The sequence below is a fragment of the Emys orbicularis genome, chromosome 10 (genome assembly GCF_028017835.1).
Source record: "Emys orbicularis isolate rEmyOrb1 chromosome 10, rEmyOrb1.hap1, whole genome shotgun sequence".
Lineage (NCBI taxonomy): Eukaryota > Metazoa > Chordata > Testudines > Emydidae > Emys > Emys orbicularis.
The window spans coordinates 77,703,784-77,847,962 of NC_088692.1; the positions used below are offsets into that span (position 1 = coordinate 77,703,784).

The 144,179-nt window shown below is 43.7% G+C and overlaps 1 protein-coding gene across 1 annotated transcript; it reads right to left on the minus strand.

Moving 5' to 3' along the window:
- Window positions 1–5,514: 5,514 nt before the first annotated feature.
- AKAP13 (A-kinase anchoring protein 13) lies at window positions 5,515–116,173 on the minus strand. The gene is made up of 29 exons (XM_065411485.1): window positions 116,093–116,173; window positions 104,665–104,730; window positions 94,242–94,385; window positions 84,282–84,643; window positions 72,912–73,104; window positions 69,539–69,644; window positions 58,760–58,802; window positions 56,381–56,513; window positions 45,867–46,038; window positions 37,725–37,799; window positions 34,988–35,044; window positions 33,393–33,528; window positions 32,338–32,450; window positions 31,105–31,251; window positions 29,611–29,861; window positions 27,954–28,079; window positions 27,721–27,838; window positions 25,752–26,000; window positions 21,131–21,207; window positions 19,478–19,659; window positions 19,312–19,394; window positions 16,671–16,850; window positions 15,583–15,747; window positions 13,412–13,482; window positions 12,830–12,874; window positions 10,579–10,629; window positions 9,689–10,138; window positions 7,248–7,551; window positions 5,515–6,209 (listed from the first exon to the last, which is right to left on the minus strand). Exons 1-29 carry the CDS (start codon window positions 116,171–116,173, stop codon window positions 6,160–6,162), a joined length of 4,230 nt encoding a protein of 1,409 aa, XP_065267557.1. The 3' UTR covers window positions 5,515–6,159.
- Window positions 116,174–144,179: the final 28,006 nt, after the last annotated feature.

The following is a 144,179-nucleotide window of genomic DNA, read 5'->3' on the forward strand; positions in this document are numbered from 1 at the left end:
CCTGTCTCTGATAGTGGCCAGCACCAGATGCTACAGAGGAAGGTGCAAGAAACCTTGAAGTGGGCAGATGTGGAATAATCTGCCTCCCACATTATGTCTCATCCCAATCAAGACAATTCCTTTTTCTCCAGAAAATTTAAACTTTACAGAGGGGGAAATAAATGTTCACATATTTTAAACATCCTCAAACATACATGTAGGGATTTTTAAGTTAAAGCTGGGAATATCTATTACTGGTAAGGTCAATTCTCTTCCTTCCCCATTCATTCTCTTTCATCGCAATAAATCCCGTCAATAAAAGGAAAACTACAGGGATGGCAGTAAATTGGACACAGTGCTCAGACTTAAAATCAAATTTATTTAGAGGGAAAAAAATGACTTTACAAGAGGTTGCTGCTAACTAGAAAGGAAGATAAATAAAAGCTTGTTACAAAACCTGATGGTTTCTGGCAAATTACAGAAAAACTGAAAAATTTTACAGACAATAACCTGCTCACTTTTTACATAATTACAAATTAACATACAGCAATTATTGTTTTACCCTCTTTTTTAAATTTTATTTTTGCAACGTTTTAACTTTTTTATTTTTATTTATTTTACAGATTCAACATGAAAAAATGCAAAGCATAAAAAAAAACCAAGAGCTGGATGCAGAGGTATAGAGTGTTATTATAATGCACATCCTCAACAGTCTGTGGATTGCTCTAGTGCATTCCATATTAGTACAAAATAAACACGAGGCTAAACTTTAACCACAGGCAAACTGAACTGGGCATAGCTGTTCTGAGTCAGTGTTTATTATTAATAAAGAATAGAATTAAAAATACATAAGAGTGTGAATGTGATCAATATTTATAGACTTTTAAAAATACATACAAAGCTTACTGCTGTATGCAAAGCAGCGAACTACATCCTTTCTTCCCTCCAGGCAACGGAAGCAGAATATTTTAGGGCAGAACTTCAATGTCAGTGAAGTGCATGTGCAGGGAAAAGGCAATGAGATCCTAAAAGATATATTGATAGTGGTCTTCCGATTACTCAAGAGCATGAGAGGTCCAAGCCTAAACCAGTTCAGCTTGCCTATCTTTAAAACTTAGCTAGACCATTGGAGAGAGAACTAATCATGGATCGCTGCCCCTTCTGACAAACGAAATAAGAATTACGAGTACTTGGGGATGATTTATTTCATAGGTTAACTTAAATTATTTTAAGTTTACAAACCTGGCCAGCAGGCAGAATAGTTTCCAGAGTTCTGGTTAACAAGGAATGTTATGGTAAGTTTAAAGGGGCAACCAAATCCTTTGTTGCCACCTCTGACCAGTCTTCCCTTGCCTAGCTATCCGGCTATCCCAGACAACTCCCATGAGATTTGGCACCCACTACGCTCTCCCTAGCCTGTCTTCAAGGCTCTCTGGCATAGTGGACTGGATCAGTGAAAGCTTCAGGGTGTTTTAGGAACCCAAAGAAGGTGTGAAGATTACCAGACTCTACAAATACCCGTGAAAGAAAATATAAATCAGACCAATCTAAATTTAGACCTGTGGTCAGACTTCAAGAGCTATCTGTAGTGAAAAGCTCCAGCCATCTCAACTGAAAGCAAGTGCTCCCATCCCAGAGACATAGCCTATGAGGTCCCCGGAGGTACTGTATAATAAAGAGTTTAGTACACGCAAATAGCCTCATTGCACTTCACTCATTGGCTACATGCCATACTCCGAGTTTCTTACTTTCTATCTCCTCTTTCTCTAGTAAGACCTCAATGGAAGTGTTGCTCTTTACACAGCATTCTCCACCCTTGCTAGGGAGGTGATACTGATGCCAATGCCACGTCTCTGCTTTACCCGGGGGGAAGCCGATCCCTCCAACCCCTGCCTCAACCCACTGGCAGCATTGCTGCTCTTGATTTTCCTCCAGCGTCACGTGCAAGATGAGTCTTCCAAGCCGGGGAGTTGGGCTAGGTTTCCGAAGGGATTAACCAAAAGGCTGAGGAATAGATGAATCCCACAAGGCAAGAGAGGGTTCTCAGCTTACTACATTTGGAAGGGGACAGTGGTAAAATTCACACATTCTGAACTTTGGGCTAAAAAAAAAAAAAAAACACGGAAAGCTTTTTTCCCACCACGGCTCCTACATCTCTTCAAAGCTGAAATTATGCAGACTTCACACTTAAATATTTTGTAACTTCTAACCTCCTTCCCAGACTGTATTAGGGATGGGGAGGGGAAGGAATTCGCCTGATTGTCTCAATATAACCAAAAAGCAGCAAAGGAAGTGACAAGACAGACTCCATTTAAAGCGCTTTATGGCATCGAACAACACAGAAAATTATATATTGAGATGATCACTTCATGTAAAAGATGCTGACATCAAATCCCAGGCAATCCCTTTGATTCTAGGGACCGTTTGCTACAGCTGCAGTCTGATCACAGATTGCTGGTGTGACCAGAAGTTCCCTAATACTGACCACCTGATATATTTTATGCTGAAATTGCATCCTTCACTATGCTATTCTCTGAAGCTCCTTCTACTGTGTAGTAACAGTTACCATGCCAAGCCTTGCCACAAGCCTAAGGGAGATCAGACGCTCCCATCAATGACAAACTAGCAAAGGGAGCTCAAACTGCAGCTCCTTGCAAATGACTCTTTTCCAGTAAGGAATTCGTGCAGCCACTTCTGAACCTTGCTGTCCTGCGCAGCAGCAGCACAACACATAGCAGGTGACTTTTGAGAGGACTCATGCCTTAGAAGCCCAGTGGGATGTCAGGTCCGCGCTAAGAAATAAAGTGCACTCAACAAACATGAGTTAGATGCCAAGCATGGAAGTGGAACAACATAATTCATTAATGAAGGCCAGGAAATAAAACATTGGTGCTGCTAAAACTGACCCACTTAACACTACACCTGGGACCATGCACTATCTGGGTAATGCTGGATAATCTGCAGGGATCAGAGTGGGAATCCATCTCCATGGACCAGTTCCAACTTTTCAAGGAAAACTTGAGCAAAATGGATAAAAAACCCCAACCTTCAGTTCCCTAAAAATGAAAGAAAATGGAGGAAAGAGGAGGGCGGGACTACAGTCTTTAATCGAATATAATCAAATCACGCAACAATTTGTATCCTCCAATGACAAAGGGTTTCTGTTCACCACAATACAAACACAAATAACTTTAACAACATGGGCAGCCATCTGCTTGGTGAAATCCAGACTGAGCTTATACAGTGCATTGAATGCCATTCTATTTACAATAGGACTAGAGAGAGAAGCAATTCATCCCCACTGCCCTTGGGGGAGGTGCCTCTATTTAGGTGTGCTGTTTCGTAAGTTCAAGAAGTGCTGGCTTTGTGGAGAGGAGATGTATCATTGGGGCAGAAGAAAGCACTCACACGGGCAAACGCTCCTACAAACTAAATGGGATCCTTCAAAAATACCAGCCAGACAAGTTGTGTGTACAAATTGATAACCATGCCATACACTGGATTGGGTTCCCAAATTTCCTTTTAGCACATTCACTTTCACAAGCAGGTGAATATTAGGGCAGAGGTTCTTTAAATTAGCTGTGGCTGTTGTTTTTTCCTATTTCTAAAACTCACACTCCAGCCTTAGGGCATGAACCAATGCCCGCTGAAGCCAATGGAAAGACACCCATTGATTTCCAACGGCAGCGAATCAGGCCCTTCCAACAAGAGCAATATTTGGCTTTTTACCTTGCCTCAAAGAGGTATGGGAATATATAACACAAACCTGTTTAAACAAGAAAACGGAGGGCCAGCAAGGTTCCATACAAAAACCACTGCCTCTCTTCGCAAATTTGTATCTGGCCTGGAGATACTTTGCCTTGAAAGCAGCTCTCCAGCCGGAATCACTTGTACCTAACCGCTCTTCAGGCAGGACACGGGCTGCTATGCAGCACTGAACATACCCTGGTTTTGTACTGTGCAATGACAAAATAAAACCATTGGGTTGATAGAGCTCATCTTTAAAAAAACAAAAGAAAAATAAAAAAAATAAAACAAAATAAACTTTTTTCTAAACCAGACCTCTTTCAAATAAACAGAAAGATAAATATTTTTGCAAGCCCAGCTTGCAATTAAGAACAAGCACCAAATAATATTTAAAAAAACAAAACAAAAATATAACCTCAGAAAACATCTTACTTCTTTTTTTTTGTTTTGTTTTTTGAGTACGAATTGTTTAGAGCGCTTCAAAAGCAAGCAGGCTATTCAGGAGTCCACTGATCCAGACAGACCAATCTAAGCACCCATGTTGCTGTTGCTCGTTATTAAAAAGGCTAGCACTGAATTCTGAAATCTACTGCATGTAACTAGCATGTGAGGAGATATAAAGCAAATAAGAATCAAAACATAGTGCAATTTTTTTTTAAAAAAGGAGAATCTGTGGGAAAAGAAATGACCACAACAGCTTCAAACTGCTCAAGGGATCAAAGTGGATAGAGTCTCATGACATTTACAAATCTGCTTAGGCAAATCTCCTGAGGTGTGTGGAAAGAACAGAATTTAGAAACAATTCAGCTTTGTGCATGTATCTCCCTTGGTCTTCACACATTACCACCGTACTTAGCATTTGTATAACACCTTGCATCGTGAATGCACTGGGGGCACATCTGCTAATTCTCACAGGGAATGATTATGATCCCAATTTTGCAGATGGAGAAACTGAGGCAAACAGTGGCTAGGAGACTTGCACACAGTGAGTCAATGATGGTACTGGGAGCAGGATTCTGGCCTCCTGAATGTTCAGCCCATTAGGGGACACTGTCTCCCCAGTAAGTGTATGTAAGCACACAGGACTGTACGTGCATAAATACTAGGCTTTATGTTCCTTCCTGTTCATCTGCTCACACAAGTTATTCCCCACCTCAGGTTACAACCTCTGCCATCTTGTTTGAGTGCTCTGGAAATTGCTATGAAGTTGCTTTGGGTTAGAAATGAGCTATAGGAGCTGACGGAATCTGGAGAAACAGAAGCCCAGTGATCATACAGATGGCATCACTAAGAAACGCCAGGGGAAGAAAATCACAGGCAGTAGGTTAAAAAAAGTGATTTCCGAATGGAAGGTTCTCATGGGTTTTTATGATGGGACAGTGAATTTGTAACAAGACAGTGTTGATCCCAAATGACATCTTGTCGGAGAAACGTAATCTGACAAAGAAAGCCTTGCTCAGGAAGAGGAGGGAATAGACTGTAACTCACACACATTAAAAAGCAGTTGTCACTTGAACACGGTCTGTTCTGGCTTCCTGGGATTACTTCACAAGTACAGCATCCTTTTTCCTTTCTGGATCGTGTTTTTAACACATCCAAAGACATTTTGTTTGGTGCTCCAAATGGATTAAATTTTAATTCCTCTGCCCCAAAGAAATCCTTTGGGAGTAACTTTTGATTGTATTTTTTTTTTTACACTGTTGCTGCTGCCTAGTGTTTGGTACCTTTCTGAAATGAAGCATGTAACATACAATGTGCTTGGAAGGGGCATGAGGGCCAATAAAGATACACTCTGAGCATTAAGGCTAAGATATTTAATATCTACATGCTCCCTGAAAGTCATCAGGTATCGTTGGGCCGAGCTAAGCTAACCCAGCTTGTCTGTACAGACCGTAAGTATATCCCAGTGAATACATAGACACTTACATATATATATAGTATATCTGTATGCCAGTGTGTACGCACCATTTTCAGAGTCCTGGCCTTTTGCTAAATGCTTGGTTTTGGTTGTATTCCCCAGAAAAGGAGAATTTGGAGGCACAGACCCTTTGGGCCATAGTCTTTCATCCTTTAGCAGTAAGAGGAGACTGGGAACATCTATTCCTACTTTCAACCAAGATTTGCACCCGAAGTGGGTGCTGTTTGCAGTGTGGTCAGCCTCTGCAGCCAGAATTCATAAAAAAACGCAGGACAGAGCCCCTTTCCCACCATGTGCAGCCTTTACAAACGTTTTATTTAACACACAGAGAGCTGGTGGGGTGCAGGAGCGTGCTGCAAAATGTGGGCGGGGAGGTTTCCACTGTACAAAGGCTGAGAATGATTGATGTGCAGAGGGAGAGCTGCTCATGCTTTGGCCCCATCAGATGCATGTACAGCTTCTAACACAGTACAGTGGAGAGGGAGGCTCATCCCTGCAGAATTAGGAGCAGACATTCAGCAGAAGATCTCCTCGCCATCTGGTGGTGCTTCTGATGAATGAGCATCTGGGAAAGGAAAGTCAGCCATGAATCATCACCAGAAGGAACAGGCAAGGAAAGGGTCTATGTTAAAACAAACACTGCCTACCACCCACTGTCCCATTCCTAAGCACATGACAACCTTTCTGGGTGGTTGGCATTTAAAATACACCTTTTAGTTGCTAGACCCACCAGTCCCATGATTGTGTGACTGGCGTGCAGGAAAATTCCTGTAATCTACTAGCAGCCTCTCATCCCTGAGGTGCTGGGTTCCAATTTGCCCTGGGTCATAAGTATGATAGGTTTGAGGCTCACAAGCTAGTCTCCGGCTAATATAAATCCACATGTGGAAACGACTGTATCACTTTACACTGGCAGGTCAGGAGTGATGTGCATAAGCTCAGAGGGGGAGGAGAGGCAACCGGACTAGCAAGGGGTGCTACAGGTGCACTGACAGAAAAGGAAGGAAGGGACTCGAACGGCAGTGGGCATTGCAAGAGAAGATTTCATGGACATAAGCACAAGTTTCAAAAGTTTTCCTAAAACCTAGCCCTGGCTCCAGGCAGTGTTTATCAGCACCTCCCCTGCATAAACATGGATATTGCACAAAAGAAATAGAAAAATATAAGGAGATCCCAAGCTATGAAGCCACCTGGGTTAGGTTGGGAGAAAGGAGGGAGAAGGGAGCATTGAGCGCCCCCTGGCCATCTGCTGACAGGATGCAACCCATCAGGCTGGGCGTCCCATGGCTGCAGAAAAGGTGCTCCCATATTGAAGCCCTGGAGAGCAGCAACAATGCCATATAGAAGAGACCGGGGGGAAGATTAAAAAACAAACAAACAAAAAATCAGAGAATGTCGTCATGTCTGTTCTCTGCATGCATGGGACAACGCCTCTCCCTCCCAAACTCACCTTCTGCTGGAAAATCCGCTCACAACCTCCGTTTTTCTCCACCCCTCGCTCAGTTATAACCCACCCCTTTGGGCTGCATGAGATTAAACAGCCACAGACAGCTGCAAGCTCGCTAACCCCTAAAGATCTCCTCGGGCCCCATCTGACACTCACCAGCAGGTTGGGAGCGGTGTCCTTTGCCCTTTTTCTTCTTGTCCTTTTTGTCCTTTGGCTTGGATAAACCGAAGAGGCGGGTGGGCTGCTGCACCTCGGCTGCCTTGTTAGTCTGGTTCGTTGCGCTAAGCAAGTGGAAAGTGCCTTTCTCTTTGTGTGTCCTTGAGAGACTGTTCCTTTTGGGCGACACAGACAGTCCTGCATCAAAGTGCCCCTGTTTGGGAAAGGAAGAACTGTGCTGCTTGGAGTCCTCAGCGGTGGGCTGGGAGGGGATCCTCACCGTTTTATCATGGGGGTTTGAAACCTGCAAAGAAGAGAACAGAAGTGTTTTACTGGCAGAAGCAGGCATGGCTCAAAATCATGGGGAGGGTAATATTACCATGACCGCTGCCAGGGACAGTCTGTTGCCCTGCACGCCACCTATAATCACCACCCAAAAGTCATCTCCCAGTCAAATGGACATTTTCTCCTAACAAAAGCCAAACACCCAGAGGCAGCCCTCTCTGTCCAAGGGGGGAAGAGACAAAGATTTTAAAGATGAACCCTTCCACTCCTTTCCAGATACAGATGGTGGCACAACCACCTATGGACGAGTCCTCTTTAAAAATCTAGGAAACCCAGCCTCCTTCCTCCTCCCAGATGCAGATGGTGGTAGAAGCCATGGGAGCTTCTTAGGGAAGAGAATGTTGTAGGATGTACTGATGCATGACGACAAGTGGAATCTTCCTAAGTATAAAAGACAAGGCAAAATATTGTACTGCTTTTCTAATGTGTCCTCCAGCAACATAACTGAACCCAATGTATTTAAAGCGGGGGGTGCGGGGGGGAGTTAAGACATGAATTCCTATCCCTACATGCTCCATCAAACGTCCCTATTAATAGCTTTGACATGTTGTGGATGATGCGTGCCTCCAAGAAGTTGCTTCCTTTTGATGACCCTGGCATCTTACTGGTCTTCAGCAGTGTTTTCTCTCAGGTGTTCCTATAGCACCCCTGGCCAGATTATCTGAGCTTCCTGCAAGTAAGTAAGATCTACGTAATAATGCATACAACTTATTTGCAGAACGTGGCATGTTTATCTGCTCTCAAATAGATCACAATTCATAGGGCCTTGTTCATTATTCAAAATTGCATGAAGAAATGTCAGGCCCTGGGCTGCTCAGGAAACTGGAGGTATTCCTCTGATTACCTGCTATTCAGAATTTACTGTTGGAGATAAACGATTGGTCTATTAAGTCACATGGTGCTGTTTCCACTCCCTGAATGCATGACACCACTTCTGCTTCAGCCCAAAACAAATTACATTTTATTATAGAATTAATTCTGTGTCTTAATTAAAGATCTGCTCCAGGCCTGAAATCAGAGTTCTGCACATATCTGTATGAACTAGGCAATCTTTCCCTCATCCAGACCCCTTCTGATGATTTAGTTCCCTTCTTTGCAGCAGAAGTAACTACAGCTTCAAAACAGAAAATAAACCTCAGCTCTCTAAGAAGTGTACGCGGTCCCTGCATGGAGCTGTAACTCTGTACAGCTCTATCCCAAGCCCCTCTGCTCTGTTCCCACCCCCGCTTGCTCTGTCGTGTCTATATGCTGGACCGTGAGTCTTGAGAGCAGGGACACGTCCAGCTAGCTGTTTGGCAACATTGCGTCAATAATTGACCACAAGGGAGGTATAGGGAAACCACACTTCTGGGTGCTAGTTCACATATATAAATACTAAGGCCTAGCAATGTAGTCACAAGGCTTATACTGAGGGAGCTGATCAGCACCAAACTTGTCACCACCAAGCTGCTTCTGTGAATGCTGAGGGGTGTAGTCAGCCCCACAGTGTGTTCCAGATTAATGGACTGACTGCATATGGAACCAATCTGTGCTTGCCTGTACGTTCCTCACAGGTGAACAAAAATGGTGTGAAAAGGCCGAAGTGAAACGCACCAGTGATTTCCCCCTCAGCATCCCTGTATATGCTCTTCCCTGCCATTTGCTATCAGACCAGTGAGGAACGTCTCAAAACAAGCTGGCTAAACACAGATACATTCACAGATGAGCCCCACTAGAAAGACAAAAGACACACTATGATTTCACATACCCAGCAGGACCTGCTAGGAATCTTGATTCCACAACACTCTGAGGAACGTCTTTTGCTAGATGTCTCACCCTGCAGCCTTCTGAGACATAACAGGCAAAACATAGCCCCAAACATCAGGTGCAAAAAGAGATGCCACTGGTAGAAATCAGGCCCCACATATCAGCGCCACAGCTTCCAGATTTCACACCTAGTCTGACCTTCTGCATCACATGGGCCACAGAACCTCCCCTGGTAATTCCAGTACCGAGCCCATCAATTGTGACTCAACTAGATCTCCTCTTTTAGGAGACATCTTGTCACCCCAGCCACGTGCGCTGGCTGAGAACTCAACTGGGAGCAGAGTGATTACCTGTCTGAGGTCAGGCTCCGTCTGCACTGGGGGTAATCGCTCCACATCTCTCTTGAGCTGCTCCTTCTCCCTCTCCAGTTGTTTCTGTGCTGCTCGCAGCCGCTCCAGATCCAGCTGGTAGGCTTCTTTCTTCAGCTTCAGCTCTTCCCTCTCCCTTTCCAGATCCCGGTACCCCTTCTGTGCCTGCTCCTCTCGCTGGGCGAGCCGCACTTCCCGCTCGGTCAGCTCCTTCTCCCGGGCCTCCCACTCCTTCTCTCTCCTCCGCTTCTCCTCCTGGTGCTGGGCCTGCTGCTTCTGCAAGTTGGCCAGCTCCTGGCGCTGCTTCTCCAGGCTCCGCTGTTTCTCCTGCTCGATCAAGGAGTTTGGCCGGGAGGAGCTCCGTGTCAGCGCTCTCTCACTGAGAACCAGCTTCTGATCCTCAATATAAGTATCCTGCTGCAACACGACTCCCTGAGGGGAGAGGCAAGGACAAAGTCAGTGTCGTGCCTCCCTTCATGGAATGCACAGACATGCAGTAACTCTAACATCATGAGGCACCTTGCAATTGTAGTATGGGGTGGGGGAGGGCTCATTAATCATTGTTAACCTAGAGGGTCCAGTAGGGCTGGTTTATTTGAGGTACTTATTTGTAAGACACAGGGTAGGCCTGACCTGCAGAGCACTTGTAGCCCCTGCTGGCCTGGGCAGCAAGAGACCAGGAGACAGTACTCCCACATGCCAGTACAGAGTCACTAGGACACTGGACTGGACCCTTCAGTCTCACTCTGGACGGGCAATGCAAAGGGTGGGGGTGAAATGCTGACCTCACCGCAGTCAACACTCACGGAGGAGACCTGCTGTTTGGGAAAGAAGCACGTCCAAGCAGGGTACTATGTTTATGGCTGACCTACCTGCAGAGTGCTGAGCAGGTTGTGGAGGTAGGTAATGCTTTGGAGAACATGCTGCAAGGAAACAAAAGCACAAGAGTGTTGCTGTTCTACCTCACCTTCCTGTCTGACCACAGGCAAAGCCCTTGTCTTTTACATTCTAACTACCAATGAGGAGGGCTCTGTGTTTGTCATGGAGGTCGCGGAAGTCACTGATTCCATTACTTCCTGTGACCTCCAGGACTTCTGCAGTGGCCAGTGTGGCCGCCCAAGCAACTGGCCCCGTGCTCAGCTACTCAGGCAGCCCTGGGGACAGCCACAGCAGCTGGAGCGACTCTGGAGCCAGCTGCTGCTGGAGTGGCCCCAGGGCCAGCCACTGCTCTGGCGGCCCTGTCCAGCTGGCCCCAGGGGCCGCCCAAGCAGCGGCAGATGCGCCTGGCCCAGGGGACCACCTGAGCAGCGGTCCCGGGGTGTCTGGAGCAGCTGCTGGCCCCCTGGGGTTCTCCCCACAGGACTCCCTCCACCCTCCCGGCAGCTGGTGCCACAGGCTCCCTCCCCCCACCTCAGTGGTGCTCGCCGACCCAAAGACTTAATCAGGGATATTTATGGTATAAGTCATGGACAGGTCACGGGCGGTGATTTTTTGTTTCTTGCCGGTGACTTGTCCATGACTTTTACAAAAAATACCCCTGATTAAATCATAGCCTTAGCAATGAGGCTTACAAAGCCATGCCATTTTATTTAAAGCCACACAGACATCCTTCTACTTCCCCTGACTCTTCCCATGCTCTCTTCCCTGTACTTACTTATCCCAAACACACGTACTGGTCACAGGTATCTATTTAGCCATCCATTTCTCTCGGGCATCTCAGAGACATCTAAGATAATCTCACCCTGGCCTTCCTCAGCGATCAGTGCAGCGACCAGTCATTGAAAGAACCTGACCATGGCATCTGGCGTGCACATACTCTCACAACAAGGTGCGTGAATCATGCACAGAACCATGGGACTGTTGATACCTCACAGGAATTTGCACGTTGTTTCTTTAAACCAGGGATCGGCAACCTTTGGCACGCGGCCCGTCAGGGAAATCCGCTGGCGGGCCGGTTTCTTTACCTGCAGCATCCGCAGGTTCGGCCGATCGCAGCTCCCACTGGTCATGGTTCACTGTCCCAGGCCAATGGGGGCTGCGGGAAGCGGCGTGGGCCGAGGGATGTGCTGGCCGCCCTTCCCGCAGCCCGCATTGGCCTGGGACGGCGAACTGTGGCCAGTGAGAGCTGCGATCGGCCGAACCTGCGGACGCTGCAGGTAAACAAACCGTCTCGTCCCGTCAGCGGCTTTCCCTGACGGGCTGCGTGCCAAAGGTTGCCGATTCCTGCTTTAAACTATTTCCTGCTGTATCAACAGGTTGAAGAGCTAATGATGCTAGGGGAATGATACAGGGAGGGAAAGGAACTGGAATGAACTGACCATATTTTCAAATTTGCAGGGAAACAACTGTTGCGGTAAAAATCATAAAATGGCCCAGAATGTGTGCCTGTCATGTCTGTTCACAAATGCAACCCCCTGCATTTATGGTGCAGGGAGACTCTGCAAAATAACGGGCACACAAATGCGCATGAGTATTATTGGAGGCCAATTTGAAAATACAGTCCTTAAAGGCAAGCGCTCCAATATCATATACTGGTATAGTGCCAACAGAATGTCTGATGCTTTGGGTGACTTCCCGTATCTCAAAACACCGGCTAAGTGCTTCTTTCAATCCTGCTGAACATATTGTAATTACTCCTTTAATACAAAAATTCAATTGACAAAAACTGCAGTATTTCCAATACGTGTGTAATAAATGTTATTAAGGGAACCTTTGCTCACTGTGATACTTAGCTGCCATTAGAGTTAATTGGGAGTTACCGAAGCGTATCAAAGGGAGAATAGAAACCTAATTGCCCCAACTCACTGCACCTGCATCATACAATTATACTCATTCTATCCGCAGATGCATGGTAAATAGAGTCACGTGCTTTCTAATTGTAATTAAACCTTGATGTCTATAATCAACGTGTATCCTACGGCTGGCAATTAGATGCCAGTCAGCAAATCCTTAGTCTGAGCATCCAAGCCTAAGCGCACACATAACACAGTGGGTTTAACTCTCAGTTTACTGCATTTAAGAGTCTTGTTACACTTTAGCCTCACCTATTGAAACAAATACACTTGGTACCTAAACTGAAGAGGAAAAAACACCACACAAGTAAGCCAGGGAGATTGTTCTTACCTCATTGTTTCTTTTCAACACGAACATCAAATTAGCATTTCCCCCCTGTAAAAAGAACACATAGACTTAATAAAAAGGCAAATGACAAATCACAGGAAGTGTCTTTCTAAGTACGATTAATCATAGACACACACTCCTGTTTTCCTTTTTGGAAGGGCAGAACTCATGTAGTTTGTAGTAAGTGAAAAATCATAAAATCACATGTTAATTAGCGATCATTTTGTAGTGATTTGATAAATTCATCCACAGCGAGAATGGGTGTGAGGTTATGTTTGGCCTTGGTATTTCAATAACGATGCATAATTAGACATGTTTTACTTGATTTGCAGACAGGTGGCAGATAACCAGTGCTACGGAAGAGTCTATTACCCAGTAAAATTGTTTTGAAGAGGAAATTTTAGTTAGCGTAAAATTGGTTTTGAGCATGTGCCCCCAGTTTTTTTCCCCAGTGGGGTGAGTTTTAACTTGTTCTAATATGTCCATAAATATATGCTTTTTTCAGATTTAAAAAAAGTTACAATTCAAGTGTTAAAAGTGTCAAAGGCCCATGGATGACATTTGACACAAACACAACAATAGTACCTTCTTCAAAATGCTGTCTGATTCTGTTCTCCGAAGATCCTGAGCATCATCAGCTTCATCTTTCTCTCCACCTAAAAGAAACACATCAGATTGGCACAGGTCATTGAGTTTTTCAAACCCCAGATAAAATCCTCAATCATTAGCAATTGCAAAATGGGAAAAAAGGACTTGAAAAGTGGATGCATGCCGCTGAGCCATGCTCTTCACATATGTATGTTTGCTTCCTATTTGTACCAATAAATATCAGCCATTGCTGACAGAGAGTAGAGAAGAACATAGGTTAGGGTCCAGCTTTGGTTTCAAATAGTATGCTGAAAATTTAGCAAGCTGACTTCTGGGTCATCTGGTAGAAATCTCTCAATTTCATAAACTGTTTCCAAGACAAGTTGTTTTAGAACATGTAGTGTGAGTGACAGCTATCAAGTCAGATCTTACCACATCAAGCTATGTTTCAATGCTACCCATGCAAACTGGACTTGGAGGACTCAGACACTAGTAGTGCAGTATACGTGTGCAAACAGGTACGTTATTTTATGCTAGCAGCTCACCCACAGCCTCACACATTAGAACCCTGGAATTTTGATCAGGACACTCGATTTATCCACTGGGATCTTTAATTTCCAGCTGGACAGCTCACAAGAGTGCTTCCAATTGAGACACACCACATGAAAAAACCCACCTGTGCCCATGCTACCCCTCTAGTAGTTTTCTTCCATTGATTTCAAGGTGCTTTACCAACATGGTTTAAGCATCCAACCCTGCTTTGAACAGCCTACAGCACACCACATGCAGTTCAACCATAGCCCCTTCCTGGAGTCTGGCTTTACTGGTAACTCAAACAAACAATAACCAACCCTAAACCGCAGCCTATGCTATCTATCCCAGCAATCCTTTCATTCCTTTGGAGGGTCCTAGAATCTGCCACTCTCCTCCATGTAGATGGGTAAAGGATCATTTACTACTATTTTACAGATAGGGAAATAAGGTTATGAGGCTTGCCCAAGGTCACACAGGGAGTGAGTGGCAGAGTTGGGAATAGAACCCAGGTTTCCTGACACCCAGCCATGCACCTTATCCAGTAGGCCCTACAGTCTCCTCCCAAAGCCTCTTTAAGATCTCTCAGTATCTAATTAATGTGAGCTTATCTCTGCAGAAGCCCAGGCAAGGTAAAGGGTGGGCTAAGCATTGAACAATCTCACCAGTCCAGCCAGAGACTGTTCAAATTATTGCTGCACTAAAAAGCAAGAAAGTGCAATCTAAAAAAAATCCCTAAGGTTCCTTGAGCCAATGCATTTTCCACTGGTAGGACAGGACCTGCTGGGAACTTTGTGGCCTTCCAATGGCTAAGAAACTCTTACATACGGCACACAGCAGATTGTTTGGCGCTTAAGCTTACCCTGTAGTGCAGAAACAGCAAGGCTGGAAAGGGGGTGGGGGAGCCCGGTGCTGAGACAGTGATGCTAGCATAGCACAGCTTACCACAGTTGGGGTGGGAGGGTAGGGGAGAGCACACAGGGCTGAGTTCTGGGGGGTATGGAAATCCCTGGAGCCTGCTGTAGACAAACAGCGAGTTGGGAAGCAGTGAACTGTGCTGCCAAACTAAATACTCATTCGTTCGGCTGTGGGAGACTAAATTCACCGTGGGGTTGACATGCTCGATTGTGTTCGGTTCACATGTGTGTAGAGAGCGCAGGGAGGGAGAAGGAAAGGTGGTGTCAGACTGCAGCTAGGACCTCAGTTGGCTCTCAGGCTGGGAGGTGGTAGCCCACTGGAGATAAAGGAAGAGGGCTGCAAATATAGAAGCACTGAAGCGGAAGTGAAAGAAACAAATACATAAGTAAGGCAAAAGTGTACAAGTACTTTGTGTGTAAAGAAGGAAGGATGGTTTGAGGGGAAAGCACAGGACTAAAAGTCAGGAGAGCTGGCATCTATTCCCCGCTCAGTCACCGACTTCCAGTAACCTGGGCCAAGTCACCCCATGATTATATGCTGCACCTTCCCCATCTGTCAAATGGGTACAGTGGTATTTACCAATCTGACAGGGAGCGTTGGGAAGCTAAATTCATTTAGATATATAAGTGCTTTGAGTTCCTTGTCAGGTAGCTGCCAACCAGGTATAAGGTATTATTAATACATACATACATGCATGCACAATGCACAGAAATACTTACACTTGGATGCATTCATCTGATGACTGTCAAATCCTCCAAAAGTTTCTGCTCTTCTAGGAAGGGAGATGGGGCCGACTCCCCCTTCTTGCTCAGAGTTTGGCAGCAGGTCAGCAGCCCCAAGTGCACTCCCTAGACTCCTACTGATCAAGCTTTGCAAATATTCAACTGAAAGGATAAAAAGCCATAGGAAAAAAAGGTCCATTAAAAAACATCCTCGGTATTTACTGACTAGCGTGTTTTTTCTTCTGGCTTAGAGGTGTCAGGTCAGTAAAATGTACACACTTGTTTATATAAAGAGTTAATGGATTTATAGGAGACCATGATGCAATAAGAGAGGTGCAGGTGCTCCACCTGCAAAAATATAATGGTACGTCAGGCCATAACTCAAACACACTGAGTCTTGCACGTGCTTCCCATCACCCTCTTCCCCCTTGGCAAATGTTCTTGGTACATTCTTGCGCAAAGGCAGGATTTCTAACTTCAGCCTGCTGTGTAATTTACCATGGGAAAGTGGGCTACATCTACTTGTGGATTTTCCAAAAGACTCAAGTGCCTCTTGTGGATACCAGACCCATAAACTCTTGCTGTGGTATGGAAGTCCGTTTAGCCTAGCCGTCATATTCCATTATGTGGCAGGAGGGGAGTGTAACCAAAGATAGCCTGGCCCATGTTTCAAACAAAGGACCAGATCCGGGGGTGTAACTGAGTTGCACAGAACACACACCAGTGTGTGGTGGGCAACGGGATGAAAGTTCATTTTTGCACTGCCCTGACACAGCTCAAACTCTGTGTAGGGCTGGCTCCCCGTGCTAGGTTAGCAGCATGAAGACTCCCAGGTACCTCTACTGCTTTCTTCTCACCGATCATTATCATCCCCTTCCTTTCCTGAATTTGAGCCTTGTCTGTCTCCCATGCTTTACTATCGGAGGATGGGACTGTGTCTTTACTTATGTTCAATATTATTATTACTGTTTATTCATTATCAGAGAAGGGTCATTCTCCTGAAGGTGGCATTTGAGCACTCATGGATTCAACTCCACACTGTTGTTTTGGACACTGTAATTAATGGGACCGTTTGGTTTGTTTACCCTCGTTTATTGCACTTTTCATAATGGTCTCCCCTTTTTGTGCCTCCTCCGTATTGGACCTGAACAGCACTCTGGAGACCGAGCCATCCTCTTGCATGCTACAGTCCGTGATATCCCGGAAAATCTTCTCCTTTTCCTCCAGCAGCGCTAGGATCTGCTGATCTTTCTGCTGAAGCTGTTCTGTGGGTGAACAGGGGAAAACAAATTGAAAACAGAAAACACTGCGACCCTAAGGAAACTGAATAATCCCTGTGACATGGGCCCCATCATGTGGTAAATCAAAGAATAGCAGGAATTGTGTGCTGCTTACAATCTGAATAGCTATATTTAGGCCTTTCAGTGTTGTCGCTGCCATGTTGGTGCCAGGATAGTGGAGTGTATAAGCAGGCTTGGCAGACTTTTATTTTTATTTTTTTTTTATAATTTTGATGGATAATAACATTTATTTTTAAGCATTTTTTTTTCAATTTTCATCTATTTAAATGTATACAGTTGCAGGAAATTAAGGCTTTTCCCATTTTTATTGATTTAAATTTTCACTGTTGCAGGAAGTTACCGGGGCGGGGGTGGGGGTGGGGAGCAGTGTCAGACAATAGGGAGTGTCAGAGAATTATTTAATGACAGTAGATGATGAGATTCAAAAAGTTGACACTTTATAACAATTAAAACACAAATTGTCAACATCACATGTCGAAAATATACAAAGTAAATATCTTCAAATCAAACTCTAAGTTCTCAAGCAGCACTTTTCTTACTTCACCTAGCTGCAGGTTTAGATTTTTATTGATGGACAATTTTTTGGGTGTGTGTAGAGTGAAATTGACATTTACCAATAAAAAACGACTCCTTCCAAGCCTAGCTATATGCTCTCACAAGGAGCAGTCCCCATGGAGTCAAACTTTGTTTCTCCAAATGAAGTTGGGAGGCATGAAAGTAACGCAGATCGCTGAGGTGTCAATCTCACAGATGCATTTGAGACACGTTGGGGGTCATAACCTCATTTCAGACCATCTAGGTTTAGACACAGTGTGACCATATTTACTCTAAGCAGCAAATACCAGAGTCAATCACCAGTAAAAAAATAACAAATTCTAAACGGTTTTGGGCTAATGCCCACAATGAAACATTTCCGAACCCCCAGAGAGCTGGGGTTCTCAGCAATATCGCATTTCTAGTATGCAGGCTGCTCAATGCTCAGTTTTCAATATAAATTCATAAACACAATGGTGCAAACGCTGCAGGATAACAGTCCTAGAGGATCACTGCACTTCCCAGGTGATTGTATTCACTTGGCTTTTGACTTTTTTTACATCTCAGACCTGAGGGGAGGCTACTTGAGGGTGAAAACATAGGTAGGCACTAGGCACAGTCCTCCTCTTTGTGGTACCAAGGCACTATGATTCGCACTCATTTCTTTGGCCTCACGTCTACTCATAGGCAGGAGTAACTTGCCAGCCATGCTGCAGTACTTGCATTAATCCAGGATCGGGCGCCCTTGTGCTCTCTGCCCTGCTTGTTGGCTTTTTTACTTCGCATTTAAATACACACCCCTGCACCTGTGCTGCAACTACAGCCAGCAAACAGAATTTCTGCAGCTACGTTGGCCATTTGGTGTCTCAGAAATAAAGTCAGCACAGCAGAGCTCTGTCCCAGAAGGCGCCTGCTTCAAAACGACACATCTCATCCTGGGGACAGTAGTTATCTGTTAGCAGGAAACAGCTATCCTGTGACAATGCTCCCACTTGAATGGCATCTTAGCTTTTACAGTGCAGTAAAGTAACTGTGCTAGCGATACTTGCAAAGCCACATATTATCTGCTCGACCCATGATGCAGCAGAGGAGACAGTACTGAATAGGTATCTTTCTTCACTCTTTACTCCTCCTTCCACAACCAAAACACCCTGAATGTTGGGTCAATCCCCTAGTGAGGAGGGCTCTCTGAAGAACCAGTGAATGTAGCTCCAAGCCCCGGCTGGTGGGGATTACAACAGCAGCTCTCTCTGTACATCTAAGGGCTGAGAGACGGGGACCCAAACCCTAATCCTCTCCCAAACATCTTGCCACTCCTAGACCATGCTGGTCTAGCCCACAAAATTCATTTTCTTCACAGCTGAAAGCCGCTGGCACCTGAAAAGAACTAGAACTATTGACTAATAGAGGCAAAAGAGAAGTAGAGTACCTGACATATCAACTATCTGCCCGTGCCTCACATGTACTGCATCAGAGTTATAAGAGTCTTTTCTGAAGGCACCAGTGGAGGCCATCACCCCATGGGAAGTCATCTCCCTGTACTGAAGGACACGTTGTTGTTTCACTTCCGCTGCAGTTCTGTTTTAGTCCCAATGAGGAGGGGAGAACTCATTCTGTCAACTTTCAAGCCCAACTGAAAACTGGGGGTTCTAGATTTGGACCAGAATTTGAAACTTTGGAGATTCAGAGCTTTCCATGGTACTGGCCCCTGGCAGACTTACAACCCACGACAGACTGACTTTCCAACAAGGATTTTAATTGTTTGCAAAGTGCAGGCTTCTATCTTCCCTGAAAAATCATGGTTAAAATCAGGAATGGAAAAGTTTCACAAAACTCAACATTAGGTTAGCAAAACTTCACCCGACGATTCTCTGAGCCCCAGCAGCCATACCTTTTAATTCTCTGGCTTTGGTGTCCAACACTCTCTTTTCCAGTTCTGATTCACTAGGGATTCCTTCATCTTCGTCTTTGTCCCTGCATGAGAGATACACCTCAATTACTACCACGACAAAGCATGTGAGAAACATCTAAATCAAACGAATAGCGTGTTAACTTACATGGTGTTAATGGTGTCCTGAATTATTTGTATCCAGCTATTGCGTTCCTCCTTGGAGCTGGCATGGACTTCTACCATCTCTGGATCTTTCACAACGGTGGTAATTAGGAATAAACCCTTTTCCTCATGGGCCACTTCTCGTACAATCAGTTTCTTCAGAGAGATTACAGTGGATCTCTGGTCCTTCAGATGAGAGAAGATTGGTGAGAAGACAGACAAAAAGCACCAGAGCTTTAGGCTGACAATAAGTGCTCAAAAGCTCCTAATACCTGCAGTCAGACCTCCTTCCTACTCATGAGCACCTTTAGCAACTACATGCCAAAAGAAGTGCTGGCCTCACCCGACATGTATATTCTGAGAGTAATTTATTTCACTGAGCCCAGAACGCTGGTGTCACCTTCCTCTGACCATTCAGGAAGAACTGCCCTCAGCTGTCCCTGGATACAATTAAAAATTGCCTTTGTGGTTTTCCAGACTCTCCAAGAACTTGCTTTGATCTCACATCCTGCTGTCTGTGCTCTCTATTCCTGGACTCTTTATCCCACATCACCACTCTCAGTATGGCTTGCTGGTCCCTGTTTCACTGTCACTGCCTTTGCTCTCCCTCCCTCGGAACCCTTGCATCACATCCTCTCTTCACATCTCACCAAAATCCTTCCTGTTCTCTGTAGCTTAAAGCCGACTCCCGCTACAGACTTTTTTGTGAGACTGTTGCATCAAGGATTCCACGGAAGATTATGTGCAATGAGCTGTTAGGGTCACTGTAATATCTCTGTGTAATCTCTCTGTTAGCACTGAAAGCTTCTCTTCCCACCTGTGGCATGCATAGTCCAATGGGCTCATTTGTGGTCTTTACAGAATCACAGGGTTTTTTTTTTTTTTTGGGAGGGGGTGTGCTTTAGCAGAGGTTTGCCAGCATGACCCTTGTGTGCACCACAGCCAGCTGAAGAGCTAGGAAATGCCCTGCGCTGGCAGCGGGGGGGTTGGAAATGTGGCTCAGTGAATGGGAAGAACAAGAGGAACAGAGAAAGTCTCCTCTTTGAAGCATGCATGAAAGATGCATCCCTGCCAGACCCGTAGCTATTCACTGGTTTGGGGGCACTGGCACTTTTTTTTCATCAGGTCAGCATGTCTCATCGTCTGTCTTTCATCTAGGACTTTCTCCGAAAGCTCCTGTTTTTGTTTACATGAACTGGTCCATGACAAATATATTCCTATAGCACACTGCCTTGTGAGCTTCTCGAACTTTATTGCAGCAGTAGGCTTTTGTTCCTGTGCTTTTTAGATTGATTTATTAGGTCTGTCTTGTCTGCTGGGATTCATTTGTACACAGTTCACGTTCTTCCCTCCTAAGTGAGCAGGATTTGCACAGGCTGATGAAGAATAAATGTATCCAATGACAGGCTTATTTTCAGAGCCAATTACCAAATGTTCAAAATCACTGTAGAAATCACCGAGTGGGAGGGGGAGAAATTAAGACATGTTTTCAATAGGAAAATAATGGAGTCTGCTAAGGAAACAAAACTGTTACATGCAAAGCGATCTGTCCAATAAAAACTAAGGAATGTAGCAGGCAGTGACATGCTTTCATTGCTAAATTCATACCAAGGATCATCTATGTAAAAGAAAGGAAGAGAAAACACCAAAGCCTTACCAATGAGGCAAAGACATACTTCTGGTCCTTTTCCTGAAGGAATATCAGCATATCTGAGAGGAGGACAGCCTGGACCTCTACAACAGAGAAAAAACACCAAGGTTTAACCATCAAATATCTATCTATGTCAATCACTGGTTCTAGTGCCTACCAATACCTTTTATTTAGCAATGCCGTGCATTCTAGAGCTCCTGGTGAGCATAAGAGTGATAATTCGGGCTACCCTAAGAAAGTGGATTAGTCTGCTGTTTGGTGTGTTTTGCTTCCTAGTTAGCAGGAACTGTAAGCATTGCAGAGGCAATATACTCAGCCCCTGGAAAGAGAATGGCCTCTATCTCTATAGCGACTCCTCTGGGCAAAATCACCACTGAAAGGAGTCAGAGGGAATCGTATCTACTCGGTCTTTGCTGGGATGTTCTTTTCCAAACCACAAGCCCTCTGAGAGTCATGGAAGATTGGGGAAGTGGAAGCAAGGGATGTTCACTGAACATACACCCTATTCATTTAGATAATCTATATTTTTATCCTCAAGCAAAATATCTGTTTGGTTTTATTGCTCTCCTCTCATGAGTGGTGCAAATTATCTTGTAACAACACTTGTCAGCGGCAATTCCTTCCCCAGGCACTTTAACTTCAGCAGCTAATGTTGACTCTGCCCACAGATGTATATGGCTCTCTCTGAATTCATGAGGAGCCAAACGGGTGTGCCTCAGAGGGGAGAATCTGACTCAAGAAGGAGAAAAGAAAGAAATGCAAAGAGGATGAATATAAAATTCTGAATCAGAGCAAGGATATTTCCCCAAAATACACATGCTACCTTCCAAGTTGCCTCATGATACATCACAAGATTACATAGTAAGTATTGAGTGCGATGCCCCACCCAAGCCCCACTGCACAAAGAGTTTGTGTAATAAACTACGAGACCTTGTGATATACAGATGAGGTAAACTCAAAAGCTAACTCATCCCCTGCGTAAATCCTTCCAGGCTTTTTGAAGGAACAAGATCCCTTTCAGATCAAATACGAACCAAACTTTTGCCGAAGTCTCAAACCAAACCCAAACCTCTTTAGAGGTTTGTAAAAGTTCAGGTAAGATTTGTTTTACTTTGGTTTGTTTTTATTTCCAGCTGCACTTTCTGCTTTTGGTGCAGAGGAGAAAAGACCAAAATACGTCAAGGAAAGCTATTCCTGTGTTTCTCCTGGCTCCAGTTCCAAATCCCAGAAGTTAGGACAAGCAGGTTCTAAACTTTTGGATGCTTTCCCATCTGGAACTTCTGACTCATCTCTACTGGCTAGCTATTGGCTCTGGTAGTGGGAGCCATTATTTCTATGGGAAATGCATAATATAACCTATGCTAATCGAGAGATCTCATAAAGTGTAACCCACAGGCCAAATAGGGAGATCTCTCTTTAAGAGATCTATTGTGGGTGGGTAGGAATGAGTTGTGTCTGGGTCACTGCTGCTAGACAGATGCACAATTAGCTTTCCACACTCAGAAGTTTCTGGAATTGGGTGTGGTAGTTTTGGGTATGCTCAATAGGTTCCCTGTTGCTGGACTCAAACTTCAGGAGGGCAAGTAGTTAGCCTTTTGCAAAGCAGCTGCCCTATGTGCATTCGGTGGGTTGGGACAGGCTGAGCTGAGCAGAAAGCAGGCTGTTTTCCCTAACTCTGAAACATTTTGCAGCAACTTGGTGGTAATGTTCACCCAGCAGAGAAGCACTGGCAGTGTTAATTACAGAGAGAGGAAAATGGTAGGGGAAACGAATTTCTTTTATTTTAACTGCATACTCTGAATGCTGTTTAATTTTAGCCAAACTGTTTTAGTTTAAATTGTCTCAACCAGTATGATTCCCCAACTTTTATTTAAATGTGATAACGAGGAAAGAGTCATTTATATTTTGCTATTCTCAGTGCAGTCCAAAATCTGAGAGGGATGAGTGTGGCGCATGCTTTCAGAAGTCTTAAAAGAGCAACACTCAGATGCAGAAACTACAGAATCCAAACCACCAAAATAGAAAATCAATCTTCTGCTGGTGGCATCTGACTCAGATGATGAAAATGAACATGCGTCGGTCCGCTCTGCTTTGGATCATTATCAAGCAGAACCCATCATCTGCATGGACGCATGTCCTCTGGAATGGTGGTTGAAGCATGAAGGAACATATGAATCTTTAGCGCATCTGGCACGTAAATATCTTACAACGCCAGATACAATAGTGCCATGCGAACTCCTGTTCTCACTTTCAGGTGACATTGTACACAAGAAGCAGGCAGTATTATCTCCTGCAAATTGTAAACAACCTTGTTTGTCTGAGTGACTGGCTGACCAAGAAGTAGGACTGAGTGGACTTGTAGGCTCTAAAGTTTTGCATTGTTTTATTTTTGAATGCAGGTTTTATTTGTACATAATTCTACATTTGTACGTTCAACTTTCATGATAAAGAGATTGCACTACAGGACTTGTATGAAGTGAACTGAAAAATACTATTTTTTTGTTTTTTACAGTGCAACTATTTGTAATCAAAAATAAATATAAAGTGAGCACTATACACTTGGTATTTTGTGTTGTAATTGAAATGAATATATTTGAAAATTTAATAAACATCCAAAAATATTTAAAATAAATGGTATTCTATTGTTTAACAGTGCGATTAATCACAATTTTTTTAATCGCTCGACAGCCCTACTAGGAACCTAGAAACCATCTTTAAACTTTCCCTCAGAACAGATCATATCATATATTTGGAATCTAAATTATCCTCCGATGGCACAGAATATGGAGGGATGCACTGGTAAAAACCCTTCTACTTCCACCTCTGCAATCAAGACATTCTTTGGAGACATAACATGGTAACTTTCCATTCATCATATCTGTTCTACACACACCAAAGAGAGATGGCCAAACTCTACTGAAGCCCCAAGTACCAAGATTATACGCCTGATATTGGTGGAGAGCGAAAACAAGCCCAACCTTTCTGAAGGGGGTGGAGTACAGTATAGGCAGCTCGCAAGCTTCTGCTTGTGGGTGAGAGAATGACTAACATGATTCCTATCTCAAAGTTCACTTGAAAGATTTCAGGCCCCAGTTCAGCAAAGCAATTAAGCCCAATGCTTTGATGAGTTGGGGGCTAAATGCCTTAACATTTTTTTTATTTACATTAGTGAATGAAAATCAGTTCAAGAGATCCAGCAACCAGCATGTGGCTCTTTTATGGGGCTTCTGTCCTGCAGGGAGTGGGGGCTCGGGGCTTCAGTCCCCGGGATGCACCTGCTGGGGCTCAGGACTTCTGTCCCAAGGGAGGCGCCTGCTGGGCAGAAGCCCCTAGCACCACCACCCCGCCACAGGGCAGAAGCCCCGAGCCCCAGCAGGCAGGCCTGGCTCTCGAACTTCTGAAGATTATCGTATGCGGCTCGGAGGGCTAGTAAATTTGGCTACCCCTCGTCTGTAATGTGCATGTAATAGAGAATACAACAGTTGCAGGGACGTTAGGGAAACAGAAAAGCAGTAATGGTTTGGAGCAGCAGCCTCAGAAATTTCTGAGTAAAATAGTGCGGGCCCCCAATGTGGAGACTTACTTCAGTGTAACAGGTAATGCAATATTGGGTCTGCTGAGCAGCTCCAGGGAACTTGCGAGTAATAGAAATGTCGTGCTGCCAGGGCCGGCTCTAGGATTTTTGCTGCCCCAAGCAGAAACAATTTTGGCCGCCCCCCCCCCCCCGTTTTTTTCTTACCCCACCCCCGGCCCCGCCTCAGCTCCGCCCCTTCCCCAAATCCCCAGCCCTGCCTCCTCCCCCCAGGCTCTCAAGCCTAGGAGGGAGGAGGAGAAGTGGCGCGCGCGCCGCGGCCACTCGGAGTCTCCCCCTCCCTCCCAGGCTCTCAAACCTGGGAGGGAGGGTGAGCAGCGGCGCGCGAATCAGCTGTTTCGCGCGCCGCGGCCGCTCGGGATCTCCCCCTCCCTCCCAGGTTTGAGAGCCTGGGAGGGAGGGCGAGCAGCGGCGCGCGAGCGGCAGCAGCGGAGGTGAGCTAGGGCGGCCGGGGCACATTTTTAGGGGCGGCATTCTGGCGCCGGCCATGCCGCCCCTAAAAATGTGCCGCCCCAAGCACCAGCTTGTTTTGCTGGTGCCTAGAGCCGGCCCTGCGTGCTGCTCCTGGGCAGCAAAACTGGGAACTGCAATGGTTGCGTTTCACATTCAGTGTGCATATTTCCTAGAGCCAATGGATGTGTATAAAACCGCAGTGTACAAACATGGGATTCACCATCACACCCATCACTTAGCTTGCTGGGCAAAGCTTGGAAGGTAAATAAATAAGCAGCATCAATGGTGAGCAGTAACAGAAATATTTGTGGCAGTAATCTAGGGTGTTACTAGGAGCACAGAGAAGGATTTTTCATGGTTTTTACTTCGAAAGCACCTTTCTAGAAACAGAAAAATCAATAAAATAATATGAATAATAAAAGGGCCAGCGATTTCAGAAGAAGCCCTGTGTAAAAGGCAGAGGAACCACCAAGCCAAAGGAAAGGGAATGAAGTCGCAGGTCGCAAGATGGATGAACCCTGCCATCATCTGGAGACAGGAAGGGTACATCCTTTGGGTGCATGATCTGTAGGATTTTCTCACCTTTCAGTCTCCCAGCTGTGTTCTTCAGTGAGACAGGCCCATCTCGGATGAGCTTCCTACGTCTCAAGTCCTCCCTGGCAAACATCTGGCCGCTCTTCATCCTCATGATGGACTTGCTGTCCGTCCGGGTGTAGATCTCAGTAAGACGTGTTTTCTTTTCATAGTTGCTGACTTTGCTATTGACCGCAGCAATCACATCTTTAACCAGGTTTAGTGACTGGGTCAAGTCTTGATGTTCCACTTCGTTTTCTTAAGGAGTGAGAGAGAGACTTCAATTTCAGTTCACCCTTATTGTGAGTATGCAGAGCCTAACTTCTTACTTCTCCCCTTTCCCTTACCACTGAGTCATCAAACGCTATAGCACATGGATGCGCTATTTTTAACTATCTTCCCAAGACAAGTTTCATTTAGAAGAAATGAAAAGTTTGTCACAAACCTTAAATAGATACCTATATAGTAAAGGGGAACCATAGGAAATATACTCTGCATGAGCTATGGCAAACTAGGACAACGTAAATAAGAACCACATTTTCAGCCTCTGCCAAGTGCATGGCTACCTGACTGCATGTATAAAAATGGGCATGCATCCATTATGCATGTGCATACAGCTGTTTATGCGAGCAAATCAGGTGCCGCCATTTTTGAATACCAGATTCTATTAGGAACACTCAGTAAAGTTGCAATAAAAGTTTTAAGGGTCTGGATTAATGGTCCACCCTCGTAGTGGCAAAATTCTCATCTCTTTGGGTCTTGATGAAGTGACACATTTGTGAAATAAATTGTTTCACGTTCCAGAGACCCTCACTCACACTTCTATAAACCACGCCAATGGGACAGACGACTATGTATGAGGAGGATAATGGCCAACAAGATTGTCCCTTCTGAACATAAATTTATTCTATAAGAAACAAACATAATTTTTGAAAGGTATGAATTACAGAACATTAATGATTATAAAGACACAGTGGTCAGTCTCTGCCATTCCTTGGCTAATCTACGTCAGTTGATGTATCTGTAGGATGCACACCCGCTGATAAAAAGCATTACATATACATCACTCTCCAGAGGATTTTGTGGGTGAAATCATACAAAAAACACCTCTGGAGTTTACTCCATCTTAAATGGAGTGGCACAGATAAACCACACCTCATCCTCACCTAATAAAAGGCTTCCACAGAGATTAAACAGAGTGCACTAGCAGATAGCAGGTGAGATTAAACTGTAAACTGAGCCTTTTTGCTCTCTAAGTGAGAGACTGAGAGAAACCAGGAACATCGCAAGCATGTGCTATGCAGACTATTCCCACATGTTTCTACCATCCTAACCCCTGATCTCCTCAGGTGTTAAGATTCCGTGGCCACTCCTGATGGGTTGATCATGCAGAATCAGAAAGGTGCTTGTGTGACACAGAGAAATACCCTAGAGAGTTGATTGAGGACTTATCACCCGTAACCACTTGATCACAAATCACCCATAAAGACTCATATTCGAGGCCAAGTTCTTTGAATACAGTATTTAAAAGTATGGTAATGTAGGATTCCTGGGATGGAAGAAAGGTTCAAAGGGAGAGTGTCAATCCTCTTGGAGATCTGAGAATCTTATTCTTCCTTATTTTGCCATCCCCTTCTCCAAGGCCCTGTATTGCAGCCACTATCCAAAGTGGACAAGACAGGAGTCTATGCATGTTGCTCCATAATTAGCTAGAGATTGCTGTAATGATGAGCATACCAAGGCACTTCACTTCTACAGAGGCTGTGTGCTGTATCTCTGCAACACTCTCAGGCCGGTCTAGCCTGAGGTTTGAAACCCTGATGGAGGAAATGAAACCCAGGTCTCTAATTACAGCAGTGCTGGGCACTAAACACTGGGCTTGCTGGCTGATTTTGAGTTGGGCAGTTTTACTGGGAAAGGTCCTGGACAAAGATACAGAGGAAACAAACTTGTGCTTAGGAAAAGAAACAGGCTCTACCTTTGGTATACTGTAATATTCTTTGTAATATCACGGGATACTTTGTGATCCTTTGAGTTACTAGTAAGATGCACTCAGGAATCCCCAGGCGCCTCACCACCGTGCTGCTCATTTTTTTCTAAAAAGACAAGACATAAATTAAAATGCTGCCGATGGAGCGTTCGCCAAGACATGCCAACGTGCAGTGTGCACACGCTGCGGGGGTCAGCAACAAATCCCCCACCAGTTCCTACCTTGATGAATGCCTGAAACCGCTTCTCTTTTGACTGCAGGTCTTTGAAATAATTTACAGCCTCGTTGTGGTGCCCGCAGAATTTGCCGTAAGTTTTCTTCATTCTCTCCCCATTCTCACCGGAAAACTGCAAGACATGAACAAACTTATAGCCCCCACACTGAGTTCTTGGGATCAATCACTTGGCATCACGCACCGTCTGTCATTGAAAAGGACGGCTACACTGTCAGTATAAATCTAGCCCAAAGTGTAGCTTTCAAAAAACTAAATCTATGGAATTTTCAGAATGGAGACTAGGCACTGTATAAACCCAGAGTGAGAGACCCTACCACAAAGAGCTGGCACTCCAAAGAGACAAGATGGAGAAAGGGGGGGGTGGGAGGAGAGAAGAACCACAGAGGTGTGAAGCGGCTTGCCCAGAGTCACAGAGCAAATCTGCAGCAGACCCAGGAAATGGAATCCAGGTCCCCTGCTTCCAAGCTTAGTGCAATAAACTACAGACTGTACTGTAACCAGCGCTGATGCTTTTCTGTCCATGTGGCATAAACAAAGAAAGCAGGCATCAAACCTGACATCAAGCCTTTCACCTGAAAAGCTCAAAGCCCTTTACAAAGATGCACAATTATTCTCATCTCTATTGTATAAGTAGGGAAGCGGAGGCACAAAGGAGATGTCTACGCAGCAAAGAAAAACCCACGGCTGGCCTGTGCCAGCCGACTCTGACTCGTGGTGCTGTTCCATTGCTGTGTTGACTTCCGGGCTCGGGGTGGAACCTGAGCTCTGGGGCCCTCCCACCCCATTGGGCTTGGGCTGGAGCCCAGAAGTCTACACAGCAATGAATCAGCCCCGCAGCCTGAGCCCCACAAGCCGGAGTCGGCTGGCACGGGCCAGACACGGGTTTCTCTTTGCTGGGTAGACATACCCAAAGAGGTGATGCGACTCACCTTAGGCCACCAAAAAGACAGCATAAGGGCAGGTCTATACTACAGAACTACTTCAGTATAAATAACTACACCTCTACCCCGATATAACACGACCCGATTGGCCTGCTAAACCCAGGGCTGTGAGTTCAATCCTTGAGGGGGCCACTTAGGGATCTGGGGCAAAAATCTGCCTTGGGATTGGTCCTGCTTTGAGCAGAGGGTTGGACTAGATGACCTCCTGAGGTCCCTTCCAACCCTGATATTCTATGATATAACAAAAATTCGGATATAACACAGTAAAGCAGTGCTCCGGGGGGGGGGGGGGGGCTGCGCACTCTGGTAGATCAAAGCAAGTTTGATATAACACGGTATCACCTATAACACTAAGATTTTTTGGCTCCCGAGGACAGCGTTCTATCGGGGTAGAGGTGTGTGTCGCTCAGGGGTGTGAAAAATCCATACCGACCTAAGCACTGGTGTAGTCAGTGCTACGTCAGTGGGAGGGCGTCTCCTACTGATGTAGCTACCGCCTCTTGCTCAGGTGGATTAACTACACTGACAGCAGAGAGAGCTCTCCCGTCAGTGTAGAGCATCTTCATTAAAGCGCTAAAGCAGAGCAGCTGCACCAACGCAGCCTTTTAAGTGTAGACCTGCCCTAAGAGAGAGAATTGTAATTCAGGAGTTCCTGGCTTGCAGTCTTGTGCTTAGAGCATGCAGGGGTGTCTCACCACTCACCTGATTCACCAGGATGTCTCCTATCCTCTTGATAACAAAATTCTTTTCACTTTTTTCCACCAGGGACTCTTTCTTCCTCTCCAGAATCCGCTGGAAGAACTGGTTGTGGATGTTCAGCAAGTCATCCAGGCAAGGAAAGACCTTTTCCACCATTTGCTGTTCAAACTGCAACTCCTGCATCATCCCCCTGCTGTACACATCACTCATGATCTTCAGAGTGCGGACGTGATGCATCTCTGTCTGCATCAGCTCTGCATGAGACAAGGACAGGTCCAACACAGGAAGCACATGAGAATTATTACTATCTTCTAGGACGAGGCGCTGTATCAACCCAGAGTACTTGGCATTGATAAGCCAAGGAAAGGCACTTACCAGATCTAGCTGGTTAGAAGGGCTCATAGAAGCTAACAATGTAATGAAGTGCTATGGGGTCATAATTCCCCATTCTGATGTGTGTGTTACTTGCACTAGTATTACTGGGATTTATACATGTGAACTCAGGGGAAAACAGCCTGTAATACATTAAATGCAACACTTTGGGCTTCCCAATACCATTGGTATATACCAGTTTCATTCTTTTTTTGCCTCTTAATAGTTACTAATTAGATTATCAATGTGAAAACATTTTTTCTTTTCAAAGTGCATGGTAGGGCATAGCTTGGGGGTGGATCAGCCCTCCCCATACTTTGTTTATATGAACAAGTGCTCGCTCTCATTACTGCTAGAACACCGGCCCCCAAACTGTGGGACCTGTCCCTCTAGGGAGGGCACGGAGGAACGTTCGGGAGGGGTAGAGCATGAAGTGGGGCCTGGGCCAGCCCCACACAGGGGAGGAGGGAGTGCAACCCCACCCTGCTCTGGCCCCAGCTCCCAGCCCCAGCCCTGGCCCCTGGACCGGCTGCGGCTCTGCTCCCGGTCCCAGCCCAGCTGCGGCTCTGCTCCCAGCCACAGACCTGGCCCCAGCCTCGGCACCTGGCTCCCAACCGCAGCTGGGAGGGAGGGCAGAGGGCAAGGGGGGCGGGGGGATGAGGTAAAAAGTTTGGGGACCATTATGCTAGAATTTGAACACTGCAGACAGATGATAATACCAAAACACCATGTTGCTCCTCTCAATATAGTTATTTTTCTGTGTAGCAAAAGAGGACTCTTATATCAAGGGGGAGAAGATGCTAATACAAGTAATTGACTACTCTGTACTCATGGGTAACTGTGTATAAAGGTCATCACCAGACAAACCAGGAGTTGCAATTTGTTTGGATGGTTCAAGGTAAGTGAAATCCAGAATTCCAAAGCTTACTAAGATGGCATTGGAGGTCTTCATTTCCAGTAAACACCAAGAGTGAAATTCTGGCCCCAGTGAAGTCAATGGCAAACTCCCTTTGACTTAAAGTTTCCAAATTAGTCACAAACTAAAAAATATGAACAGACCATCCAAACCTAGAGGTTTCTATGAACTAAATTAGATCACTTCTCTTTAACCAATAAACATCTCACCATATATGACATCTTGCCGTTTGACGATATCCTTCTTTTGCTGCCGCAAAAACTTGCTGTCCACTACTTGACTCCAGGATTCTGCCTCCAGCTGCTTGGAGTCCATCTCAAAGTCCCCCATGAGCTGTCCTTCATTCATGTCTGCACCTGCATAAAAGCAGCATAAACAGATATCTGGTCCCATTTGAAATTCCCATTGCCTAATCTACAGATTTAGGCTTTGTTCTGAATGCCACAAACATCATATCCACTCTCCTTTACTGACATGGAAACAATTATGTCGAATTTTACTGGGTAAGTACGAAACAACGCAAAAGTAGCAACAACTACTTTTATAGGTTACTTGCTAAAGTCCACAATTATTATGTATACTGAACTCTGGTTTACAAGACAAGCAAGAACCAGTTATCTACCATGTAATTGCATGGTAATTAATATGCAATTTACCCTCCTTTGTTTACTTCAGTAAATTAACAGAACCGTTAAGGAGCGCGCTGTGAAATCTGTATTTTCAAGCTTAGAAAGCAATAATTGATGTGCCTGGAACTGAAGATTATGTACATTTTAGAAAGAAATTGTTCATTTGTTGCCTGGACACAACATGTGAGAATTCCTGGCAATTGGGAAATTTCTCTGTCATCATGTCCTCTGTTCAGTTCCTAATGAATTAAAACCATGTTGTACTTTTCAGGCCAGCGTCGGCTAAGATATAAAACATTTAAGGACTAGTTATACCCTAGAGCACTCCTTGCTTAAAAAATAACTTCTTTTTTGGTTTGATGTACATTTGATTCGTAAATTTAACTGAAAAAAAATTAAACTATATTTTGAACCCGCCAATATGAAAAAAGTAAAATATATAGGGATATGTAGATGTACAAATAGATTGGAAGAACAGACAAAGCATGAAAGATGGGGAGGAAGGTGTACCTCTGAGCTATAAACACCGCCCACATAACTTAAATGTAAATGAAATGCTTCATATATTTCCCCCCCACTCAGAAAAGGCTAAAATGCTCTAGCCTATAAAGAAATTAGTATATGGGGCCTTGCTTGTTTGTCTTTCTTTATACTTTCTCTTATGTAAATAAGCTTCAATCTTCCAGCAAAGAAAACAAATCTGATATCAAAACACTTTTAAAGGATTTAGTGTTTCTAAAAATCAATGTTGAGACCATCCATTTGCTGGGGATGCATCTGTAACAAATGTACAAATACATTGGGATCTCTTACCCTCATCAGTTAGCGACTCCGTGGATTCATTCACTCGGCTGATTTTATGTAAAGAGTCTGTTGACTGTGAGAGGAATTTCCAAGTCTGTATTATGCTTTCATCATTACCAACTCTGCAGAAAAAAGGAAATGCAGAACCCCAGTCAGGACTCCAAAACTCAAAATCAATCACTTTTTAAAGTACATAAAACAAATATAATTTTAAATAAAACTGAAAGCTGCACTAAATGTTGCCGATTATGCACAGGTATATGTGTTGTGTGCGCATGTATTTATATACTTTATATATAGTGTTAATATCTACAAATTAGGGCTCAACAAACTGGATCATCTACATTTCTAACTGAAATAATCATTTCCCTAAAACCTGAAGTGAATATTTGAGGTTTGAAAGAGTTTGGTAAACTTAATTTAATTACTTTTCATTTTTGTATTGCCATTCCAATGCCTTATTTTCAAGGTACTGTTTTTCCAGCTCAGCTAATGCTGAGGAATATTGGAAATCTCTCAAGAGTCTGTACATGCAAAGTTCTAGCTGAATGAAATTCATATAACATTTGGATAAGCAGTTAATCTTGTGGATGTTTTTCTAAACTGAGCCTTTTGATAATTTCCCCCTTCACAGCTCTGCAAACACACATCCAACAGGGTTTTCTAAAATCACTGGTGTTAGGGAAAATGGAAGAGAGAATTAATGATCATGGAAACTCTTTATGTATAGCAGCACTCCATGTGTGTATGTAATTATTTTATACATAAAGACAAAACGCATGATGATGTGTGATGGTATGGAGCTTTTAGCAGCTTGAGTTCTGAATGGCTGCATTACATGCAAACTGTTGAAAATTTTAATTCCCAACACACAGGAAATTTGAAGTTATAGTTCCCACAGCAACTGCATCTTGACCCTTTCCTCAGACAGTATATAGTATTTGTCTTTCTGCATATGTGGTGATAGAATATATGTGACACACACCCATAAATGTATTCCTAATGAAACGTGGGGAATAATGTAGGTTGCTTACACTATGCATACTGTACACACACAGGCTTACCCTGCAATGTTCTGTATTGAGACGCTTTTTGAAAGTGTTGTGGTCTGCTGTGATCTCCTGTTATTGAATATTGAGGTTACTGTGTTTTCATCAGGGGCAAGTATTGCAGACCGAGGGCGCTCCTTAGGTTGTGAGGCTAGAAGAGAAATGCCAAATATCTGATAAGAAATACCATCCAAACTCCTTGCTAAACTCATTATGACGACTCGACCAAGCAAGGTTCTAACAATCCACTTCCTCTTTGCTTAGAAATAATCAGGGGCAGATCTTCAGCTGGTATCAATTGTTATAGCTCCATTGAAATCTAGCCTCATTCTCTGTCTTTACTGGTTTGTTAACACAGGGCCCATTCCTGAAATCCCTGCTCAGGACATAATTTTCATGCACTTGAGTAGTTCTGCCTGAGTAAGACTTCAGAAGTAGTCCCCAGGTAAGTCTGGAGCCTACACTGAACAACGTAATTTATATTTGTTTGACCTATCTGGGCAGTTCCAAACTCTTAAGACACAATATTCTTATGTATAAATAACTTCTACGGCAATATAGGAAAAAACGAACAAGGTAAATGATCAGTCATCATCTTCTGTGAGACTGTTCAATTGTTCGCTTGTGTTCCTGTGCAGGGAAGTGGTGAGCAGAACACCAGACGGAACACTGGGCTTTCCTAGTGGGGGAAGGAAAGATCTTTGACCCCTCACTGTACTGCCTGCTGGAAGGGAGGGTTGGGTGGAATACTCTCATGGGAAGCTGAGCAGAACTTTATTACAAAATGACTGAAACAGTCACTTACAGCAACTCGTCTTGGTGCTCTTATCACCTCCTTCGAGCTCTTCCAACCCTTGATTTGCCCTGACCCCTCTTAGGACTGAGTTTCTGACTATCCATCAGTTCACACAATGCAGAGAGAAAGACCCTCCAGTTATGTAGAAGGGCTTGGTCATCTCTCCGCATCATCACTAGCCCCTGCATCTCACTCCCTCTTTTTTCTTTCCCTGGTCAGCCTTCCTGTTTCCCACAGTGGTGCTGCTGGTCCATCTGACAAGAACAGCTTACTGAAATGGCCCAGTTTGGAATTACCCCTTCCATTTTAACTTCCCCGTTGAACAAAACACTCAGTTCAATGTTGTTTTAAACTTTCTCCCAGTTTATGAATAACCCAGGTAACACCTCTGATGTCTTCTTTCCAGCTGAGAGTTCACTCACTCCAGGAGAATTCTCAGCTGGCCAGCTACAGCCAAATTCTAGCTCCATTGCATTGTGTAACCAACAGAAAAGAGCTGGATCATTAAAAATACTGTCTCCAATACGGAAAACATGGCCTCTTTCTTCCATAGCTTGTATCTGCATAAGCTTATATGGGTACCACAGAACTGGGCCAACCATTTGCACAACATGAGCAATGCCTCTAAAATCCCAAACGTTGCTTATCACACAGGATATAATCACTTTACTTCTGCATCCTAAAATGTTTTCTCTTTCATCGTATTGAAATGGATAACAGTTGAACACCATGGTAAAAGATTATACTGAATACAATGAAAAATAGCAACTTTTAGGGAGCTACACCAGAAAAGAGGGAAGGGAAGGCTTCTTACTCTTGTTTCTCATAATTACTGTGGGTAACGAAGAGGTATCGTGTGCCTGAAGCATCCCTTTTTGTATCTGAAAGAAAAAGAGAGAGGTTTAATTTTTCCCGCCCAACATAAATAAAGGGCTGTGTATATCCACAGACACCTTATTTTAATTACGCAGTAACACCATTCCGAGTTCCCTCAGAACAGCTTAGATCCCAGATACAGTGCCCTGGGTATCTACAAGCAGCAGCATCTTCAGCATGGTGATACAGTCCAAGCCATCACAAGGTATACAATCAAATATGGAAAAATATTTGCAATAAGAAGTAAAATAGGGAGACAATAATCCTGATATAGTTCTGATATTGCTAGATAGCTAAGTGTATTAAAGCCAAAAGGATCACTGAGGGAACAGTATACATAATTGTAGTGGCTAGCTGTTAAATGTAGCAATGTGCTCAGCACGGTGAACACAGTCCTTGCCTCCAACAGCTTATGATTTAAAGACAGGAGCGAAAGCCTTGAACAAGAAGAGCATGGTGGCTTGGCGAACCAGGATGAGAAGGGGGCTCCCCGCACATGGGACAACCATGAATTCCAATCAGAGGTGTTCATCTATATTAACATACAAAAACTGCCTTGAAAGAATATTAAAGTTGCGAAGTCTAGCACTTAAAAGTGAAAAAATGCCAAAATTAAGGTTGCCCATGTGACCTTAATTTGGCTCCATGGTGCACATGCATTATGTTGTAATCTAGTTACAGGAACAGATGCTATTGTTTCTATAGGATCCATGCCTCATTCAGTGCACAGGATGGACAGTGCTCACAGACTGGGGAGCTATTCTATATTTCATTGCAACCTCATCCCAATCTCCCTGCTCACCGTACCCACCGCACCCAGGCCCGGCTCCTCTCCCTGCTGCCAGGGGAGTGTGGAGGGCGCAGAAGAGAGTATCTTCCTGCTCTGGGTTCCTGTGCCCACGGCCACAGCGGCCCCTGGTAACAGGAGGAGCAATAGCAGGGGAAATCCAGTGCAGCCCTGGGCTGCAGCGTGCTCAGTTGCTCGGTGGGGATGGTACATGCTCACTCCGGTCACATGGAGATGCACAGGAGAAGAGGTGCTCTATTAACGAACTGCTATAGTATCTGTTTTATCCTCATTGATCAATGCGTGGCTCCACGCTGTGATTACTGCACGCTATTCAAACCCTACTCTGTATAGAGAAGCATTGATCTCCTGATGGCCTTTTCAATGTAGCACCTGAGTGTTTCACAAATGTTAATTAGTTGATCTTCACACACCCCATGAGGTAAGGTATTGTTACTCCCAGTAGTGTAGTCAAGGGTAAATATGGGCAAACTCTTCTGATTTGGGGAATATGGAGTGTAGGTTAGAGTAGTTTACTCAATTCTTCTTCTTTTTTACCGTTTTACTAATGGGAAACTAAGGCACGGAAGCAGTAATGTCAAAGTGTCCATTAATTGTGGGTGTCTGATTTGAGATGCCCGTAGCCTGATTCTTCGGAGAACATAGCACTATATCTCTTCAGAACAGAGCTCCCACTGACTTCAGTTGTACTTCTGCAAATCAGACCTCAAGATCTCAAGTTAGGCACCAAGAAAGGGAAGGACACAGGGGTCACGTTAGAAAAGTTTGGTTTAAGTGACTTGTCTAGCATCACAAAGGAACTCTGTGGCAGAGGCAGGGTGGCATTCGAATGACTAAACAACAAGACTATCCTTCCTCTTCCTGCAATCCACAGCCTCATTCACTACACACCTTCCAAGTTCTACAACAAATGAGGCAGGAGTCCTACCTACAGCTGCCACACTAACTACACAAGTTTGATTCACTTCCTGAGCACTGTCCAGTCTCTGCACTGAATGAAGCAGGGGTCCTGTGGATCATGTAAAGTCTGTATCATTATGCATATGCACAAGAGGGCAAGTTAAGTTTGCAGAGGGCAAACCTTAATTCTGGTATTTACTAACTTTTGACTGCTTGACTTTTCAACCATAATGTTCTTATACAGTAGGCTTTTTTTGTATGTAATATCCTAGTGGTTTTTTTTAATCACACCTAGAAAACAAATTCTATATTGTGGAACCATATTGACTCCTCTCTCTCTCTCTCTCTCTCTCTCTCTCTCTCTCTCTCTCTCTCTCTCTCTCTCTCTCTCTCTCTCTCTCTCTCTCTCTCTCTCTCTCTCTCTCTCTCTCTCTCTCTCTCTCTCTCTCTCTCTCTCTCTCTATATATATATATATATATATATATAAAATCAGCAGCACTGCTGGAGTCTTTAGATCCACAGCACAGACCTGTCACTTAGGCTCACATGGTAACTCACAGCAGTAGTAGGTTGGCATCCTTTATATGGGACAGTCACTAGAGGGAGATGAGCAACATCCTTCCCCTCCCCTGTGCTCAGCTCCATGTCCCAGTCCTTGTTTCCCCCTTCCTCCACCACTTGTCCCCATCCCTGCCTTCCCCTGGCTCTAAACAAACAGAACTGCATTTTACAAAACTTAGAATATGATTTTTTCCTATTCACATCAGGCAAGGGAAGCAGAATTAATCTACAATTTGGGCGAGTATCATAAATTTCAGGAGAGTTTAGGAAAATGATCCCCCATAACACGGGATTCTGACATTATGCCCAGCAGACTGGAAATTCCATTCCTGCACATGTTGCAAAAGATGTCTGTATGCTAAAACACTTCAAAATAAATGTCATGTTCAGCAGACGACATGAAACCTCTCACCTTCATTTTGACTTTTGCACAGGATGCGAGACTCTCCTTACAGCCTTTGTGAACAATTGCATTGCAGTCTGTAAAGTGAGAAAAAACACACACAAAAAGTCAGGTCAGAAGAAGTTTGCCTTTTGATTTCCTCTTACATTTCTATGCGAGACCGTGGGGTAATTAGGGATTTTCACTTCCACTCAAACTAGAAGAGCAGTTCTAGATATTGCCAAATGTGCTGCCTTCCATGATAATTAGGCCATATAATGATTATTAACAAGATTTCCCCACAGATTTCAATTGATTGGGAGATCTGCTTAAAAATCAATGGCATACTATGCCTCAAAATACACAAAGATGCTTGTTATTCTTTAGATGAAAAATAAGAGGGTGAACAGGAGCCACTGAACAACTAGGGACATGATTGAAGATTTATAACTTCACAGGCAGGCAGAAGTAGGGGTTGATTATAACAGCAAAAGATTCTCCTTAAACACAAATATCTTCTTAATTAGAGCAAGAATGACAGGAAACCAGATGCAGGAAAGGAACAGGGAAAAAAATAGTGCACAAGTGTGAAAAAGGATCACTCCTTTATATTTATATCTTCCATCACTCTGCAGAGACGCCAAAGAAGGTAACAGGAATGAGAGTCGGGATACTGGGTTTGAGATTTAGACTCTTGTCCACCTAGACTGAACTCATCAGCTTATTTCATATAGGCCACTGATACGTTCCAAGGGTAACAACTCTCAACTCACTACTTAATACCAACCTGGCTTGCACATGACCCAGCGACCTGGAGGTGAAAAAGCTCCACATCCCAGTCCTAATGCCCTGAGTCAGCCAATCACTCAGTGCATCAGATTTTGTCCTAATCATCCTGGAGATAAGCTGTCCATTAAGGCTGGGCTCTACAAAAGGGGGCACAGGGAGTTACAGGTCCATCACACACTGATTTATAATGGGATTTTGGTTACTAACTCCTTGAAAATCCCCAGCCTAAAAACATTCATATGAAATTCAATATAACTAGATCCAGCAAATATACCTGGTCACTTTTGTCTATTCAGGGAAATCCATTTTAAATATTTAGTTTGCAAAATATATTTAAAAGGCTTCTAATAAAGCCAGAAATAGCAAACTCCCTGAACGAACAAACAAAAATCCGCAAATCATCATTAAATTCACAGATATGTGTCTGCTAAATGAAAGGATGTGCATGAATGTTGAATGCATCTCTGAGAGCGGTAATGGGCGTTAGGGTTTATGCTCTTTTGTTAACTTCCCACAATTTCCTGTACAAATGAAAGAGAAAGACAAAAACCTGCCATGCTGTATAAAAACATTGACTATCATAGCTCGGATCAAGGGAAAAAATGCAACGGACCTAGAGAACTTTCTGTCTTTTTCTTGCCTCAGAAACCCTTTCCTTCCTGTTTGATACAACACCCCATTTTCCTTGCTCATGGTTGTAGTAACATATCCTATGATCCTCACAGCCACAGGAGAACTGGTCAAGAATCCCTAATCTTGCTGCTCAATGATGCTCTTGAATTGAGTGAAGTGATGCCCCTGGGGGAGTTGAGACTTGCCCTGGCCTGACCCAGGCTGTAAGCATTGCCATCACAGCAATCCCGCTAGGCTACCAGGACATGCAAAGTCAGAACTCGTCTGAGGTTGAACACACGTAAGGTTTCCTGTACATACTCTAGTTAGGAGGTTGGGAAGTCTCTTACAAGGCTAGTGCCACTTCTGTTTTATATACTGTCTAGTGAGAAAATGCTTTTACAATGAGTTGCCATCACCTTAGTGCAGCGGTGGGCAAACTTTTTGGCCCGAGGGCCACATCGGGGTTGCAAAACTGTATGGAGGGCCGAGTAGGGAAGGCTATGCCTCCCCAAACAGCCTGGTCCCTGCCCGTCCCCTGCCTGCCCCCCTCAGAACCCCCGACCCATCTAACCCCCCCCGCTCCTTGTCCCCTGACTGCCCCCTCCTGACCCTAACCGCTCCCCTGGGACCCCACCCTCATCTAACCCCCCCTGCTCCCTGTCCCCTGACTGCCCCAACCCCATCCACACCCCCGCCCCCTGACAGCCCCCCCGGGACTCCCACGCTTATCCAACCCCCCCCATCCCCTGACCGCCCCCCCCCGAACCTCGGCCCCATCCAACCCCCTCGCTCCCTGTCCTCTGACTGCCCCCCGAGACCCTCTGCCCCTTATCCAACCCCCCCGCCCTGGCCCCCTTACCATGCCGCTCAGAGCAGCATGTCTGGCAGCCGCGCCGCTCGGCCGGAGCATGCCACGCTGCCCTGCAGGAGCTCGCAGCCCCGCCGCCCAGAGCACTGCCTGTGCGGTGGCATGGCTGCGGGGGAGGGGAGACAGCAGGGGAGGGGCCAGGGGGCTAGTCTCCCCGGCCGGGAGCTCAGGGCGGGGAAGGACGGTCCAGCCCGTAGTTTGCCCACTTCTGCCTTAGTGGCTAGCATGTCTCCATGACTGACAAAGCAGGAGAGACCCAAGTAAAAAGCTAGAAATATTATAGTCCAATTATTTGAGTTAAAAGTACTAATAGCCCCACCCCACTTTAGGTAATCGCCTTGGCCCCTCCAACCCTGTACACATCTCACAAATGAAGCGCTTAGAAATTACAATAACAAAAACCTTTTATGAGAGGGAAGAATCTCTAAATCTGATTCCCTTGGCATTTCTGAAGGTGGGGTAGGATTGGATTCCCTTGAGTCAAACCTGCCCCTCCAATTCTGATTCTGGGCCTAGCTCTGATGGAGCTAAAAATCTCTCAAAAACAGATAATACTGTGATTTTCCCACCACATATGATGGCAGAAAAGTCTCACGAATTCTCAAATGATTAGATTTCTAATAAGATAATAATAAGCATAAGATTTCTGCTGTCCTGGAACGGACATCCTGTCAGAACAGCTTGTGAGATTTCAGTGCCGTCAAATTCAAACTCAAGCCCTGATTTGGCCTTGAACCTGTATTTCAAACCCTAGCCTAAACCAAATCCAGACTCAAATGTCACTTCCTCAGCTGATCTCTACAATAAAAACCCAAGCACTTAGGACAAGATAGGAGCTGGGAGCTGGCCAGGCAGCAGTTATTAATTCACTTTAACTGGTGCAAAAGTCACTGGATGCTTTTATATGGAAATTCTAGACCAGCAACAAGTTTCAGCCATGCAGGGAGATTCTTCAGCTCCCCTCAGCCCCCAATTACAAAACCATTAATAATTACAGAAGGGAAAATTTCTGCTTTGCCCAAGCTGGTATTTTACATTAAAAAAAAAGAAATGAAAGGGAAAAAAAGGCCAGAATTATTCAAAAATTGACCTTTAGAAACATCTATAATGTCTCCAATTTTTTTTTTTTTTTTTTTTAGAAAAAGTTATTTTTTTCCAATATGTTTGGAGCAGTCAGCTGGAAAAATAATCTGAATAGTTCACAGGTACATTGGCTTACAATAGGCCAAAGCTCTGTAGATGTGTTTTTAAAAGTCTACTCTCTTAAGAACTACCACAGTAAATACTGGCCATTGGCGCAGAAAAGTAGTGGAATGTGAGCAAGGAGTGCTAGATGAACAATAGACCTCTGGACCATTGCGGTTGAATATTAGTCATTTTAAAAGGGAGTCAGCAGACTATCATCATCACAATCAGGAATTGGTTTAAGTTGTGAGACACGGGAACTGGCTAGTGTCCTCTGATATAACGCAGGCTGGAATACATGCGTGGCAATCATCCCCAACTGAAATATGAATCTAGTATTCCTTCTGTGCACAAACCAAAGGGCTCCATTAACAGACGAGGAACAAAACGATGGAGGAAAGCCACAAAAAACAGCCAAATGATCCTAGTAAAAATTCAGACAGCAACAGTTTTACACAGAATATATGGAAGTGAAAATATGTGACATAATCAAGAAGTTGAATCTCTGCTTTGTGTGCAAAACTCAACACAGCTTTAACTATAAACTTGCTTCTGGCACCTCCATAATGACAACTTGATTTTGGTTTCACAAAAACACACTTTGCTGCTTGGCTTGAAAAAGTTTCACACACTGATGTGCTGCATCCCATTTCCCAAAACAATACACTTCCTCTCTTTGGAAAGAGTTGTGCAAGTTGCAAAATGAAGCAAGTACTGCAAACCAACAAGGCCCCTGAAGCCCGTGTGTCTTTAATCTGACACAAAAATCCCTGAAAGAATATTTGATTCTTAGGCTTCATCTGGCCTCCTGAATATTCCATGTGTTCTATAGCGAGCTAACGTACACTGTACATTACTTTAATTTTGACAGAAGCTGTTGGCTACACCTACACTACACATTACCAGTGGCGGCATGTAGCTACACAGGCTGCATCCACACTGTAGGGTGTAGCTACACACGTCAGTGAAAGGTTTTGGTGGGGAGAGGCAGTGGGGATGGGTGAGCCCTGGCCAGAGCCTTTCCACTTGCAAGGGGAATGCTCCTGCAGTGGGGAGCTGGTGGAACCTTTCCCCCCTGCCAGAGCCTTTCCCATTCTGCAGTAGGAAGCTACCCAAGCTTTTCTCCACTACCTCTGCCGCCAGAGCCTTCCCTTGCTGGGGGAATCTATTCCTGCGGCAGGGAAGGCACCAGAAGTGGGACACTGCTCTTCTTTAGCAGTGTAGACAAGGAGGCATGAGGTTGGCGGGAAGAGAGCATATAGGGTACATATTCGCATACATACCCACACCCTTCAGACATGTCTTTACTTGCCTATGCCATGCTTTGCCAGCTTTAATGCTATTTATTTATACCTGTGCTAGGGGAGTTATGTGGGATGTACCCCAGATGCTGCCAAAAAAGTGTGCAGTGTAGATGTAGCTTAAGGCTATATCGACAGTATGCTACAGTGCACCGTGTGCCACTGTATAGACTATGGTGGGTGTGAATAGCTGTACGCCCTCTAATGCTGCACTATAACACCCCCGGGCAGATACTGCGGGCATAAATTATAAGTCCTGTTTGAAGAGAACTATGTTAACACGAACTAGGAATCTTAGTTCATGCCTGCAGCGTCCACACGAGGAAGTAACAACGCAGCACTTTGGCCCACACTGCTATTCGCACCCCATAATCCAACTTGTTGGGCAGTGCAGACAAGCCCTAAGTCAAGTAGGACTGGATTACTTACACCCATCGAAGCAAAAAATAAAAACACAATCACACAAAACTTAACACGGACCAGTCTTCGAACAATGGTGCTGCTGTCTTTTCTCCTTCAGGAAACTCCAAAGTTGCCTCTGAATCTAGAGATACAACTAGTTATTGTTCCCTTCCCTCCCCCCAACATTTTTAGACCCTGGTCATCTATTGCAGTTGAGTGTCCTTGTGCTGCCTGCCAAATGGGTGAATGCTGTAGTCTGCATCCTCTAGGAGAACAGGCCATTCACAGCTTCCTATTTTGCAGTAGTTTGGGGCCAGAGCCTCTCTCCCAATGGAAAGGCAGCACATGCTGAACAGTTCTCAGATCAGCAGCCAAGCACCAGATTGAGAGCCAGTGGACTCTGCTTCTGACCAGGAGAGGTACTTATAAATACTTTGTATTGTTTCTAAACATGAGGATAGAAATTATCACTGATTCAATAGCAAATGATCAACAGCACAGGGCAGCTTTCTAAATATCCTGCAGTTTTGAACTGTAAACTGAAGGAGTGACTGTTTTGGTCTCTGCTGAACTAAGTCTGACAACCTTACTGAATTCACGTGGTGGATTGTAATGTGAAGAACATTCTGCTTAGGGGCTAGAACAGGGGTCGGCAACGTTTGGCACGCGGTTCGCCAGGGTAAGCACCCTAGCGGGCCGGGCCAGTTTATGTACCTGCTGACGCGGCAGGTTCGGCCGATCGCGGCCCCCACTGGCCGCGGTTCGCTGTCCCGGGCCAATGGGGGCGGCGGGAAGCGGCACGGGCGAGCGATGTGCTGGCCGCAGCTTCTCGCCGCCCCCATTGGCCCGGAACGGCGAACCGCTGCCAGTGGGGGCCGCGATCGGCCGAACCTGCCGCGTCAGCAGGTAAATAAACTGGCCCGGCCCGCTAGGGTGCTTACCCTGGCGAACCACGTGCCAAACGTTGCCGACCCCTGGGCTAGAACAAGAACATCAAACGAGTTTAAATAGAAGCCCATATCTCCCAGTGGCCAACGTGCTGGCTATGCTCCATTTAGGTTTGGCACAATTTGATTTTTTTCTAATTTTGACGATTTTTATCAATTTTTAGTTTTAAGTTTCCCCTCCCCAATTTTTAAGATTTTTTTTCTAACTGCTTTTATTTTTACAGCTGTAGGGCTGGGCTAAGGGCAGTGCTGGCAGTTGGGCTGAAGAGGTGTCCCTGTGCAACCGAGGGACCCAAAACATTGGGGTGGCAAGGTGCGGGGGATGCTGCGGTCATCATGGTGCAGCAGAAAGAGAACACCAGCCAGGACTGGAAGAAGGAGGAGGACGAACAGGTCCCCAGCTGCAGAGACAGCAGGGTGGCTACCTCCGCAGCCAGGGGACGAGGACTCCTCCTCACAGTTCTGGCCAGGGGTATCTACTTTGCCTCCCTACCACACCTTGTGCCTGCAGGGATCATGTGTCATTGGCCCTGAGGCAGCGCAGAAGAGCTTTATTGTCATGGACCCACTCACTCACTCAGAGGGCTCCCTGCAGGCATGCTGTTACCCACAGACTTTTTTTTTCTTTGATTTCAGTGTGGCAGCTGAAATTGACATTTACCGACAGTTATCGATTAAAATCGAATGTGGCCAAGCCTAGCTACATTATACCTAGAGAGTGTTGATTACATATTCCACAACACTAATGCATTTATACGTATACGCCTTTCCCTCTAATACTCACCCTACGCATGCATCAATAAATAGCTGTTGTTCATACAGTGTTTTCAACATTGTATTCTACATATCCTTTGAGACTACATTAGTCTAAGCCAGGGGTAGGCAACCTATGGCACGCATGCCAAAGGCGGCACGTGAGCTGATTTTCAGTGGCACTCACACTGCCCGGGTCCTGGCCACCGGTCCAGGGGGCTCTGCATTTTAATTTAATTTTAAATGACGCTTCTTAAACATTTTAAAAACCTTATTTACTTTACATACAATAGTTGAGTTATATATTATAGACTTATAGAAAGAGTCCTTCTAAAAACGTTAAAATGTATTACTGGCATGCGAAACCTTAAATGAGAGTGAATAAATGAAGACTCAGCACACCACTTCTGAAAGGTTGTCGACCCCTGGTCTAAGCCAACAGCTACTACTAGGCAGAGAATAGATAAACTACCTGTTTTTTGTTTTTGTTTCTGGCCAGCAAGGTTTGTACCTGACTCATCAGCAACAAGTAAGCACATCTCAGGGACCTGGAAATTCCCCTTACCAAAAGCACCTGAATGCATGGTAAGATGTATCAACGAGTAGGGCAACTCCTCTTAACCTTTAAAGCACAGGATTTACTCAGGTTTGAAAGCTGTTTAAATAGAACTGCTACAACCGACTAAGCTTGCACAGAAAAATGGCAGTCCTTTGATCTGAGACACAACATCATCACCATGCACATATGCGAGGGGAAAAGTGTGAGTGTATTCTAATTTCATAATGTTGTGTTACTGCCACTGAGAACTCACTGGAACACTGAATCAGTATTTGCTGGAGCTAAAGCAGGAGGTAGGCTAGGGATAGGATAGAGAGAGTTCTTTTTTTTCCTGAAGTTAAAATGGAAAATTAAACAGTCATGATCCAAGCTAGCTTTCCTTATCACCCCCAAAAGCTTTAATAATTTATCTCAGTCCCAAGCACTAGTAATACACCACAGTCCTGATCTGTTACCTCTAAACAGATACAGATGACAATACTGAACAGCATCATACCTGTAAACTGGGCCAAACATCAGCTATGAACTAGATTGAAAATCAGCCTCCATTTCACTTGAGAGTCATATTTGAACCCTTGCTACCTGACGTGAAAGGCTGATGCATTAATCAGATCTGGTTCTCCCTTCTCCCTGATCAGAATTCTCAAACTTGTAGGGGGAATAAAGCAAAAGTTCCATGACCAGCATCCTGATTCTGGCTGACAGGCTTTCCACCAACAGTGGAACACAAAGAAAAAACTACTTACTTGCACAGAGGTGTGAATCTTTGTTGAAAGGTTTCATACAGTGGTAACAGTTGACTGGACCCACGGTAGGGGTTGCACTGAAGAGGTGTCCATTTAACATCTTCTTGTCTTTTTCTTTCTCCTTGGAATCTTTGTCCTTCTCTTTAGTCTTCTCCTTATCTTTCTCTTTTTCCTGCAAAGGGAAAAAGGACCTGTAGAATCTAGTGACAAATCCCTCATGCTATGAGTACATTGATCCATACACACCTTACCAGTAGCCATGTGTATTCATAGATCTCAGCTAGGGAAGCAAATGCACAGCCTTCGCAGAAAAGGATTAACACTCTAGATTTCCCGTGTCCTCTCTCTACACAGGCATTTTACAAGTACAGAAGCTCAAGAAATTAGGTCTTTTCTCATCAAAGCATCTGTGTTTCTTCCCATCTTTGTCTTTAAACATATGCCCTTGTTCTGATCATCACTAAACCACAATCTCTTCAGCACTTCCAACGGATTGTAGCATAACTAAAATACAGGTTTTGTGTAGGCCAAACGTTCAATGTGAAGTTAATTTTTACAGCCAATGTAAAAACTAATTTTTATAAGTGTATTTTAAAGGAGAAAGACGGACCTTTATTTCGGGGTGGGCTGATAGAATTCTGTTCCTTATTTTCCTCTTCACTAGTTTGAGCTGCCTTCTTCAGTTTCATTCAATCAGCTGTGAATAATCTCCTTGGACAGTGTTTCCCAAACTTGGGACGCCGCTTGTGTAGGGAAAGCCCCTGGTGGGCCGGGCCGGTTTGTTTACTTGCCGTGTCCGCAGGTCCGGCCGATTGCGGCTCCCACTGGCCGCGGCTCCAAGCCAATGGGAGCTGCTGGAAGCGGCGTGGGCCGAGGGACGTACTGGCTGCCGCTTCCAGCAGCTCCCATTGGCCTGGAGCAGCGAACCGCGGCCACTGAGAGCCGCGATCGGCCGAACCTGCGGACGCGTCAGGTAAACAAACCGTCCTGGCCCACCAGGGGCTTTCCCTACACAAGTGGCGTCCCAAGTTTGGGAAACACGGTCCTTGGAGATATGGATTTTTCACAAACTTTCTATCCATAGCAGAGTAGAGTAGGTTGATTTACTGAACTATGGCTAAATGGGACTCCAGGTTACCCAGTACTGGCTTGTTCACTGTGCTCTGGTTTTCTTAACTGCAGAGACCAGTAAAGGCAGATGATGGCTGCTTTGCAAAGCCTAGGTTCTGAGCTCCCCATGTCTCGACAGCAGGGGAGATAAGACTGGTCAGATACATAGACTAGCATCAACGCATTATATAAAATCTTAAAGAGGCCACACTGGTTACTCTCAGCTTTGGAAATCCAGCACAGCTGCTTTTGGCAAGCTGACTAGCAAAGCCTTCAGGCCCATCCGCTCTGATTTTCAGAAGGGTCCCTCCTCCTTCCCACAAAGAGATTGTTGTATCAGCAAGATTACGCTGCTTTAAATATGCAGGCTTGAAGTTCCATCCCAATCTGGAAGCTTAATGGGTGATTCAAAGTAAGTCACAGAAAATGCAAACATTCCCATTTTCACAGCCTGAGTAGCACATGACTAAATACTGAGATGATGAAAAAATATAGGAAGTGACAATATGTTGGTTTCCTTCTATGTTTGGAAATCCTGTTAAATATGGGTCATAACTTACATCAAACACAGGGAATTTAGCTCTCTAGTATGTGGCCTGCATCACTGCCACCTTCATGGGAGTTGCACATGCAAAATACAAATGTGAATAACATTCAACCCTTCAACGAATATATATCTGCACATACACACACAAAACATTTAACTGCTGATTACACAATGCAACCCCATTATCGTCTCAACGATAATCATTTCTATCGCAATGGATTATTGAGACCATGATGGCTTTTGTAAGAGAAGTCATAATGGAGGCTAAAGTGAAATTATGAAGGTTTTCTGTGGATTTATAGGTTGTTAATGATATGTAACATGCCTAGAGCTGAACACTTTTCCAATAGAGGTCTAAATAAACAAACAAAAGATCCCTCCTGCTGCTCAGCAGCAGGACTGAGGAACAGCAACAAAGCAGTTAATACCAGGACAGTGAATACAAGTTCTGCAGTCCCCATGAGGAAAACTTTGAGCCTTTGATGTCGCATGCAAATAATTAGTAACAAGTTTAACATTTCTGTCTGTCTCTCTATGAATCCAAAGCTGAGTCCATCCCTACACGGCCTTTAAACTAAAGTTGACTATCTCAGTTACTGGCCCCAGAGCCCCTCTCAGCATTACATTCGCAGAAATGAACAATACTTAGGATGCAGTATTAAATGTGACAATCTTATCTGGCGCAGACAAACCTGAAACTGCCAGCAGTCCCCTAAATCATCTAGACTGGATTAGAACCCTGTGACCTACAGGTGAAAGGCTCCATGTCCCATTCACAATCTGCTGAACTGTGCAAATCCAGCAGAGTTCACTTTGGAAGGGGCTCAGGACTTATACTCTGTAAGGATGGTAGCAAATCAAGACCAAAAGGTTTGCTTGAATGTCAGACTCTGAGGAACTCAGACCTCCGAGGGAAGGATCTTACTCTCACCCAGACCCTATGCCTCTGTGAACACTTAAACACTCCTAGCAATGCTAAAAGAGATTAACTTTATAACTTCCCAGGGAGTGCAGCTGGTATTTAAAGACAGGTTTTTGCAATTTGGTAATTTTGGGGTCTGGGACATTAACCGTCCTTTATGATTTTATAAAGAAAGAAAAAACGTTTAAAAAAAACTAGATGATTTCAGTTAGACACAGGAAATACTGCATCACCTTTAGTAAGCAAAAAGCCAACTTTCATATGGTGGGTTAATAACACATCACAAAGCATTACCTTAAAATGAAATGTTCTTTCTACACTACACATTACTGAAGCTTCCTTCAAATAACAGCATGAAAATAGAAACACTTTTCTTCCATAAAAAAAACCCACCAGCATGGTTGAACCAACCAGTTCACTGGGTAGCATACTTAAGCATCAGATTTCAGCGTGAAATAACAGTTAAGTTCTTACCTCCCAATGCGTCATTCCTACTAGTCTCACTGTTATTTCAGGTATTTCACTAAATCTACACCGTTTTACCGACATGCTTTCCCAGGGACAGGAGCGCTGTTCTCTATGTGTATTAGTCCATAGTGACAGCACACTGGTCTGCTCAGTCTGCCACCACAGACTATTGGGAGAGGAAGTTAGATTGCTTGGGCAAGGGAGGGAGGTCTGTTTGCTGCTGACTTCCTTAAAGATGATCTTAACTATTTTGCGGCTGCTTGTATCACATTTTTCCCTAGCTAGACCTGTTTACAAAAATCAGAGGGGCAGTGGCGAGAAGAAATGAATTTTAAAAGGAAAGTGGCACTTAAATTGGCGTCCAGAACTTTAAAAGAGATTTAATAAAACAACCCCTCTATGATACTTGGGGCATTTATGAAAAGAAAATTTTATTCTGTTAGAAATAGATGCACATTTAGTGTACCTCACCAGTATTTAGTACTTTTGCAGTATTCTGTTTATCAAAACACTTCTCATACAGATGGCTAGAGAGGTTGCTTTTGTATATCTCATTCACAGATGTTTACAATCTCACAGTTCTTTGAAATGCTATTTTGAAAAGCTGGTGGTGTTTAAAACTCCCTGGATGCAGACACCTACTCTAACTGCACAAGTGAATGACAGGAGAAATTACTTACCCTGCTTTTCTTAATTTGATTCCATATTTGCTGTCATTCCCCAGAAATTCATTTTGAAAATGGAAGAAACTCTGAATATTTTTCTAAGAGCAATATCACACAGTAAAGATCGTGTGTATATGAACCATTATACGCAATTGAGTTGAATGGAGTTTCACCAATGTAAAACTGAAGTAACATGATGATGCACACTAGACACACTGGTAAAATTACCCACTTATCTATTCCCCCCTTCATTTTTAATTTCCCTTGTGCCTATATGTCTCCTTTTGCATTGTTGTTAACATAATTTTTTAAAAATATATATTGGTCATGGTCTTTGTCAGAAAGTTTATTTTACAACTGATCTTAGAAAACTGCATTATCTAAAACCAAGTTCTGAGCAGAGCAAAATCTGTTAGGAGCAACTGTATGTTTATGCCTCTTGCTCTGCTAGAAACAGTTAGAAGAAACAACCAAATCTTCCTGTTCTACTTCCTCTTTCAAGGGTTGTTTTTTGTCTTTCATGTTTTAATCTAAAAAACTCTTCTTCTCTGTGATGATCCAGTCCTCCGAGGAACGTGAACCGGTATTTTTCAGACTTACTGTATAAAATTGCAGTAATTAACACAAAAATATTCCGAAGCAAGAAGAAAAAATAAGTGTTTGACTTGGATATCACTCTGCATTGCCAATTAGTAAAGAGTCAAAGCTGCTAGCTGTTGTGAGCTTTTAAAAAGCAAATTGTGTTTACTATCTTGGAGGGACTCTTATTTTATCAGAAAGTTTTAAAGTAGTCAAAAAAGCCAGAGTGTGGCAGTCTCTGTGGCTCGTGGTTTAATAGACAAAGGTACAGGAAGTATCGCAATGTGCATTCTCCACGTACTGTCTTATCCCTCATCCTAACAGAATCTTTCTCTATATACAACTGTGATCTACTATGAACTCCCAGTTCTTGCCTTATGGCAAGGACTGTCAGCAAATCCTCCAACTGTACATATTCCACAAATTCTCACGAGTGGTTTGTATGAAGGGTTCTATATAAATACATTCTCTCATATTGAGCTTTGCATTGGAGAACGGGGACAGCTGTCATATTCTTTTGAACTTGCCATAATCGGATGCAGCTCCGGGGCTGTCAATGACCACAGCATGCATCCTGTAGAGATAGATCAACAAAAGGGAACTGATCTCCCTTGTGTAAGGGCTTAAAGATGTCACAATCTCTAGATGATGCACCAGAGATGACGCCACTATTGTACATTTATTGTATTACCACACAAAGGCCTACGTTAAAAGAATGTTAAGTTTGGAAAGTCAAGCACTCAAAAATTAGGGCATGGCAGAATTAAAGCTGCTTATGCTACCTTATTTCAGCTTCCTGGTGCATATGCATTATGATATAGTCTAATTATACATCATATCATATACCAGGGATCTGCAACCTTTGGCCCGCGGCCCGCCAGGGTAAGCCCCCTAGTGGGCCGGGCCGGTTTGTTTACCTGCCGTGTCCACAGGTTTGGCCGATGGCGGCTCCCACTGGCCGCGGTTCACCGCTCCAGGCCAGTGGGGGCTGCGGGAAGTGGCGGCCAGCACATCTCTCTTCCCGCGCCCCCATTGGCCTGGAGCGGCGAACCGCAGCCAGTGGGAGCCGCCATCGGCTGAACCTGTGGACGCAGCAGGTAAACAAACCGGCCTGGCCCGCCAGGGGGCTTACCGATGTAAGCCGATCCCTGTCATATATTATTTTTTCCAGAGGAATCATTCAGTGCACAGGATGGATGATGCTCATTGAACAAGCAGTTATTCAATATTTTGCTTTATCCCCATTGTTCAGTGTGCGGTCCCACACCTTATTTCCAGCACATTATTCAAACCCTGCTCTGAATGAAGAATTATTAATTTCCTTTTAAATTTTGGAATGGCACTCATCATTACAGTATCTGAGTGCTTCACAAACATTAATGAATTAATTTTCACAGCCCCTTGCAAGGTGATGTGGTATTATGCTTCATATTTTACAAGGGGGAACTGAAGCACAGAGAGGTTATGATCAAAAGATTCCACTACTTTTGGGTGTCCATTCTGAGATGCCTAGAGTCTGATTTTCAGAGTAGTTAGCATTCTGTAGCCTCTCATATGTTCAAAGCACAGCGCCCAGTCACTTCAGCTGCACTTGGACAGCTCATCACTTTTGCAAATTACACCCTAGGATTTCAAAACAGGCACCCAGAAAATGAGGAAAATACACACTTAGTAGCCAACTGTGTAAAGTTCGGTTTAAGTGACTTGTCCAGCATCCCATAGGAACTCTGTGGCAGAGGAAGGGATAGAAGCCAATTCTCCAAGGTAGCATTCAACTGCCTTAACCACGAGACTGTCCTTTCTCCTCCTGCAGTCTCCTGCCTCAGTTCACTACACACCTTCCAGTTTTGGCAACACATGAGACGAGTCTAATTCACTACACAACCATAATTCATCCCCAGAGCCCAGTCCATCACATCCACAGAACGGTGCTGGGGTCCTGTGGAAAAATTAGTATGTGATAATGTTATTAAAGAGGGAATCATAATGCATGCTCATTATGAATTAAGGTTGCACATGCAATCTTAATTCTGGCATTCCTAACTTTTGAGTGCTTGACTTTGCAACCTTAATGTTCTTTCAATGTCATTTTTCGTGTTCAATTTGCTATGTCTTTAAAAAAGCAAACTGGAAAAACAGAAATCCCATCATATGGAACCATACTGACACTTAGACCTATAGCACAGACCTCTACCACTTGAATGAATGGAGTAACTGATAAAAGTAGAATGCTGTCATCCTCTATGACAGTGTTTCCCAAACTTGGGATGCCGGTTGTGTAGGGAAAGCCCCTGGTGGGCCGGGCCGGTTTGTTTACCTGCCGCGTCTGCACGTCCGGCCGATCGCGGCTCCCACTGGGAGCGGTTCGCCGCTCCAGGCCAATGGGGGCTGCTGGAAGCAGCGGCCAGTACATCCCTTGGCCTGCGCCACTTCCCGCAGCTCCCATTGGCTTGGAGCAGCGAACCGCGGCCAGTGGGAGCCGCGATCGGCCGAACCTGCGGACGCGGCAGGTAAACAAACTGGCCGGGCCTGCCAGGGGCTTTCCCCACACAAGCAGCGTCCCAAGTTTGGGAAACACTGCTCTATGAGAACCAGACAGGAGAGGGGGGCTGAAACACATATTTTGCCAGTGGGTTTCACAGCTATTTGCTGACAGCAGAGGAATGGAGACACTCATGAATCGTTGGGTTCCATTTCAGGTTCTGACAGGGAGCGTGCTCTAGTTGTCATAGACCTTTCTGCCTTTGTTCCCTTCCACCCCAACAAGTTTGGCACTTTTTGCCCCATCCCTTTCCCAATCCTGTGTTTTCTCCTCCGCCCTCCCATACTCATGCTCCGCATCTGATCTCAGTCTCCTGAGCTCATCCTTGCACAGAGAGTCCTAGTGTCCCACTCTGGGGTTCATGTCTGAGTTCCATTCCTTCCTCCACCATGGCTCCCAATCCTAGTCTGTGTCTCCTGCCTCCTTGCCCAGCCAGCGTCAGTCTTCCCAATCAACAGGCTCCCCATCTGATCTCAGTTCCCCTCCCCCTCGGGTTCCAAGTCCCTTTGCCCAGCTAGTCCCAGTTCCACTCTTCATCTGATCTGTCTCTCCCACCCTAGGGACTGCCAGTCTCCTTGACCAGTTAGTCCCAGCCTCTCCCTAGCTCCTAGTCTGATGTCAGCCCCCTGCCCTCCCATGTACCTTTTCCCCAAGGCTCCTTGTCCTAATCTTACTCCCTTTGCCCTCCAGGTATGGACTCTTGTTCCCTCAGCATTTGAATCACCGTGCTTCCTCTTGCAAGCTTCCACAGCAGTGAAAACGCAAGCAACACAGTCTCCCTGCTCTTATTTCCAGTGTCTGTCCTTAATCTAAAACCAACTGCAGGAAAAGTCTGGCTCCCCCTCTGCAGCCTTTGTGCTGCAGCATTCTCAGTGGAGATGGAAATTTTGCTGAAATTAGTTGTCAAACACTATCATGTCTCTACTGAACATGTGCAAACTGATATTCTTCAAAAGCTTATCATTTGGCAAATGTGGGCATTTTCCCCACAAGAAAAGCAAGAGGTATATTCCTGACACAAAGGCAACCCTTCTGCCAAATCACAAATTCTTGCTCCAATGCATGGAGATGCTGGAACTTCTCAATGAACCAAATGTACGAACGTTTTCAACACCGGCAAAACAAAGTATTTTCCCCTAATCTTGTTCTTGTAAAAGACTGAAGTATTTCTGCTGAAATGAAAAAAACCCCAAACAAACAAAAAACCCCAAACACTCAGGGGAGGCACCCAACATAGAATTTCAGTGCAATCTGTTCTAGTCTAGCAAAGTTATGAGCAACTGGCAACTGGCTCTTATAACGGGAAGAGCTGGGCAAACTCAAGTATATGTGGTGCTACCAGCACCGCCTCAAATAGTTTTTTTTGCCAACCACAACACATTCTTTGTCATTGTTTATTAATAACATGCAAGCTATGACAAGGTCTCTATTTTTAATTATTAAATAATTATTATTATTATTAAAGAGCCATGTCCTCCACAAGATCAGAGGAGACCATAAAGAACATGTGGGACAGACAAGCAGTTCTGTTTTGCCTGAACTGAAAATATAGCAACACACTTATCTAGCAAGAGTCATCACTGGCTCCAGAGATTCAAATTTAATGGAGCCCATGAATGTTTCATATCTTCAACTAAACCTCCATCCAAATCTGTCAGCAAATGGAAAAATATACATCTCTACCTCGATATAACACTGTCCTCGGGAGCCAAAAAAATCTTACCGCGTTATAGGTGAAACCGCGTTATACTGAACTGGCTTTGATCTACCGGAGCCCCGCCCCCCGGGAGCACTGCATTGCCGCGTTCTATCCGAATTCGTGTTATATCGGGTCACGTTATATCAAGGTAGCGGTGTAATTGTAAAAACTCCCGTCACTCAGTAGTAAAGGAAAAATCCATCATTACTTATGAGGCAGTATCTCTTTAAAAACAAAAAGGCTTTGGGGAACATTCAGCCAGTTGAGCTGTTACATTGGCTGAATACAGTGTATGAGGAAGAGAAGAAAGAAGGCAAAATCTGAGTGGCACTCGCACCCACACTGAACACAAAGGCACGTGCACTATATTCTTTATACATCACCCTTTTCCTGTTGCTAGTTTGGATTATTGCCTCGACTTGCCTTTACAATGATTTTCCCCCCTACACAGCAATGTTTCACCAAGGGGAAACTTGATCTCTCCAGCCAATGAGGATTCTCAGAGCTGCATGGAATGATACATTTATCTGTGGGCTTTGGAAATTTGGAGAGGTGCTAATGTTTTAAATAATCACTGAGCAGGTGCTAAAAGCACAGACACTTTTTAACTGGGAGGTGGAAATTACTATATCACTCCCGTTTAGTATTGCAAATTCTGCTGTGTTGCTAGTTTTCCTTTGCACACACAAATTGCAGTTTTTTAGAAAGGTTTGCAGTGCACTATTGTCTTGGGCAGTCACAGCTTATGACACAATAAGATGTGCACAACTGGGTAAATCCTTGCAGACAAAGTAGCTTTTTCCCTTTACATATAGGGACCAGCAGCAAACCTAACTATAGAATACTAGATATTTGTTTTTGCTTTTTCAGTAACATGTTCCTTAAAAGGACACATTCCATATTGATACACTTACATTTTGACCCAGTTTTCCTCCCTCTCCAGATAACTGTTTACATAGTCTGCTTTGTTCTCCAAAATAAATAAATACATACATGCTTTGTTCTAAATAAATCTAAAAATCAATGTCAGCAGCTCAGCCCCCAGGTGAACAAACCAATGTCTCCCAGGATCAATGGGATGTCATTACATAAAGGAAAATTTAGGCTGAATATCAGGTAAAACTCTACCTAACGGTGGGATGTATCAGATCGTGGAATAACCTCTCCAAGAAAGTGGTGGGTATTTGCATAGCTTGAATCCCTGAAACCTTTGGAGAGCAAAGTACTAGGAAATGCAATTAGAGAACAGGCCTGCATTGGCAGGGGCACAGAGTAAACAGGATAGAATAGGTCTTTTCCACCTCTAATGTGTGTGATTCTGTTAAATGTCTGTGATTAAATGTTAATGTCTGTGATTCTATTTTTTGTTATATTTCCAACACAAGAATACACCAAACTCTGTAAAGAAATCAATTACAGCATCAAGTTTCCCAGAGGTTGTTACAGACGTGACAGAGATTTTAGAAGTATTTAAAATACCTTGAAAGAGCATCTTTCAGAAATGAGCCTATTGCCTTTTACCAAAAGCACCTTGTTTTATCAGAATAAGCAGCGTTTCCAAACATCAGATTTAAATTTGTTTTCATTACATTTATGTCTCTTTGTTATAGGATGACCAGATAGCAAGTGAGAAAAATCGGGACAGGAGGTGGGGGGTAACAGATGCCTATATAAGAAAAAGCCCCAAAAATCAGGACTGTCCCTCTAAAATCGGGACATCTGGTCACCCTACTTTGTTATTCATTCTGTGGGCCACATCCTAAGAATGTACATGTCCTGTTGAAATCGGTGGTAATTCCTGTTGTTCACCACTAGGCACTATGTTAGACTGAACATATTTCTTTGAGGCCTAAAAGGATTCATTTAGGAGCTCTCAACAACACACTAAGAAGTCTTATTCACAGGGAGGTGAACATTAACCACGTGGCACTAACATAATAAACATGATTAATAACAACACATGGGCCCCAGATGCCACTTACTTTGTTCTTCTTGCTGCTGGACATTTTATTCCTGAGATAGCTGAAGGTGCGACTGACTTTTGTTCCACCTTTCCCTTCTAAATCTTTCCTGGAGGGGCTGGGAGGCAGGAAGTTGCCGCTCTCTTCAGACACACTAAAGCCAAAAGACAGAGACTGTGGGTTTTTTAATTTTTTTTTTTCCAGATCATGCAGAACAGGGAAAAAAACTAGAGGAAAATTTGCATGGTGTCAAGTATCAGGGGGTAGCCATGTTAGTCTGTATACACAAAAACAACAAGGAGTCCGGTGGCACCTTAAAGACTAACAGATTTATTTGGGCATAAGCTTTCGTGGGTAAAGTGAAGAAGTGAGGTTTTTTTACCCACGAAAGCTTATGCCCAAATAAATCTGTTAGTCTTTAAGGTGCCACCGGACTCCTTGTTATTTTAGAGGAAACCTTGTTTTTTTTAAAAGAGCAAATACATTTTTCATCCAGCTATTGTAGCTAACCAACAGATTCATTTGTCAGTTTACATTTTTATATGAATAATGACAAGCTAAAGATTAAACACTAATCAGCCACTCAGTCACATGTTGCGAGAGACTGTTTCTTTGGTAATATTTCTGTACTTCATAGTCTCAAACTATGACATTGTGCCCTCTGCTGCTTTAAGGGAGAAACAGCTTTTCATTAACACAGTAGTCAGCAATTTCCCATTCTGTATGGCTACATATACCCAGTCTCAGTCTTAACTTATTGGCATAAACTACGGGTGTCTTCCATAACACACACAGAGCAGATGGCTATAAAGAAAGATATGTAGTGAAAACTGCACAAAGGACAGTGTCCACTGGGAAGCACCCTGTCTATAAAGTACCCCCAATATTTCCAGTACAATTTAATTGGAGCTTTTGTTAAAAATGTTCTTTGCTAGACTACTAACTTTTACTGGTCCCTTAAAACAGAGCAAATAGGACTCAATTTGTGTTTATTTGTTAATCTAGAGCAGGGGTCGGCAACGTTCGGCACACGGCTCGCCAGGGTAAGCACCCTGGCGGGCCAGGCCAGTTTTATTTACCTGCTGACGCGGCAGGTTCGGCCGATCGCGGCCCCCACTGGCCGCGGTTCGTCGTCCCGGGCCAATGGGGGCAGCGAGAAGCGGCGCGGGCGAGCGATGTGCCGACCTCTGGTCTAGAGGTTCATTTCATGTCAAACTTTGAGCTATCAATAATTTCAGAAGGGGCTGGTGAAATGGGGTGCAAAGCCAAAAGAGAAGCCATATTGTGGCGGTGGCAGTGGATAAAATGATTGTCCTGGTGCTCAGCAAATAAGAAGATAGGTCAGAGATATCAGAAGATAACACACTGCTGTGCACTAAAGAGCCTTTTATAAGGCTGTTACATTGTAAGCTCTGTCGGGCAGGGACCATCTTTTTGTTCTATCCGTACAATGCCTAGCTCAATGGGGTCTTGGGTCCACCACTGTGGCTCCTAGATGCTACCACAGTACAAATAAATAGGAGCATTTTTATTACGTTAGGGAAGTAGGAGACACCGGATCCTATAAAAACATGCACCAAAGGGGAAAACTAAAATACCTCCTCCCCCCAACACTCCTCCACTCCCCCACCCCAAAAGGAAAGGAAACACTGTAGGGATGTACATAAAAGAGTCATATTCCACATAAAATACACAATCTTTCCAAGACATGCCAGAATACAAAAGTGAAACAGTCAGCTGAAGAAACCAAAGGGAGAGGAAAACAACAATAAAAGGTGCTCAAGAGTCTTCTGGGCAAGTCAGACAAGCCAGAACTGTCAGGAGAAGTAGCACAAAGTATCAAGCAGTGATCAAAGACCCAGCTCCCATGATGCCACAAATGCTATCGTGCCCCCATGCAGAAAGGAACTATTAAAGCAAGCATCCAGTCAGAACAGAGGATCTCTGCTTACAGCCATGCAAGGATGAACAAAGTATATCTAAAAAACATGAGAATCTCTGCAATCATAAAAAAAATAGACAAAGGGAAAGGGAAAACGTGGGAATAATATTTGGGTCTTGTGTAAATTTATGTTGATTAATAATAAAATAATAATATTCTAAACTTTTATTATTTGTGAATAAACATTAAACATCCAGAATTAACTACTGTTCAGGAAAAGACAGCTGATGGATGGACCCGTCTTCATTCCCAGTGTGGCAATTTTAAGAAATCTTTTATGATTCTAAACTGTTCTTCAATGTACAGAAATATTGGCCTGGTTCTCAGAGGGTCTGAGCACTTGCAGATCCCATTGAAGTCAAGAGAGGCTAGGAGTGCTCAATACCTCTAAAAAAACAATCAGATCTATATTTTGGCCATTTCAACAGAGAAAAGATCAGACCATCACAGTACTGTACCTCTGAGACAATGAACTACTGGTGCTGTTGAACGATCGTATGCCTGGAAAAGATTAAACAAAAATGTTAGACTGCGAAGTCTTGCCCACAGTAGTGCTAAAAACATAGTTCCTGGATTCAGGTAGTTTATGAAAAAGAGGGGACTGTTTAGAAGTTAAGGGCTCAGATATGTTTCTTCATGTGCCCAGGGGAAAGAATGTTCACCACAGCCCATGGGATTCCAAGTTAGTGACAGAGGTGGAAAAAGAGGTGGGTTGCTTAGTAGTTTTATCATTCACCAGCTGTAAGGCAAAGGATGTGAATCTATGATCTTCACTGGTACATTAAGGGTGCATAATTCCAAACTGCTAATTTAATTATAATAGGTGAAAATGAGAGACTTTGCCTCAGCGCTTTTATTTATACTCCATCAGAATGAATCTATTGTAAAATACGTCCTTATTTCATGTATAAAACAGAATTCTAGTTGATAAAATTATAGCTCATTTCCCCCTCACAACCCTTAAGCATGTAATAAAAGGATAAGGGAAACAAGAGAAGCCTTATTAATTTTTCCACTGAAATGTCTACAGAGGCAGAGCTTAATCACCCAGAATTGTGCTCTAGGAAAAAACGATGTACAACATGCTACTGAAGTCCTCCAGTGACACAAATTCCTCTTGTTCACCAAGAAACCTGCTTACACAGTCTGCTTGGAGCAGATTATCTAGCTAATGTTAGATGTTATTGAGTAGCTGCTTAGTATCTGGGAGTGCTAAAAAAACCAAATAAATCATTTCAGATGGAGAAAGATGCCTGATCCTTCCTCCAGGAACTAGGCATGGCAGGACTCTAAAGGACACCTTTAAAGTATTTTCAAACATGCTATAATGACAGCAAGCAACATAGCTGGTCTTATTATTAGGATTTTGTAATTGCCACAAGAACAATGGTACTTTGGTTTCAAACACTGTTAACAGAAGTTAGAGCTAAGAGCTAATGCAAACGAACTTAGCACTTGGCATCCGAAGCAAAGGGCAGATCAGTACCCAGAGGCTATAAAGTTTATTAAAATACCACATTTCTTCAGGATCGTCCCATCCCCACTTCTAAAATAAATAAATACAGTCTCGATTACTGACTACAGTTCCTAGAATAGCATGAGAAAAGGCTATTTTTTTAACCTTTCATTCTTGGATATTCATGAATTAAATAGTGGCCTAACCTGGTCACCTAGTCTTGGTTTAGGAGACCCTTTTTGTATGTCCTCTGTGGAGCCTTTAGTCTAGCAAGTGATCTGTCTCAAATCCATCACATAGTGCAATGATATTAATTCAATCAACTCCATACCATTTACTATCTCCGGTTTTTGAATAGTACCTATTACCTGAGTATCTAAGCACTGAACAAGTAATTTAAAGGCTCAAACTGTTGTCCATGGTGAACTTCATAGTGGATTCTGCTCTTCACATCAGCTTCAATCTACTCATCAACGCAGGTTAAACCTCTTTGCTCGCTCACTCGCCTCTCTATATATTTAACCATCATCTTGCTTGACTGAATTTAAACACTCCATATAAAACCTATGAAGTATTTTACCATCCTATACCGTCACCAGAATAAGTGGGATGAAGCAACATTTAATCAAGAGCTGCAATAATTTGTTGTTCATGATCCAGTTTTCAGCATCTCTGAGAATTCCTGAGCTGCATGGCATTTCAACTATGCAGTTGCTGTTCATCCCGTATTGTGAGACAATACTTTACCTTGAACAGAGAGAATCATTGATAGTGGTGTGCAAACCAACCCAGACAAAATAAGAACCAACCCAAATTCTGAACTAAACTGCTTTTTACTAAACCTAAAACTAAACGTTTTCAAAAAGGACTGTATGACAGCATTCAGATACCTGTTATATTCGCCATAAAAACAGACAGAGGGATGGACAGAGAGATTTTCCTCCCTCAATACTTTCTATATTCCTTCTACCCCGGTGCTTCCTGGCTCTGCCTGGAACCAAAACAGGAAGTGCTGGGCAACAGCAAGAAAATCTCATCACTGCCCTGACTGGATAGCACCTAAAAAAGCCTGTTCTTCTGAGATTTGCAGCCCCACTGTGCAACTCCAATGAGTCTGGATAAGCAGCCAAACTTTTGGGTGCTTATCTGAACCTTCTGAGCTTCACCATCAACAATAATTTCACATGGTAGAGGGACTTAAAATAATTCATAAGTTTCGTGATACAGGGAGAAGCTGCAGGATTGGCATATTCCAATGAGAATGCCTGAATGACAGAAAACAGCTTGCAGCGCCCTAGGACAGCTAGTAATTAAACGTAAGGGGGCCAAAGAATTCCAAAAGCCTGCTCACAACCAACTAAACTTTCCGTAAAATGTACAGACCAGCTCGTCAAGTAATAATTTACCCATCTGAAATCTGCAACTCGTCCCCCCCCCCCAAAAAAGGCAATCTAAATATATGATCGTGTCATTCCAAAGGATGTGTAGAGATATTGGCGGAAGGTAATTAAAATGCACACTTGATCTGAAAGTAAACGCATCCATCTCCTCTTTCAGATATGAGCCCTGGAGAGGTGGAAAAAATACAAGTCTAGGGTTATTGTATCTAAAAATACCTGTGGCTAAAGCAACCTTTATATAAAGCCATCACAGAACTGTTTGAATGAGAGGGATTACAACAAACACCCAGCGAAGTAGGAGCACAGGACATAGGTCCTCTTGGGTCACTGAGTCCAGTCTCCTGTTATCGCGGGCAACTCCATCATATAATCAGATTATAAAGGTGTCAAGTTCCATCTTCCAAGCAGTGTGGTAGTTTGCCCCCTGTACTCCTATTGTTCCAAAACCTCACTTCTATGATGGTTAGAAACCACCTTATTTCCAGCTAAATTTATTCATGGTCAATTTATACCCATTTGTTCTTGTACCAACATTGCAATAGCTCCTATCCCACTTTGATGCTTACCCCCAATGTATTTAGAGAGAGCAACTGTATCCCCTCTCAGCCTTTGTTTTGATAGGCTAAGCCAGCCAAGCTCTTTTTAGTCTTGTCTTGTAAGATCGACTCTCCATTCCCCTGATCATCCTAGTAGCCCTTTTCTGCTAGTTTGAACTCATATTTCTTCCAGATTGACCTCATATTTCTTCAAGAGAGTGACCAGAACTGTACATAGTATTGTAGATGAGGACATATCAGTGCCTTTTACAATGGCATTAATGCTTCCCTATCTCTACAGGAAATATCTCACTTGGTACATCCCGGGATCGCATTTGTTTTTTCTGTGATTGCATTACATTGGTAGCTCATAGTCATCCTACAGATGATTAATACAACCAGGTCTTTCTCCTCCTCTCTCATTTCCAAGTGATGAGCCCCCAGCTTATGGAACATTTTTATGTTCTGGGGAAGTAATAAACTCAAGTTTTAAAGCTCACTGGTCATAACGGGATGGTTGAGGGAAAGAACACAAGACAGTCTGGGCTATTCTGATTTTAAATGGTCACTCTGCCTTCTGGCAGGATGACTTTTTTTTTTTTTTTTTAAGTCTGGCTGGGAAGAAGTCTCTTTTACTACAATGAAAGGGGTAAGCCATAACAAAAAACCCAATCAACCAACCAAAACCCCAAATCATTGCATGAACATCTTTGTCCTGGAGGGAAAAACACTACAGGCGTGGCCTCAAAAAATCTGGACCCAGATTTTGAGCTCCCGAAATTTAAGCGTTTGGCTCAGATGTGTGCTTTTAACTCACTAGAGAACGGGGCAGCTGTGAAATTCTAATCCGAATCAATGCTCAGACTGCAAATGCCCATAGTGGACAAACTCTCGCCAGTGCAGTTTATGAGCATTCAGATCCACACACATGGTTTGGGGTCCCATCTCTACTGATATTCCCAGCGTGCTGGAATATCCACAATATAATCTTTTTTTTAAAAGACCAACAACAATATTTCGCATTCCCATGGCAGTAGATACAACACACTTACTGACCTGATAACAATCAACCTTTTCCAGCCTCCTTGATGTGTCAGAAAGGAAGAATATTGTGAACACACCAAAAACTAATTAGCTGAGAAGTCAAGATGTTGGAATATTAAAAACTTTGGATTACAATCCTTTCATTATGCTGTTACTGAAGCATTTAGACACAACGGCGAAGGTGAAGCTGTTAGGCATCATGCAGTGGAAAGATTAGCTTAATGCTCACAAGCTAAAACAGCCAGGTCTAAAAAGCAGAAATACCTTCCCTTTACCTCCACCCATAATGGCTGCAGTTCATGTAAAATGATTACTTACTATCCAACTCCTCCTCCTCATCACTGGAAGAAGAGCCAACAGAAAAGAGAGTTTTAGACTTAGGGATGAGCGGAGAGATGTTGAAGGAGAAGGAGATTCGTCCGCATGGTCGAGTCCGTCTCTGGGCTGAGAAGTGGGTTAACAGCAGACATTAGAGCATGCATGAAAATGCATTTAATAATAAAAAGGAGAGGAAAGCAGCCAAACTAAAAATAAAGCAAAATAAACATCTGCAGAGCAGCTGGTTTCAGAAAAGGCATAGTCAGCAAAGAATTCAGCATGTTTTCATTTTTATTTTAAAAGGTGCAAGTTTAATTCCATGCATAACTTTGGGGTCAAGGCTTCTCTTATTTTCACTGGCAGTTTTTGTTGCAGTGCTCAATAGGATTATATATTTGAACAATTATGTTTCCAAATACAGTAAAATCCCAGAATAAACAGCACCTACTGAATTTATTGGGATAACTGCCAGGGAATCCATTTCAATGTCTCAAAATAATGGTTAAGTGGCACACCTTGTCCATGTAAATGGCATATCAGGTGCTATTACAGCCATACAGTGTTGCTGAACTGTTGGCTTTATTTATTTATTTTGTGTTGTTGCCACCATTGCCGCTCTTAAAAGATCCAGTTAATTTTATGCTTGTGAAAGGTGTTGAATTGATAGCACTGGAGAGCTAAACTCCCTAGTTTATCTTTCAAACAAATATAGCATTCACAGAAGCAGCCTTCCTCCTACTATTCTTTTCAAAGGGCAAACCTCTTGTTCTACAGGAACTACTTATAGGGAGGACGAAACTCCATGACCTATTCAGTCCAACTTTAATGAGTCTGCCAACTAGGGCGCCACATTATTTTGTGACGTGGACCCCTGTAACGGGACTGAAGCTCGCAAAACTCATAAGTATAATTCTATCACATACTTAAATGTTTTGCTTTTTTTCTTAATTTAATGCAGTTTGTGAAATGACGATGTTTCTCTCCTGGTCTGTTTTTTTTTTCTAGGAACCAGGGCCAATGCCTCCCGGCATGTTTCAGTACTCTCTTAAATCTACACAGATGAAGAGCATTCTACGGCACTGGCTTTTTAAATTATTTTATTTTAAGAGAAGTGCCTTAATAGCAGGAGACCATCTAATCTTTGGCTAAAGAGAGTAGTTTTCTTGAAACAGAGGCACAGTGTCCTATCAGCCATAATAGCTCTTATGGAAAAGTACTATGGAATTTAATAGGGATAAAACAATATCAATTTAGTAGGATTCTATAAAGTTACTCTTAACAAACCTGTAGGATGAGTGTGATTCTCTATTAAATCCTGTAAGTTTTTAGCCATACTACAGAATTCTACAGCACAGATATGATTCCCTATTAAATTCTATAGGGTGGCTATTATTTTCTATTAAACACTACAGGGATTTTCCATATGGGAAAATAGAGGCAAAAAGGAGAAAGAGGGAAGACTGATACTCAACTTGAAATGTTTTAAGGATTTATGGAGAGGAATTGCTTTTCAGTGCAATTTAGAGTCACGCAAAAGTAGCCTTTTCTTTAAAGAGAAACCAAGCAGACATAAGATAGCACATCAATTTGAAATACTGCAGTTAGCTGCAAGAAGTCACTAAAGAAAATAGGGAGATAACATAGATAGTTACCTACAGGAACAATTGGTGGGGGGAAAAATTGACCTATTTTTAAAAAACCTTTCTTCAAGATCAGTGTAATTTTTTGAGTCTTCAAGTCTTTTACCACACAAAACAATAAATGCTTTAATGCTTTATTTTCTTAAGCATACTAGCAATGCCTACAACAAAACTCAACCTTTCTGAGCAATGCCACAATAACAAATCAGCGCATATATCCTAGAGCTTGTGAGCAATCCTTTGTCACACAAACTTGCATGCATGCATGCACAATAGAGGAAACAAATGCTAAGGAACCAAATTTCAGTTTTCAAGAAACAACTGAAAAGAAAAACAAATGTCTTTTTGACCATTTATAAAGAGTCTCTTGTATATTTTTGGTTCTGTACCTTAAGATAAAATGGAAATTCAGAATGCACAGGATTATCCAGACAAAAAAAAGCAACATGATGAAAAATCTCCCACAGTGTTTTCTCTGTCACTGGACAATATGCCCACGCATGGGAGGGACTGGTCAAGGTCATGTGACACACTCAAGAATCAATGGCACTGCTTAATGCAAAACACTCAGAGATACATTTCCCAGTGGAAGGCATTTAACTGGGACATTTGCAGACAAAATTAAGTTATAGTTTTATTGATATACCCTACTAAACTTGCTGATGGACAAACAAATCACTCATGTTCCCTGCATCTTCGCTCTGAAAACCACGATGGTGAAGAATTATTTTTTCTCCTTTTTAGGTTACTATCTTGTCAGACTATTCTCAAAGAGGAAAGATGAGCCACAATATTTTAAATGTAGAGAGAAGAGGCTCCCCAGACATGGCTTAGTTCCCACTTCAGTTTAGTTATTTTTATTTTTAGAAGTTCCTGTATGCAACTGTAACAATTCTCCTCACTGGAAATGTGTTATTCCAAAATTGGGAGCAGCCTTCAGCATATTCCAGCCAACAGCTCTTGCGAACTCTCTGATTATATAAACGCTGCAGCATTAGCATTTGTGAATGCTAAGTGCACATCAGCCAATTCCTTCAGGATAGTGTGGATGCAGCAGGAACAACAGATCTGGAGAGATTAGAGGAAGTGCAACCCTACAACCAGCTCCCAAACCAACACATGACATGCACATGCAGAGACCAAGATAAGGCCAAAATCCCCCAAACGTTTACCCAGTTGGGTTTTATTTTTAAAGTTTTTGTGCAAAACAAGCTGTTTTCTTCCCATCCAGGCACCTTTGAGTGTTTGGGATAAACTTTATTTTATATCATATAGCATAACACAAGAACCAGGGGCCACCAAATGAAATGAATAGGCAGCAGGTTTAAAACAAACAAAAGGAATTATTTCTTCAGACAATGAACAGTCAACCTGTGAAACTCTTTGCCAAAGGATGTTGTGAAGGCCAAGACTATAACAGGGTTCAAAAAAAGAACTAGATAAATTCATGGAGGTTAGGTCCATCAATGGCTATTAGCCATGATGGGCAGGGATGGTGTCCCTAGCCTCTGTTTGCCAGAAGCTGGGAATGGGCAACAGGGGATGGATCACTTGACGATGACATATTCTGTTCATTCCATCTGGGGCACTTGGCATTGGTCACTGAAAGAAGACAGGATACTGAGCTAGATGGACTTTTTGTATCACCCAGTATGGCTGTTCTTATGTTCTTATAAAATTATTCAAGTGGACAGAATAATCATGGACAATTAAACTTGTTCTAGATTGTATTTACTTTATTTACTTCTATGAAATCACTGAGATTTATTCTTGTATAACTAAGTATAGACTAAGTATCAGAGGGGTAGCCGTGTTAGTCTGGATCTGTAAAAAGCAACAAAGAGTCCTGTGGCATCTTACAGACTAACAAATGTATTGGAGCATAAGCTTTTGTGGGTGAATACCCACTTCGTCAGACACATAGTATAGACCAGTGTTTCCCAAACTTGGGATGCTGCTTGTGTAGGGAAAGCCCCCAGTGGGCTGGGCTGGTTTGTTTACCTGCCGCGTCCGCAGGTTCGGCCGATCGCGGCTCCCACTGGCCGCGGCTCGCTGCTCCAGGCCAATGGGAGCTGCTGGAAGCTGCGGCCAGTACGTCCCTCGGCCCGTGCCGCTTCCAGCAGCTCCCATTGGTCTGGAGCAGCGAACCGCGGCCAGTGGGAGCCGCGATCGGCCGAACCTGCGGACGCGGCAGGTAAACAAACTTACACAAGCGGTGTCCCAAGTTTGGGAAACACTGGTATACACTAAGTATGCTGTAATGAACAGATCAATGTTCAGTTTTGGAAATCCAATAAAAGTTATGTATTATACCGTGAGATCCTCCAACAAAAGGCACAAAAACACTTCACCAACATTAAGACTCAACGCACCCTTGGGCTGGTAAGAAGTATCATCATGCCTGTTTTAAAGATGACCTTGCTAAAAATCGATCTGAGTGGCACTTGTTCTACAAGGAGGCTACATCCCTTTGGGATTTGCCATGATGATTATGACGAAATGGAGACACTGAAAGGTGAAGTGTTTTGCCCAAGTTTCCACATTCAGTAAGTGGCAGAGCTGGGAACAGACCTTATGACAAAAATTTTAAAAATGACTAATGAGTTTGAATGCCTTACTTTTTAGCTGTCTAACTTCAAACATCTTAAAGGGACCTGATTTTCAGAAAATCAGGCTTCTCTAAGGTATCTCAAATTAACCACACAGAAAGTTAGACAGTCTTGAAAATGTAGGCCCATAATTTGGCCCAGCTCTAGCCACCAGACTGACCCTACTATTCTACCCTAAACTGGTTTGATTAACAATATTCCATTTCCATAGTCTCATTTGAGTTACCACTTTCATTCCCTGCATATATAGCTGGGGTAGGCAACCTATGGCACGTGTGCCAAAGGCGGCACGCGAGCTGATTTTCAGTGGCACTCACACTGCCCGGGTCCTGGCCATCGGTCCAGGGGGCTCTGCATTTTAATTTAATTTTAAATGAAGCTTCTTAAACATTTTAAAAACCTTAATTACTTTACATACAACAATAGTTTAGTTATATATTATAGACTTATAGAAAGAGACCTTCTAAAAATGTTAAAATGTATTACTGGCATGTGAAACCTTAAATGAGAGTAAATAAATGAAGACTCAGCACACCACTTCTGAAAGGTTGCTGACCCCTGATATATAGAGTGCTCTGGTTGGGCTGACATTAATTAGACAAAAACAAATATAAAAAAAGGGAGGGATTTTTGACCAAGTTTATCTGCTCAGGTCTTGCTGGTACCTGTAATGTGCATTATGAGGGAAACCTCTTTATGAAATGGGTCACAGTTTACTTGAAAGTGAGGTGGCATAAGTCTTCTACTGAGGCAATCTCCTCAGTGAGCCCAACAGAAAGTTTCCAAGTAATGGGGAGAAAAGCATTAGGTTGCCAAGCTTTCTGGACCTCTAAAAAACATCTGTTTTTCTGGGACTGTGTTATTTAGAGTGTTTGGTTAGCAACTGGCAATGATGCCAAAAAACTGTTTACTTAAAAAAAAAAGGAAGGGCTTGAGCAAAAAGAGGAAAGAGGGTGTGACATAATATAGAGTAAGATGTAGTTTTTTTTATTGGATGGATTTGGTGGTGTTTTGTTTACTGTTGCTATGGGACACATCTTTTAGGCCACATGCTTATTAATCATGGAAGAATGAGGGCAATGAACTTAAAAATGTCACAAGGCACCCTCTCTGTGCGGTTCTCCCTGTTAGCTTCCAAACAAAATAAAACTCTCTACTTTAAAGCATGTCTTTTTGCTAGGAACAGGTCCTTTTGGGTGTGACGCTCCCACTGAATGGCTGTTTTGTCACTGAGTTGAGGGGAGGAGCCCCATGATGAAGCTAGGTGAAACAGAATTGTTTTTTATAAATGTAAGGCCAAACAAATCTCTGGTGTAACTATTAACTTTGTTTGGATGATTTTGACCAATGGGCCAAAAACAGACAGGTTATTTTTAGTAAAATGTAATCCACAATATGTAAAGACTGATGATCATACAGATCATATGCATTTCAGTAATGAGAAAAAGCTCTGAGCTGGTCTCATCAAGCCAATGAGAAATTGTATAAAAGCAGACCAAACATACTGCCTGGCCAACACTTAGTGAGGAGAAGAAGTGTGTGGTCTTCTCAAGCACATCTGGAATAAAGAAGACTTTGCAAACTACTTATTCTTTTCACAGAATTTAACTTAAGAAAAGCACCCCAGACTTTTGACATTTCACCCCTGCATCTGTTGCTTCTCCTCAAAACATGCAACTTGAAATTATGCCCGTCAACCCACAGAAAGGTTGATCCGGGTAAAAGGAATATTAATGAGTAAATTCCTTTAGAGAACAAATATCAGGAAGGCCATTCCCTCTCCAGCCTAAACACTAGTCTTATGGCTTTTCTTCTGAGGATACAGAAGTTTCGGATTCCATATCTCTACATCTCTCAACTTTCCAAGATATGGAAAAGTAATACCTCAAATGAGGAACCATTACAGTAACAGCAGAGGAATAAATTCAAAAGGATACAGGATTTATCATGAACATAATCAGTTTTTTTTATAATATAGTCAAGAAACATCAGTTCTAATACCAATAATTTACATTAACAGAGTAAAATAATTCTAGGTATGCAAGGTGCGAAATTTGGGTCTAAAAATGAGTGATGCCTCTTTTTTGTAATTAGATGCAGTAGAGAAGCGTACCTCTACTTCAAGTAATAAGACAGAAAGAAAGCTTGGGGGATTCTATCTTGGGGAGTTAGCAAGGGGTACGTGAATACTGCATATGGGATGATAAGGCAAATGGAAAGTCATGTTTACTCACTGTCTAGTCCTGGTTGAGTGATTGTCATTAGCGAAATGGATTTGGTCAGCGGAGAAGTGGCAGAAGTACAGAAACTAAATCCATGCGGCTGTGATCTTTGGCGTGTCTGTGGAATAGAAAACAACTCTATTAAGAAGATATGCCAAGCAATGCCCTCACCCCAACTGCAGACTACAGTCTAGTGTTTAAATGCATTAGTTGCCCATCCCTTTAAATACTGGAACATTAAAACACTCAAGAATACCTTCCCCAAAGGGATGGGCCCAACTAGAGTGGTAGGGTACAAAAACGGTGAATTGCAGCATGACAAAACCACAGAGGAATTGTAAAAGTGAAATGCAACGTCTTTAAAAATGGGAAACAAATGTAAGTATGTAATAAAAATAGAGGCAAGCACAGGCTGCTTTCTTCTCTGGCAAGCCAATAAAATGTATGTTTGTTGTCTGATGACCAATGAATAATACTGCTGTGATTTCAACCCCGCCAGCTGTAGCCTATAGAGATGACATTTGCTTATGTTAAATAGAAATGTGCTGAAATGTAAGTAGAAAATATGCTTTTGGGCCTTAAATTTGGGCATGATAATAATAAGGCCTAGTAAAATATGAGTAAAGTGAGATAATTTAGAGGCAAGTTAGAGATAAATTCGGACACAATCTTAGGCCATGTTGTAAACAGATTTTGGTTTTAACTAGTTTTAACATGTGTCTTAGACAAAATGTGAATATTTTAGAAGAATGCTATCTGTATTGATAGTTATTGGAATGATATTTACGTAGACATTAAGTAAGATTATGTGTAATATTAAACAACCAATGAGAAAGTAGAAAATATTTAATTATGGTAAATACGGTAAAAGGTAGGCCTAATGCTAATTAATTAAGGGGTGTTGTTATAATTGATTATATAAAGAGTAGTATGCTAATTTGGAGTACCAGAGAGAGAAAGGATTATATACTCATTCTTCTCATCCTGGGACTGATCAGCCTGGATGCACCATTTTATCCTGGAATGTGGGTATAAATGCAGTGTATGACTATACTGTAATGCCTGTCTGCTTTAACTAATTATTTTATTTTAAATAAAGTCTTTAATGCTGTCCCTCACTGTGTCATTCACAGTCCTCCATTACATTAAATTATCTGTTACTGCCCAAGAAGCTCGAACCTTAAAGAGTTCAGTTTGGTTCTATTGCTTATCCTTAGCCTATTAATTGGGAATGCATAAATCAAGGTTACACATCAGCTGTCAGTACAAAATGGCAAGAGTCTGACACTGAGGGTATGTAGCTGTAACAATGGACTTTCAATGAACACCATTCATCAAAGCAATGGCTAAGAGATACAATCCCACATCGTAAAGCCAGCTCTCACAGATCAGTTCTCATGAGCCCTGGTTACTCCCTTCACCTTTACTTAGGCTGTGACTATGGCCTGGTCTACACTACGACTTTAATTCGGATTTAGCTGCTTTAATTCGAATTAACGCTTGACCCGTCCACACAACGAAGCCATTTAATTCGAATTAAAGAGCTCTTTAATTCGATTTCTGTACTCCTCCTCGACGAGAGGAGTAGCGTCAAAATCGGTATTGTTAATCCGAATTAAGGTTAGTGTGGCCGCAATTCGATGTTATTGGCAATTAGATGTTATTGGCTACCCACAATGCAACGCTCTGGAAATCGATGCTACTACGGTAGCTTGGACGCACACCACCGAATTAATGGTGCCTAGTGTGGCCGAATACATTCGAATTTATAAAATCGGTTTCCTAAATTCGAATTATATAAATTCGGATTAATCCTGTAGTGTAGACATACCCTCAGATGCCACTTTCAACAACAGTTTGATGCTCAAGTGACAGATGCACTAAGCAACACCAATTTCCTCTATGTGAGACTCATGAAGATGTCAAAGAAAATCAATGTGCCAGGATCAGTCAACAAAGACAATCTCCAGCAGTTAAACAGGGGCAGCTGAATAACCCCCAGTTCTTTTGTGTCTGCCCAGAGAAGTACAGTAACTCCTCACTTAACGTCCTCTGGCTTAACATTGTTTCAAAGTTATGTCGCTGCTCAATTAGGGAACATGCTCGTTTGAAGTTGTGCAATGCTCCCTTATAATGTTGTTTGGCTGGAAGAGCAGCGACTTTACAAGGGAGCATTGCACAAGTTCCTCTTCTCCCCCTCCCTCCCGGCACTTTTTGGGAGGGAGGGGCAGGAGTGGGGAAGCATGGCGTCTCCACTCTTCCCCCTCCCTCCCAGAAAGCCTTAAGCACCGCCAAACAGCTTAGGACTTTCCGGGCGGGGGAAGGAGCGGGGATGCGGCGGGGGTGGGAAGAGGTGGGCCTGGAGTGGAGCGGGGATGGGAAGAGATGGGCCTGGAGCATCCCCCGGGCAAAGTTGGTGCCTGTTCTTCTCCAGGGAAGCTGCTGCTGCGAAGGTGCTTCCTAGCATCCTTGCCTTCAGCAGGCTGTGCCTGTGTGGGATAAGCCAGGGGCACTTCCCAACCACAGTACAGTACTGTACAGTATATAATGCCTTTTGTCTGCCCTAAAAAAATTTCCTTGGAACCTAACCCCCTGTATTTACATTAAATCTTATGGGAAAATTGGATTTGTTTAACATCGTTTCACTTAAAGTTGCATTTTTCAGGAACATAACTACAACGTTAAGTGAGGAGTTACTGTATTATGGTGGAAGTGTGGCTTTCAGATATTCAATGCATTTAATATATTTGCCTTTTTAATAAAACAGATTGAAGATACATGTCCACAAAACACACGCCCATCTCTCCTGATTAAATCTCCAAGAAGGTGAACCTAAATTTGCATAATTCTCCATTTGTTATATTGCATTTAGTTGCTGCTTGTAACAGTAGGATGAGACCAATAAAAAAATCAGAATACAGGTTATGATGAAAGAGAAAGGTCCTCATTTTCTTATGGGTATAAACCTAAAAAACTTAACAGATAAAATAATACTTAGTACTTATATATGCTTCACATCTTCAGAGTGCCACACAAACATTCATTTTTTTAAGCCTCATAATATCTCTATAAGAGAAGTGTTATTAACTCCATTATACGAAGCAAAGTGACTTTTCCAAGACCATCCAGTCCGTAGCAGAAAACTCAGGAGTTACTTGTTCCCTGTCCTACGGTCTAACCATGCTGCCTTTATGGCTGAGTAGCAAGGTCGCTTTGATCAAGTGGGAGTGACGCATCTTTTAGCCTTTGCCAGGCACATATCTATATTAAAGATGAGAATATCTCTGTATTATGCATGCAAACAGGACCCTCACTTGGGAAAAGTTTTGGAGCCTTTGATTTAGAGTTTTGTGAAAACCCAACAATAAGAAAAGTACAGCTTTACCTGACGGTCAAAGCCTCCGATTTCCCCCTGCTCAGATTCTACTTCCTCTTCAGTGAGTGAGACCAAGGAGCCACGTTCGTCACTAGCAAGTGGACTTCGCCTGAGGTCTTTGGAACTCAAAGAGGAAGTCTCTAAATTTGAGGAGGGCTTCTTGTTATCATCGGAGTCTCCTGCAAGGCCTTCTAGGCTGTAACTGAAGAAAAATCAGAGAGGTTAGACCCTGAAAATTCTTAATGCTTTAACATACAATGTGGCGCCTGAACTGTGTGCATGAGACACATTCTAATTCAAAAAGGATGCAACCTCGACATTCACCGTGGAGTGAAACGTATATTATTCCTTCAGTTTGTGTTACTTCCTTGAGTAATATACGTGACCTACTGCAGGTAGCAGCTTGTCGTGTTCACTGCAGACAGCAGTATCTTGGTACACTCAGGCAAATGGTTGTGTGAGAATAATGGACCAATACATTTCTGTGTTATTGGACTCCTTCTCACTCTCTTGAACAGTGCAAAAGAAAAACCGGGAGCTTTCTTAGGTGAGCTTATTTCCAACTCATTCTATTCTCTCTATTCTTTATATACTGGATGCAGCTCAATTTAAGTTAGACATAGCTGGTATATCCTGATGCTATTTGCCCCTGAACAGAAGTTCTATGCTGAAATGTTCTATACCCTCCCACAGCTATGAAGCCATTGGTTTATAGACAGCAATATATTGAATGTGTACAACTCTTCTTCGCAGAGATGTTCCTTGATGCTGCTTAGCATTTGCCACTGTACAAGGCTTTGGCAGAAAGCAGGGCATTAGTGCCAAAATCTAAGTATTAAATAAGTGCTGTCTCCATCGGCCAATGAATCACATTTCAGCGTTTGCCTCTGCAGCTAGGTTATCCAACTGAGCCAGACATGATCACTTAAAACAAAGCAAAAAGCATTTGTCTGCAACATTGGTGCTTATGAAAGAGTTGGCCAGACTCAGCCACAGTGATGGCTGCTGATATGCAAGTTTTCCCTACGAAGAGCCACGCTAGCGTAGCTCAATTCTCACTGGCAACACCAACCTCCCTTCCCTGCTGCCACACATTACATTATCGTCCCAGCCTCACCGTCCTATCAAAAGCACTGTATTCAGCACCTCAATGCTGACCTGCAGCGTCCCTTGCAATTCCAGGCCTGGGTCACCCTACAGATCTGTAGAGTCACCTCATTCCTGACCTGCAGTGCCCCCAACTATGCCAGTCTTAGATCCCCAACAGAGCTCTATCACTGAAGCTCAATTCTCATGTGCGGCAAACGCTGCTATTCTGATCCAGGGCCTTCCTTGAGAAAGGTGGCTTTTGTTATGGTCCAATATACAGTAGGAACTAAAGATGACACCAATACACACATTTTCATTTTTGACATGAATGAGGATTTCAACCCCTCTTTCTAAAGGTGAAAGATGAACAAATTAGTCCCAGTGCACCTCCTGACATCTTTCAGATAGGATCCTGCTATATAACCTTAGCATTTCAAATACTTCTTTTTTTCAAATTTTGGAGCTGAATCAATTGCTATTGAATGGCCTGTGAGTACTGAAGACAAAATGTCAATTACAGTGACACTTTTATGTTCTTTTGATTGTCCTCTCTATGCATCGTATATTATCTGACAAATTGCTGTGGTTGGATAAGGGGCAAGTGTTTTACAGAAAACATTTAATATGTACAACACACTTGGACTCAAGGTTAATCATGAAATCTAACTCACTATTGAGTTAATATTCAAAACGTGTTAAAAGGAAAAATAAAATACTTTGTAATGTACAGTGGAGCTTTAAATCCACGTAGACACCAAATGGATACTAGTATTCTACATATCGCTGGAGGAGCTGATGGTTGACAAACATGTATCGTCTCGAAAGCAAAAGCTGAAGTAAATCTTAAATCAGAAGAGACAGACATCCGTCTTCCAAAGATTTTTTCAAGTTAGTAAACGAGAGGCAGACAAATCACAGAATTTGCAATTTTATCAATTCACAAAAGCCTTTAATTGCATTGTATTTAGCTATAGCATGCATTGTAAAATTTGGGGAAATCTGTCCCACTCCTATTATCTAGGGAGGACAGGCTTTTATTCTTGCAGCCCAAAATCACGCTGGTAGTTTGCTGTGATCTTGACATCTATCCTCTAATAACTGGGCTCAGAACAGCAACTCTCTTCAGACATGCCATCAAATAGTCATCAGTTGATAATGCGCTGTGGTTTTTACCTACTGTATTTGGATCACATTTAAATCAGTGTTCTAAAGTAAATGATCTGTATTCCAAACTTCAGAGTTATCTAGCCTCCAGAAAACACAGTTGGAAATTCTATCCTTTAACTGTTGAGGCAAAAATAAATCTGGGTCCAGATCTTCAGCTTTGCCAATGTACCTCCGTTGAGGATCTCACCGGTGATAATTAATTCTGACTCTGGACTTTCTACAAGACACGCAAGTTTTAAGTGCCTGGGAAAACCAAGTCTGTGGTTATCAGATTTTGTTCTAGAGAGGTTTAAATGACTAGCTTCCCTGCTCAAGAGAGAGCAAAAAACTCTCATTGTACTAGAAGCAGTCTGTATGAATGTAAATGCCTACAAAATATCAGTCAGTATGGAGGAAAACAACTGTATCTCAGGGGTCGGCAACGTTCGGCACGCGGCTCGCCAGGGTAAGCACCCTGGGGGGCCGGGCCAGTTTTATTTACCTGCTGATGCGGCAGGTTCGGCCGATCGCGGCCCCCACTGGCTGCGGTTCGCCGTCCCGGGCCAATGGGGGTGGCGAGAAGCGGCGCGGGCGAGCGATGTGCTGGCCGCGGCTTCTCGCCGCCCCCATTGGCCCAGGACGGCGAACCGCGGCCAGTGCTTACCCTGGCGAGCCGCGTGCTGAACGTTGCCGATCCCTGCTGTCTCTCATTAACTCTGGCTTAGATTCTTTTGCTGTCACTTTCATTGCTCTGATTGTATGGAAAGATGTGCCTAAAAATCATCACAGAAAAAAAGCAGCTCCAGGTGACTAATGCAGCTTCTCTGACACTCAAGACTAGCAGAGACTAACCAACACCTTCACCTGTACTTCAGTCTTTGGAGGACACAACACCAAATGTGACTTGAGGAACAGACAAAGCAGACACAAGCACATTCCAGCCAGAGCAACAGAGAAACAGACTACCACACAAAGAGCTGACAACACTGTGTATGCAATGCCCCTCTGCTGCTGCACATTTATTTATACCATACCTTCTACAATTAAAGTCAGCACCCATGGTAATGTACTGTACGCCAGAGGGACACCAGCTCAAACTGAGGATATCAAAGGTAGAGAAAGGAAAAGGGCTGCAGTTATTGGATTGTCACAGAAAGGGAATGCTTCAGGACTCGGTTAAACTTATTTAATTTTAGAAAGATTTTTGCATTGTATGTTAATTAATGGTGGGTGAAAGGTACCAGATTGGCAGTCCCAGGACACTAAAGCCCTGTTAGTTACCACAGAACAGGGATGGTGCAGGTAGTGGAACAGTGCAAGCTTCCCTCGAACTGCTTCCACCAATGGGTGGTGATACTGAACTGGAGCTGACAGGGGAGCTCACAGCCATGGGTGAAAATCTGTACCAGCTGTGAGGGAACTTTTTATTCATTTAATTGGCATATGCAACCCAGTCAAGCCAAGCCATAGCATTTTATAGAGAGAGAATGGGATTGAGACCCACAAAGGCCAATTTCACATAAAGCAAATGGCCATGAGGTAACAGGTCTATTAACAACAACAGTAATCAGCACTACTATGGCACCTTCCATCCAAGGATCTGAAAAATGCATCACAACCATTGAATGGATTAAGCTCCCCCCACATCAGGTAAGCATATTAACCTCATTTTACAGATGGGGAAGAATGAAGAGGAGAATAAGTGATCCGATCAAGGTTGCACAGCAAGTCAATGTCAGAGCCTGAACAGAAACTACGGCTCTCCTGACTCCAAGTTCTGTGCTTTAACCACTAGGCAATGCGTCTTGCTTTTTAGTTCACAATGAATCTAGGATTAATCCGAATCAGGGACCGTGAAATGAAAGTTTCTCTTGTCAAAATACCAGTGCCAAGAACCAAACAGTCTCCATCTTGCATGTAAAACCATTAGAATTTCAAAACACAGTGACAATTTCTTTGGTTCTCATTTTAAACAATGGTTTCAATTATTATTTCTTTGCGAGTTAGCATTTACATAGTTAAATTTGGCCCTACAAAAATGCCCAACGGAGCCCAATTGCAGACTCTTCGAGCTCAGAGAAACTGATTTTCTATTCAGCTGTGGTGCTTAAAGGGGGCAGAAAACTGCCCCAGGAAACACCCATTGCATAAGAAAGGTCCTGCCCCAACACAGAGCCACCAGTGTAACCTTACACTGGTCCTGTTCCCAGCTCCCAGGTAGGAAGCATGGCCAGAGAGCACTGTGCTCTGGCCTAGGGGGCTATGGGAAACAGAACGCACGTTTGAGCAGCCCTAGAGCTGCTCTGACATCAGGGGTTGGGCAGGGGACAAGTGGCCCCAGAATACAGGCAGTGCAAGGAGGCATAAAGTCATCTTTCCCTTGCCCCTCTTTGTTCCAGCACTCCAAGCAAAACTGGAAGTACTCAGAAACGGGGCCAAGGACCCTCAATGAATAAAGTAGTAAGAACAGTTAACTGAAGAACCCATGGTGTTTAGTCTGAGGGTATCCACCAGCAGTTTGTCTAGGAATTAAAGCCTCATATTGAGGCTGCTGATTGGGCCATGATTAGGGCCCTACTAAATTCACAGCCATGAAAAACGCATCACGGACTGTGAAATCTGGTCTCCCCCTGTGAAATCTGGTCTTTTGTGTGCTTTTACCCCATACTATACCGATTTCATGGGGGGAGACCAGCATTTCTCAAATTGGGGGTCCTGTCCCAAAAGGGAGTTGCTGGGGGGGGGGGGGTGGAGGATGGTCACAAGGTTCTTTTAGGGGGGGTCGCAGTATTGCCACCCTTACTTCTGCATTGCTGCCTTCAGAGCTGGGTGGCTGGAGAGGGGCGGCTGTTGGGCGGTCACCCAGCTCTGAAGGCAGCGCCCTGCCAGCAGCAGCACAGAAGTAAGGGTGGCAATACCATACCGTGCCATCCTTACTTCTGCACTGCTGCTGGCGGCGGCTCTGCCTTCAGAGCTGGGCTCCCAGCCAGCGTGGCGCTGCCGTGATCCAGCTGCCCAGCTCAGAAGACAGCGCCGCCTTGCGACCCACCCACCCCACAATGTCTTTTTGGGTCAGGACCCCTACAATTAAAATATCGTGAAATTTCAGATTTAAATAGTTGAAATCATAAAATTTACAATTTTAAAAATCCTATGACCATGAAATTGACCAAAATGGACCGTGAATTTGTTAGGGTCCTAGCCATGATGCATCTGTTAGTGAAGCTCCTGTGCTCGGCAGGCCATCAGATATATAGAAGATCTTTTCTGATTGCTTCCAGAATATTAACATCAATACAATCAATACAATCACCTTGCTGTAACATGCACAACCTTTAAAGTGCATTTGTAATCAGCAGCTAAGTAAACCACCACAGGGTAAGGAGTATCTCCATTTGACAGATGGAGAATCTGAAACAAAGGGGATAAGACACTTGCTCAAGGTCACAAGGGAGTCAGTGTCCTGCTATACTATGAATAACTCGCATCATTTACAGCTCCACGACTGCTCTCACCTTCAGAGTCTGCTGACACCCTTAGGTGACCTGTGTGTCCCTTAAGACAATGGTTCAACACACTCACGCAGTTGTGTGTGTATTGTGGGGGTGAGGTGGGGAAGGAGAGTGTATTCAATTTCCTTCACAATGAAAACTGACCTACAGCTGACAGTTCTGTAGATCTGGGTATATATATATATAAAATCTCTCTCTACATACATATATTTCTTAACTATATTAATTTTATAGTGTGACTACAAAACTGCAGGGCAGAAACTCTATAATTGAGAGATGAAGGAGTAGGAGGCTTGGAGGAAATGGCAGAAGGTCCCAGAGAGGAATAAAAATTCTTGGCAAGAGCTGTGGAAAACACAGACATATAGAATTCTAATCCTGCTGGTGAGCCACCCACAGTCTATTGGCAACACCATGCAAAAGTGAAGACAGTGGCCCGTCATACAATATATATACAAACCCTTGGCAGAAGACTGGGGAGGAGGGTGGAGGGAGAAGAGGGAAGAGCCATTTGTGTGACCAGCTACAGACTGGAATTAGTTTGAGGCTGTGCCATTGTCCCCTCTCCAGCACTTGCTTGTAGGGTATCAAAAAGGCTGGGAGGCTGGGGCAGTGGTAAAGAGATAGAATGAGAGTACATTGACTAAAGAATCTGACCTAAATTGCAAAGGTAAGTAGTGATATTAAGTGGCCAACTTGAGACACATTCTCTTTACGATTAGCATAAGGACCCCAAGCTCCTCTGTAGAAGTCAGGTGGCTATCACTGTGCAGCTGGTAAAAAGCAGTTAGCATGTATATGCTCACAAGGCAATCCTTGCATGCCACCTTACAAAGTACAGAGCAGTGTGGAGTCTGAGCCGAATGGAGTCCATAGCATTTCATTAAGGATGGGCGTAACAATAACCTGAAGTCTAGTATATTAATGAAGGTAATAAGGATATCAGTAGGTGTGAGCACGCATGAAGATACTGGATTGAGAGCCTCAAGGGGAAGCACAGAGGAAATATCACCATTTCCCCTTTCACTTGCTCTTCTCAGAGGCTATAATATCATAATTAGAGATGCTAAGTACTTCACTGAGGCCTGTGCAGTCTGTGTTGCACTGTAAAGGAAGACACCGTAGAAGGCACATAGAGCACTAATTCCTTGAGGCCGTGCTTGAGAATTTAGGTTTTTGCATGTTACAGCCAGGTGTGAGAGCGCATGCTTCTGTGGAGTTGAGAGTCAAGGTCAACGGCCATGTCAAAGGCTTGTCATGGGCTAACGCTTCACTCTACACAACTAGGAAGAAAACCAGGAGCTGTGTTTACAGCCAAAGATCATGTAGAAAAAAAATTCTCACTGGTGCAACTGAATCAGTTATACCACTAGTGGGAATATTTTGCTAAACCCCTTTACTATAGACAAGGCCTTAGGAAACAACTATCCACAAGAGATCCATGTTCTGTGGCAGTAGCAGAATGAGTGTCATGGCACATGAAGTGAACCAACGTAGCAGGTACTTAGTCTCTCCAGTCAAAACAATGACACAATCATAAGTAAAATTTCAGAGAAGTGGGTACATCAAAGGAATTAATGGGTCTGGGGTGGGGCAGGGAGGACAAGGTCAAAAACAACAACAAAACTCCCCATAAAACCGGGGCCATGGAGAGCGAAGGAAGGATCCTCTACTGCACCTCTAAGAATTCTAACAGTAATAGCAGCAACTATTTTCGTAGGGTCTACATAGTGTTTCTGTAGAACCAGCATTCAGTTTTTTTTTAAAAAAGCTCTTTCCTGAGCTGTAAACATTGCTGCTCACATAAATTAATCATGCTGATGCTTCAACAATAAAATAGGGGTAAGTTTGCCTTATCCTTATTTTATTTATATATAAATAAATATGTATGGGGAGGATAAGAAATCATAAATGTTTGCCAGATAGAAAGGGACAAAAACTGGTTTGAAAATCATGCTTATTTTCCAGCTTTTAAGAGGCAGGGTTAAAAAAAACCCATAAAGTTAAAATTAAAGCAAATCAGCTGCTGCAGGTGTACCAAGTGTATTATGTATCCTCTGTACTATTTTCAAATATGTTCCTACATGCCTATCCTGGAGATCTAGGGATTCTGATACATTTTAAACAATAATTAAGGCAAACAGACAAATAAACAATTACTTGCCCATTTAAATTCAACCTCCAGTCCTAAATATATTATTTTGTTGGATGCTTCCAATCCGCAATTTCCAATATCCTTCAACCCACCCCATCAACTAAAAGCCCTAGAAAGAATGACTTTGCAGCTTGCACTGAAGGTTGTAAAAACCGGGCTGTGTCAGGCTAAGGGTGAGAGCGATGAAATTGGATGCGTGTCTCTGTATAAGACAAATGTTCCAAGAAGTACTGAATCTAAACTGGATTAACTAATATGAGAGTATGAAGTTAGTAGACATTCAAATGCAAAATGGTTAGTCAAGTTAGTTGGCTCTGTACCTTCTCCTATGAATGGGAGGCTTCCTTATACCATCCCCCAGAACTCGCATTGAACTGAAAATGAATCATGGAAAGCGGTCAGAGATGAGAATGGAACAAAATGAACAAATGACAGCTGAAGGGAAAACACCCATTCCTCCCACCCACCCTTCCCCCCAAAAAAACAAACAGCAGAAGGAAGGAATGAAAAGGGGAGTATGAAAACTATAGCACTTAAGGGAGAAATGTGTCTTCTATGAAGTTATCTTTCTCCCTCTATTTCATAGTAAGGCCTTGTTACCGAACAAAGTATAATGGCCACTGACAATGGTTGCATATAAGCAGGTGCCAGTCACGGGTCGGCTGTATGTGTAGACAAGGACAAACTACTCAGTGCCAGTTCAACAGCAGGCATTGTTAGCAACCCTCACTGGCAACAGCTCTATGTGGTAGTGTAGACAAAGTCTAAAGGACCATCAGTGAAAAATCTATTTTTTTCTTTCCTTCAAAAGGGCATTAAAAACATGGCAATTAGTGGCAATCTGAAGGCATGGCAATGCTGAAAACATGGTGCGTGACTGCAGTTCACAGAGACATCCTCGAGCCAGCTATAATCCAGCTAACTTGGACACAGGAGCAGTGACGCATGGTAGCATGATTCCAGTGTGGGCTAGCCCTGGGTTCCAAGTGGCCTTGTACAGTCCACCATGAACCCTGTACTGCTCCAGTACCTGTACCTGAGCCGAATAACTAGGTACGTTAGCTGAGTATGTCTATATGAGCTGCAATCCACCCCATGTGAGATGTATAAAACTCAGTATGAACTCTAAGAATTACCAAGGATAAGCATGCTCCATTGGAGCCTTATAAGTATTCTTCATGAGATTTATAAAGGAAAAAAATGGTTTAAAAACCATATTTAAAAGATATTTAAGACGCTCAACAGGTTTTGTCTTTTTCTTCTTTTTAATAAAAAGATTATGCTCCACTAATGTTTTTACCATAGAAATATAGAGAATATCAAATCTGTTATTCCCTGCTTTTGCTAGAGGACCTATGGGGGAGGGTAGAGTCTCACATGGGCAGCTCTCTCAGGGCCTGGTCCAGCTTTCATTGTAGTCAATGGAAAGACTACCTTTGACTTGAATGGAATTGGATCAGGCCCTCAGCCCTTAACTGAAGGGATGGAGGAGTTAAATCCCAACAAAAATATTCTAGTTAAATAGTTATTAGCAAAAAACAATCAACCAAATAGAGATTTGGGTTTGAATAAAACTTAATTTCCAGGCCTTTATGCATCATAAATAAGCAAAAAGGTGCAAAACCCCAACTGGTTTTGCCTTTGCAAATCACCTTTCAGCCAGATGTACACCCTTGTCTATTGGTGGCTGTGTATGTGAAAATATGAAAATAATTTCTCTGTTTCTTTACTTAAAAAAGAATATATCATTTACAGTAGGAATATTTTCCCATGTCACAAACATCCAACCTGTGCCATCCAACCTCTGATTCAGAAGTTTTTAACTCCATCTGCTTAGCATTAGCTGTAATTGCCAAATATGCAGAGTTTATTACCCTTAGAAATCCTTACATAATAAGTTCAGTACATAAAAAATAAATCTTTCTAAATTAATTTATGAGCTTATAGACTCAGTCTGTCATAAACTGGCTTTGATCTCTGAAGTTGCCTCTCTTGCGGTTTTAAAATATTGGTGTGATTTTATTTATTTGTGTGTCATCCCGGGACCTGGAAAGAAGTCCAGAAAGGGGTGACAAAGTCATGTAACAAAACAAACAATGCATATTACTTTCCGAGTACCGAATGGTTTCTCAAGTTTAGCTTTAGAGGAAATAAAACTTATAATTTAAGGATCTATAATTTCTCTTCAGTGCATGAAAATAACATCTAGAAATGTCAAGGGGATTTATGCACATGCATTAAAGGGTGACTAGTATCTCTAAATCAGGGTCACCAAACTCTGCCCTCTGGCAATTGAACAGGAACCAAAGGACAACTATTGGTTTTAATGTAATGCAGACAACTCTGGCCATGTTATTTGTTAATACAGAGCTGTGACCCATGAGAACAACTCCTCCCAGCAGTCAACTGGATGGGTTCCAATTTGACTCCTGATGGACCTGCAGTCTTCAACAAGCCACACATCCATATTGCAGATGAGAGTGGTATACAATATATGTGACTTAGGGAACAAACTTTGACCACCCTGGCTCTAAAGGGATGTTGGTCCTATTTAAATCAATGGCCAAACTCACTTGGTTTCAACAGGACCAGGATCTTAAATGACTATGTAAAACTAGAGTAACTTTTGTGCGGTGCAAATGAAGAAAGGCTGATGTGCGTAAGAACATGCTGGGTACAAAGGGAGTCAGAGAACTTGATAGTTACTCAGAATGCAGAGGGCTTACTCCTAATCAGTTACTTTATGGGTGGAATTTTTCTGCAACTGGAGATCAAGGGAAGAGTGGTTCTGGAAAACAACATTATTTCTTTTCACAGTAGTTGATGTAAAGAGGTACATGGCAAGCCTTGCCTTTGTGGTGTTCCCTAGTCTTTTCTGAAAGGAGAGAGAGCAGAGGGGGAAACTGGAAGAACATCCTAGGCATAGGGTGTATAGGGTCTGTCCACTTCATTCAATACTGCAATTCTATCAGGAGTCAAATTGGAACCCATCCACCCCAGTCCCAAGACTAAAGGCTTATATTTTTCCATTACAGCCTTACAGCCCACACAACACCTTAATGTGAGAATGCTACTGATTTATAGTGGCTGTGTTTATTCTGTGGTCACCTAGATTTAACTCAGATAACCTTTCCTTTAGCAAAACCCTCTGCATAGGAACAGGTGGTGATAATTTACATTAAGGACTGGTCCAAGGTGTTTCCATTCACTTCAATGGGCTTTAGATAAGGACCTAAGTCCTCTGAAAAGCTAAAATATATTGTACTATAAAGTACTTTTAGTTCAACATGTAATTAAAACCAGGAAGATTAGTTTGTTTGTTTTTGTAGTAAGTGGTTCTCTCTCTTTCTCTCCTCAGAGTTCATGGAATGACCTCACTTTTCCGTGTTTTTGCACATCCTTCAAATGCCAATCGCAAAGCCCACATGCCTGTGCTTATGTGCGTGTAAACAGCTTTAAACAGCCTTTTTCACTCACCTCCTGTGATTGATTTCTGCCTCATTGGCAGCATTCTTCCCCGGCCCCCAGCTGTGCCGTCGGAATGGTGACAGTGGTCGCATGGAATTTCTTAAGACAGAGGAGTGGGTAGGCACTTCTGTAATACTGTCCATCTCTTCTTCCATCTCGCCCGAGCCACCAAGTTCACTCTCCCGTCCCCCTGCGGCTCCCATGTCAATGCCGTTTCCATCCAGAGTGTGCCTCTCCTTAGGCCTGTTGAGGTTTAGAGCATGTGGAAGGGATATGTCACTCCCAAGAGAGGAATTCCTCTCCAAAGAGACTGTGTCGTCTGCCGATGAGCTGGAACTGGTGACATCGCAAGCAGACTGTTCCTCTTCAGGCTGTTACAGCAAAAGTAAAAACATGAACCTTAGCTAAGAGAGATCTCAACTGACAGCCCTGGCCAGAGCCAGTCATCACAAAAGCTAGGCCCGTTCCTTCTTATTTGCGCAAGTCACCCTCTACAACTTTGCTCCCTTGTCTTATCCTACCCAATAACTCATCCTGCTACTGTAAAGTTGGGCTCCCTACTCAGTTCTGCCAACGCAATCCAATCCTGACACTACAGCACTTCCTGCTATTCTATTAACATCCTTCTCACAGTTCTGTCAATGCACCGTAACCCTATAATGTAGCTTCTCCTGCATTTCCAGTCCTAAAGCCTTTTGCCAGGCAAAAATTTGTAAGCCTGCCAAATACTTATGTCGTTTAAATGATGGGCACAGATGATTGCTAGGTCATATGACTTCAGTCCGCAAACTCAGTCCTCTTTGTGTGAGCTGAACCAGATTTGTAGCTTCCAGTCATTACAGCAAAAAGGCTAACACACTGTTCCACTGCACCATACAGCACAAACTGAACATTAGTCAGTAGCATAAAACAAACACACACAAAATGATTAGTCCCCTCCCCCACCACCTTCCATTTATCAAAAAGTTAATGTCAGGAGTTTCAGCATTTGTCAAATCCAACTATAATTGAAAAATACTATTCCACAGGATTGGCCACCTTGTGGGACGGGTCTTTATTCAGACTGTAATCTTGGGTTTAGTTTGCTCCAAAAGCAGTAAGTGGAACCCCAGCTAGCTCTATTCGGCTATCGGCCACATTCTGACAATACATCCTAACGCGAGTCTATGATTATCCTGTGTTCCTGATGGCTAGTATAAAAAACACAAGCATGTTGATGACATCACTTTCAGACTCAAGGCCAATGTGGGAAGTTTCAATGTATATTCCTGCAGAGTCCTGCACTGTATCATTTAAAATAATAATATTCCGAATGATCCATCCAGTTGTATATAATGGACTATTCACCAAAGCCACAGTGGCTAACTGTCTTCAACTATCAGAGGGGTAGCCGTGTTAGTCTGGATCTGTAAAAAGCGACAAAGAGTCCTGTGGCACCTTATAGACTGACGAAGTGGGTATTCACCCACAAAAACTTATACTCCAATACGTCTGTTAGTCTATAAGGTGCCACAGGACGCTTTGTCGCTGTCTTCAACTAGCAGGCTCACTGATACTCAACAGGAACTGAGCATTCGGGGAGCTGCAGTCCGTCAAATCTCATTTGCAAAAAGATAACAGAATACCAAATTCAATTGTCAGACGAGAGATGTGCCTTTACAAATGCAACAGACAACAGTAATGAACGTGAACACAAATGCTGTTACCACATTCCCACTATGGGGCACCTCAAAGTCCAACATCGTGGGCTCTTTAAAAATCAGTCAATTAGACCACTCCAGAGTCTGCACGTTTCTGTTCTGCGTTTGTACTAGAACAAAAATATCACCTAAAAGCTCCTATGGCAATTAAAAAGGGAGTATGAGGTGTTTGAAAACAGTCGTTGGTAAAATACTTCATAATTTAAAGAGAAACCTTACTGCCAAATTTGGTGGGCATTAGCCCTGCTTCTCATATCAGTTTAATAAGTACAAGATACATTTTTTCCCACAATCACATCCATCAAAAATCAATATCCACAGAGTAGACTGCATGAGTAATACTTTCCCCCCTCATTGTAAGTATATATTTTTGGTTGAAATAATTCAATGATCTGTGTGTCATGATAAGGAATATCGGCCATGAAAGATAATTTTTCTGTAAATATATTCCAGTGACAAAATTAGTGTTAGAAAAAAGTATATTACAGTATATTTTTTAAATGAGGTTTGGGGTAAAACAAAACAAAAACATAAGAAAACTGGAGAAGCAGCCTTATAAAGTTACAGATTTTTTTTTTTTTTTTTACATCATTGATGATAGCTTGGCATTTGCATGTCATGATGACAGTTTATTGAACTGCCTAAATCCAGACAAATTACTTAGTAGTCATGATGAGAACAATACTTTATTAGAGAAGGAAATAGTTTGTTTCTCTTTTCCAGGTCACAGGAAGCTGTTGTCATAATTAAGACAGAGTCCCTGAAGGGCAGGAAGATTGCATCCTGGCTGACCACCAGAAGGGTGCAGTTAGTTAAAGGACATTAATCCTGGATGCAAATGGAATGGATGTAGTGCAAAATTGCCAAATTACTGTGTTTTGCTGCCTAACTCCAAAACAGGCAAAGGGATTTTTATTTTCCAAATGGAAATAATTTACTAAAAAAAAAAAATCCCTATTTAAAAAAAAAAAATCAGAATTACTTTCCCTCATAGATGCGCTTGCTTGTTTCTTAAATTACAGCTGGATAGAATCAAAATATAATTTAAAAATTATAATTATAATTATACTTATACATTTGGTTCATTTATGGTTTTGCCTTCATCTTTTGGACTGGTTTAGTAAAAAAAAAAAAAAAAAACAAGGTTCGAGTTGCTCGAGCCTCCAGTGTACAGTCATGACTCTAATATCCCTCCTGTTCTTCAGAAAAAGTTCTCCTAAATAACAATGATTTCTTATTTTAAAAAAGACACTCCCTTCCTGTAAGACAAAGCATTTTAAAGAGTCAAGACTAACAGGGACACAGTGTGGCCTAGTGGATACAGCACCAGAGTGGGACACAGGAAACTTGGATTCTATTCCCAGCTCTGCCAATGGGTGATCTTGAACAAGACACTTCACCTCCCTGAGTCTCAGTTTCTCCATCTGTAAATGATACTGACCCTCCTCTGTAAAATGTTTTGAAATTTATAAATGAAAAATGCTGTATCGGAATTATTATTATCATAATGCTCAAGGACTCTGGGCTGCACATACTGATCTGCAATTGCAGAATTGCTCTTGAGCACTGAATTATACACACTAGTTTTTATTTCAGGATTCCCAATCAATGTAAAAGGGCATCTCTGATTCACAATGAAAGTGTAGCTTGGCACCTGTACTTTTCAATCAAATATTATAATGGAGATTTATTAACTTAAGTAAATAAGATGTTAAATCTCCCAGGAAATATTGCATATTTCAGGCTATGGCTAGCTAGACCCATCATGTCTGCTCTCCCTAATTTGCATAGCTAATTAGAAAACCATTAAAAGCTGCATTAGGAATAACAATGATAACTTAAAAACAAAAATGGTGCAGCACAGGAGATTGTATCTGTAGATGGGAATCATCATGTTGGAAAAACCTGTACAAGATTTCAAAACCTGGAATGCAGAAAATGTCCCTCCACTCCATTAACAAAACATCCTCTTTTAGCCCCACTTATCAGTTGCATGTAAATTCCCTAGATAATGATGCAAATTACAGAAAGCAAAACCCACAACACAAGACTGGAACCTCTCAATATCACAAGGTCTGATAGTCATAAGCTATTCATCACCACCACTACACAGAGATTTTTTTTTTTTAATTTAGCAATTTGCCATCACAGTAGATTAAAAAAAAAAAATCTGTGTTAATGGAACTTGTAAACTGTGCTGGCAGGTCCACAGATCACAACTGCTTACTATTCCTTCCAGCTAATGAATTTAGGTACTCAATTCTAACCCTTCTGATGACCCAGTGTTGGGGGTGATTACTAAACTAGGTATGACCATGGCTCCCAGGTGTTAGCTAATTAAAAAAACAACCGAAACCCCACATCATCATACGCTAGCTCCTGGGAACTTTAAGGAAGGCAGATTAATTAATGTGATGGGAATTTTAAAACCACAGAATGTCACATGGTCTTAATATGTGCCAAAAAGTGGGAGGGTCTTAACATTAAAATTAGAAACAAACAGTTTCCTTTGCTTCTTTTATGCTGTTGTTCAGGGGAGTGTGGAAACTTCTGGGGAAAAGAAAGATCATAGATGAAGGTAAAAAAATTAGTGAGATGGGGCCATCACCCATGAGGAAGTCTTTGGGAGAATCCTAAAACATATTAGCATTTTGGGAAGTGAAGGCCAAGCTGTCCACTCATGAAAATGATCATTGTATCTCTCTATATATCACCGACTCTCTATCTACTGCCCGACTATGTGCAAGATTGAAAGCTTTAGGAAATACTCCATAGGATTTCTCTTCCTTTTCCAGCTGTAGGCAGTGTACCACAGCTTAAATTGTAAGACTGCTCGGTGGCTCAAAAAGATAAGGAATACAGTCTCCGGTGTGACCTCTGGCTCACAGAGGTAATCTCTTTAATAATATCTGCAAGGGCAGGTTCACAAGCTGCATGGTGACTTTAAGTGTCAATGGGAGCTTAAAAGCTAAGATGAGCAAGCAATATAAGTTATGCCCCAGGAAGATAGAGTTACACAGACGACAGGAAATAACCTTAGACAGCATTAATCATTCACAGAAGAGAATGTTGCAATATCTGCCTACTGCACAGATAGCTCTCTAGAGAAGGAGGAGGAGGATGACTAGGCTATGGGAATAAACACTGGAATAGAGCCTGACATTTTGCTGGAGTCTTAGGGCTCATTGTGTAAATGACTCTCAGATGCCAGCAACTGCAAAGAATCTGAAGAAACAAGTCGTGCTTTGATGATAGGGCCTCTAACTGAGGAGCTCTTGTTTCTTTGGCACGTGATGCTCAACCCTGCATGTGCCAATCAGAACAATATGGGAGATGGGTAAAACACATAGTAATGAGAACATATATATATATATACACACACACACACACCTATAGTAAGATGCAGTCCCAGGCATCTCGCAGAGATTGACTGCTCAGAGGACCTCAAGCCTCTGGAGCCCCTGAACAGAAGCAGGGCTTAAAATGGATGAAATGTTAACAATCTTGTGTAGGCTACAAGAATTTCTGATATTCACAAGCGGCTCCGTATAGCCATGGGACTGCTCTGCCTACAGTTTCCTGACTATATTAAACAACTAATATTGGATTTCCAGCCAGTGCTATCTTTCACTTCACTGAGTATTTGTATAGTAACTCTTGCTATGAAGAATGGATGTTTCATACAGCAAACAGCTGCTGCAGCAAGAGGTTCAAGTGTAACTCCATCCAAAGGAGAAACAGGAACTTTACAATAATAATAATAATAAGGAATGGTCAAAATCAAAGTGCTCGAGGTTTTGAGACCCTCACATGCTTTTTGGTTTGTTTGGGTTTTTTGTTGTTGTTCACACAAGTAGTTTACAAACTTTTTTCTTCCACAGGTGAAATCTATTTCTCTTCCCCCCACTCCACCGCAATTCAATTAAAACAATATTGACCTGGAAAAAGGGAAGCCTGTGCTAGTTACTAGGGACAGAACTGCCTCACTACCTCTAAGAAAGACAGGCTATAAGATGTCCTACAGTATATGCTGTGCTTGATCACTAGGATTTCTCTCTCTTTACTCCTTTTTGAAATTAACTCTATTTGTTTTTCAGTCTCTCCACTTTCCACTCGATTTTTCACTCTATTTTTTTTTTAATCCCTGCTCCTTTTCCACAGTATTTCCTATACATTTAACAACACAGACCCTGATACGTAAGAACTGGTGTGCACATCACAGAATGTCTAGCCCGACCTGCCTGTATTTTGATAGTCTCTCTCCCCTGCACAAATTAGTCTTCGATTCCTAAACCAGAACTCATCAACATTTGGGACTCAAATTGGGAGAGTGGTCTAGATATACTTAATGAATTTAACTCCTTGCTGTTCATGTACAAACCTGACAAGAAGCAGGGCAGTGAGCAGATTCTGATTTTTATAACATTTGTAATTCAGAATCATTTGCTGAATGGGTTACATGAACATTACGGGTCGTTCATAAACTATTTGCTGTGACTACCACTCATGATTTGCTATGAATAGCTCTCTATTTATGCTGTGTCTTTGGTCACCTAAGTTACATGATCTTGGCAGTGCTCCAGAGCTGGACGACTCCCAAACCCACGAACCCTTTAAGATGGCCATTCAAACATCAATACTTGTGTAAATGCATATTTTCACCATCATTTCTCTGAAATATGTCAATATTCACAGCACTTTCCATTTTGAAAACTTTTTTATGGACAAAACGTGCTGGTACTAACGTTTGTGAAAAGTGAGCAAAAAGGGCCACAAATGCCATCTGATTGACGTCAGTACTCATTTGAATGAATGTTCAAAAACACTTTCTTTTTAAAACTGATTTTTCCCATCTCTTATTGGGACCCTGGGAAAAAAAGATAAATGAAAACCAGAAAGAGCTACTGAAAGCTTGATAGTATTGATGAAAGCTTCTGGTATTTATAAATATACAATGGATGGAGGCACAAATGTAGTAAAGAGGTGCCAAACATATAGGAAGGAGAGAGACAGGGAAAAGGGAACCCTTCTGTTTAGATTTGGAGGGTTAGCAAAGGGGAGACAAAAGTGCTTGTAAGGCAGAGGTCAACTAAGTCATTTCAGCTTTGAATAAGCTTTCAAACTACATTGCTAAATCTTTTCAGTTTTACCCATCTCTAGATGTAATCCACCGCATAGTGGGAAAGACTCAGAACACTGATTTGATAAGAGCTTTCCATTCTGCAAATGAAAATTTCCTCAGTACTTGCCCTGTCACTGTAATGGAGCCATTAAAGAATCATATACCCTACTTGCACACTTCCCTCGGCCCCACACCTTGACGTTTCTTTCCCCTGTGACACTCCTGCCATTTTGGATTACTATGTCATTTTGAACCTCCATTTTTGTGGTTATATTTTGGGAAACACACCTTATAACGTGGGGGGAAATGTAAAACATTTTGCCATTATTTACTTTAACTCCCCATCGCCACTTCCACAAACACCATTATTAAGATCAGACTCAGAGAATGAGCAATGCTGAACTCTGTAACTCATGCAACTCCCTGAATGAGATAACTGGAGACAATGCTCTGCTCTGCCTGAAGGAAAGCCCTGTATAGAGGCAAGTCCCCCTCCCCCATTTCGTGAGTGAGATGGGAAAGGGCGAGGCTGGTGAGCTCCACGCCCTGCCACATTCACTAAGGGTGACTTTCCAGTGCATTTACAGCACATGAGATCACTTAGTCCAGGCTGTGGTCTTTCCCATCGTGCTGGAAAACGTTCGCCATCATCTGACTTGATTTAACCAAAGAGAAACCTCAGCCTAGATCAATCCACACAAGCGGTCCATTTCCTGGACACTACTGTGCTAATAAGCGATGGTCACATAAATACCACCCTATACCGGAAACCTACTGACCGCTACACTTACCTACATGCCTCTAAGCTTCCATCCAGGACACACCACACGATCCATTGTCTACAGCCAAGCTCTAAGATATAACCGCATTTGCTCCAATCCCTCAGATAGAGACAAGCACCTACAAGATCTCTATCAAGCATTCTTAAAACTACAATACCCACCTGCTGAAGTGAAAAAACAGATTGACAGAGCCAGACGAGTACCCAGAAGTCACCTCCTACAAGACAGGGCCAACAAAGAAAATAACAGAACACCACTAGCTGTCACCTTCAGCCCCCAACTAAAACCTCTCCAGCGCATCATCAGAGATCTACAACCTATCCTGAAAGATGATCCTTTACTCTCACAGATCTTGGGAGACAGACCTGTCCTCGCTTACAGACAACCCCCCAACCTAAAGCAAATACTCACCAGCAACCACACATCACTGAACAAAAACACTGACCCAGGAACCTATCCTTGTAACAAAGCCCGATGCCAACTCTGTCCACATATCTATTCAAGTGACATCATCATAGGGCCTAATCACATCAGCCATACCATCAGGGGCTCGTTCACCTGCACATCTACCAATGTGATATATGCCATCATGTGCCAGCAATGCCCCTCTGCTATGTACATTGGCCAAACCGGACAGTCTCTACGCAAAAGAATTAATGGACACAAATCTGACATCAGGAATCATAATACTCAAAAACCAGTGGGAGAACACTTTAACCTGTCTGGCCATTCTATGACAGACCTGCGGGTGGCTATCTTAAAACAGAAAAACTTCAAAAACAGACTCCAATGAGAGACTGCTGAGCTGGAATTGATATGCAAACTAGACACAATCAACACAGGATTAAATAAAGACTGGGAATGGCTGAGCCATTACAAACATTGAATCTATCTCCCCTTGTAAGTATTTTCACACTTGCTTCTTATCAAACTGTCTGTACTGAGCCATCTTGATTATCACTTCAAAAGTTTTTTTTCTCTTACTTAATTGGCCTCTCAGAGTTGGTATGACAACTCCCACCTGTTCATGCTCTCTGTATGTGTGTGTATATATATCTCCTCAATATATGTTTCACTCTATATGCATCCGAAGAAGTGGGTTGTAGCCCACGAAAGCTTATGCTCTAATAAATTTGTTAGTCTCTAAGGTGCCACAAGTATTCCTGTTCTTTTTGCGGATACAGACTAACACGGCTGCTACTCTGAAACCTGTCAATTTGTTAAATGCATTTCTCTGGAAGTTTGCATGAAAATCGCCCCGACTTCCAGTTGCTCAAGATAGGAAACACATGTCTGAGCAGAAGGTAAGCATGGGATGGCTACAGATGATAAATAATAATCTGTGCAGAATTCTAAGCTTCACCATATACACACAGAGCTTGTGCCAAGGTTTCTGTGACGGTTGTTCACAGGAGTCTAGTGAGCCTTCTCATTCTGGAGCATTTTTTCCAGAGGTGCCCTTTCAGCCACCTGCTATGCTTATCCTTTCACCAGGTAGAGTGGGTGAAGGCAAGCAGCTTAACATTATAAATTGGTCAGCTGGAAGTATTTGAGGGTGGGTGGTTTCTGCTTCTCAAGTTATACCAGGCTGTCCTGGTCCAGGAAGCAGTAGACCCAAGGCAACTTCTGAAACAAAGCAACTCTCATTTAAGAGTCTGATCTTGTATCTTGGTTTTCACCCTCCTCCTCCTCCTCAGGCCAATGATGACTCTCAGGACTTTTAGGCCCCTTAGGAAACTGGAAGCACTGTCACTAAAAACACCCAACAACTAGAGCTATTACTATCACTTATATTGCTATTGCCTGGCAATGGAACCATGCCACTCTGCACTGTTCAATTGGCCCTAAGTATCTGGAGTGAGTGTTTTCTTCCTTTTAACATACTCTCACTGAAGTGATGGAATCACACTGGTTCTCCAACAAACCGTAGTATACAGTGCAGAGGAGGCCAATGGAAAGTTCAGTGCTTTGCAGGAGGTCTCTGTTTGTAGGAGAAAAATTTAACGTTTGTAACACTGGATTTCATAGCCTCTGTGCAACCCTTATTAGAGACCTTGAAAGAAAGTGTACTTTTTCAACTCTTCCGATTGCGTTTGATCTATCTGCAGAAAGTTAAAATCAAATTATCCCCTTTAATGAACCCTGCTGGAAATCAATAAAACTTTGTGCAAAACCACAGCAAACATGTCCCTCTTGATCATCATTGTAGCTGTACACAAGGGGCCTGGTCCTTCCTATCTCTTCATCTATTTCCAGTTACCTAATCACTAGTCGTTATATAGGCAGAACTCCCACAAAATCAATGGGAGTTTTGCCTGGGGAGGGTCGTTAGGATCAGTAAGCTGGCCTTCTGAGACAGCCCTACCTTTCCAAAGACGATGTCATCCATCCCATCGCCAGGCAAGGGGAAGAGTTCAGACTCGCTTCCAGTTTCTCTTTTCAGGACACCCTGCGATGAGGCACAGTCTCCACTCAGCCCATCTTCCAGAAAATTTTCACATTCTGGGGAAACAAACAACAAAACACCAGAATGAGTTACAACCTGGCCTTTTCTTTTGCAGTCACATGCATCCACCTCTCATTTTTGCTGCATGAGGTACAAAAACAAATTCAATAAAATCACTAGAGAGGGCATCACACCTGCAATTGGTTGTGGACAGCAGCACTGGTCATGTCAGCTAATTGCTATTGACTTATTTACACAGGCCACAAGTGTGCAACCCACTTTACAAACAAGTGTTTGTGTCACACTCTGCATGAACCTCCCAGAAAGTCAGAGCAGGTTTTTAACATTTTATTCAACGGTTCAGAACTCCTTCTTTAGCACTTCTCAGAGCATGTCTACACAGTATGTGGGAGGGTGATTTCCGGCACAGGTAGACATACATGTGCTAGCTCTGCTTGAGCTAGTGCACTAAAATTAGCTGTGTGGCCACAGCGTCACAGGCAGCAGCTTGGGCTAGCTGCACAAGTACAATCCTGTCCGAACCCCTGGGTACATACTCGGGTGGCTAGCCCAAGCCGCCGCTTGTGACGCTGTGGTCACACTGCTATTCTTAGCAAGCAGAGCTACTGCATGTATGTTTATCCAAGCTGGGAATCACCCTCCCAGCTGCTGTGTAGATATAACTTACGTGGCATAAGTGTGGCTGTGTAAAATTAGAGTGACCAGATAGCAACTGTGAAAAAACAGGACAGGAAGTGAGGGGTAATAGGTGCCTATGTAAGAAAAGTCCCAAGAAACGGGACTGTCCCTTTAAAAACAGGACATCTGGTCACCCTATGTAAAATAGACATGCCATGTAAAACATATATATTCTTACCTGTAGTATACGCTGCCAGTACATATACAATATACATTTGGGGACCAATTGAACTCAATAAGGGGCTTGCCATTGACTTAAATGAGAGCAGAATTAAGCCCATAATCAGTAGGCGTAAAGCAGTGTTTCTCAAACTGGGGCTACCGCTTGTGTAGGGAAAGCCCCTGGCGGGCCGGGCCGGTTTGTTTATCTGCTCCGTCTGCAGGTCCGGCCGATCGCGGCTCCCAATGGCCGCAGTTCGCCGTTCCAGGCCAATGGGAGCTGCTGGAAGCGATGGCCAGTACGACCCTCGGCCCGCGCCGCTTCCAGCAGTTCCCATTGGCCTGGAGCAGCGAACCGCTGCCAGTGGGAGCCGCGATCGGCCGGACCTGCGGACGGAGCAGGTAAACAAACCGGCCCGGCCCGCCAGGGGCTTTCCCTACACAAGCGGTGGCCCCAGTTTGAGAAACACTGGCGTAAAGCATATGTAAGTGAAACGTGTGCTCCTCTTTCTCAATATCAGAGAAAGTCAATTCCATTTAATTCTTTAAAGCCAAGGTTAGGATTTCTTTAGTGCTTAGCAGGAGAATTTCCCACATCTCCTACCAGGGGGGAAAGATTTCACTTTGTTTTGGAGAAAGGTATGCTCTCTTAACAAATTAAGTTATTCAGAATTCATACGTTTTTTAAATTTTGTACTTGCACCTGGAACTTTGATCGTTAGAGACATTTTATAAATTAAAAATAAATCCATTTCAACCTAATGCATGTTTTCATAAATTGCCTCTACCTTTCATTATCCTGGTGCTGAGCACAGAATGAACACTTAGAGTACAGCTGGTCTGAAAGGGATTATCTCCTCTACATCATTTTTTTAAAAACTAACAAACTTTAGTTTTTGTTGATATTTCAGTTCAAAATGTCAACATTTCATAGAAAAACCCCAAACCTGAAAATCAAAATCTCTTCAGCCTTTGGCAATCAAAAAATGTTTAGCCAAAAACTGTAAAACGATTTAGTTTCTATTTTTTTAATGAAAAAAACTGAAAATAGTTGAGAAAAGCAAGCACTTTCTATGAACATTTTCGTTTCAGCAAAAAACCAATTTTCCATCAAAATATTTTTAACTAAATATCTTCATCCTGGCCTAACCTAGGCAGACAAACACATTTTGATGGTATCTGCTTGAATGAAACGTTTATTCACTTTTAAATTACATCTATTGTGCTCAACCCTCAGCTGTGTCATACGTACACTCTGCATAGCTGAAGTGGGTTTGGGGTGAGGAGAGTAGCCATAAGCCACCTTTGTCTCTATCTGAAACAGGCCCCCTCTCCCCCATGGCAGCTCTACTTCAACTGTAAGCCTCTTGGGGGGCGGACCATCTATTGCTCCTGTGTTTGTACAGCCCCTAGCACAACAGGGTCCTGTACCATAAGTAGGTGTCCTAGCTACTACGGTAATACAAATAATATTACGCCAGCTGTAGCCAGCCTCTGCACAAAACTCAGCCCAAGGGATAAGGACTGTCAGGTTGCACCGCAAAGGTCTCCCACGAACCCATGGTCAGATGGTCCTAATTAAAAATTCAACTCTAGCTAAATAGTACATGTAAACTCAGTACTTCTCAGCTGAGAAGTTCACTCGGTGAGTATGTGACAGGAGAAGAGACGCCAAAATGAAGGCTGGCTACACTGTATAGTCTACTGAGTCACTGAGAGATGACTATGTTGTGGTAGTGACATGCTTGGCCTTTGGTGGTGGTGGGGAGAGAGCGCTAAACAGCCAACCATCCACCCCTGGCACCAGCACTGAGCCATTACATCCAGGAACAGCATGGTTCCACCTATTTCCATCTGTGTCCCTTGGCTAGTGGGAAATGGAGACAGCTTGATAGTTGTGCAAAAGAAGAATAGTGGAAAGTTCAAAGAGAATGAAAAAAATGCTCTTTTGAAAGCACTCAGATACAACGAATGCTTCCCTAGAAAACTGCTTTCCACTAGTGGAGATAAAGATGTTCCCTGTGGTACTGTAATTACGCTCAAGAAAGAAAATAAGACTGGAAACACCAATATTCCAGAGATGAGTTTCCAAACCACAGAGAATAGGAAAAGTACTTCTTGTACTAGGTGTGGCTGTTCCCCATTCCTTCTCCCCTTTCAGTAACCCGGAAAATTTGAACCTCTTTTCCACAACTTTGGGGAGGGGAGGGGGGGAAAGAGAGAAAAGGAAAAAAGAGAAGCTGTAACAGACTGTGAGCCAACATCCCGGACAATCCAGCTGGCAGTTTAACAGAGCATGTCCACATTCCAGACGGAAAAACAAACAGGCTCAGCGACGTTCTGATGGAAAATTCACAGGGAAGCTCCAGATTCGCCAATGGACGGATACCTCGCCCAGAAAATAAATCAGAACAGGCATTAAACAGGATTGCAGGGCCAACAGAGGGGCATGAGAGGGTGGAAGAGGAAGGAGTTTCTTTCTTTCAAGAAACAATGTGGGGAGGAGAAACCTGACACATACCTCATCCCAGCTGTGCTGAGAACTTTCCAAATCCAAAGGCTGTTTGGAATAATTCTCTCCCCTTTTCAGGGGCACTTTATTTATTGATTTTTTTTAAACTGTACACATGTTGCACAATTTGGGACTCCACATTCTTACACCATGATCTGATAAGCCCTGGTGACGACACTGTGACAATGCCTTAACAGAACTAGACAGATGACTCTCATCACATATACGTCATGTATTTACTGTGCACACATGATTTATAGTTTAACTCTGCTCATTCATGTGTGTGTGTCTCTCTCCATGGCGATGCATATGAAAATAAAATGACACTGGGTGCATTTTTATGTGCATCATATGGAGACAAATACAAATCAAACTAAAAACCCATGGGAAGGAAAACTCCAAGCAGTTCACTGCACGGAATTACCACAGCATCATCCCCTCAAAGTGGGGGAGAGGTAAAGGAGGGAGAAGGCATAGCTTTCTAACGGAATGCTTGCATTGAGATCCATGGGAAAACCATAGCTCTCAATGTATTCAAGCAACCTATATGTTTTTTATAAGAATTAATATTAAATGAGAACCTTTCTATAAGTGGTTGTTTTTAATGATCCTATAAAATTTAAGTGAGCTCCAGCTCTACTATCAAATTTGATAGGATTCAATTCCATACTGTACTCTTGGGGGAATTCTACGACACTGCAAATGTGCAGAATTTATGTGCCCCGCAGATTTCTTTGCTTCCCCGCAGAAAAATGACTTTTGGATGGGGAAGCAAAGGGAAGCCACAAAAGCGGTCATGCAACCCACCCCAGCAGCATGTTTCGGGTGCCCAGGGCAGCCGGCAGAGAGGTAAATCACTGTGGTGCTGGGGGCGGACTGGGGAAGACATGGCTGGTGGCTCCTACCCTGTGCCGAGCTCAGCTGCTAGTCCCGTCTGTGCTGGGGAGGACAGGACTTTCTCTTCCCTTGCACAGAATCCGGGGCCACATCAGACCCACCCCCAGATTTCTCCCCCAGCTGTAGGAAACTCTGCAAACTCTGCCCCTGCCCCACGCTTCCTGCACCCATCGCTCCTCAGCTGCAGGGGGAAGGATCACTATACAGGGAGCTGCTCCTGCATCTGCCCAACTCCTGTGCATCCAGACGCCCTCATACCCAGAACCCCCCCCAATGAGCTCCACTCCCCCTGCACCTGGACAACCCTAACGAGCCACCCACACCTGAATCCGCACCCTACCAAGCCCCAACCAGCTGCACCTGGAGCCCCACCCCACTGAGTCCCACTCCCCCCAGCATCTGGATCCCCCCAAGATCTCCCCCCACCTGGACCCCCCTGCCGAGCTCTATCCCCCCTACACCCAGCCCCCCCACCTGAGCCCCAGCCATCTTCACCTGGACCCCCCTGCAGTGTCCCATTACTGTTGCACCTAGAACCCCCCCAACAAGTCCCTGTACATCCAGATCCCCCCCACACCTGGATTCCACACTGAGCTGCCCACACCCAGATTGCCCCACACAGAACCCTCTCAACCCACACCTGTCCCCCCCACTAAGCCCCTCCACACTTGGATCCTGCCTTGCTGAGCCTGCCTGCCCACACCTGATATGGAGGGGCAGGGCCGGGGGGCGTTTCTGGGGCAGGCCCGTTCCTTGCGCTGTGTCAGTGTTGAGTGCAGCCTCACCGCTGAGTCTGTGTCCTGGGGGAGGTGGGAGGGGGGAGAAAGGGGAGCTGCACAGTGATCTCCCATCTCTGTGCTGTGCTCCCCAACGCCATGCTGGAGCTTTCACATTTATTTGACAAATAAAAATATTGTACGCAGAATTTTTAAATTTTGGCGCAGAATGCCCTCTGGAGTAATATTGAATTCTACTGATTGTTGAGTTAATGTCTGCAGAACTCTACTGATTTCATCTCTGTCACATTCTGTCAGACCTTTGCCTAAAGGGGAGAGAGACACCTGCATTCTTCCCTGTCCCTCCTCCCATCCCGCAGCACTGCAGCTCAGTCAGGAGCTGTGTTGCTATTGTGATCCTTGAAGTCTTTGTGCAGTAACCACACCACTTCAGAAAGGGACAGAAGCGGAGGAGCTGGAGTACAGACACTGGCTTCAGAAGCGGTAACACCAACACTCCCACAGTCAGATCAACAGTAGATTTGGTGTGTCCTGTTTTCATTATTTATGGAGTAATGGAGTGATATGTGTAAAGGCATTTTGCAAACACATGGAGCACACAGGCTCTGCCTTGAGGAACTGAAAATCAATTTCACAGAGGGAAATACAACCCACAGGGAAACCACATATGCAGAAGATGGCAAGCCATGTTGAAAGGTCTCATGAAAGAAGTGCAATTGAAAGAGGAGGCTGAGTGCATCTTGGGAGTGCTAGGCCGTTCTAAGCATAGTGTGATATATGAAAGAAAATACAGCTGAGGGTGGTTAAAAGGAGACAAAAGAAGCAGCTAAGAGACATGTAAGTGGGGGTGAAATTCAGATGGACTTTGAAAATGCATGCAAGGAGCTTAAACTGACGTAATAAGAGACAGGAAGGCAGTGAAAGGATTGGTGCTTGCTACTGCCCATCAATCTGGGGGGACTCAGAAGTGGAATTATTGACTGTTTAGAAGATGTGATACTTATTATCTCACTGATATGGTGGATTACTGTCAAGTGTTTCCCCAGGGAAAGTCCAGGTTTTAAAAGAGTTTTATTTTATCTAATAGGGGTGTAGCGGGGTGAACACCCGCTCCAGCCCTGAAGGGGTTGGAAAAGCCCTGCAGAGGGCTGGGGCTGGGGAAAGGAGCAAAACCCCGGCTGATTGGCGAAGTGGCTGCAGCTGGGGCCACGCCCCAAACAGAGCAACTCGGCCTTATAAAGAACAGGAGTACTTGTGGCACCTTAGGCCTTGTCTACACCCAGCCGCTAGTTCGGCGGCTGGGAATCGAAGTTCCGGGTTCGATTTATCGCGTCTGGTCTGGACGCGATAAATCGATCCCGGAAGCGCTCGCCGTCGACTGCGGTACTCCAGCTCGGCGAGAGGAGTACCGCAGAGTCGACGGGGAGCCTGCAGGCCGCGTGTGGACCGCGTCTGAACCGCAGTAAGTTCGAACTAAGGTATGTCGACTTCAGCTAAAGTTGCGTACCTTAGTTCGAAGTTGGGGGTTAGTGTAGACCAAGCCTTAGAGACTAACAAATTTATTAGAGCATAAGCTTTCGTGGGCTACAACCACGAAAGCTTATGCTCTAATAAATTTGTTAGTCTCTAAGGTGCCACAAGTACTCCTGTTCTTTTTGCGGATACAGACTAACACGGCTGCTACTCTGAAATCGGCCTTATAAGAATGTCAGGGCAGCCAGAAGCTGGGGAGTCTCGCTCTGACAGGAGAGAGAGACAGGCCTAGCTGCTGGGGAACTCACCGGGGACCTAGAGTGGGGCAGGGCTGGGGAAAGGCCTTGGGGGCTGGAAAGCCCTAGGCCAGCAACTCCCCAGGCTGCAGGGCCTGGTCCTAGGCCCACATAGGTATTGGGGTTGCAGAGGGGCAGCCTGAGGGTGGGTAAAGGCAGCCAGTCCAAACCCCTTGTTGCTTGTGATGATTGGCTGATAGACTGCAGTCCGCCCCAGGGCGCGGGGGCTAGATCAGGGGTCTCAAACTCAGATGACCCCGAGGGCCGGAGGACTAGTGCATTGGCCCAAGGGCCGCATCACTGACACCCACCACTTGCTGCCCTGGCCCCGCCCCCACTCCACCCCTTCCATGAGGCCCCGCCCCTGCCCCGCCTCTTCTTGCCCCTTCCCTGCCCCCATTCCAACCACTTCCCTGAAGTCCTCACCCCAACTCTGCCCCCTCCCTGCCCCCAGGGGGTGCAGGAGGGGTGTGGGATGTGGCGGGGGCTCAGGGCAGGGAGTTGAGGTGCAGGTGTGCAGGGTACAGCAGGGAATTGGGGTGTGGGGTGCAGGAGGTGTGCAGGGTGCGGCAGGGGGCTCAGGGCAGAGAGTTGGGGTGTGGGAGGGGTGTGGCAGAGGGTTGGGGTGCACTGTGTGGCAAGGGGCTCCAGGCAGGGGGTTGGGGTGTAGGAGGGGTGAGGGGTGCAGGGTGTGGCAGGGGGCTCAGGGCAGGGAGTTGGGGTGCAGGAGGGGTGCGGGATGTGATGGGGGCTCAGGGCAGGGGGTTGGGGTGCAGAAGGGGTGCGGGGTATGGGCTCCGGCCCGGCGCCGCTTACCTAGAGCGGCTCCGGGGTGGCAGCGCCGCGCACCGCGGCCAGGGCAGGCTTCCTGCCTGCCTGCCCTGTCCCCGGCCCCGCTCCGCTCCAGGAAGCAGCCGGAGTCCCCGGGGGGGGGGGGGGCAGGGGAGGGGAAACGGCACCATGTGCTGCTCTTGCTGCTCCTCCAGGTACCTCCCCCAAAGCTCCCATTGGCCGCGGTTCCCAGTTCCCGGCCAATGGGAGCTGCACGGAGCCCTCTACTCGCCTCCCACCCCCGTGCCCGGGGCTGCAGGGACATACAGTAGTTCAGACGCTTCAGGGAGCGGTGCGGGGCTCGCGGCGGCACGGGGTAGGCGGTGGGGGCCGTGGGGAGCTTGGCAGGCCGCACAAAAGAACCCCACGGGCCGCGTGTTTGAGACCCCTGGGCTAGATGGTGACTGGCAGTAGCCACGACTGAGGCGACATGGGGATAGGGGGTGGGGTTCCCCTGGGTGGGGAGACCTAGAGAGCGAGTGCGGTACTGCCAGGGGGGCAGCACCCAAGCCAAGGGCACCGGGGTCAGGGAGGGACACGGGGGCCAATGACAGGCTAGACACCTGGCCTGCAGAAGGTGCTCTGACGACTGGTGAGCTAATTTCCGAGACGACCAGCAGGAGGCGCCGCAGGGGTGAATCCGCGCCTGATTACAAGGGGCCAGAAGCAGAACCTGGGTAGACCCCTGGTCACTTAACTACTCACATCACCCCCTCTTAACAGCACTTTGGCCAAAGTCAGATCTGAACTTCACATTTGGGGCCACTGTACAAGTCTTTTTTTGTGTGTGTCTTGCATAGAGAGCAAGACTCAAGGCTGTATCCTCAATGAAAAAACTAGTTTAACTAATTTCACTTAAGAAACAGCTCAGATTTTTGAAGCAGATGATGAAGTCCCATATGAAGGAATGCATGAGCTTGGGCAGACACTGGACTGTTGTGAGAATTCATCAGGACAGTTACACTGCCACCTCACGAAACTGCAGACATATAGTTAGGGCTGCAGGTTTGTCACTTTGCTGAACAAGTCACGGATACTTTGACTTCTCTGTTTGGCTGTGACTTCCATGCATGAAGGCTCTAAGTGGGTCATGACAGAAGGGTGGCTGGGCCAAACCTCAGCGGCTCTGTGACTCCATGAGCCAAATTGCAACACCCACAGCGAGGAGCTGGGCCCAATCCCACAGGAGCCACCGCTGCCCAGAGTAAGTGTAGGATGGACTTGCTCTCAACCCCAAAGCCCAGCCCTGGGACACAGGAGCCACCACTGCCCGCGGTGAGTTTGGGGTGGGCTTGCTCTCTAGCTCCCTCTCCACCTCCCCTCCTCACCTGGACCGAAACAGGGTTGCAGTGCTGGGGTGGTTCATTTGTCAGGGCTTTGTTTAAAAAATAAAAAAATAAAAAAATAAATAAAAAAAAATCACGGAGCAGTCACTAAATCCATGACTTTTACTAGATTTATCATGGTTGCTCTGTGATTTTTGATAAAAAGAAATGCCGTGACAAATCTTCCGACCTACGTATAATACTCATTTGCAATGGATACTTCACTCAACATGTTGCTTGGTCAGCATGCCCAGAATCAACCAGACAGCTCGCTACTTCACTCCAGGATCTGATCATGACACAACAGTGCACGTCTAGGTGCATTATTCAGCAGGAAGCAGAGGCAGAATGTTAATGCACTAACCAGGGCTGCCCAGAGGATTCAGGGGGCCCGGGGCAAAGCAATTTTGGGGGACCCTTCTATAAAAAAAGGTGCAATACTATAGAATACTATATTCTCGTGGGGGCCCCTGCGGGGCCCGGGGCAAATTGCCCCACTTGCCCCCCCCTTTGGGCAGCCCTGACACTAACCAGAGTGTTGCTGTTAGCAAATAATGTACACTCAGGAGAGTTAACCCTTATCTTCCAACTCATCACTGAAAACAAGGTAATACCCCTCCTTCTCCACATCTCAACCCCTCAAGTGTAATTTCTTTAATGAAAACAAAGCAAGAAATGGCCACTGTAAGAAAAGCCCAGTTCAAAGCCACCATTAAGGGAGCAGATAAACTACTCCAACTTATGCTGTTTTAAACACACCTATTAGAAGACAGGAAATATTCCCTCTTATCTGGGATATCAAGGCACTCTGAAACAGGCCAGGCTAGTTTTTCCATCCACGTGGAAGGAAGGGCAAATATTAAACAGCATAAATGACCATAAGCTCAGCACAGCTCAGGGGCGGGGGTGGGAAAGATGGCTCTGAACCACCTTTCTTCTCCCTGAATTCTGGGAATCAATGGAGGCTGCTGGGTGCTCCGTACTTTTGAAAGATCAGGCTACTGATTTAGGTGTCTCAATATGGATTTAGGACTCTAATTTGGGGCACCCATTTTCAAAGTCTTGGCTATAATCTATACACCCATGCGCTTCTAAATTTTATTTATGAATCAAATGAGCAAATAAAATATTTTAACACAGAATTGCATCATGAGAAGATGGGCTATGTAGCTGGATGTCTCAGTACCAGTCATATAAGCACTGGAACAATGGACTAATAATTACATGTGCCATTTTCTCCCATTTGTGCATGTTTTTATTTTATGGGGAAGGGAAAGAGGAGAGAGAGAAAGGGAAGGAAAGAAGGATAATTCCATGGTAGAAGGGTAATTGTAAGGAAAAAGACTGGTGCGTCACCTTCTTGAATGAAGGGATTGGATGCACAGCATTCTACTTACCTCTAGATTCATGAGTTTGCGTCGGCTCCAGCAGTGAAGGATCTGAACATGGCTCTATTGAACACCAGCTTTCGCGATTTATCTGAAAGGGCAGAAAGTAGGCCAAGTAAGTAAATGTCAACAGTGAGGCCATTTTAGGGAGTGCACTGCTCCTGCTTTAAGTGCATAGTGCTCTTGGTGCACGGAGACCTGTCTGGACATTCCCACTAGTGGCACTGTGCTGACTTGAAGATTATAGGACCATTTTCACTTTCCAGCACTGAGAAAGCAATGTATTAAGGTCCACAGCTCCACTGCCATGGGTACTTTGGCCTACTTGAGGCTTGGGGGCAGAACAAGACCTGTCAGTCTCTGGCAGAAAGGGAATTCCCCACACCCCAGTAGTGCCCACCATTTGAGACAGCCCCCACCACCTGATTAATTTAGTTCTACTTCCCTGAATTACAGATTGTGTTAACTAGACTGTGAGGAAAAAGCACAACGATTTATCCTGCTGTAGGGGAAGAGACATTCCCTTTAGTGAGACACCACCACATCTCTGGGTGCCAATGTCCACCTGTTTCCTTTGGATTTTCTTGGTCTAGCTCTGAGGAACTCTCTCAGAAGCTGACAGGGCCTCAGCTGCTGCAAATACTTCAATCGGGGAAGTGGAGCCGAGGGGAACAACCTGGGATTTGGCTGGGAATCAGACACGACAGACAAACTGTTGGTCATTTGAAATAAAAGGTTGGCCTTTCTCTTTGTAAAGTTCTGCAGCAGGGAGGGCTGGGGCAGCCGCCAGGGAGGCAGAGACAACCGCAGGGAACTTCTGGGGGCAGGGCATTACGGTGCTGCCAGTGACTGACACCAGAGGTCTGGTTCTGTCCCCCAGCTGCAAGCAGACTGAAATATCCATTGTAATGGATCTGTGGACCTTAGCAGAGAGAAGAAAGAGAAGATGCAATATTTTATCACTCTTCAGCGCTCCCTCCACTACATGTAGAGAACATCAGAAAGGTGGGTTTGGAATTAGATTATGACATCTGCCACCTCTTAACTGGCCAGTGCCACAGGAGAGCCAGCTGGTAAAGTCACAGAAGTAAAAAAAATCAGCATTAGGCACCCTGGAAAAGCATTAGGCATCCTGCTCTGATGTCCTGGCTAAATCTTACTATAATACAGATACATACAACAAACAGCCCTAATGTTATACGGCTTTCAAATTGCCTCCTGGGCCAAAAGAATCTCAAAACTGTCTCACAAAGCGATAGGATATGTGTTTGTTTCAAGTGGCTAAAGAAATTGACCAAACATACTACATCGTTATTTTCCAAGATCAGGGTGAGATCCTGCTTGAGTGGACAGGAAGGATGACACAATGTTTACAGTGCTAGCCTTGGACTCGGGAGACCCAAGCTCAATTCCCAGCTCCACTTCCTGTGAGACCTTGGGCAAGTCACTTGTCACTCTGTGCCTCAGTTCCCCATCTACAGAATGAGCATATCACCATAGTACGTCAGGGGCGCATTATGAGGAGACACAATAAAGATGCTCAGATACTATGGTAATGAGGGACACAGAAGAATCCAAGATAGAGTGGGAACCAGAAGCCCTTTAAATATTTCAGATTTCACATGCATGTAACCAGTCTAAGTGGCAGTTACGAGGAAAAACACAAGACATTTAATATTAAACATACACACACACTAGCCGTGAGGCGATGTAGGTGAGGGGAAGGGATTGGCACTGTCCCATTCATATGTATCGAATACCTGGGAAACACTGATGCGCAGTATATAATTAAATGGTTTAGTAAAGCCTGCAAACATTATATAGACCTTGTAAATATGCACTGGTTAGAAACTGGGGTTTTCTGAGTTTCTGATTCAACTCTGCAGGAAGAAATGTGGCAGCAAGGTTGATAGGATGTGTCCAATACAGAGAAGTTGCATCTATCCATTCCTGGATTTACATGCATATATTTCACAATTGAGAGCACCACAATAGAGATCGCTAAATACCATGGCAATATTCTTCCACTCTTCCAAGTCAAACCAGAATCTCTTTGGAACTGATACGTAGGCTTTCACTGACAAATCTAGAGGAATTATCTGCAAACACATGGCAACATAAATTCAGGTTTGCCCAAGCTTATGTCTCTGAAGAAAATCCACTGTGGTCATTTATTTGTGGTGTGGGGCCAACCTTCTCTCCCTTCAATACGAGCTTGCACCTAACCTTCCCTTGCAAATATTGGGCCTGATTCTCCTCTCAACAATTTCACACCAGTGTATCTCCACAAAACCAAGGGAATTACACCCAATTTACATCAACGTCAGGGAGAGGAAAATAATACCTAACGATGTCCTGTCCGACAAACAGTGCTTGGAAAACAGATAGGGTGTTTGCAGCTGATCAAGAGACTTGTCGTGACAGCATAACTTGCACTGAGTTGGATTAACATCATCATCTATCATTTTCTCTTTTTCTATCAGAGTTAGTTGAATAAAATCACTTCAAATTCATTACAGATTTTGGCAATTTTTTCAACAGATAATTATTTGTGATTTTTCCCCATTAGCCAGCAAGCTCCACCTCGCTAGCCTGTGGCTTTTCCAAGGATTTAAACTGTTGCATTCTAAAACTAATTAATAAAAGTAAGTAATGAAAGGGTGCTACTGAAGGGAGACCTTAACAAGCCTATGTAACACACACACCTTTTGGGTGTGGTGTTGTGTCCCATCTGGTGGGGTGGGGTTGGGTGTGTGAAATGAGTCTGGGCTAAAGCCTTAGCTAAGAGGTAGTTGACTTTCATGAGGTAGAGGCTCATGCACTAAGCTCCAGAGGTCCCCAGTTCGATCCTGCCCGCCAGCGACTGGGGTCTGTCGGCATTACAAGTGGGGGCTCCTCCGGGGTTTCAACTGGGAAGATTCTGAAGCTCAGGACACATTTCCTCAGCTAGGGGAGGTATGTAACCCACACACCTTGTGGGTGTGGTGTTGTGTCCCATCTAGTGGCACTGAGACCACTTAGAGAGAGTTAAATGAGTCTGCTCTACAGCCTTAGCTAAGAGCCAATTGGCTTTCATGTGGTAGAGCAGGGGTGGGCAAACTTTTTGGGGCGAGGGCCACACCTGGGTGGGGAAATTGTATGCAGGGACGGGGGGCAGGGGGTTGGTGTGCGTGAGGGAGTGTGGGATGTGGGAGAGGGTGCGGTGTGCAGGAAGTGGCTCAGGGCAAGGGATTGGGGCAGAGGAAGGGTGTGGGGTGCATGAGGGGGCTCAAGGAAGGGGGGTGGGGTGCAGGAGGGGTGCGGAGTTCAGGAAGGGGCTCAGGGCAGGAGTGCAGGAGGGGTGCTGGGTGTGGCAGGGGGCTCACAGCAAGGGATTGGGGTGCAGGAGGGGTGCGGAGTGCAGGGGGGGCTCAGGGCAGGGGGTTGGGATGCAGGAGGGGTTCAGGGTGCAGGAGGGGGCTCAGGGCAGGGGGTTGGGGTGCAGGAGGGATGCGAGGGGCAGGCAGGGGGCTTAGGGCAGGGAGTTGGGGGGCAGGGTGTAGGAGGGGTTCGGGCTCCGGCCCGGCGTCGCTTACCTCAAGCGGCTCCAGGGTGGCAGTGGCACGCACCAGGGCCAGGGCAGGCTCCCTGCACGCCTACCCTGTCCCCTGCCCCGTGCTGCTCCCAGAAGCGCTGCGGCCCCTGGGGGAGGATGGACGGAGGGCTCTGCGTGCACTGCCCTTGCCACGCCTCCAGGTACCTCTCCCGAAGCTCCCATTGGCCGTGGTTCCCCATTCCCGGCCAACCGGAGCTACGAGGGGCGGTGCCTGAAGGCAAGGGCAACGCATGGAGCCCTCTGCCCCCCCGCCCAGGGGCCACAGGGACATGGTGCCGGTGGCACCGCGGGCCAGATCCAAAGCCCTGAGGGGATGGATCCGGCCTGCGGGCTGTAGTTTGCCCACTCCCGCAGTACAGGTTCATGCGCTAAGCTCCAGAGGTCTTCAGTTCGATCCTGCCTGCCGACGACAAGGGTCTGTCGGTGTTGCACCTGCTTTTAGAGATAATTTAATAGATTCTGTTTTTATAATACACCCAAGTATTCATTTAACTGCACTAACACAGGAAGAATATTTATTATGCACCAACAAATAAAACTACTTGCGTAAATGAATGCTCTCTACACTATAGAAAGCCAAAGAAGCAGCATTTGAGAGAAGATTGCTCGATGATCACAGAAACTAGGTGATCCAGACATACTCAAAACAAAGGGCCGTCCACATAAACTTTCTTACCAGAGCCTCTCTTCATCCTCATCAAAACCCTGCCCAAAGTTTACACTTTGCGGTGACGGAATATTGAAGCACTGGGCAGACAAGTGAGGCTGGTCACACAAAATCAGTCTCAGCTCTACCTTCTATTAGCCTCTGTCGCAACCTAGAGATTTTATCATGGACATAGAACCATTGTCAATCACTAAAACGAATTCCCCCCAGTCTTTCTGCTTCTTTAAGAGGGATGCTAGCAACAGGAAGACAGACTGATTGCTACAAAAAATTCAAAGCCCTTCTTTCCCTCGGCACCCACACTGATCATAGCTTGTTGATTCTGAGCTGCCAAAGGTTTGCATCTTGATTTGCTAGTGTGGGAGCAGAGATAATATGGCACCATTTAGCAGCAGGAAATCTGCAGCATTCTCGATGGACAGAGCTTCAGTATGCAGACTTTCGGGAAAAGGTCAGCAGGAAGCCAGGTATTTTTACATGCACTGGATTGAACTTGCTTAAGACAATGAACGGATCAAGGAAGCACCTCCACTACAATTAAAAAGGGTATCCCTGAGGGTTTGGTTTGCTTGTTTTTAGCTTTTTGCTGTACGTACAGGGCCGGCGTGTGGATATGGCAGAGTAGCAGCCAGCTCAGTACCAAAGAGGACTCAATTAAGCCGACACCAGTGTGGATGTGCAAACATTGGACTGTTAGATTTTTCTTCCAGGGAACATGTGCGCAGTGGTTTCCAGAATCTCAGAGCCAACATACTGCAGACATTTAATTTAAAATCCAAAGCAACTTAATACAGAAACCTCTGTGCAGAGAAAAAGAAAGAGGAGACATAAGAGAGTCTGCTAGACAAAAGGGGCTGTTAAGTTACATTCTGCATCATGTGGGAACAATTAGTGACCACCAGCTCTTATTTCCTTCAGCTAAACACAGAGATGTTTCATTTTAAAGACCCACAATGGCGCCCCCTCCCTTTTCCTGTGCTCATCAATGTGTCTCAGTGGAGTTCTCCAACATCCTTTACTGTACTCAGTAATGTTCCACTTCACTGGCTCTGTTACTTCTTCTCAGATAACTTTTTAAACACTGTCACTTTCCTCTTCTGCTGCAGCTTGTGTCTTTTCAAACAAACAGTCACAAGACCTTCCCAGAGGGCTCGCACTTAAGCAGTAGATGATTAGGTCCCATCTTCATCTCTCATTCACATCTACCCGTCTCGCCGGGGAGTGCATCAGTGTGAGACCTGAACGTGGGCCCTAGTGTTTCCTTTCCAAGAGAAGAGTTATGTTAAGCATCGTTAAGATCAGCAGCTGTCATAACAAATGCCATCAAACACTGGATTGTTGGCAAGACTCATGCACGTTAACAGTGCTAGGTTGAATTGCAACAGAGCTCTGCAAGTTACACCTCACTGGCCATATAGTGAGACAGCAGTGAGTGCTCCTGCTTTAACCATACCTTAAATTCCCCAAAGGAGCGACTTATGAGTAATAATGACTAAGATGCAATAGTTGGGGACACTACAAGATGTTTTAATGGAGAAAGGTCTCGTTTCCATTCTATTCTCAAAGTGTTCCCCTCCACTGCACACATTATCTTGACATCAGGAAGCCTTCTGCTATTTAAAAGGTTTGCAATTTTCAACTTTTGTTGGCAGTGTGATAAATTAAATTGAAGTATCTCGGAAGAAGGAGGAACCAGATAATTTTAGCTTTAATTTCCTTGAAAATCTCTAGTGGTTTGGTTTCCTTCTTTATTATTTTAACATAGTCTTAAATTTGCAATTAAAGTTTCCAGGTTTCTCTCTCTCTTTTATTTTTTTAAATCTCCCATCCTTTGAGTTCTACCTTACAACTCAGAGCAGGATACCACTACGCAAAGAGACTATGGCTCTAAAGAAAAAATATATACTGTTAATCTATTCATTTACATTCAGCTGATATATTATTAAGTACTTAGGATACCTGAGTATTAATCAGTACTAGGGAAAAGATTTGAAATGTCTAATGGAGAACAAATATATTTGAACAAAAGTTACTTGAGAATTTTTCTGATTTTAAATAAGATACTATTTTACTTCAAATGTTTTTCCCATTTGATTAATATTCAGAATTGTGCAATGTGTTTTAAATTAAACAAATGCAAACCTTAGCCCTGCCCTCACATTCATGGAAATATCCTGCAGGTCCTTATTATTTCATCTGAGGAATTTACACAAATCACTGGAATTAAATTTTAAGTGAATTAAAATTATTATGGAAAGTCACAGACACCACTTGTATATTCCTGGACCAGAAACTGAGGGAAAGGCCCAATTATGGATACTCCTTCCCTGGAAAAAAAAATTAAGATAATACCTTATGTTTTCAAGACCCTCCAGAGCCAGTAACAAAGCTACCATCTAATAGGACATGCATGAAGGGGAATTCAATAATGGAATTTTCAGCATGGTTCCATAGACACGCAATAGGTGTTGCATCGGGGGGTGTTCTCAAATCAAGGCAGTAGAGGAACGTAAAAGCCATTCCACAAGTTATCCAGAAAGGACCAAATCCTGCAATGATTTGCACACGTGCTTAACTTTATGCACCGAGTCGTCCCCTTGACTTCAGTAGAAATACTCACAGTGCGTGAAGTTAAGCATATGCATAAATTCTTGCCAGATTAGGGCCTGGACTCTTATAGTACACTGAACAACACGGTCATTTCTCCCAGTTTCCAGGGGTATGGGTATTCAAAAAAGGGCCTGTGGGATATATTAATAAGTAAGTGGAACAAAAGGGACAGGGCTACCAATGGCTGTAGTTTGAACGGGGAGCGGGGAAGAGGCTCCTATAACCATAAGACCTTTCCAATTGCTAGGTAAATTGTTGCTGTGTAGTTTAAGAACACCAGGGGATTCTCAGGCTGCAGCATTCCCTTTGGCAATCTTCCAAATGGGAAAGTGGCTAAATGTCCCAAGAATATGTTTTAACTTTTGACACAGTGAGGTCCCTTCCCCATTAGCTGGGACTAGATTGGTGCTGAAAAGCATTCTAAAGTAGATGTCTGTGAGCTGCAAGGAAGCCACCTTCTAGCCTTATATTTTCCTCTCTTTCCAAATTCCCGGTATCTGAAACCTACTGGCAATCTGAAAATGCCCTATTATCCTGAATGAACCTGAGTGATCCTTCTGCTTCTCTCTGGAAAAACAAACTATGTTCAAAACAAATGAGACCTACAGCATATTAAATGTATCCCCTTCCCCCGAAAAACACAAACAGCAAACCCCCAAAAGCTGACATTAGTTCAACATTATGGCTTTGAAATCAAACAGTCAAAAACCCTAATTCCAAAAGCTAAGGCTTCCTTCCACAAGGGGAATTGCATATCTCATATATTTGATTGTAATGCACAAAAAACAAATTCATGAATGTTTTTATTTAGTGAAGAAAAACAGGTCTATAAATGCACAGAGGGAGATAAAATGCTATATATACACAAGTTAACACAGAGAAACCTTGGGCTTAAGTATGAGCTGTATCAAGGTGGGAAAGATAGCTCTAATTATTGCCGCACTGGAACTGAAACAGTCCACGGCATAATTTAGAATAGAGAAAATACTGCTCTAAGTTACGCTGGCTGCAATGGTCCTATAAGGACAACTGCATTGACCATCTATTGCACGGAATGTCGTCCGCCCCGACCCCTGGCAGTCTAATACATGGAGCAGAGCAATCTGTCTGAACCAGAGGTTGAAAATCTGGTCCATTCAGTTTCAAAATATCGAGTGCTTGTTTTCACACCTTCACACTGCGCTGCTGCTAATTTCTGCATGTATGGTCTGATTCAATCTCTACTAAAATCAATGGGTGACTCAATAGGCCCTCAGTATCCCTGATTGAGAAGAAATAAGCAGGAGGAAAAATCCTAAACTATTTGACTCATACATCTTATAAACTCTGCAGGCGGAATTAAGTTCTCTGACCTGGAGCGAACGGTTTCATAAGCATGAAGCTACGAAGATGCTGTGAAATGTACAGTGAGCTCTTTAAAGCAATTTTTTACTGTCACTGCTCAGTCCTGAATTGGTTGTTTTAAAACTTAGCAAAGCAAATACTGGTAATTGAGGCCTATTTACATACAAATACCTAGACAGACAGACATGTAAGGTGCCAATCACTGTGGTATCTGGGTGCTATGCCTAGGTTGTATTTACATCAATATATTTGTAAGACACCTATACACAATGATGATGGGTACAGCATAAGAACCCAGAGAGGATAGTTACCAATACTTTGAAGCTCCCTGATTCTATGGCTGGCAGGGCTGCTTCCTGGAGTAACTTAGAGATGGATCAGAGCGTTCCTAAATTACACCTTGCTGCCTAGAACCATAAGCAGCCATTCTGGCAGGTGGAGATATAAGTATTGTAGAGGCACTCTGACCGCTCCCCTTCTCCTACATCTCCTAGACAGGTGTGGCATAGCGGGTGGGTGGAAGGGAAGGGAGGGTGGCATAGAATCACAATGTCAGCTCTATGCCATCCAGGACTTCCTATATACTGTTAGAATCCCCTTGTAGCCAGTTAAACCAGCTTTATAACCTCTGTGCTGCTGCAGTGACAGAAGAGGACCATATAGTAGGGAAGAGGTTTTGCTCCCAAATTTCAAATGCTAGGAATTTTTGAGTTGCTCCTAGAAAAAGGAGGTCAGATGATTATTTTTTAAAACAGAGGGGGGAAATTATTTTTATCCTCTCAACCCCAAAATGGCTGATGAGTATTGATTCAAACTTTCCAAAAAAACAGCTTCAGACAGTCTAAACATGAAAACATTCAGCTCCAAAGTTGAATCCTTAGGAAAGTTATGAGCATGTAAAAATAATCAGTTAGAACTGAAATTATTTTGCAACTTTACCTACAAGTGGTGTAACCAATGCAAATGCAACATCATTTATATTCTGCAGCTAAAACAGCATTAGTTCTCCTATGTTCAGAGCTTATCCCAGTGATATTCCCCTACCAGCTGTTTTTACTTCTGATGTCACCGAGATCACTTACCTAAAAAAAATACAGGGGTAAGGGCACACCAATGCATTACTGACAGCCCTTGATTCACGAGTCCTTTGAGAATCAAATCAATGCACCGACATAAAAGCTACTCACTCTCTTATTATCTACTTCACCATGATTTCAAAGGCAGACTTATTACTGAAGGGTATTTTTGTTTGTTTGCTTGCTTTAATTTATCTTTTGATATCTGACCTTTGGACACTTGAGGCTAAGGAAACAGTGTCCCACCCAAACCAAAATAATTACTTGGGAGAGTCCTCCTTCCTTCTATAAATAGTTTAATTAAAAAAAGCCCCCCTTGCCTAAAGGTCTGATCCAGCTCTCATCAAAGTCAACAGAAGATTTGCCATTGACTTTGCCTGATACTGCACGGGGCTCCTACAGATCGAAAACTAGCTCAGGTTGTGTTATAGATTACAGATTAAAACATGAGGCACTAAAAAACAAGGTAAATGTTACTGTAATTCCCAGTTGTTTGTGTCTCTATGTTCCCTGAATTAGCACAGCATCCACACACACACACTGAATTATTTTCAGGACCAATCAGTATCATCCAGTGTTGGAAGCCGATTGGAAAAATATTAGGGTGATTTCACAAGAACCATATTTTGTTATAAATTCTAAATTTTACTTAACAAAAATTAAGTTAGGGAACTGATGACTTCAGAAATACTAATTCACTATAATCATAGCAAATAACAGTTCAATCTAGGCAGACAAACACAGCTTCCAAAAAGACTGTGCTTTTTATGTAAACAGTTGAATCTGTCAGGGGGTAACAATGCTTCCTGTCTATTGTAGGGGACCATTCAACACCACAGCTAAAGCACTGTTTGTATAACGTGTCTGCACATTTATTTTGTCTATGACTCAGAGGGGTGTCTAGAGATTGCATTGCAGGGGCTTCCAGTTTCTTGTAATCAGCATAATTAAAGATAGTATTAGAAAACAATTCACCAAATCCAATATGGCAAGAAATCCAGCAAAGGTTTTTTGGGGGTGGGGGAAGAACATATTAAGTGGGAGCCAAAAATAATAATCCTCTATAGGTGAATGCGAGTTGGCAAGTACCAGGCTGATCTTAGTGCAGGTGGGATGGGTCAGGGAATCGTTTGGGAAGACATATCCCGGAAAAAATAACTACACTGCTTATAATTCTGGATTGAAAAAAAAAATTGTAGTTTTTCCATCTTCACCTCTGACATACAAAAAGGAAAAAAAGACTCTAGGAGCCATAAAGTGTGACTAAAAAAATTAGCCACGCAACCATGCAGCAGGAGACACCTACCCATCCAGCACCCCACCACCTCCAGTTTCAAAAAGGTGACTCTCCTCCATGAGTTAAGATATCAAAGTCAGGCAGTGTTATGAAGTTACTTGGGCTGCCTTCCCATTTCCATCCGCTGTGCCAGGAAACCGTTCAAGCTCCAAGCAGAGCTATTACGGTGACAGAACATTCCCAGACTGTCACCATACCGTTTGGTGGAGTACTTACTAATTTTAGATTGGAGGAGAGAGCCCTGGACAATTAGCCAAGAGGCATTTGAGGCTTTCCTCCACCCATTTTAAGACAAACATTTAAACAAACAAAAACAACCCCTCTCCCTCTCCGCCAAAATAGAAAAGCTTTATACAGAACCAACAGCCAGAGCCATGCAGCACTGACAAAAAACCTACCATGCCTTTTTGGGCTGAACCCAGTGTCTTCCAGGTGAAGTACAGAGGACCAGTGGGTAAAAACATCTTTAGTTCAAAAGCAACTTAATACAGGAAGGCTCAACACATCTCCTTGGGAAGTTTGCAAAATCTTTGCAGTACCCCACTGATGATTTCGATAGAGGAGAAAAGACAGCCAGCCAGAGCACTTGAAAAACACATATTTAACAGTATGTCTCTATCACCACTCAAAGTATCGGTCATAGCAAGAACAAAATCACTTGATGTTATATAATTTTAATAAATACTCAAGATCTAAAAGCTGCACAGTCACCTCCTGATAGCTGCCTCCCACCTGCTCCCCCTTTCAAAGGAGGCACAAGAAATCTGGCTGTCTGGGGTGCATTTACAGCAGGGAATAGATTAATGAATCCAAGATGAGTAAGCCGTACTAATGAATAGGAAGTGTAAACAAACAATACTGTACCTTTAACAACACAACATCTACAGTCCTGTCCACCTTGGAAATGTCACACAGGCTGTACCGCCTCTTGTGTCGTTCATACATTTTGTCCAGAAAAGGGAAAACAGAGGTAAAAGGCAAGGAGCAGAGCCCACCATTAACTCCAGGATAAACTCGGTAAGGCGTACAGTCCAAATCTCTCACATATGTGCTCAGAGAAGCCCCTGCATCTCAGCGTTCTTTGAATCACATCAGCCTCTCCAATTCTCTTAACAGGAAAAAGAAAATCCCAGAGCTGTGACTGTTTGATAAAAGTCTTCTTAGAACACAGGGTCACTTATGCAGATGACGTAGGAATTTATAGCAAACAAGACAGATATGTTTAGAGAGATTATTCTAAATATGAAAATTAAAAATAATATTAAGTGGTAAGGATGGCACCAGTATTCCTGCTACATTTGATAAAAAAAGTTTTCTAGCCAATGTTAATGGCAGACAAGCACCAAAATTAAATTCTGGAAAGAGAGCGAGAACAAAAGCCAGATGCATGCAACTGGAACTGTGTAACATACCAAGAGAAAGAAAAAAAAATACCTAGGCTAGACTCAAACACAAGGTGTCTAATTCAAAGAAGAAAAGAGTCTGGCCCTCAAATCCAAAGAAAATACTGTTGCTGATAGACTTTTTCTTCCACTGTTTAAAGATGGAAAAGCAAAACAACAACAAAAAACACTTTCCTCCTTTCAAGTAAGTCCACTGTTAACCAGGCAAGAGGGAATGGTCTTGAATAAGTTTAAATTTCTAATGACAGCACAGGGTAAAAGGGGAAAAAAAATAAATAAAATAAAGCCACTCCCTCCTGATTTCAGCTGGAACGTCACTGCTTGCCTTTTTAGTGCAGTACCAGCGTTCTTTGAGTCTTGAAAATGTAATTGCAGTTGTGGGAACATGATTCATCTTTTTTGTAGAGAGAAAAAGCAGGGGGACAACAGGGTTTTCTTTTTCACCCTATTTCTTTCACCTCAAGATGCAGCCTCTTGGGGGACTTGGTTAATCGAAAGAGATGAAGAGTAAAAGTGTGCATCTTAAAGAAAAGGATCAGGAGAAAAGACAGCCCTTCTCCCGATCCTTGCCTCAGGTGAATGAAAAGAGACAGTTTCACGTGTACAGCTTCTCAAAAACAGGAATGGAAACTTGTGATTTAATGTGTGAAAAAAAGGAAACCAGCCATTTTCGGTGCTTGCTCTGTCTGCAGCGCACAGCAGGAGAAGCAAAAGGCTTCAGCAGCTTGTTATAATATTTACAAGATAAAAAAATACAATTCTCTCTCATTTGTTTTAATCTGAAAAGCAGTGTGTTTAAACAAAGTTTTTAAGTCTCTCTAATGCTGGTCTAGCCAGCGAGTCTCCCTTCCTCTCAATGGCTCATTCACATCAGCTGGGCCCTCATTTCACACTGCCACATGGTTTCCTGTTTTCAAACTGATTCAGCCCTCTCAGAGCCCCCTTCAGCTTCCACCCCACCCTGACCTCTCATGGGACGAAATGTTTCCATACTTCCCTGGCTTTAGACATTCTCTCACTCGTTGCTTAAAAGGGAAGAGGAACAGAGACAGAAGAGAAAAGGAAAAAGGCTTTCTTTACTTTAAGTTGCAAAATGCAGAGATTTTTACAGAGCAGAAGAACTCACTGCTGTTGCTAGAGAGGAAGATGGGAATTAAGGGAGCTTTTAAGACTGCATCACAAAGGGAAAAATAAGAACTTTATGTAATGGCATTGGCAATATCAAATCAACCTTCCATTACAGATATGGAAAGACGTTCTTCATGAGGCCCATGAAATTGGTCAATCTACCAGGACAGGGATTCACTTTATTAATGCACATAGTTGAGGATTTCTGAGGCTGTTGATACAGTCCCAGAGGCAATGACTCAGTGGTCTAAGTCCCATTAGTTGTTTAAGGCTACTTGTAACCGCAAGCTCAAATTCTGGCAGGGACTACTCAATCCTGCATCCTTCCAAAATAGATGAAAAGTGAGCTTCACCCATGTCAATGCATGAGGATCTTTCAGAAGCATCTTTAAAATCAGAGGACCCATCTGCTCTGAGCCCACATGCGAGAGCTCTTCTCACCCTTCTGCAAGTGCAGGAGTCTGCTGCAGCTCAAGTTCCTCTCTTCCGAATGTTGTCAAGTCTGCTGGGGCATGTCGCTGGCTTCTGCCCCAGAGGATCTGCCTCTCGCTGGTGGGCAAACTGATTCTCATAGGCAAAGAGTTTGTAAAACACTGAGATGAAATATGGTCCAAAAATGTAAATTATTATTTTGAGCTGCCTTGCAAATGCCACCCCAATCTGGCTATTCCGAAGCCATCGGATCAACCACCACAACCAGTACACTCACCATGCAAGCTCAGAAGACTAGCAGTCTCATTCAACATGTCAGAGTGGCTCGGTACCAGCTACCACTAGGAAGATGAAAGTGTCTGGATCTCCTTTGAAATCTTCAGCCCCCACCTCTTGTTTCAGCTTTCCACAGCCTGGAGCAGTTCCAAACTCTCCCTCACAACCTATAACATCACCTCCACAACTCACCCAACTAGACTAAGGAGGTTCCCATACCTGAATCTTTCAGATAGCACCATCCACTGGCTCATAAGATCAGTCCCGGAATCTTTTCTCTCTGTTAGTGAACGCAGCTTCTGCTTTCGGTATTAGGACATACCCCAAATATGACAGTACAGTAAACAGGGACTTTCAGGAGTCACCAGTTTCATCCAGTGATGAATTCCCAGCAGTCATGCAGTCATAGAGATAAGAAATCACAAATGTCTGTGACAGCTCTTCAGGCTCTGCCATATAAGGCAGGGATTTCCTCAAACTCAAGTTAATTCAGATAAGGAAAGCTGTGATGAGCAGTGTGACGGGATGATGCTCTAATCCAATGGAGTGTTGCAAACAGCACCTATAACTCATACATTTGGCGTTTTCTTCAATTGTTTTCAAGTGAACGTAGTAATTTTTTTTTAAACTGAATTTCCTGGTGACAGGTTCTTGAGACACTGAGACACATAAGTCTTCTCTTCCTTTACAGAGCATGGCTGACCCATGCAGCGGCTGTACAAGCTCCTTCAGACTGCCTCAGATAATGTATCTCACCTTTGAGCTGCTGGGCATAAGAATGGGCATACTGGGTCAGATCAAAGGTCCATCCGGCCCAGTATCCTGTCTTCCGATGCCAGGTGCGCCCCAGAAGGAATGAACAGAACAGGCAATCACCAAGTGATCCAACCCCTGCTACCCACTACCAGCCTCTGGCAAACAGGGGGACACCATCCCTGTGCATCCTGGCTAATAGTCATTGATGGACCTATCCTCCATGAATTTATCTAGTTCTTTTTTGAACCCTGTTATAGTCTTTTAATGATGAGAGAGAAGTTCAGTGATTATGGCTCACTCGATCCTTGGCCTCCAAATGAGACAGATGAACAGGCCAATCCGTGTTAATTATAATATGGAGATATACCTATCTCATAGAACTGGAAGGGACCCTGAAGGGTCATCGAGTCCAGCCTCCTGCCTTCACTAGCAGGACCAAGTACTGATTTTGCCCCAGATCCCCTAAGTGGCCCCCTCAAGGATTGAACTCACAACCCTGGGTTTAGCAGGCCAATGCTCAAACCACTGAGCTATCCCCCTCCCCCCATGGTGGTGGGTTCTGGGCAGAAATATGTGATAAGACAAACCTCTAAAGGGGGCAACTCCATTTGTAGCATAGGCTAGAAGCAGCCACTTCACCTTTTCTAAAGGCTAGAAAGTGACAATGACCTCTAGCTGGGGACAAAAACTAGAGGAGACCCAGGCAGGTACTTTCTACACCAGGAGGAAGAAGAGCAAGGAAAGGATCAATATCTATCTATTCATCTAGTTAGCTCTGTGAAGTGAGGTGACTACCGGAACTCCATTCAGGATTAACATGCTTTGATCTCATAGGCTCTGGAACTCAGTGGCAGGGTCACCAACGAATCCCTTAGAGCTCCCCTCTCACATGCACAGTGAAGTGACCAACTCTTTTACAGATATATATATATATATATATATATATTTTAAATTGAAGCTCCCTACGTTGCTCCTGGCGGTGGCTACAAACGCTCCTGCCCCTTCTCCAGGGTTTTTCCTCCCAGGTTCTGTGGTCAACAAACTTCACGTTGTAAAACACACACAAAATTATCTGCCAGGCGCGCACTCACGTGAGAGACGGTCAGTCTCCTTCCATTTTAGGTGGGGCTTTTGCTACGTAGCCACAGGCTGGAAATCTCATTTCCCAGACATCCCAATCTCCTTACATACACACGCAGAAGGAAGATGCAGGATACAGGCTCCTGCTGAGTCAAAGAAAAGCAGTGGTATCCTGGTATCTTTTGTTTGTTTATTTTTAACACCTGCAGGCAGTCCCTGGACACACGTAGTCACATGCGTACACCCAGGCAATAGACACTGTATACATGCTGAGGAATACAACCACAAATGCATGGCACTATCAGTGGAAAAGACAGAGAGAAAACAAATGAGCTAGTAATTTTCTCTTTATCTGCTCTCCTTTCATGAGAGTTACTCAAAATGGAGAACAGAAACAATCAGCAACTACATCCACTGGCTACAGATTCAATAGTTCTGGGCACTTTATTAAAAACATCTGGAAATGATGAAGAGTTTGAAACTAACCAATCATTTCATATCCAAACCAAAACCAGTGCTGCAGATTTCAAGTGAAGAAAAAGTCTTGTTCAACTGCATCATATGATCTCTAACTCCTCCAGATAAAACCCCTCCCCCCTGCCCCACCCCACGAGCTAACAGACCGCTTAATGACAAGGAAATCATGGTTAGCCTAAAACAGACAGCATTATTGTTATCTGTTTCAAATTACAAGATCCATATAGTTATGAAACGCTGAAAATGATGCAATCTACAGAAATACTGCAGAATATTAATATTTTAAACTGTGGCTCTGATATCAATTAATAGAGTAGAGCGCAACAAAAAAATCCTCTTCCTTTTAATCAAATCAAAACCCACTTCTGATCACTACATGCAGGAGTTGTTAAATGCATCAGAAGGAGAACAGGGAAAGGGCTAGGTTTTAAACTGTGCTTTTAAAAAGATATGACTTTTTGCAAAAAGTGTTGTTAAGGTTTCTGCCTAAATGAGATACAAAAACACTATTTCCTAAAACCAAAGAAGAGGAAGGAAATCTGCAACAGAACATTACAAATCTAAGAAAGAATTTACATCCAAGTTTGGAAGAAGTGCACATTTAGCTTATTTGGAGAATGGCAGGTCAGCAATGGTAAGAGAAAAAACGTTAGAAGACAGAGACCCTAGAGTGTATTTTCAAGAGGACGAGGCAGTTTCTCTACAGCAAAGAGTCACATACAACTCAGTACTGAAAAGACAGGCATTTTTCAAAGTATATATATAACATCTGACATAATATATTTTGCATTCTCACAACATGCTTCTAAAAACAAAGCAGAATTTGGAAACTGAACCCTCTGAGAGGGCAAATGAAGTCTGGAAAACATTTTGTTTGCAGTTATGCGTGTTCTTTTTCCGATCTGATGAATGTTGCAGCTGAACATGAAAACAGAACCGGCCTGTGCGCCACCTGGTGGCTACAATTTATTTAATTATTTAAAGTTAACAGATGTCCCTCCTAAAGCAAGTGAAAGCTCTTGCAGTTGTGCAAATATTGAAGCAAGTTTGCAACAAATAGAAAGTTAGCAACTTAGGCAGTTATTACCTTGGATTCCCCTAGTAGACATTGCATAGCAAATAAATTGGACAACTGAACGGACGGAGGCCTAAAAGAAAATGGTAGGGCACATGTTTAGCTGATTCTAATCTAAGGAATAAGCTCTGCTCAACAATACAGAAGACACAAGAGCACCAAGATTCTGCTTATATACCCTGGAGACAAATTCCTTTCTGGCCCCCCACATTTGCCTAAATTAATTATATTGAACTCCCTGCTAGGCAAATTCAAATAAAAAGCCTGAACCTGCAACCGTTACTCATGTAACCCCCACTTAAATCACTGAGATAGTCATTCAATGGCTTTAGAATCAGGCCCATCCCCTCACAATTAAACTATAACACAACACAGTGGGATAACATTCCAGAACTGAACTTGTAAATCCAGACACAAGACTTACACATCATACAGCTTGCACAAACTGTAAAATAAACAATTCTGAAACAGTGAAAAATAAATGAGAGAGAATGAGGAAGTTCCTCTAACTACAGAAACATGGAGTGCATATTTAAAAAATAAAAATAAAGATAAACGTCAACCCTACAGGCCTTTTAACTACTTCCCAACTTTCTCTTTCTTAATACCTCTTCCGTCAGGGCTGGCTCCAGGCACCAGCTTACCAAGCAGGTGCTTGGGGCGGCCACTTCGGAGAGGGGCGGCACGTCCAGCTGTTCGGCGGCAATTCGGTGGACGGTCCCTCACTCCTGCTTGGAGCGAAGGACCTCCCGCCGAATTGCCACCGCAGATCACGATCGCGGCTTTTTTTTTTTTGTTTTTTTTTGTTTTGTTTGGCTGCTTGGGGCGGCCAAAACCCTGGAGCCGGCCCGGTCTTCAGTATAAACGTCTCCAGCCAAATTTGTAAATAATTGGCTTTTTTTCAAAAAGAATAAATGCTGATACTTTTATTAGACTTCAGTGCATGTCTGAACATCTTTTTCAGAGGAAGTAAACTGCACATTCTACAACTCCCAAAGAGATTAGCAAACTCTTGTCTCATTTTACATCAGTTTGCAACGTACAGCTCTGCCCATACCAAAAAGAAGCTGCAAATGAAGATGTCTGGCTGCCTCAAGTGCAGTGGGAACTTTGTCAACAACATGGATGATTCTTCCAAACATTGTGGGAGTGTTAGGAGAAAGTGTCTCCCCACTGCCATGAATTCTGACCATTTCGAACCATGCAGTGGGGCCAGCTCTTTGAAAACAACAACCGAAAACCTCATATTTTAGATCTCAGTTGGTGATCTTCTAAATTTATTGCAAGTGCCACAACTTTAAAACAAAGGGTATTAAAAGTAACTCTTCATAGCACTGTGTTCTGTTTGTTTGTTGTTTGACCTGTGTAAATTTAGAGCTCACAAAAGTGAGGAAGTAAGAGAAATCGCTAAAAACGGGAACACTGCCAACAGGCACCTCAATTGTCACCTGTAGCATTACACTAATATTCCAGAATTGGGCTTCAGAACACAGCTCTGCCTCCTCAAGTACCCCTGCTATTTGAGTCCTCAAACCAGGGTTCCCCAACGCGGTGCCCGCGGGCGCCATGGCGCCCGCCGGGGCATCCATGTGCGCCCGCCTACTGGTCGCCGGACAAGCAGCCGCCGAAATGTCGCCGAGAAGTGGCAACGTTAAGAAGCGCTACCGCCGAAATGCTGCCGAATTTCAGTGGCGACACCTGTCGATGATGCCTCTTGACGTTGCTGCTTCACGAATTTCGATGGCATTTCGGCGGCTGCTTGTCCGGCGGCCACGGTCCTCGGCGGCTAGTCGTCTGGCGCCCGCCCCACGGAAAAGGTTGGGGACCACTGCCTTAAACACTCCAGGCAGGGCAGGAAGTTTTGTGATATGGACACTGTTGTCAACAGAACCTTAAGCCCATTTTGAAACAACATCTCTTGATATGAAATATTGATGAATTAATCCTTTATAAAGCATCGGCTCCCCAGTCTTCCATCTATCACTGTAATAACTATATGTCTTACTTGATTATTATTAATAATTCTTCTACTGAAAATTCATTTTTTGCTGGAATATGGAAACGAAGTCTGCAACCAGAAGCAAGTGTTTCCTTTTTAGATTTGTTTTAACAAAAAAGCTGCCCACATGAGCTTGAAGGAAGTTTTATTCGTTTATGATTTTAAGATGCTGGGAATTTGTGCACTAAGTTTAATGCGAACACACATGTTTCACAGCCAAGTGGGAAATTCCTCAAAAGAGACATTTCTTACAGAAATCTTGACAGCTACCCTCGCTATCGGCAAGATCATCTCTTGCCCTACAAGCCCATGGAAGAGAGTATGGGGTATAAAGCATCCCTTTACTCCCTGTAGGAGTTTGCAACTCTTCCTCCGGTGCAGGTGGATGAGCAGGGGTGGGGAATGGGAAGGGCTTTGGCTCAACCCCAGAAACATGCACAGATGAGCTGGTGTAGAGGGAGAAGTAGTTGGCTACTGATATAGACCAGCAGGCGCATTGATTTCCCCCTTGGAGCAAGAGGGAAGCCAGGGAGAGCTGTTAACTTAGGCCTGGTCTACACTTAAAAGTTAGGTTGACATAGCTACTGCACTCACAGGTGTGAACAATTCACCCCCGAGAGCCACAGCTATGCTGACCTAACCCCCAGTGTAGATGCGGCTAGGTCAATGGAAGACTTCTTCCAATGACCTAGCTACCACTGCTTGGGGAGGCAGAATTCCTTCAACGAGGGGAAACCCCTTCCATCACTTTAGGAAGAATCTATACTACAGCGCTACAATGGCACAGCTGCAGCGGACTGCTGTAGCGCCAGTAGTGTAGACATGGCCCCAAACTCAAAGTTCCCTCTCTGGTCTACTCCTTATTAACAGCTGTAGGAGGTGCAATGGCTAACTCCTCCATTAGAAATATTCTGTATAACAGAGCCCCTGCTATATATGATGTACTGCTCTTGAGGAGTTCTAATTAACAGAGTGAGAGGTAATCTTGCCTAACACCTGCTGCAGTCAAATGAACATTTACACTAGACACTGTGAAATAATCTGAAAATAATGAAAACTGGCTACTTATGGATTCAGTCCTGCAAGGGGCTCAGTGCCCCTCAACTCCTACTGACGTTAATACCTCTCCTCTTTATCCTCATCAACTTCAGCATCTCCATTGACATCCTCCTGCAGAGGTGTTTACACACTGGTCACTGAGGGCACGTCTACATTGCCCCAGAGTTTGGACTAAGGGGGCGTGAAGAGCAGTGCACACCAAAAGTGCTGCGCTTTAAGTCCCCTATGTGGATGCTGTGAGCGCAAAGGTACAGGTCCTGAGTGCTTTCCCCTTAGTCCAAACTGTGGAGCAGTGTAGGCTTGCCTTTAAAAATGTTTAGAGACACAGACATTAGCTGAGTTTATATACAAAGGAGAAACATTGGAATTATTTAACTTACTCTTCTCCTTGCAAGTCAGGACTTGGACTGAGGCATAGACAGCAATGTGTATTTCACTCACAAGTGATCAGATGCTTCTTTCTGCCCTGTCATACTGTAATACGAAGACTAGGGGAGACTATAAAACCTGAAGGCAGCAAATGGAAAACACAAAACTGACCTATGGGATCGGCTCCTACAAGAAGTCACATGGATACAGAACAGAGCATTGTACAGAATTTTAAAGAGGACTATATACTATTAGAAGCGTTAACCATATTGACAGCTATGCAAACTAAGAGAAATCAAGCCTCATAGTCCAGAACAGAAGATAGTGATGTGTGGGGTTAGGAAGGAATGCTTCCATGTCGTATGAAAAGATACTGAAAAGATCAGATTGTTTGCCTCAGAAAGGAGATGAATAAAAGGTGACATAAAAGTACATAAAATAATGAATAGTACAGAGGAGGTAGAGTGCAAGCTTCTGCTCTCCTTGTCTCATAACACAAGAACAAGGGGACATTCAGTGAAATTAAAAGGTGGCAAATACAATACTGATAAAAGGAAACAGTTTTCACACAACGTGCAACTAGACTGTGGAACTCATTGCCACAGGATGACATTAAGGCCATAAACTTAGTGAGATACAAAAAGAGATTGGACATTCATCTGAATAACTAGAATACCCAGAGTTGTAACAGTTAATGCTAATAAATTCTGAAAGAGATATTCCACACAATGCTTTAGGATTTAAATTTAGAATTTGGGTCTGATGTAAGGGACAGATTATCTCACATCTGCCTACTCTGAAGCATCTGCTGCTTGCCACTCTCGGAGTCAGATGGACCATGAGTCTGATCTATTATCACAATTCCTATGTTCCTACAGTTGTACACAATTGTCTTAGATGACTTAGGGCAGGTGCATTCTTCCCCCAGCAAATATTACGTATTTAGCTAATAAGGGAGACAGGATAGCAGATTAGATAGACCAACTGGCTGACAAGGTCCAACAAAACCCACATACAAAATCAATGAGGAAAACTACTAGACAACATAAAATGGCACAGTTTAGATTGGAAAAGTATTCATATTCTACTTTTCTTCTAAGCTTTTAGTTTAAACTGCTTTCATCAAACTGAACAACACAGAAAGATCATTCAAATGCAGAGCTCAGGCCAGAAAATGATTCAGCTTCTTATGGCACTTTTCTTTAAGTCTTTAGTATTCACACATTTTGGACTAGACTGGGGAGTACACACAATCCAGCCTATGGTCCCTGCTGGGCATTCTGTCAAAAGGGGGGGAAAATCTGCTCTTTCATCAAGCAGCTTGGAAGACTGGAAGGAGAAGTGGTGGGAAAGTAGAAGACTGGTGTACAAAAGCATCCACCATCGGACTGCATTTCCAGGTCAATTTTTTGCTTGGCTCCTACTGAAAAAGGCAGGGAAGAGAAGACACTGCATTACTTGTTTTGTCCCTCCAAAAAACATTTTGGGGGGGGGGGGGGATGGAGATGGGTAGAGCATCACAAACTCCAGTGGTAACTGGAATAGTCAGTGATTGCAGCAATCTAAGGCAGTGGTTCTCAAACTAGGGCCGCCACTTGTTCAGGGAAAGCCCCTGGCGGGCTGGGCCAGGCTGTTTACCTGCCGCGTCCGCAGGTTCAGCCGATCGCAGCTCCCACTGGCCGTGGTTCGCCGCTCCAGGCCAACGGGAGCTGCAGGAAATGGCGCGGGCCGATGGACGTACTGGCTGCCGCTTCCCGCAGCCCCCATTGGCCTGGGACGGCGAACCGCGGCCAGTGGGAGCCACGATCGGCTGAACCTGCGGACGTGGCAGGTAAACAAATCGGCCCGGCCCGCCACGGGCTTTCCCTGAACAAGCAGCGGCCCTAGTTTGAGAACCACTGATCTAAGGCACGCACTCCCTCCTTAGCAGAGAGTGAACAATATCAACGATTCCAATTAGACCGCATACCTATACTCATATACAACTGATATTTTCATGCCTTCTTTAGGATAAAATGACTTACAATAAAACACAGCAGGAAACAAAGACAATTAAAGCCCAACTTTATGAGGAGTGCATTGGCCACAACTCCTTCTGTCTGCAAGTTCTGTTTTATAACCAAATTTCAAATATCAACTCGTTTATTCATCTATATGTTTATGTCACCCGGAAACTCCCCTATCAGAGTATTTTTGCTCACTATTATTTACAATGGATGAGCCCAGTAAGGCAGTGTTTCCCAAACTTGGGATGCCGCTTGTGTAGGGAAAGCCCCTGGAGGGCCGGACCGGTTTGTTTACCTGCCGCGTCTGCAGGTCTGGCCGATCGCGGCTCCCACTGGCCGCGGTTTGCTGCTCCAGGCCAATGGGGGCTGCTGGAAGCAGTGCGGGCCGAGGGACGTCCTGGCCGCCGCTTCCCGCAGTCCCCATTGGCCTGGAGCGGCGAACCGTGGCCAGTGGGAGCCACGGACGGGGCAGGTGAACAAACCGGCCTGGCCCGCCAGGGTCTTTCCCTACACAAGCGGTGTCCCAAGTTTGGGAAACACTGCAGTAAGGAATTGATAGACATCTGGATCCTGCAATGAAGGGCACTTTAGAAATCCATACACTTCATGTACATTTGTGCTGTGACAGACCCGGACCAGTGGGGTACAGGAGTCTGGTAGAGGGCAAATATACTGGTCACTGGATGAGTAGTTTTCTGTTCCCTGAGTGACCAGAGCAGGGGCTGCACTAGAGTAATCAGGAACCTGCTAGAACCAGTTAAGGCAGGCAGGCTAATTAGGACACCTGGAGCCAATTAAGAAGAAGCTGCTAGAATCAATTAAGGCAGGCTAATCAGGGCACCTGGGTTTTAAAAGGAGCTCACTTCAGTTTGTGGTGCGAGTGTGAGGAGCTGGGAGCAAGAGGCGCTGAGAGTGAGAGCTGCTGGAGGACTGAGGAGCACAAGCGTTATCAGGCACCAGGAGGAAGGTCCTGTGGTGAGAATAAGGAAGGTGTTTGGAGGAGGCCATGGGGAAGTAGCCTAGGGAGTTGTAGCTGTCATGCAGCTGTTACAGGAGGCACTATAGACAGCTGCAGTCCACAGGGCCCTGGGCTGGAACCCGGAGTAGAGAGCGGGCCTGGGTTCCCCCCAAACCTCCCAATTGACCTGGACTGTGGGTTCTTCCAGAGGGGAAGGTCTCTGGGCTGTTCCCCAACCCACATGGTGAATCTCTGAGGCAAGAAAAATCCGCCAATAAGCGCAGGACCCACCAAGATAGAGGAGGAACTTTGTCACAGTGCCCTATAGATTTAGGGGAACAGGTCTCTCTTTGCTTCAAATAATGTCAGTTCTACCTTGGAACAAGCTTGGAATCTCAGGCCACTGAGTGTGTTTTGGAGAGGCTTTGTCTATTCCCTTTTCATGACCACATGAACCTTATCCTTGCTGAACACAGTTACCTTATCCTTGCTGAAATCACAGCCCCTCAAGGCATTAGAAGTGCGTACTTGCTGGTACTGCAGTAAACCCCACCTACTGGGCACAGGACGCACAGGGGGGAAATGCCACACAGAAGCATTCAAGATGCTTGGGAGTTTTGGAAGTTCCCTGGGGTACTGGAGAGACTAAACTGGGATCTTCCTTCCTCAGTTAAAACTCCTGATGTCACAGGTAACTCAGCACTTTGTTCTTGAATAAAAAGGACGATCTCAGGTCTCTTGCTAACAGCTCCAAGGAAGGAGATTTTAAAAATAAATAAATATAGATTATATTACATTAAATGAGGGATGAAGGGAATATTTCTTGGTGTTCTCAGGGGCCTAACAGCAGAAATGTTTATTAGACTCAGAAGCATGAAAACCTTCAGAGTTTTCAGCAAAGTAGGTCCCAGTGAAATCAATTAAAAGCAAAACAAAAGGATTTGGAGGATGCAAGAATTACAAGAGATTATTTTGTAAAGCAAGCAAGAAATTCCTTCCCATTATGGAATGGTTAATTAATTTATCTACAAAGCCCTTCCACCCAACGCTGGAACTGCAGCTGACTCAGCGAGCCCTTTTGGCTATTACGCAGCATTAGTGTCTCAAGTTTTTGAAGTTTGCAGTTAGGAAAAAAAAAAAAAGTACTTCAAAACATGCAAAAACTAATGAATCCCATATGTGGGATGCTGTCATTATTCCATGTTTATAAGAGGATCGGGTTTTGTTAAATGGGTTTATTTAATACAGACGGTAAAGGGGGGTGGGGTGAGGGGGAGACTCAGCAAAAGATCCAAAAGCTATTGAAAGAAAAACATTTTCTTTCTTAACCAAAGCATTCAGTAACAGGGGAGAAGCCAGGATTTAAGCTAAAGTTAGAAATGTTTAAAGAAATACAATATACTTTGGTGTACTTCTGTTTGCAGCTTTTCTGACAGCCTGTGACGTTTTGGCCAACAGCAAAACCTTTTTTAGAGGATTAAAAATATATATTAGGGTCCTCCTCCATCCCCTTCCCTCACCGCACTGGGGCTGGGACAACTTAAATGCCTTATGGGAACATCTGCTGGGATAGTCAAACAATTATGGCTTTTTCAACAGCTGTTGCCATTTCGTGCTCTCTCGACTAGGTCAGTTTCAGAGAAATATGGAAAGAAATAGTCGTGTCCTTCTCCCGACGCTCACCCCTAACTCCAGCACTAAAGACAGTCCCCTCGGGGGGCCTGGTAAAGAGGCCGACAGAGGCCATGCTCCTTGCATTAAAGCTAAAAGGGTGACGGCCAGACTATGCTTAAACTGATAAGCTCCTTTTCCTTTTTCAATTCTTAATCATTGGCATTAGATATAAAACCAAGAAAATGCAATGCCCAGAGGGATGCCTTCACTGCACTGTTCATGCACTTTAATCCTGACTTGTAGCACTCCCTGTTATTCTAGTCCTGGGTCCCACATAGCGCATTGCTAATGTACCAAAATTCTGACCTACAGCATCCTCGGATATTCCACATCTGGCCTCCTTACCCCCTGTCCCCCTCACAGCTCTGCCAATAACCTCACTCTCAGCCTACCACCCCTCTGCTGTTTCAGTACTGCGACCCCAGACATCTGCCATAAAAGGTGACACACCATATATTTAAAAAGCAGACCTGCCAAAGGTAGCTAACCCGCCAGACAGCATTACTTACCAGTTGGGGAATAGTTGTTACTCATCACAGTACATATATACATTTCATTTTTGTGCTTTTCTCAGAAACCTAAAGTTCAGTTAGAAATCAACGAGAAACTTAGCTCAGCTACTGGGTGGAATAAAGTTTGTCTGTTAGCTTTATTCTCCTAACAGAGAAGGAACCAGAACGACTTGGGAAAGCTCTTGCACTGTAGTATCAGTAGGTACTTGATGAAGACCTTTTCATTATATTCTTACGTAGACAGAGAGAAAAGACAATGCTCAGAGAATTTTCCTCGCACTCCTCTGGCCTGAATGCAGCTGACTGCTTTTTCCTTTAAAACTCCTTTGTTTTTATGCTATCATGTGTTACTAGAATCTGGCTGGATATCTGTTTATTTGCAGCAACACTTTCCCAAAAGAATGGTAACAACAAGAAAACCTAATGCAAACAGAGCTCACTTATTGAAATAGGCAGAGCCTGCCCTGCTCTTGAATGGAGGATAGGTTTAGGAATCCGAGGAGCCATACAGCAAAGAGGCAACACTGGTACCTGGAGCACAATAAAAACTAATACCATGAAGGAGAGGTCAGCCTAGAAAATCCCAAAGGCAAAGTCCAAATTAGAATCAAGTGGGATGTACTGAGAAGGGCTGGGGTGGGGAGCTGGTCAGAGCATTCTCTAAGTGTTGGGTTCCCCACTAATGGGACAGTTATTTAATCAATCTATTTATTTAGATTTATAGCAAAAAGAGAGCAAGAGAAAAAGCGCATACTCTGGGATCCAGATGCCCCTGACAATTTTAAAAATACAACACAAAACCCGGCAGCTCCCCCAAAGGATAAGCATTTACCAAAACTGACAAGCAAGCCAACCAACTGCAAAGCCCTGTCCTCACTATTCCCTTCCCTCCCTTCCTCCCCAAAACCTTGGGCAGAGAAACGGGACATGCGGAGGGCCCTGGAGCCTGTTTCAGACCGAGGGAACAATAGGGAGTAAAGAAGTTAAATACAGAGTTAAGGTGCCATTCCTACCAAGAGAGCTCCAGGTTGAGCATCTCTGCTGCCTGCAGCAGCAGTCTGGCATAGGAAGAAAGGAAAGCAGATTCCAGGTCATCTACACCCCCTTAAACCACTCCAATAAACCAACAGGTAGTCAGTGCAGATACAGAGCACAGGTGCTGGTGTGTTACTGCCAAGATATACCACTTAATAAGCAGGCTGCAGCATTCTGCACCTGTTTTCCTTTCAGGGCTCCAGTTTCGGCACTACATTATTCTTCCCCTGTTCTGTCTCCCTCTGTCTACTACTGCAGGGATTGAGGGACCCAAACCTTGCAACCAATATCTCATAGACTCATAGACTTTAAGGTCAGAAGGGACCAATATGGTCATCTAGTCTGACCTCCCGCATGATGCAGGCCACAAAAGCTGACCCACCCACAACAGAATCCTCCAGCCTGCGACCCCTGCCCTATGCTGCGGAGGAAGGCGAAAAACCTCCAGGGCCTCTGCCAATCTACCCTGGAGGAAAATTCCTTCCCGACCCCAAATATGGCGATCAGTAGAACCCCGAGCATACAGGCAAGATTCTACAGCCGGACCCTCATTTTACCCGCGATGGCACGTTAATGCCTAATTGACTAAAATCACGTTATCCCATCAAACCATTCCCTCCATAAATTTATCAAGCCTAATCTTGAAGCCAGAGAGGTCTTTCGCCCCCACCGTTTCCCTCGGAAGGCTGTTCCAAAATTTCACCCCTCTGACGGTTAGAAACCTTCGTCTAATTTCAAGCCTAAACTTCCCCACGGCCAGTTTATATCCATTCGTTCTCGTGTCCACATTAGTACTGAGCTGAAATAATTCCTCTCCCTCCTTGGTATTAATCCCTTTGATATATTTAAAGAGAGCAATCATATCAAATATTATTTATTATTATTAATTATTATTATTATATATCCCCCCTCAGCCTTCTTTTGGTTCCTAGAGACTCTCTCTCCACCTCAGCATCCACATTTCCAGTGTGTTGCATCATTATTCAACCATCTCAGCCACCCTAAGGTAGCAGTGGAGTGCTCCAGATGACAATCCAAATAGATACTCTAGGGCAAGCTGTAAGCACGAGGTCTCTCTTACCAAAAAAATCTACTGCCTCCCACTGCTCCCAGTCCCGCAAAATATAATCTGCCCCATAAAACCCAACTCCGCTCAACCTCTGGGGTCTCCCACTCCACAAGGGACTCACTCCTTTCTGGGCATCCCCAAAGAGACAGCACTCTTATCTCACAATTAACAGGTCTCTCAACCTCTCACACAGGGAGAGGCACCAACCCAACTCAAGCCAATCCCCTGTTACTGAGGATGAAAAGTTGGTCTGATCCCCAACTAAGAGTCCTGCCAAATAAAGAGAAGTACAATATTTGTTCCACCTTGATCCCAGGGGACCTAATATTAACAACCCTTCCCATTAAAAGGCATCTTTCCATTAAAACAAGCTCCTGCTTGGCAAGAAGTTATTCCAGTTCCCCTGTGGCAACCATGACCTGTCCCTTTGGCTGCACCTCTGTGAGTGAAGTGGTGGAAAATTCCCCTTTGCCAAATATCAGAAAATGCTCAAGCACAACTGTGAGGCAAACAGCTTTGTCCTCCTCCTTCTGGGCATGCAGGTGTTCATCTTGCAATCACAGGGAAAGAAATGCAAGGTCAAAAAGAAAAAAGAAAAGGAGGGAAGGGGGAAAATGACTGAGAAATACTGACAAATCTGACGAAGTGAGTATTCACCCACAAAAGCTTATGTCTGTTAGTCTATAAGGTGCCATAGGACTCTTTGTCGCTTTTTACAGATCCAGACTAACACAGCTACCCCTCTGATACTTGAGAAATACTTGTCAGTGATGACAACAGACCCCAGCTGTCCACATCCATCAATGTTTCTCTGCTTGATAAGCAACACTGAGAACTGTGCTGCAGCATTTAGAAGAGATCGTAGAGATTTCTAAGCTCCTGGGTGCCAGATCTCAGACTGAAAATTGAAGCAGGAGTTTTATCGTCCACCTTTCTACAATTGTATTATATGCCAATCTGCAATAGCAATATCCCTCCTAACTGCTTTTAGGTATTCTCTTTAATGTGTCCAGCTGTGTGTGGAGGCTGAGCTAAAAGGTGAATGTGAATTTGGGCTCTCGCTCTAATTTACGGAGGCAAGTACAATCTCAGACAGAAGAAAAACAAGTCACCGTGCTTGATGTTGAGCAGGCTCAATACCAGGTCTTAGAGCTAATGAGTTAGAAAGGGCAGGGCTTCGCTTTCTTGCCTCTTATCTCACCAACAAGGATAAGCAGTAATGGAAAGGGGAATACACAATATTGTGTATGTAGCGAAATGCTGGTGGGGACACAAACAGATCATTGTCATAACACTGGTAAAAGAAACTCAATTACCAGAAAGACACACAGAAGGGCACTCCCTGTAGGAAAGGGAAGCACGTGACACTTGAAGAAAGTAACAAGCCCGTACAAAATGCACAGAGGCACCTTCCTGCATCCCTGTATTAAAGGGATGGAGAAGACTTCCAAGAGAAAGCCTTTTCTTAAGGTGATTCTAGCTAAACCATGACCATTTGCTTCAGGCTTAATTTTGCAATTACTGTAAGAACTTGCCCAGAGAGTTGTTCCTATAAAAAAAAAAAAAAAAAAAAAAAACCCATAGAGCAAGCAAAACAAAACAAAAAGCCCTCCCAAAAACGTTCTTCTCCCCCCAAAAAAGCAACACTGGTTCTCCATCTATTCTATATACAGTAAATTGTTTGGGACAAGAACTGCCGTCACTTTTGTTTTATACAGCACTGAGCACACTGTGGGCACTTAAATGATAAACAGGAAGAGGAGGGAACAGCTAAATTCACTGGTGATTCAAAGGAGATGTTTCTGGGGCCATTTAGAACTAGAAATCCCATTATAGTGCCCATTTTGTTTTTCATTAAATACATGTACATACAAAACAGATTAAAAAAACCCAAGCAAGCTGAGAGGAGAGGGAAACAAGAAGACAAGAACCGCAAGCAGGCTAGTTCCAATGCAACATCTCTCGCTATCCCACTGCTGCTACGATGTACTTCACTAAACCACTGCAAAAACTGAGTCATATATCTGGTTACAGGCTCCCTGGTGGCCAAACACAGACCACAGGAACAACAACAAACTGGTGAAGGAAATGTCCTAAGTGGTGGTAAAAAGAAACATTGTTCTGGTGTCCCACTCATACTTCTGGGTTCTCCTTCAACAGAAAAGTCAGTATCATCCCATGCATTTTAGAAGCATCTGCATCTGAAGATGTGATCTGGCTTTTGGTATAAATGAGGGTGAATACAGAAATTCTACATAAAGCTCAGAAGTCCCCACGGTGAGTTACTTCATGGCAAGCCAGGGTATGCACCAGCCTGTCATGTAGTAATGTCTCATGTGAACTCTGCTACAATGCAGTGAGAGTCCCAGACTGCAGCGTGGCGTACTACACTTTCCAGTACACTAAGCTTTCACTGTCCTGTAGCCGTGTCCACATGGGACATTAATCCATGGCAAATTGGAGGGCTGTAGATTCACACCCTGGCTTGCCATCCAGTAATTCGCCAAGCAGACACTTCCTTAATTTGGAAGTGAATTCAGTGCCCACGAAAGTGAGGGGCTGCTGGTGCTGGCTGTAGTCAGGCTTAACAAGGGCAGACGCTGCTGAAGGTTTCTCATCACAGTAATGTAAATGCACTTCAAATCCTGATCTGCAGCACCTTCTGCTATCCCAGACCGGGGCCCTCCCATAACTTAGCTGAAGCTCTTTAAATACGAAGCACTTAGACACCAAGGTAACAGGTGTGACCGATATTGCAACCCCATGCAATATTTTGGGGACCACTCTATTACATTTATGAATGGTTTGTGTATGCTTATGTTCTACTCCATGGGGGAAGGTTCCCACAGCTCCTACAGGAAGTAAAAACAGTGTGGGATAATTAAGATGAGACACTGAGACTCAACAACTCTAGAGAGGTACCAGCACCTGGAGAGGTTTGCATATACTGGTTCAAATGTTTTGTTTTTGTTTTTGTTTCCCAGAGACTCAAACACAGAAAAAAGTTTTTGAGTTTGAACTGACAAAGGCCTTATTTCTGGATCCAGCAAATGAATAGGACCTTATATTTGCTTTGTGAGGGCTGGTTGGTAACTGGTGTACACTGTTGTAGCCACCAGAGGAAGGTTAACCACACCTGCTGGACCCTGGTTGGATCTGCTGTGGAAATCACAGTGAGGTGCAGAGGGGCTGCAAGCCTAACCCCCCAGTCTGGACGGAGGGACAGATGCATGTCTCTGCCCAAGAGAGGTGACAGCTGACAGCCTGAAACCTTAAGTGGGTGCTCTCAAGGGTGAGGGGGTGAGTGTCAAAGGTACAGTTAACCCTTTCACTCTGACAACAGCACCTAAAATAGACCTAAAATAAATAGATTTTTAATCCTGTACTGCAACTCCAACCCCTCACCCCAATCTGTGCAATTCCATTCTGGGGGCCATTCTTAAACAGTCATAGCCAACTATACCAAATGTTGTGGTTGTAGAGACAAGGCAGAAGCCACCAAGAATCAAGTCACTGGTGATTTAAGCTCTCTCTGAATCCAGGTATACAAAAGTGAGGACAGAACAGTGCACTGCATTAGTCCTCTGTGGGCAGAGAGGGAGAGGAACATCTGGGCTGCCACTTGACTGGGTATTTTGAAATTCCTGTCATCCTAGAAACATTTTGAAAAAAAAAAACAAAAAACGCTCTGTGAGGTTTCTGGCCTATACTTACAACTGATTGTCAGTCCAGGTCACACAAATGGATACAAGGCATCAGGCAGCAATAGGGCATAGGCCTTAGAACAGGGGTCGGCAACGTTCGGCACGCGGCTCACCAGGGTAAGCACCCTGGCGGGCCGGGCCAGTTTTATTTACCTGCTGACGCGGCAGGTTCGGCCGATCGCGGCCCCCACTGGCCGCGGTTCGCCGTCCCGGGCCAATGGGGGCGGCGAGAAGCCGCGACCAGCACATCGCTCGCCCGCGCCGCTTCTCGCCGCCCCCATTGGCCCGGGACAGCGAACCGCGGCCAGTGGGGGCCACGATCGGCCGAACCTGCCGCGTCAGCAGGTAAATAAAACTGGCCCGGCCCGCCAGGGTGCTTACCCTGGCGAGCCGCGTGCCAACGTTGCCGACCCCTGCCTTAGAAGAATAGGACTTAGTATTTTCACCTTTGCATAAAAATATATTGCAAAAATAAGCATTAAAGTCTACAAAAGAAAGGGAAGGTGTGGGGGGGAGGGGAAGAGGTTGGAGCGAGAGAACAAAAACTAAACACATTCTGTGAAGAAACTGAGGCTAAGTTCAGGTTTCAATTCCATAATTCCAGAGAAAGTGTTTTAATGGCACTGGGTAAAATGTCAAATAGATTTTCATAGCAATTCACACTGCATGAATGGAAATACTTAATAGAAGAACTTCTCTTTCTAATCTGCACTCTAGCTTTAAATAAAATGCTCGCTCTCTCTCTTCCCCTCCCTCTTTCTTTCTCACTCTCATTTCTTTTATATTTTCTTCTGATGCACAACCCTTTTCAGCCTCTCTGTCTGGAAGGGTCATTCCTGCATATTACCACCAGCCTCTAACTCTCTATCCACTGCCAGGACACTGGTTCCAGCTCATCTCTTGAATAATCATTCACAGCCATATCTGGGTTCTCCAGAATTCCATCCCTGTGTCTGATCTCCTAATACACAAGTGACAATTATCATCACCTCCTGCATAACACATGCCAGAGAATCTCACCTGGAAATTTCTACATCAAATCCATAACTTTTATTTGCACTACAGCATATCTTTTAGAAAGACATCCAGCCTTCATTTAAAGACTTCAAGTGATAGAGAATCTACCATATCTCTAGGGTAAGTTGTTCAAACGGTTAACAACACTCACTGTTAAAAATGTGTACCTTTTTTCTAGTCTGAATATGTTTAACTTCAGCTTTCAGCCACTGGATCTCATTATGCCTTTTTTCTGCTAGATTAAAAAGACGTCTACTACCAGAAATCTCTTCCCCATACGTGTACTTTTCTATCATGATCAAGGCACCTGTTAATCCTCTTTTGGATAAATTGAATACAGTGAGCTTCTTAAGTCTCTCAATATCAAGCATGTTTTCCAGATCACAAATCACTCCTGTAGCTCTTTTCTGAGCTCTTTCCAATTTTCAACAACATTCCAACAGCCAGCCTGAGTACACTTTTTTTAAATGAAGCTCATGCATATTATGAACTCTGGATTCACAAACAAAATCTTCACAGGCGTTATTAGGTTGCTAGCTTCAGTACACACTCAGTGCAAAGTAAACCTTGTGCCAAGCAAAAATAATAGATAGGAAAACAAACATACTGGAGATGCTGTAACAACCAACATCCAGCTAGCATTTGTCCTACTGTTGTCACAAGCTTTCAGAAGGAGGGATGAATTCCTTCCCCAATGCCAAATCCGGTAGTCAGTTAAACTCTGTAGCACACTCTTGCTCTTCTGCATCGTTCCACAAACAAGAAAATTCACTGTACTGCAAAAGGGTTTTAAACTCTGTATGTACCACTACCATTTCCCCCCCTCTTCCCCTTCTTCTCACTATCTCCCTCCACCAGACTCATGGGGGTCTTCAAAACAAGGGATAGGAAGCAAAAGGATAGTCCATAAAGTACACCCACACAATATCAGTCTACAGATGAAACAGCAGGAACTTCTCCATGCAAATTACTCTCCAGCAACATATGTGAATAATATACCACCACAAGGTTAGAGATTTAAGATACTGGATCTTCAGTGAAAATCTATAAAATATAGGGTTGGTCAAAATGTGCTGAAACATTTTTCACAATATTTTTGAAAGATGTTAAACAGGTCTACTAAATATTTTTTTAATCTTTGCTTCCAGCAAGAAAAATTCTTCACACTATCCACAGAAAGTGTGCCCAACCATACATCAGAGGAACTAATAGGCAACTATCTAAGACTGGTCTGTGTAACACTTCAAGAGTTTAGCAGTGACTTTCTCCGTATCACCTGAAATTGAATACTTCATTTCCAAAAGCAGCAACACCAATCATAGCACAGGCTATGGAATGTGTTGCTGCTATAAAATATGTGCTCCTACACAACAAAATAACAACATTCTTCTTCTGATGGGGTCCTGGGAACCACTTGTGATAAATACTTGTGAGAGAGAACTAGCATACTGGATGAGCGTCAACAAGTCTGTAAACATCTTCCCAGGATGGAGAGAGAGCTAAAGGACATTTCAATTTTGTCACATTTTGTTCACAGCATGGAATTCTTGGCTATAAATTTTCTTGCTAAACCATTCTAATAACCAATTAGCTTTAGCCTATATGTAGCAGTAAGTCCTTGCTTATCCAGATTACAGAGTGCCGATTTCAAATTCCAAAGTACTAGAATGGAAACAAATGTAAAAAGTAAACATTCTATAAGGTGACCTCCAAAAATACCCACTTCTCATAATATATAAGTTTCCACTGAAAATCAGCATTTGGTCTCTGAGGTTGGTATCAGCTTTTCTCTATATTTAGAGTAGGAGTTAACTATGTGGTAATTATGTTTGTTGTACTTCACCTATAACAAGACAAGATTGAAAGTGTTAAAGTAGAAGTGAAAGAGTCCAAATGCCTGGGTTCTCCTAATCATTTAAGTACAATTCAGTATTTCTTCAAGAAACATTGTTAATGCCAGCTCTTACATGCCATTGTGAGGATACCTTTGATTACACAGCTATGTTAATATAGGAAACAATTAAAAAAAAATCAATACCCAGCAATAACTTAACCACATAAAGAGAAAGTAATACATTATTTACCAGTAGTGAGCTATTTGAGTGAGATTCCCAGATTGGAAGCCTTTTGTGGTTGAGAATCAGTCAACATATATGTTTGTAAAAGCTTGTAGCAAAATGGAGCTCTGATACTGATTGGAGTGTCAGGGTGCTACTGTATTATATACATTTTAACAAGAGCTAATCTCTTCTACTTAATGTTCAACAAAAGTATTACAGAAAGATTCAAATACTACATCCATATTCCATCTCAACTTTTACACCACAGCCTTAGAGGTTTTGGTCAGCAGAATGGCATCTGCGGAATGCAATGGGAACTCCACCTACCTCACGAAGCTTCAACACTCAAGATGAAAAAGCTAACAGATAAATACCCTTTGTGACTGGTACTGGCAGGAAATCTGGACCAAAGGGGTAATAATGTGGAGCATGGCTCCCACACACAAGCTAACGCGGTCTTGTCTGTGGGACTGCTGAGAATCTTCTGGCAGTGGAACCAAAGCTATTCTGGCCCCTTTCACCCAGTGCAGCAAGAGGATCCTGGGGAAGGCGTGCATCTACCCAGCATGATGAAGATCTCAGCTTTGTAAGGGGACCTTAGAGGTCAATCTGAAGGAGTTGGTGGTCTGGGGGCATGAAGAAGCCAGAAAATCAGAACCCCATGCAACAGCCTTTGCAATCTGCAGAGCCCAGCTCTGTGGTGGCTTCTTCCATGTCACCAAAGAATGCTACTCTGCAGAGACAGGTGCAAGTAAGTCCATCCATTACTACTAGGGTGACCAGACAGCAAATGTGAAAAATCAGGACTGTCCTTATAAAATCAGGACATCTGGTCACCCTAGTTACTACATGGATCTGCCATCTCAAGCCACCAGCAGGTACAACAACAGTCTTACTGGCTTCTACTCCGTGACCTGGGCTCTGGGGATGAGCATTCATCCATTTCATAGTCCTGCAGAATTGTCCAGTATTGAGCTTGTGGATATGGTGTTGGCACTGGATCTGGGATTTTGCCCCTTACTTTATGGTACTGCTCCTCTTACTGATTTCCAGGAATCCTGTGATCTGAATTTGGACATTATTATATTCAACTGAGGATTACTGGGATGCAGGCATGAAGGAAATCTCAACTATGACATCATAGACAAAACGTGGGAAGAAAAAAAATGAGTACTGTGAAAGCCTTCCTGCCGCCGAGTTATAAAACAGAAAGAGTTCTGGTAATACTTGTTCAGGATAGTCTCAGGCTAGTCACTATTTTACTTTCCTTACATTTTATAGTTATTCTAACTCTAGAAAGCACACACTGTGGAATATGCTGCTTTGGTAATTCAAAGGCAAACATCTGAGCTAAGGGGATAGTATGGTGAGATTTCCTACAATGGGATGTGGCCCACTGGTGACCGCCAGTAGCAAAACTCCCCAACTGATGGAGATGGGACATGGGGAGGGCTCTGAGTTACTACAGAGAATTCTTTCCCAGGTATCTGCCTTGGGGGTCCTGCCCACACGCTCAGGGTCTAACTGATCGCCAGATTTGGGGTCACGAAGGAATTTTCCACTGGGTCCGTTTGGCAGAGACACTGGGTTTTTTTTGCCTTCCTCTGCAGCACAGGGCACTGGTCACTTGCAGGTTTAAACTAGTAAATGGTGGATTCTCTGTAACTTGAAATCTTTAAACCATGATTCGAGGACTTCAGTAACTCAGCCAGAGGTTAGGGGTCTATTTCAGGAGAGGGTGAGGTTCTGTGGCCTGCTATGTGCAGGAGGTCAGACTAGATGATCACAATGGTCCCTTCTGACCTTAAAGTCTATTTGGAGGTGACAAGGCTTTTCACTGGCGGGGGAGGGGAGAGGGGAGGGAGGGAACTACATATCCTCAGGCAACGTTAACAGCGAAAATCGCCTTTGTGTAGTTCAGCGGAGAAGGGAAAACTGAAATCAGAACATATTTACCATTTAAAGCTAACAAACATAAAAGGGAATGTTATTCAGTAAGACACTGAGATTAAAAATGAGAAGGAAAACAAAAAAGTTTGACCATCTGACATAATTTCCCCTCAGACCACAGGAGCCTGTGCTCTGTGAATGACCCAGCTAGAGACAGGATACTAGTGGGTGTGAGAAAGGTCTGTGCCGATGACTGGACTAAAGTTCTGGCCCAGTGTGTCACCCTTACTAGAGTAAGTAGAACACATGGTAATGGAAACACTGATAAAACATCCCATTTTTGGCTCATTTCTTCCACCCCGTTCCTCTCCTTGTCAGCTCTGGAAGGGTGGAGGAGATTGATCCTCATTGCATCACTCACAGAAAAGCAACGTCGTCTTCAAGAACTGCAAGTTATTTCAGCGGGATCGTCTGTCCTGCATGGCTTCCTTCCACATTTATAATCGTTACAAATGCAGTAAAACATTTTAAAAAGGCAAATGGCACAAAGAATTTAATAGCCAGAGAACATAGGGCCACCTACAGTTAAGGTTCTCAGTTGCTTATAACTGCCAAACTTCGGACGTTCAATTGACATTTTCCACACTATACAATCACTGAATGAGGCGGGGTCGAACAGAAAATATACTATGCAGTCATGCAATTAAAGATTAACAAGAAGGCTGAATTAGGATTGTACAGACGACCCTTAATTTTGGCATTTCCTAACTTTTATGTCCTTGACTTTGCAACCTTCACAATTCTTTTAATGTCTCTTTTTGTTTGTTTATTAAAAGTAATTTCCAAAAATATAAAACAGAAATTCTATCACATGCTCCCCTCCCCCTTTCATGTCCTCCCTCCACCCTTCCCCGGCTCCTGACTCTCTTTGCTCCCCTCATCCTCCAACTCTTGTCTCCCATCCTCCATGACTCCTTCAAGGAGGTAAGGACCCTTCTACCTCCCAATTCCTCACCCCTCTATATTCTGAAAGCAAAAGACAGTGCTCTAATGCTCAGTTCCAGTGCTGGGTGCCATGCTAGTCCCTGGCTGCCAGAAGGCGCAGGTGTAGGGAAAGTTTACTTAGCCCTTGCCATCCGGGTTGAAGCATGCTCAGTACAGTCAGAATCTTTGGAGAATTTAGCTGCAAAACTAACTTTCTACTGAACATGTTCAAACTGACATTTTTTGGAGTCATATCTTGGCCAAATTTAGACAGATTTTCACAGAAATATCAAAAGGCACAACCCTGACACCAGGGCGACCCCCCTGCCAAATTTCAATTCCCTGCTCCAAAGCATGGGGGCACTAGAGTTCCTCAATTAAATGGTTGTAAGCATTTTTTTTTAACTTGGTCAAAAAGTACTTTTCCTTAATTTCAGAAACAGATGAATCATTTTAACTAAAACCTCCCCCAAAAAATTCAGATTGAGACCGACACTGGGCATGGAAAATTCCAGCCTGAATGGTTACTGTCTGTCAAACTTATAAACAATTCTGAACAAGGCTCCGTGGCTTAGGGTTAGTGCCTCAACTTTGGCTGTCAGTGGTTCTGGGTTCAAATACTGGTCATGCCCTGTCCCTGAGATGTGCATCAACATCAGCAAAAATCAATAGAAGCGTGCCCACTCATGCTTATGATTTAGTTGGGGATTGGTCCTGCTTTGAGCAGGGGGTTGGACTAGATGACCTCCTGAGGTCCCTTCCCACCCTGATATTCTATGAGGTCTTATGATGGGAAGTAGTGGGCAACCTTAACTGTAGACATCGCTACCAGGAATGCCTGTAATTAGCTACAACTTCAACATAATCTTTGTCTTCGCTGCCCATGATATATTCTGGGTTTTGCTCATTTACATCATTCCAAATGTCTTGGTCAATATTTTAAGTGGGGACTATAACACTCTTCTGCTGTTCTATTAGCATGGTGCCCAGTTTTGAAAAGGCACTGGCTGTGGTTGTCAGGCTGTCCAATAAAATACTGCTACGGCTGCTACTGTTGCTTCAGATCACCTGTTGGGATATTCACTACACAGTATGAGTCACTGGTGCAGCTGCCCCGAATGGATCCTTCATTGTGAGGAGTCACAATGGGGTATTAAAAATAAAGAATGACACATAATATTGCAAGGATAATAAAATGATGACCAAAATCTCCAAAAGCGACTAATGATTTTGAGCACATCAATTATTGGATAGCTAATGTGAGATGCCTCAAAAGGGGCTTGACTTTTAGAAAGTGCTAAGAGCCCACCCTCTGAAAATCAGGTCCCTTTAAAATGTGTCAAGTTGGACCCCCCCCCAAATTAAGGTGCCCAAAATCATTAGTCACTTTTGGAAAATCTTTATTTTATTTTCTCATTTCCCTGTGGGGCAGTGGTTCAGGCATCCCAGTGGCAGAGCTACCAATGTCCTAAGGGTCTAAAAGGTGCCCCTGTCCTAAAAGCTACATGAAATAATAAAAATAATGCTACAGAAAAAGTCAACAGCTTTTTTTTAAAGGTTTGTTTATTTATTTATTTATTAATTAAGATGAGAAGTATATAGCTTTGAGCTCAGGGCTTGTGGATAAATAAAACAGAAGGTGGTTTCAAATATAATGCTTTAAAATGCAGTTTTAAAATTTAAAACTGATACACTTATGTTGCTAATTGTTTTGGATTTTAAAATTTTTTTCCTTTTGTGTCTTTTGGGTGCATATGTCTCTCACATAAGTAACCCTAAGCACATATACAAATATTAGCTTTAGTAATTCAATTCCATTTCTTCTAAGTGCTGTAGTTGAATTTAAGTGCTAATAACCTCAAATGTGGGAGATTAAGCTGGAAGGAAAGTTAAACAACAATTTATTATTATTAATAATTTGTACTGCAGCAGTGCCCAGGAGACACGTCATGGACCAGAACTCTGTTATGCCAGGCATTGTGCAAACA

Bases quoted from the DNA above. Each gene is read 5' to 3' on its own strand.
- AKAP13 (XM_065411485.1), bottom strand. From the start codon at position 116,173: ATGTATGAACGACACAAGAGGCGGTACAGCCTGTGTGACATTTCCAAG. The intron at 58,803-69,538 runs GTGAGTAAACAT...AATCTTTTCCAG, and splicing joins CACTCAACCAGGACTAGACA to GCATACGATCGTTCAACAGC. The intron at 19,660-21,130 runs GTAAGGCTTTGG...TCTCATCTGAAG, and splicing joins AGTATGTCTTTGCCTCATTG to GACCAGAGATCCACTGTAAT.